The 144,179-nt window shown below is 40.8% G+C and overlaps 2 protein-coding genes, 3 long non-coding RNA genes and 1 pseudogene across 17 annotated transcripts; 4 read left to right on the forward strand and 2 right to left on the reverse strand.

The window, feature by feature from the left end:
* Positions 1 to 11,427: 11,427 nt before the first annotated feature.
* LOC103563118 (uncharacterized) lies at positions 11,428 to 14,812 on the reverse strand. Its single transcript, XR_547810.2, has 3 exons — positions 14,640 to 14,812; positions 14,277 to 14,389; positions 11,428 to 13,438 (listed from the first exon to the last, which is right to left on the reverse strand). It is a non-coding gene; the product is annotated as an uncharacterized lncRNA (long non-coding RNA).
* A 3,828-nt stretch (positions 14,813 to 18,640) lies between these two features.
* Positions 18,641 to 75,928, reverse strand: ATF7IP2 (activating transcription factor 7 interacting protein 2). 13 transcript variants are annotated; one of them, XM_070566791.1, is made up of 14 exons: positions 75,670 to 75,891; positions 74,190 to 74,340; positions 73,993 to 74,108; positions 58,160 to 58,233; positions 56,409 to 57,256; positions 55,255 to 55,379; positions 51,157 to 51,291; positions 50,473 to 50,571; positions 45,442 to 45,602; positions 31,153 to 31,223; positions 30,036 to 30,097; positions 29,551 to 29,620; positions 20,581 to 20,666; positions 18,641 to 19,659 (listed from the first exon to the last, which is right to left on the reverse strand). In XM_070566791.1, the coding sequence occupies exons 5-14, from the start codon at positions 57,244 to 57,246 to the stop codon at positions 19,246 to 19,248; spliced, it is 2,061 nt and encodes a 686-aa protein (XP_070422892.1). In that variant the 5' UTR covers positions 57,247 to 57,256; positions 58,160 to 58,233; positions 73,993 to 74,108; positions 74,190 to 74,340; positions 75,670 to 75,891; the 3' UTR covers positions 18,641 to 19,245. The 13 variants fall into 13 exon arrangements, with proteins under 13 accessions (XP_070422892.1, XP_070422885.1, XP_070422884.1 ...); XM_070566784.1 differs by lacking the exon at positions 73,993 to 74,108 and having other exon boundaries at positions 75,670 to 75,928; XM_070566783.1 differs by lacking the exons at positions 73,993 to 74,108; positions 75,670 to 75,891 and adding an exon at positions 75,392 to 75,530.
* On the forward strand, positions 38,377 to 43,997 carry LOC139074777 (uncharacterized). The gene is made up of 2 exons (XR_011524522.1): positions 38,377 to 38,513; positions 43,744 to 43,997. It is a non-coding gene; the product is annotated as an uncharacterized lncRNA (long non-coding RNA).
* Positions 45,539 to 47,345, forward strand: LOC139074776 (uncharacterized). Its single transcript, XR_011524521.1, has 2 exons — positions 45,539 to 45,677; positions 46,308 to 47,345. It is a non-coding gene; the product is annotated as an uncharacterized lncRNA (long non-coding RNA).
* Positions 74,671 to 78,885, forward strand: LOC139074775 (immediate early response gene 5 protein-like). The gene is made up of 2 exons (XM_070566796.1): positions 74,671 to 74,801; positions 75,095 to 78,885. The coding sequence occupies exon 2, from the start codon at positions 75,178 to 75,180 to the stop codon at positions 75,895 to 75,897; it is 720 nt and encodes a 239-aa protein (XP_070422897.1). The 5' UTR covers positions 74,671 to 74,801; positions 75,095 to 75,177; the 3' UTR covers positions 75,898 to 78,885.
* Positions 78,886 to 104,652: 25,767 nt separating this feature from the next.
* On the forward strand, positions 104,653 to 105,418 carry LOC103563116 (small ribosomal subunit protein eS17 pseudogene; annotated as a pseudogene).
* Positions 105,419 to 144,179: the final 38,761 nt, after the last annotated feature.

The following is a 144,179-nucleotide window of genomic DNA, read 5'->3' on the forward strand; positions in this document are numbered from 1 at the left end:
AAAGTAGTAAAAGCTATCCATCTGGGGAACACACAGTTCCTTCTTTCCATACAGGGGTTGCAAACTCAAACCTCCAGGGGCTGCCGTCCATATTCTTTGTGTCTCTAGGTTTTTTTTGTGTTTCGTCCATGCGGCAGGTGGATGGTGTGACCCCGGAGCCCTCAGTTTTATATTTCTTCCATTCAGGAAATTCACCTCTCGTTCAGTCAGTCACTCACCGAATATGATTTATCCTGGAGAATGTTGTGTGTGTGCTCGAAAAGAATATGTATTCTCTTGCTGTTGGCTGGAATGTTCTGTATCTGTCAGGTCCATTTGATCTAAAGCACAGTTCAAGTTCTGTGTTTTCGTAGTGATTTTCTGTCTGGATGGTCCGTCCATTGTTGAGAGTGGAGTGTGGTAGTCTTACTGTTATTGCATTGCTGGCTATTTCTACCTTCGTATCTGTGAATATTTGCTTTATATATTTAGGGGCTCCGATATTGGGTACATAAATATTTATCATGATAAAGGAGCCAATTCATCATGAGGATATTGTAAATGTTTATTCACCAAATATTCATGTACAAATTATGGCGTAAGCATTGTGCTGGGTGTCAGGTACATCACAATAAACTTAGTCCCTGCCCTCATCTAGACTATTTTAGTCCCAATTTCCAAAAAAAGTGAAAAAAAGAATAATGCTTGGTGTCACGTGAAAATTACATGAAATTCAAATTTCAGTGTCCATAAACGAGGCTTTCTGGGAACACAGTCATACTCATTTGTTTAGATATTGTGTACGACTGTCTTCACATGACAACGGCAGAGTTGCTACAGAACTTGCATGGCCTGTGAATGCTATCTGGCCCATTACAAAAAAGGTTTGCTATCCCTTAGTCTATTTTAGATTATATTTTTCCTTTTTGTCCCCAAAGCCCCCCTGGGACATAGTTGTGTATGTTTAGTTGTGGGTTCTTCTAGTTGTGGCATGTGGGATGCCGCCTTAGCATGGCTTGATGAGCGGTGCCATGTCCGCACCCAGGATTCGAACCAGTGAAACCCTGGGCCTCCGAAGCGGAGCACGCAAACTTAACCACTCGGCCACGGGGCCGGCACCCGCCCCCACCCCCTGCACCGTCCCTTAGTCTAATCAAGTACAAAGGGAGCTATCATTTTCTGGGTCTTTTTTCAGAAACAAGAAGAGCTTTCTCAGAAGCCCTTTAGTAAACTCCTCCTGATGTCATTGACCTGAGGATTCCAATTTCCACGCTGAACTCAATCACTGGCTGAGGTAATTAAGTTACCACACTTAGCGTTGACCTCCGAGCTGAGGGTGCTGCCTTCCGTGAGGGATAGACTTCTAACCACATTTAGAAAGGAGAAGAGGAGATGGACGTTAGGGAGGCGGCCAACCGTGTCTGCTACAGTCCATCCCCTTGTTGCCTAACATCCATGTATGAATCGTGTACATTCATGAAATGAACTGACCCCTCCCAGAGGGACACACCCCAAAGTCACGACCAGTTACACTTCCAGCTCCCACACCAGGGTCTCTTGGGGACGTATTATTATCCAAGTGTAGCTCCTCCTGGCCCCAGCAACCTATGACTAAAAGTTGTCATGCACTGCCAAACGTATGCAATGTGTAATGGAGGAAAGGAACAGGATGCCTACAATGAATGATCCCCGTTGGGAAATGGATGAGCAGAATGAGAATTCATGCTCAGTGGCCGAAGTTTCATGGTCAGTCATGAATATCAAGAACTTTCCATGGTGGGGAGTGAGATCAGTGGGTGGTCAACGCACGGCCCTTGGTTCCACTCCAGGGGACGATCTTCCTAGTCCACGGTCCTCCAAGGGCATGTCTAAGATGGGTAGTGGGGAGGAGGCCCTTTGCTCCCTCCTGTGGGCATGAGGCCTAGGGTCTCAGAAGTACCTCACAGGGTTCGATAGTCCCAGGCTGCTCTCGGTTCCTTTGGCCATGCAAGGCCAAGCCAGCTAGAGATCTCATCTGGATCTTAAAAAAAAAAAATTATTGTCACACAGATTTGACAGGGATCCAGTAGTGGCATAGCTGGCTGGTTCTGCTTTACGGTCTTTGATGAAGTGGACCTGATCTCTGAGCTGGGAGTTCCTGTCTCCTAGCCCCGTGCCCCTGTCTCTTGAGGCAATAGCTTCAGGCTCTCGTAATCCAAGCAATATCCTTGGGCTTGTCCCTTGTCTGGTGAAGGCTAGAGGAACAGGCATGTGTTTTCCTGAATCCCATACATCTCCTCTGCTCAGCTCTTTGCCTCCAACCACTGATCCTTAGTTCAGAGCATGGCTCAGCAAAGCCTTGTTCACTGGCCGAGGGCTGCTTTTTTATGGCCCAAGAGCTAAGAATGTTTTGCATTTTTAAAGAGTTGTAAAAAATGCAAAGAAGGATGCAACAAAGACCTTATATGGCCTGTAACACCTAAAATATTTACTGTCTGGCCCTGGTTTAGAATTTGACTTGCCCATCTCTGCAAATCTCCAGATCATTGGATTCTCCACCAATTTAGATTGCAGTCCTCAGGATGAGAGAATCTCGGTGGCCATATTTTCTATTTTTGCCACTAGATGGACCACCTTTGGCCCAAGGTTGACTTTTTCTTGTAGGAGCTTACTTTAGGCTCTAAGGAGCTGCACATGACAACATTCCGATGTGTTTCCACAACTTTTCCTGAGATTACAACATCCACAGATACGTGGTTGGTGTGAAATAGGTGACAGGTTAAATCAGGGTTAAACTGTGGCCCATGGGCCAAATGCAACCCACCACCTGATTTTGTAATCAACGTTTTATTGGCACACAGCCACATCCACTAATTCACATATGGTTGCTCCTTTCGAAGGCAGAGTTGAGTAGTTGACCATACGGACCATTAGGCCTAAAGCATTTACTGTCTGGCCCTTTACAGGAAAAGTTTGCTAAAGCTTGGTGTAGACTCACATAGGCCCTCTTGCCATAGCAATGCAGGGCCATCGCTTCCCAGCCTGGAATGGGGGTCCTTGCAGCCCTCTGCTCTGACACCTCCACTCGGTCAATTCCACATAAGAGAGTCTGTGGCTTGTAGCACCCAAATTTAGTATTACTCAGGGTTCTGAGTTGCAAGCGACAGTGACTCCAGCTCATTTAAACAGAAAATAAATTTATGAAAAGGAAACGAGGTGGTACACAGACTTGGAAGCATGCCGCTAAATCCACCGCCATTGCCTCAGATTGTGCCACAGACACAGTTGGGCAAGGAAACCGGCCGTCACAAGATGGTACTGCTCGCGCCAGGAATTTCATCGTACACAGCCAGTATTTCCACTGGAAATAGCTCCGTCTGTGCTATCCCTCCTCCTTCAATCTTGGAGCCTGGCATGGTGCATCTGATTGGTGAAGACTGGGTCACATGACCATGCCCTAGCTGCAAGGGAGGCTAGCAGTGATGAGCAGGCATTTCCAGTTTCTATAGTGGGAGGCTAGATCTGCAACCCACAAAGACGAGGAAGGAAGGGACCTCCCCAACACAGGAAGGAGTTCCGACACTGGGTGGGCAAGCAGAATGGGAAATGCCTGCTAGGTCCCATCGGAAGCCAGCTCCTCATGGACCCACGGCTGAGCTGATGTTGCCTACATTTTATTCGTCCATATCCCACCTCCGTGCTCTTTGCTTGTAGGTGTGTAGAACCTGTACTATTCTTCACTGAACATTTTTCTTTAAACCAACTCTTTTTTATATAAATACATTTATTCAAAAGGAAACTAGCAGTTGAAAATCAGTGTCAGCTGTCATAAGTGACACAGTTGAAAACTAGATATGATTACAAACAAGAATGCTATTAAATGCGCATGATGAGCTGTTGTCTGCAGGAGGCTTTGAGCCTGAGGACTATTCTCCTAATTAAGAACGGGGGTTAGAACAGATGTACAGATGTTAAAAGACCATACCTGCTCGACGGAATCAGAAGGCTGTAAGAGAGCAGAGGAGACAACTTCCTTCTATGTGATGTGGCTTTTGGTACCACCTGAATCAGTTGAGTACCACTGAGGGTATTTGCTTCGTAGTCTACTTTCAACCTTGTCATTGTGTCCTATTGCTGCTGTAAGAGATCACGAACACAGTGGCTTAAACAACATGAATGTGTACCTCACATTCCTGTGGGTCAGAAGTCTCAGGTAAGTGTCACTGGGTGTCGGTGGGGCTGCTTCCTTCTGGAGGCCCAGGGAGGAGAATCTGTGTTCTCTGTTTGGGAGCATATGCCAACTTCTAGAGTCTACCCACGGTCCTTGGCACATGGCCCCTCCCTCCATCTTCAAAGCTGGCAGCACAGCATCTTCTCTTCTCTCTGACCTCCTGCCTCCCTGTTAGAAGGACCCTGTGGTTACACTGGGCTCACCCTCATAATACGGGATTAACCTCCCATCTCAAGATTCTTAATCACACCTACAAAGTCCCTTCCATGTAAGGCAACATATTCACAGCTCCTGGGGATTAAAATGTGGACATCTTTGGGGGCCATGATTCCACCTCCCTCTCATCTCGTCTTTCTTATATGGGTCCGTTGGGCATGATGTAAATAAGATAAAAAGGAGTAAAGTCTAACGTCCTCACTGGTGAGGGAGTTCACACGTGCGCTTTGTTCCTCCCTTGTCAGATTTCCAGATCCCCTCTCTCCAGCTGGCCTTGTAATATAACCCAATGCAACAGACTAGAAGTATCTTTATGGTTTCGCCACACCTGGCTGTGTGATGAGATGCTTCCAGCCTCCACGAAAGCCCATCAGGCTCCATCCTCTCACTCGCTTCCGGCCACAGTTCCCGCTGAGCTTCTGGACTTGCAGTGACCCAGGAATGGAAGGCGGAAGGGGCTGGGGGAGGTGCTGGGCCGTCCCTCACAGACAGCGGGGCAGCATCTCTGCCGGGAGTCTGGGGTGTGCTAATTACAGAGCGGGTCTGGCTTTAAGGAGCTGAGGGTCTGACCCTTCGCCCGCGGGGTGGGAGCTCCTTGTCTTTCTCTGTTCTGATCACTGCATCTCTTGCTCCCACCCAAGGCCACGGCCCAGTCCTCTGTCACCAGCCAAACCCTCCCTGGGAGGCAGGGCCACGCAATGTAAAACTCAGGGGCCTCAGAACCAGACAGGCCTGGGTTCCGATCCGACTCTGCAATTAGGGGCCGAGAGGCCTGAGCAGGCTACTTAGACTCTTTAAGTCTCGTGTCCGGATCTGCAAAATGGCATAATGCTTAGGGCTGAGGTGGGTCCATTTGGCCTCCCATTCGCCCGATAGTTGTTGAACACCTACTGTGTGCCACTCATTGGGCTGGCACTGGAGACACGGGCTGTGCCAGACATGAAAGTCCCATGCACTCATGGAGTTTACATTACAGCGGGGGAGAGACAGGCAATGGACAAGAAAAAAAGATAAAATTACAAATTGGGATATAATCTGCAAAGGGGACAGTGTGATGTGAAGACAGCAACTCGGGGTGGGTGAGAAGGACTCATCGACGAGAGGACAGTTAAGCTGAGACCTGTCCGAGGAGAGCTGAGGGCAGAAGGGACCCTATTCCGAGTACACAGTCTGTTACTAGTACACAAGGTCGTGAGGATTAAATGAGACAATGTGTATGTAGGACTTGGCACCACGTGGGGGACACTAAGTGCTTCCAGAGATACCCAGAACTCCAGCCGACAAAGCACCTTCATATGAATTGTATCATCAAGCAGAGAGGGCAGACACGGGCGTGCCCATTTCATCGGTGGGAAAATGATGAGAAGAGCATTTAAACAGCAAGGAGGCAAAGCCACTGCCTTTGGTCTCTCTTTTCCCAAACAGCTGCCTCCTTTGAGGGATGGAGGACACTTTGCAAGACGGCAGTGGATGAGTTAGGTCCTGCTGCATAACAAACAGCCCCAGTGCACGGTGGCATACGATAAAAGTGTTTATTGCTCACCTGTCTGGGATGAGCTGGAGGTTGGCTGGGCCGCTCTGCTGATCCTGGCTGGACGTGTTCCTCAGTCTGCGTGTTGGCTCAGAATGGCTGACTGTGGCTGAGGTGCCTGGGGCAACTCAAGCTTGTTCCACGTGTCTCTTTTCCTGTATCAGATTGACTCAGGTCAGTCTCACGGCGATGGCAGAGATGCAGGAGAGCAGGTGGAAACCTACGAGGACTCTTAAAGGCTTGGCATTGAGAAACCATCGCTTCTGCTGCCTTATTAGCCAAGCAGGTTACAAACCTCACCCAGGTTCCAGGGAGGCGAAATCGACTCCTCTTTCAGTGAGGAATACAGTCATTTTATAGAGGATGGGGTGGGGAGGTGAGGGCGGGAGCAAAAAGTTGAGGCCGTTGATACAGCCTGTTACTGCAGCTTCTATTTAGGGTCATAAAATAGAGAACGGTGTGTGTATATGTGTACGTGCACGTGTGGGAAGCAATTGGACCTTTTAGGGCACAGAGGGAATACTTGTGAAAATGCAGAGTCCACACTGTTAAACCTCTAAAGCCATGACCCAGAGTCTAAATTTTATAAGCCTTCCAGTTTACTCTGAGGATCACAAAAGTTTGCAAACCATCCTTTTAAGGGATCTGACCTATGTACGTAAGTCCAATGGGTTTTCATTTTACATTTGGAGGTAAACACTGGAACGAGAAGTGTTTTATATCTAGACATGTATAAGAATCTCTACTCCTTCCTTCAAAAATTATGGATCCAAAAATTATCCTGCTTCCAATGCATTTGTTTTATGGACACGGGAAGGCGAAGCAGCCAGAAAGAGCAAGTACTACTACCACCCCCTAGTGGTGGTATGTGGCAATACAACGTAGCAATAACACCGTAGCAAAGATGCGTTCACATCCAATTTAGCCAAATCCAACACAGCTGACAAACGCTAATGTGCGTTATTCCCCATTACTGTGCAGTTAAATGTATTACTACCAGAACTCTGCTGTGTACTGATTTTCACTGAGCTCAATTTATTAATTTTTAGCCGTGTGATTTATGTATTCTTGTGTTCAGTTAGCAGAATATTACTACCTTGAGACAGATTTACAGTTTGTAACTGGGTATCCGTGTAGACTTTACTATTCTTACACGATAAAAAGGATATATTTTCAGTACAAACCACTTTGAAATCACTTTAAATGATGGTGTTATGAAAAGGGCTTGTGAATGTTTTCTTTCAAAATTTTTCCCTGTCAGAGCTCCGTCTCAGGTACCGGGGTTTCTCAGCGTTGGCACAGTTGACTTTGGGGCCAGACGCTTCTCTGTTGTGGGGGCTGTCAGAGATTTGGCAGCATCCCTGGCCTCCACTCACTGCCACTGTTAGGCCAGTAGCACCCCTCTCACCTCCGAATTGTGACCATCAAACATGTCTCCAGACATTGCCAAATGTCCACCGGGGAGGGGAGGCAAAATTGCCTGCGGTTGGGAACCCCTGCCGTAGGGTTTTATATACCAGGAAATACGGTGGAGGCAGCGAGGGCGCTGCTGGAAATTGCTGGTGAAGGTGGCTGGCCCAGTGGGAGGGAAGCAGGGCAGAGCCAACGACCACGCACCCGCCTCAGCCCTTGGCGACTCTCTGACCGCACAGGACAGCAGCACAGCACGTTCCTGGTCCCAAAGTTTAAGCTGCACATCTGCTCAAAATTTGTCATCAACAAGAACAGAGACCAGAGGAACCAGGAAGAAGTGGCTTCTCTGTGTCGGTAGCAGGACCATAGTGTGGGTTCACCACGGGCTTGGACACAGGCGAGGAAAGAGAGGTGTGACTTGACCTTGGCTCCGGGTTCCCTTAAAGAACAGATTTCTTTTGGCTGGGAGGGGAGGTTAAATGGCTGTGACGTGTTGCTGCCTCGTCCAGAAAGGAATGGAGGGTCAGGGCGCTGCTGGAGAGCTGAGAGGCAGGAGGGCGTCCACATTCCTGGTCTGACCCTGAGTTGGAGACGGGGATGGGGTGATAACAAGGCGGCTGCCACCCTCTATCCTCTTAGCTGTGTTTAGGTTTGCATTCTCCGGAAGCCTGCTTTTCCTCTTCGTCATCCTACTGCAGCCTGGGGTGGATGGTCTTTTGTCTTGAAAAAAGGACCCTGAGAGGCCCCCAGACCTTCTCAGAATAAGGTGTGATGTCTGGATGGTGAGATCCCTCACTAGAATCATTGAGCCATCCTGGGCCATGGCTAACTCTACCCTGCTCAGCTGGCTGCCTACGTTCAAACCTCGTCGCAGCATTTCCCTGCTGTGTGACCTCGGGCCAACTGCTCGATTTCTCTGGGCCTCTGCTTCCTGTAAAATGGGAACAGCCATAGCAGCGACTGCAGGGGCAGACAGTGAGTGCTCAGTGAGGGCTATTAATCTCTTATTACTGTCGAGTCACCGGCCCAAGTCCACCTATCAAGTAAGTGGCAGATTCAAGGTTTGAAATTAGATTTTCTGACTCCAGATCCTGGGTTCTCAATCTTGCCACATGCTGGACCCACTTGGGAAGCTTCTGAAGCCGGGATCCCACAAAGGTAGCCGTTTAATTGGTCTGGGGAGTGGCCTGCGTGTAGAAGGTAGAGTTCTCCAGGTGATTCTAATGTGCAGCTGGGGGTGGAAAACCTCTCTGCTCCATGTTAGAACTCAGGTGCAACCAAGTGACAGTCAGGACGCTGCAGTACACCACCTCCTGTGACTGGCTTACCCCGCTGAGCATAATGTCCTTCAGGTTCACCCATGTTGTAGCATGTGACAGGGTTTCCTTTTTTATGCCTGAATACTATTCCATTGTATGGACATACCACATTCTCTTTATCCCTTCATCTGTCAATGGACGTTGAATTGTTTCTACTCTTGATGCCTCCTACGTGAGGTATCTACAGTAGCCAAATTGACAGGAACAGAAAGTAGACTGGTGGTTGCCAGGGGCTCGGGGAGGGGGAACAAGGAGGTGATGGCTGAGCTCACCGAGGATTCTGGGAGGAGAGGCACCAGGGAGAGCAGGAAGGTGCAGAGCCAGCGCGTGGGGCAGCTGCTGGAGTGGAAGGGCTTTCCTAGGGGGTGAATGGGAGACTCAGGCTGCCAGGGGTTCCAAGCTGGGATCCGGGGCTTTTAGCAGGAACTGCAGACACGGACTTCTGAGAACTGCCGCCTGCTGCTTGACAAGGTGTGGCCCGCTGGCTCCTGCCTCCCTGCCCGTGGGTGAGTTGACACAATAACCAGAGTGCCTATCAAAGGACCGATGACTCAGCCTCCAGGTCCAGCCTCCATCTTGCTTGGCTTGTTTTCTGGGCAAGGCGGCAGAGAACCAGCGGGCAAGATGGGGCAAAATGCACAACTTGCCAGATTTCGCCAGCAGCTCATCTGGTTTCAGATTCAAACTGCCGTTCTGTTTCATTGTACGTGAGAAAGTCATCGTAGTTTGCTGGTGGGAGAAAAGGGGTTTCTTAAAGTGTGGTCCACGGATGCCCTGGGTATGTCGAGAATACAGATTCCTGGGCTGTACCCCAGACTCGTTAAGTGGGACCCTCAAAGTGGGGGGCCCTGGAACCTGCCATTTTAACAAGCTCTCCAAGGATTTGGACTGAAGGGTGTCAGTGGATTGCCACTGGGAATAATTCCTGGGATGCTTAACCCTGTGAGCTGGGCCAGAGAGCCCAAAGAGGAGGCGGCGATGGCCAACCCACCTGAACTTCCTTCTCTCCTGGCTCTCTTCTTTGCCTTGCTGAGCACAACAAACACAGAGTGGACCTCAGAGGTGGTCTGAAAATGCAATGACCTGACTTCAGTATAGTCCAACCCAAAATGCTAAATTTAAAAAAGGAAGGAAATCACACTTATTCATGGTCCACAGGTTTTCAAAAGACCTGTTAATCATGTGGAGATTTATTGCTTTTTTTGGCCGTCTTATATGTAGTCTCCTTGCTTTAGTAACAACGCCCCAAGATCCATTTGGAGTCATCTCTGCCTCCCCGTGGGCAATCTGATGGGCAGGTCAGTCAGGGCGTCTGGTGGCAGGTGACCCAAGCCAGACCATCAACATTTCTCTCCGAGGCTCGGTGAGGATGGAAAACCCAGTTGGTGTTTGTTCCCTCCAGCAAACGTATCTCGCTCAGTCTCTGTCAGTCTCCGTCTCTTGGATTCTCTTTGCCCCTCTCTGAGCCTTCTCTAGCACACGGAAGTTCCGTGGACCACCCGAGGTCCCTCCCAGGAATCCGCCTGCTGCTTACGCTCTGGTCCTCTCGACAACCCTGAAGGTTCTCTCTTTGTGTCTGCATGCTGCTGCAGTGTTCTGGAAAGCTTCACCCTGCTTTTATTTGTCACGGGGAGAAGGGAAGAGCCGAGGTGAGAATGACGATGTGAATCTTTTCTCTGCCATTCATTTTGCCACATTCAACTCAGTCCATCATAAAAGCTTTACATTTTCATCACAGACAACGTGGAGTAAGTTGCTTCCATGGACTCATTGAGATTTGGGTCTTTTTCCACGTGCGTCGGATTTCCAGTCTAAACTCACTGCTTTTAAGCTACATCAGTCGGTTCCAATTTGATGAAAGGATGAAAGAGTGAATGCAGAGGGGAGAGAACGTTTTGCTGGATGATAAAACCCACCTGCAAGGGCTTTTGTTTCTAAGTAGAACTGAAGCTCTGGAATCGAGAACACAGCCAGAGAAGAGCTTCTGACCCTAAGTTAGAAAAACCAACTCACTTCTCAGGCAATTCCAGTTAAAATTTGTGAAATCAAGTTAGGAATCAAAATCAACTGAGAACCAATGTTTGGGGGGAAAGCACCATAATGTCCCTAGATATTAGCTAAAAGACTTGCTACGTTGGCATGAGATTTCGAATATGTTATTTAGTAGTATTGTGACCATCAATTAGTTTCAACACCAAAAATGACAAAAAGCAGGTTTAAGTTCAATTTCAGAAATGTGAAGCGGCACTACTGCCACCTGGTGGCCATTTATGCAAATTGTTCGTTCAGGTTTGTTTTTTTTTTTAAAGGATTGGCACCTGGGCTAACAACTGTTGCCAATCTTTTTTTTTTTTCTGCTTTATTTCCCAAACGCCCCCCGCCCCCCCCACCCCCCCCCACCCCCCCACCCCCCCACCCCCCCCCGCCCGCCCGCCCCCGGCCCGGTGCATAGTTGTATATCTTAGTTGCAGGTCCTTCCAGTTGTGGGATGTGGGACGCCGCCTCAACGTGGCCTGACGAGCGGTGCCATGTCTGCGCCCAGGATCCGAACCCTGGGCCGCTGCAGCGGAGCGCGCGAACTTAACCACTCGGCCACGGAGCCGGCCCCCCGTTCAGGTCTTTTAAGGACAAAATTTGTGACATTGAACGGAGGCCGTCACAGGCAAACATTCCAGCACCCTCATCATTTGGCTATTGACCTGGGCTGTCTACATTTCTATATTCAGTTAACATCTCGATTATAGACCAAAACAATTTGGTATGGTTTGGTCAGAAAAAAGTTTCTCTTTTATTTATTTCTTAAAATCAGATATTCCCCAAAGAAGAGAAAGGATTCCAGTGATTTCTTTTACGGTTGTTCTACGTTCTCTTCTGCCGTGTTATTTTTCTTGCAGGAAGAAGGGTGGGTGCTTTTATTCGGCCCTCCTTAGTGGCCTCAGGGCAGAATAACTGGACCCTCGGGCCTGGGCCTGTTACATGCATTGAAGGTTCCCTGAACAGTATTTATTCTTCAGTCCCCCTGCCCCTGGACATCGCTTCCATGACCCCAGTCCCAGCTGCTGTCATCTTGCCCCGACCATTGCAATAGACTTGTAATTAGTCACCCTGGTTTCCCCCACTCCCACTCCCACTCCCACCCCCTTCACCAGCCTATTTTCTACCTGGCAAGCAGAGTCATCTCCTCAATCTTGTCCCGTCACCCATCTGGACTGAAACCTTCAATGGCTCCCCACTACTCCCAAGACAACGACCAAACTTCTTAACACAGACTACCGGTCTCTAATAGGGTCCCAGGTGCTGTTGCTGCCTCATAAACAAGCCCGTAACTTAGTGGCTTAAAAGAACTTTTACTTTGCTCCCAGTCTTGCGGGTCAGGAATGTGGGTAGGGTTCTGCAGGGCTGCTCCTCTGCTCCGCGTGGCTTCAGCTGGGGCGTTTAAAACCCAGGCTCTGCTTCAACGATGGCTTCCTCGCTCGCCTTGGTGCTCCCTGGCCTCTCTCTCCGTGTGGCATCTTGTTCTCCAGGGCCTTGTGGCCTGGGCCTCCTGCAGCCTGGTGCTCTCAGGGCGAGGGGCACTTCTTATGTGACAGCCAGCTCCGAGAGCCGGCATAGCATCGCTTTCACTGTATTCTGTTGGCCGAAGCAGTCACGGACTGCTCCCAGAGTCACAGGGATGGGGAGAGACCCCACCCTAGAGGGGGGAGCGAGGCGAGGCCACACGGCAGAGGAGCAGGTGGCACGGCAGGTACTCCCCACTCTGTGTACGTGGTCCAGCTCCTGCGGACCCCTGCAGGCCCCCCAAACCCCAGGCCATCCTGAACCACCTGCCTCTTGCCAGTGTTCCTCCCTGTGCCCTTAACCCGGGAGCTCTACCCGCTCTGCAGACTTCAGCTGGGTCGGGATTTCTAGAGGGTTGTCTTACCCGACCCAGCGTAGATGCTGAGCCCATGATCCAATGTTTCATCTCTCAACTTTTTGTTTTGAAGAATTTCAACCTACAGAAACATTGCAAGCACAATATGATGAATGCCCATATGCTTTCTACTTGACTTCACCAACGGTTAACGTTGTGGTCACACTTGCTTTTATCTTTCTGTGTGTATGTGTGTGTCTGCGCACGTGGGTGTAAGTAATTTAGGAACCATTTGCGAGTTAGTTGCAGACATCAAGGCCCTTTGCCTCCCAGGACTTTGGTGGTATCTCTGAAAAGCCGGGGCTCATTTTCGGGTGATTTAACATGGACACAGCACTCTTATCCATATGTATCCATAGTTGGACTTTGCCAATTGCCCAAATGATGTCCTCCTGAGCTGTTTTTCTAAATCCAGGATCTGCTAAGGATCATGTATGCATTGCATTGTCCCCTGGGACCCCTTGCACACCCTAACCCTTTTCCTTCAGAGACTTTCCCGATGGGTGTTAAGCCCCTTGGCCTGGCACAAGCCCGTCCCCAGACACTCTTGTGCTTAACTCCTTCTCATCCTTCAGGCCTCAGTTTGTGCCTCCTCCTCCAGGAAGCTCTCCTTGACCAGCCTGTCTCACATAGGCTCCCCGGCCCCATCACACTTCACCATATCTCACTGCTCATTTTCCTTGTGGGCCACATCGCGTCGCTCTCTGAAAATCTCACGTGTGCTGTGCACTTCTTGCTTGTTGATCTCCTGTGTCCCCCACCAGGTCAGCTCCAAGAGAGCAGGGCCAGTGGCTAGTCCTTTTCTCCATGTCGGCACCTGGCACGGTGTCCAGCCCAGGGTAGATGTTCAATAATTCCTTGACAAACGAAGACATGAACATTTCACTGGGAAAATTTAACAAACGGGTGCAAATAGAGTTTAGGGCCGCCTGAGCTGCAAGTGCCAAGCCTTTCCCATGTCATAAACCTGCCAGCACAACTGAGTGTGTCTTGGGCCGCAATCCAGCCTACCCAAGCTTGGCCTCTATTTTGCTCAGAGGAATAACCCCTGCCCATAAATTTACCAAATTGGATTTTTACAGAGCCCATGTGGCCTGAAATAAGGCTCCTCATCCTACTACTAAACTAGCCCAAATATCTGCTTGCTACACATGGGTGTGAGCAAGAGATGGGGGAGTGTCCCTGGCTTATAGGTTAATTTCTTTTTCATGGAGAGATAAGTGGTAGGTAAGTACAATTAGCCCAAAAGGAAGTGACTACAAGCTGTGGCGATGATCATGGTAATTTGTAGATCGTCCAGAAAATTCCCCACGATCCCCAATAATTACCACCACATGTGGTTTCCACGGTGATCGGGTGGGTTTGAATTGATCATTGCTACCATGACAGAACCACCTGTGCCGTGTCAGTGTCCTTCCTCTGGCACTCCGGTCATCAATCCCACAGATTAGTCACAGCATTAGGAACCCCCCAAACGCAATACTTTCTTGAGTGTGAACAGTTAAAACTCAGTATTGGAAAAATCAGATATGATCTGGCTCGCGTATTATCTTGACTAAATCCATTCCACCCCAACGTGTCCAGTTGCATTTACTGTTTTCCTTAGAGCCCAAATCCAGGGGACTATAATTGGGTTGAATTAGTTCTGAATCAATCCTGAGGGTAGAGACATTGTCTTTACACATCATCACTAACCTCCATCAAAGTAAGGAAAAGGACTTCCAGGTGTGTCCTTGCCCCAACGATCAGTCACAGCATCAAGACTCGTGTTCCTTGATATCAGCTTTATTGATCCAACTTCCTGGAATCTTTAAAAGAATTTTATTTCACTGGCATTGACACATGGTTGTCCAACCTGCGACGCCCCCGGCCTGAATTTTAAAATTATGGGAAATCATTCCTTTCAAAGAGATTTGAGAAAAATACTGTATCCTGCTGTATGGGTTATTTGATTATCTCTTTGGAAGGCTCTTGCTTGTTGACTGGTGGGAGTTGGAGTTTGAACTAATTTTTGTCCTTTTCTATCATCCAAACAGCCAATCTGTTAAGATCTCTTACCATTCCTTGTAGATCCTGTGGTCACTGTAGACCTTGCCTGTCCATTTGGATGCCTGGGTCCCAGCAGGTGGGGCTCTTCACCCCAATATAATTCTCCCATCCATAGTTCATCTAGGGAGGGAAAACTTTTCCTCTTCCCTCTTAGGTTCTGTGCCTGGAGCCTGTGAATTAAACTGACAAAAGATAGATTAACAGTAGAAAAGGAACACAAATTTTACTACTTTTACCTGCACAGGAGCATCACAGAAAATAGGTGAAACCCCAAAGAACTGGTTAGACTCGGGAGTTTAAATACCATTTTAACAAAGGGTGGGAAATTATGGAGAAGTGATGAGACAAAGGAAAGGGAGTTTGGGCTCCTTGGGACTGTCAATTGTGGGAAGGTGACTAGGAAATGTGTGGCAGAAGAAGGTTGTTTAGTAGGGTCCGTTATGCAGACTCATCTCGGTGCCATCTGCCTGGTAGGGGAGAGGCGAACACCTTTACAAAGGGAAATTTATGTAGAAACGAGGAGGGCAGAGAACTCTTCCTGTGTCCGCCATTTTTTCATTGCCTTCAGCTCAACATGAGCCTTATGCCAAAGTGGCATATTTTGGGGTGGTCTGTTCTGATCCTCTTCAACATGGATAGAAAACCAAGGAGCTGTATTCCTTCTCCTTAAAAATCTCATGAGGCTGAAAGGTGGGAACTGACTGAATTGGATTTGTCTGCATCATAGGGCTTTTTTTCTTTTTCTTCTTTTAAAGAAGCTCAATTCTTTTACTTCATCCTCTGGATTCGTGTAATGGGTAATATGTAAGCATTGGTCTATCTCCGGGCTTTTGCCAGGTCAGCTGTCATCTGCCAGTTAAAAAAAGGCCGCGATCTGATTCATGATGTTGGGCACGTCTCACGACGGGAGGATCCTTTGAGGTGATTGACAGGGGCTTTGCATCTTCCTCATTGGTGGGTGGAGCCACCGCCCAGCCAATGGGAGCGTCTAGAGCACTAGAGGGCCCGCCTCCAGGCATCCTGCCTAAGGGCCCGGTGTCGTTGTTTTGAACAAATTGTGGTCCCCGGTGAAGAGAGACTGTATGAGCTTCCTAGGGCTGCTGGAACAAATTCCCACAAACTTGGTGGCCTGAAACAACAGAAATGTATTTTCTCACAGTTCTAGAGGCGGGAAGTCGGAATGTAGATGTTGGCAGGGCTGAGCTCCTTCCGAAGGCTCTGCGAGAGAATCCTTCCAGCCTTTTCCAGCTTCTGGTGGCTCTGGGTGTTCCTTGGCTTGTGGCTGCCTCACTCCAGTCTCTGCCTCTGTCTCCGTGTGGGGCACGTGTTCACCTATGGTGATTTTTTGAAAGGATTTCCTTCTATCTCCACGGCCACCTGAGTGACATGCTCTCTCCTGCTGAGCCTCTTGCCCCAGTAAATTAGCAGTTACCCAGGAAACGTGGTATTTCTAACGCCCTTGTCCCCTAGCAAAGGTTTTATTTTGTTGTTTTCTACCATTTACTGATAAGGATTCGCTTTGACTTAGGCATTTTATTATCTCGTTAATTCCGTACAAGGGCCCTATCTATCAGCGTTCTTGGTCTCATGCAGCAGAACCAGTGAAATGAGAAAGAGGGGGACAGGGAGGGGAAGAGGAAGAGAGGAGGGAGGCGGCCCATTGCAAAATGTAGGCGTCAGCTGCCTTCCTTTTACACCCTGAGGGAAAGGAGGCTCAGAGGATGCGATGGGCTGCGAGTCACAGCTGCTGAGTGCTGGAACTGGCTTTCAGACCCAAGGGCCCGGTTGAAGTCCATATTCTATGAGACCAACGTATGAGAGTATGAGACGTGCTACTTTCTGGGACAGTCTGACAAGCTACGGCCCCACTCAAGTCCCCAGAGCGAGGATGCCCCGCCAGTCAGGGATTCCCCACAGTCTCAGGGAGGGAGCCAGCGGTGCTGTAGAACAAGGAATTTATTACAGGGGCAAGACTTGGCCCCATGTGGGAGAGCTGGTGGGGAAAGCTATGCCAACTGTTCCCTCTGGGTCTGGTGTTGAGCCTGGAGTCACCAGAGGTCAGCCAGGTGGCGGTCAGGAAGAAAGGATGGATGTGGACAAGACCAAGCACAAACTGGAAGTGCATCTGTGTCACCACCTCCACCCCTGGAGCCATGGGAATCACGGACCTGTTGGGAAAGCACAGTGGCACGACCTGCACCTGCACACCGAAGGAGGTCCTGGCAGAGGCTGCAGCAGCTTAGGTCCCTGAGCAGCAGACTGGAACAGGGAGCACAAGCCACCACGCTCTGTTGCCCTGGATCCACCTTCTGAAGGTAAACATGACTATTTCGCTTTGTTTCTCAGTCTCAGGCAATGTCTTGTGACCAACGCTCACCTTGAACCATCCAGGCGACGCCCTGGGCAAGGTAGTTCCAGCTGAGCGACATGGACACGATCCAAAGCCACCACACTCACCTTGTGTCGAGGGTGGCCGAGTACAGCTCTCGTTGACCAAAAATTTGCTTTCTTAGTTCACCTTGCGGCTTTGACCCGTCCTAGGATAAGCCAGTTGGATGTGTGTCTGGCGCCACAAGGCAGCAAGGTCGGAGGTGAATTCTTCCTGTTCCCTCTGTCCAGTCCCCACGAGGCATACAGCGGGAACCCACGACCAGGCCAGGTTCAAAAGGGCTGGGTCCCTGTGACTTGGGCAAGACACCCAAGCTCCCTGGGCCTGTTTCCCCATCTTTAAAATGGTCAGAAAATGTCTCAGATCATCATGTGGTAGAACAGGACTTGCATAAACTGCCTCAGGTTTGAAACCTTGTGGATTTATCGCAAGCTATCTTTTTTCCTGTTTTCCGAGCCTGAGTCTTTTCACTTCCTTGTGATTCCATGAGCCACCCCGTAGCCTTCTCTCGATAGATTCAATTGTAGCTCATCAGGCAGTTTGGCTCTGCAGCTTAAAGGAGGTGTAAGTTCCCACCAGAAGTACATGGAGCCTTTCAGGGGTAGGGTTGGGTGTTTGCTCTCTACAGTTGCACTGTCTGGCAGGACTGGATCTTTCTTGTCCTTAGGCTGGCTCTTTTCTGGTGATGCTGATAGATGACACTTGAGAATCTTGCTGCTGCCCCTCCAAAAGGCAAGAAACATTAATGCCTTTTGAGCCATCACCTCTAAGAGGCCCAATAGCATCCCCCACCCTCCGCCTCCCATTACCCTGAAAGCTCTTAGGCACACAGATATTCCAGATTTGCTGGTTGGGGACATAGTCTCACTTGGGAGATGTGCACCAAAATCCTGTCTAGGGTGTCAAGTCTGGGCTCCGCTGAGTGAGAGAATGTCTAGTCTGCATCCACCCAAGGGCGCAGTCCTCTCCCGAGCGACGCCACCTGTGTGCTGCAGGGTGCCCCACTGCCTGAGCCCGAATGAGGCATCACAGAGGGCAGCTCCCTTGTCATCTTCAGTTCAGAACCTGGCACTTTCTTTAACGCTTTAAAATGTAAAGAAACAGGAGACCAAAAAATAACAGCTTTATTTATGACTGAAGATGTAAAGGTAGTCACAAAATGCCGAGAACCATTCCCTGTTCACTTCTTTAGAGGCTCTGCAGCCTGAACTTTCACTATGTACCAGGAAAGAGTGCCTCTCTTGAGCAGATTATCTTTTACGCTAACAGTTATTTTTCTGTTTTTCAATGTCTCAGTATTGGTTACCCAGTTTGTCCCACTGGGCCCTGACTTACACTTATCTAGTCTGTTCACTCGTTGAATTTCTTGGGCTCCTTGTGCTGGCCACAGCTTCCCCTCGGTGCTCCCTCAGATGGAGGTATGCACAGGACACATCTCCTGGGGCCCCTCATTGCTTATATTCTCTCTCCGAGTGATGATGGCAGCCAGGAAACGAGCAAAGGGTCGCATTAGGGAATCAGCAAATTAAAGCCTTAAATCTAAGGCACACAACTCCATTTTCCTCCACTGAATAAATAATGCTTTCCTAAGTGATACCATATGTTTTGCATGTACAGCACACAATGTTCAACTAATTTTATTATACACATATACGTATACAAACAGATTTAGGGAAAACCTCCAGGCTGTTTTCCCCAAATGATTGACACAGTCAAAAAGCGGGGGTGCGGGCACAAATTAGTAGCCCTTAGACTTTGAACAGAATGAGAAGACATGGGCTTTCACAAAATCTGGGTGGAGATGCACCCCAGGGATGACCTGGCCTCAGCGAACCGCTGACTTTTCCTGTATCTATACTGACCACAGGCAGGTCACTGAAAGCTGACTGTCAACACAGGAACGGTGGCTGCCTGTACCCTGGTCTGCCATGCAGCTCCACAGTCAACAAAGTTGCTGCTCACACAGCTTAGCGACAGGGGTCCATGGTAGTGCATAGTAGATGTTTCAGAATATATCCATTCGAAGTACTTATTGAATGCAAATCAGAAATTCATAAACTAGAGGCCGCTTACAACACACGGAAGAGGACTGTCCCTGTACAAAGGGCTCACACTCTGTACTGGCCCTGCAAGATGGCAGTAGTGTTAGAGGAGCACTGCCCACAACTCCAATATGGAAAACAAAACAAAATCTAGCACAATATGTAATTACTGAAGGCTCTTCCTTTAGGTGAGATTTTCAGAAAACCCAGGGATAGATTTTATATCACAAAATGGTCCATATCGCCCAAAAATGTCTTTTGATTGGACGGTAAAATAGTATTTGTTGTAAGTTAAAAATTGAGATAGAGTACAGGCCATTGGGAGTGGTAACGCTTTAATTTCTCCAATTTTCTTCCAACTCAACTTATTGCTAGGGTTCTCATGGCACAGGAAGAGGTGGTAGCTTTCCACAGGAGCACACTTGGGATTGATTTTGGTGATGTTCCAAGTCAGGGCGATGCCCCTGGGTCTCAGCACCCGCTTCACTTTGAGCTCAGGCTTCTGAGGAGGAAGCGTGTCCCGGATTTTGTCTACCAGTTCAGGCAGCAGTGGTGGTGGTTCTGGGAGAGGGGGAAGGTGCTCAAAGGACTCAAGAACCTGAAAACACATTTATAAAAAGTTTAGTGAGTTGGATCGGTGGGTTCTTGATTATTTTAAAGTGGTCAACTGCATTTCTACAATACATAGTTCCCATTCCTCAATCCATCTCTCAAAATTATAAGAACAATAGGATGCTTCAAGAACAGGTGAGGCTGGGCCAGCTCGGTGGCATGGTGGTGAAGTTTGCACTCTGCTTTGGTGGCTCGGGGTTCATGGGTTCCGATCCTGGGTGTGGACCTAGCACTGCTCATCAAGTCACGCTGTGGCAGTGTCCCACATACAAAGTAGAGGAGGACTGGCACAGATGTTAGCTCAGCAACAATCTTCCTCAAACAAAAAGAGGAAGATTGGCAACAGACGTTAGCTCAGGGTCGCTCTACCTCAAGTGCAAAGAGGAAGCTTGGCAACGGATGTTAGCTCAGGGTGAATCTTCCTCACCAAAAAAAGAACATGTGAGGCTAGATCCGGTCTTTTCAAGCATGAGCTTCTTCTGGAGTTAAGATTTCTGTACTCTGGAATCTCACTATTCCAGAGTGGGTTAGGTCTCAGACATTCTGGATAAATATTCCATCTCATTTCCAAACTGCATTCTTAAACACTTGCCAATTGACACGAAAAGTGTGAGTGTATGAGGACATCCATTTCCCTCCACCTTCATCAACACGGTTATTACTCTTAGAACAAAAATCTCTTCCAATATGATGGGTTAAAAAATGCATTTTAATTTCTGTAGTTTCTGGAAAATTCAATTAAATTATTTTAATTGTGTAAATAAGTAGACTCACAATAGCACATTCAAAAGGGCACATTAAAGTGCTTTGTAAGCTGAATCGTGACCGAAATGTTTCTTCATGGGTAAATGGGGACTTCTGCTCAATTTGGAATGACTGCTCCTTACGGAGCATTTCCTATCAGTACCTGGGCTGCATTTTGTGCCACGGGGCTTCTCTCCTCTGAGATTGAAACAGCTTTCATAGGTGACTCCAGGGTGGATACTGGGCTCACTGTGAACAACACAAGGTTTAAGAAGTAAAATTCACCTATAATAATCAATCCTATAGCCTTGAAGCAAAGAAGGGTTTATGTCTCGGGTGGTAATTAAATGTGAACTAACATTACGAAAACTGTGAAATAAGAAGATAAACTTTTGATAAAAGTTTAAGATCTAAAGGTATTAAATATAGAGAATTTTCCTTTAATGTGACAAAAATTCCCCTCTTAAGGTAAATACTTAAGTCATTATGCAACTGGAAAGTAGGAAAAATTACGCATGGAAGAGGGATCCCCGCTCAGTGGTCTCAGAGGGAGATTCTGCTCTGTTAGGTCAACAGGAATGTAAACAGAGAGCCGTTTACAAGAATGGTTTGAAAACATCTGGGAGACTTCAGCTGGGGATGGTAAGAAAGGGGGCTTCAGGTTGTAAAGTAGTAGGGCTGGGTAGCTAAAATTTCAGGAGTTTGTACACACCTAGTAAGTAGTAGAAACCATTTCAGATCCATTGTGTGTGCAGTGATGTAACTGTTGAACACAGTTTGTGAATCTCCCCAAATGAAATTTCTTTTACTTATATATTTCTTTTGACTGACAAGGATAATCAAGATTTTGCATTGTGTTTCAAAGTTAATTTATTAATAACTTTATGTACTGGGGTTAAAAAACTTTTTAAGAAGACATAATGACTTTATGGTTTGAACTGTAAGAGAGTCTGCACAGCCTTTTTAACTGGTTTGATTAATTAGAACTAGATTTGCGAAATCATAATCTTCAAGTTAATCATCACACAAGAGCTGATACAAATAACCCCCTTTAAATTTTCAAGTGAACAATTTCACACACTCACAAAAATCTAATGAATATAACTTCCCTTAACGAACATTCCTTCTTTCAAGGTACTAAGTCAAGAGGCCCCTGGCAAATTAAAAGGGACTCAGACAAGAACTCAATTTTATGATGATAAGAAGAGACAAAACAGGACTTTTATCCCAAACCAGTTAATGTTTACATCCTTCGTGTCATCAATGCCAGTGTCTTGTAAATACTCTCCAGCTTTTATCCTTCATCTATATAAAAATGAATGATTACTTCAGTGCTCTGTATTCTCAAAGCACTAGTAGCCGGTACCTCATTATTTTAACGGTTCTCATTAAATCGCTAGGTGAGAACTGTGGCCATTGGTTTCAACTTAACCCTTTGGTTTTTGACCTTCCAGATCCTTTGCTGCATGTATATCACATGTGGACACACATATTCACCCATGTAAGTATTTGTATTATAAAAATGATTCTTAAAGTTTGGATTTTTTGGGTCCAGCCCCGTGGCCAAGTGGTTAAGTTCACGTGCTCCACTTCAGCGGCCCAGGGTTCTGCTGGTTTGGATCCTGGGCGCGGACCTAGCACCGCTCATCAGGCCATGCTGAGGTGGCACCCCACATGCCACAACTAGAAGGAACCACAACTAAAATATACAACTATGTACTGGGGGGCTTTGGGAAGAAGGAAACATTTAAAAAAATTTTTTAAATAAGTAAAGTTTGGATTTTTAAAAGAATTATTCAGATATAATTTACATGCAATAGAATGTACCCATTTAAAATATGCAATTCTTTTGAGTTTTGACAAATGTACACTTGTGAAACCATCACCAAAATCAAGACACTGTTTTTATTACCCCAAAAGTTCTTTAGTACCCCTTCTCAGTCAATCCCTCTCTCACCTTTGGCTCCATGAAATCATAGGTCTGGTGTCACTAAACATTAGATTTGCCTTTTCTAGAATTTCATATGAATCAAATCACATAGTAGGTAGAATTCTTTTGCCCAGGATAATGTTTCTGAGATTCATCCGTGTTGTTGCGTAAAATAACATTTTGTTCATTTTTACTGTTAAGTCCTATTTAGCTCTAGAGAGATGCCACAACCTACTTGTCCATTCATCTGTTTATGGATATTTGGGGGGTTTCTTTCTTTTTTTTTTTTTTTTTAAAGATTGGCACCTGAGCTAACATCTGTTGCCAATCTTCTTTTTTTTCTTCTTCTTCTCCCCAAAGCTCCCCAGTACATAGTTGTATATTCTAGTTGTAGGTCCTTCTGATTGTGCTATGTGGGACGCCACCTCAGCATGGCTTGATGAACGGTGCCATGTCCACACCCAGGATCTGAACTGGTGAAACCCTGGGCTACCGAAGCGGAGCATGAGAACTCAACCACTTGGCCACAGGGCTGGCCCCTGGGCTGTTTCTAGTTTGGGACTACTAAGAATAAACTTGCTATGACCATTTGTGTAGAAGTCTTTGTGCAGATGTAAGTTCTTGTTTCTCTTGGTAAATACATAAGAGTGGAATAATAGTATCATATGGTTAGACTATACTTGATATTTTGAGAAACTGCCACACCACTTCCAAAGTGGTTTTTCCATTTTCCATTCCTACCAGCAAAGTATGAGAATTCTAGTTGCTCCATATCCTTGCCAATACTTTGTATATTTTCAGTTGTTTTCATTTGAGGCATTCTAGTGGATATGTTGTGGTATCTCACCATGGTCTTAATTTCCCTAATGAATAATGATGTTGAAGATGTCTTCTTGAGCTTATTTGCCATCCCCCATCTTCTCTACTCAAGGTCATCTACTTGCCTTGGGTTTAACTTGTCTTTTTTTCATAGCATCTTAAGGTAGAAGCTTAGACTGTTCATTTTAGACTTCCCATTTTTTCCAATATAAACATTTAATGCTAGTGATTTCCCTCTAAGCACTGCTTTAGTTGCGTCCCTCAAATTTTGATATGCTGTTTTCATCTTCATTCAGTTCAAAATATTTTTAAATTTCCCATTCGAATTCTTCTTTGACTCATGGGTTATTTAGAAATGTGTTTAGTTTCCAAATATCTATGGTTTTCCAGCTATCTTTCTGTTATTCATTACTAATTTAATTACGTTGAGTCAGAGAACATACTCTGAATGATTACAGTGCTGTTAAATGTACTGAGACTAGTTTAATGGTCCAGAACCTGCTCTATCTTACTATACGTTTCATATGCACTTAAAAAGAATGAGTACTCTGCTGTGGTTGAGTGTTTTATAAATGTCAATTAGGTTAAGTTGGTTGATAGTGTTGTTCAAGCTTCTCTAACTTTACTGACTTTCTGTCTATATATTGTATCAATTACTGAGAACGGAGCGTTGGAACCTCCAATTATAATTGTTTACTTTTCTATTTATCATTTCAGTCCTATCAGTTTTTGCATCAGGAATTTTGAAGTTCTACCATTAAGTGCATATACATGTAGGTTTACTATGTCTTCCTGATGAAAAGACTACTTTATCATTATGAAACCGCCTTCTTTATCCCTGGTAACATTCCTCGTTCTGAAGTCTATTTGATAATAATACAGTCATTCCAGCTTCCTTATGATTAGCGTTTATATGTTTTTGTGTTATCTCCTTCCATCCTCTTAATATTAACCTAGCCACAGATTTATCCTGAAACTGCGCCATACAGTTATCATGGCGTTGGTCTTTGTCATCCAGTCCAACAATGACTGCTTTTTAAAGGAGTGTTTAGACCATTTACACTTATTCTAATTATCAATATGGTCGGATTTAAATGTACCATCTTGCCTTTTGTTCTCTATTAGTCTTATTTTTTCTTTTCTTTTTTGTGGCATCTCAACTGAGTATTTTAGAAATCCCATTTTATCTCCACTATTGGTTTATTAGCTATACTTCCACTTAAAAGAAACTACTGCTCTAGGCACTACCATATGAACCTTTAATAACTTACTATAGTCTATCTTCAAATAACATTATACTAATATAATGTAAGACCCTTACAGCAGCATACTTCCATTCCTCAGATCATCTTTTGCACTAGTGTCATACATTAATGTAGTACAAAAATCCACAATCTGGTGTGGTATCCCTTTGTGTAGATCCACATTCCATCTGATATCATTCCCTTTTGCTTGAAGAACTTCCTTTACTTCTTTTTCTTTTTTTTGTGAGGCAGATTGGCCCTGAGCTAACATCTGTTGCCAACCGTCCTCTTTTTGCTTGAGGAAGACTGTCGCTGAGCTAACCTGTGGCAATCTCCCTCTAGTTGATGTGGGATGCCACCACAGCATGGCTTGACAAGCAGTGCTGGGTCTGCACCTGAGATCTGAACCCGCGAACCCTGCCGAAGGAGAGCACACGAACTTAAACACTATGCCACCGGGCCGGCCCCAGAACTTCCTTTATTTTTGATAGTGAAGGTTTGCTGGCAACAAATTGTGTTTCTCTGAAAAAGTCTTGGTTTTGCTTTCATTTCTGAAAGATATATTTCCTAGATATAGAATTCTAGGTTGACAGTTATTTTCTGTGAGCTTTTTAATGATGTCATTTGATTGTCTTTTGGTTTGCATAGTTCCCATTGAGAAAAGTGGATTTTTCGTTCTTCTGTACATATCTTGTTTTTCTCCTTATTGCTTTTCAGGACTTGATTATGATACGTTGTGATATGGTTTTCCCTATATTTATCCTGCTTGGACTTCACTGAAGTTCTTGATTATGTGGGTTTGTACTTTTCATTAAATTGGAAGGCTTCTCACCATACATGTGTGTTAGACCACTTGATATTGTCTCACAGTTCACTAAAGGTCTAACTTCTTTCTCTCTAGTCTTTTCTTAATCTTTCTTTAATTTGGATAGTTTCTTTCCAAACTATTTGGGTCAGGTGCTACTTCTTCCAGTATACCAATGTGTTTTCCTTCTTTGGTGTCTAAATATGCTGTTTATTCCATCCACTGAACTTCAAGTATTTTCTTTTTTTACATTTGGTTCTATTTTACATCTTTTATTTCTCTTCTTTTGTTCCTGTTTTCTTCCAAATCTTTAAGCATATTTCCATCAGCTCTTTTAAAGTCCTTGTCTGTTAATTCTGTCATCTCTAAGTTTGTTTCTATTGACTGATTTTTCCCCTGGTCATGGATCCCATTTCTCTTCTTATTTCCAGTGATTTTTTTAATCAGATGATGGATATTATGAATTTTGCTTGGTTGTGTGTTGAATTCTGTTGTTTTCTTTTAACAGACAGTGGGCTTTGTGTGATAACCCACTGAGTTACTTGATCCTTTCAAAGCTTGATCCTTTCAAAGCTTGTGTTTTAGGTTTTATTAGGGCAAGGCTGGAACTGCCTTTGCTGTAAGATGAGTTCACACCCAGCTTAAAAATCTGCCACTACAGCTGGTCAGAACTGAAACATTCCCCACCTCGGTTTGAGTTCTGGAAATTGTTCAGCAGAAAGGTCCTTGGGTCATTCTTTGCCCAAATTCGTGGAGTTTCATTCCATGTATATGTGGCTTAATATTATGGCAAAGACTCAAGAGGACTCCTATGCTAACATCTTGGAACTCTTTCTCTGAGTGGCTTCCTCATTCTGATAGTACTCTTCCCTTCATTCCAGTTGACTCAGTCTCTGAATGCAAATTTGTGTCTCCTCACCTCAGCAAGACAACCATTCTCTACTTGGGATCTCCTTCACTGCACCATAGTCTAGGAAGAAAGCTGGGGCGATCAGTAGGGCTCATCTCATTCATTTCCCTTCTCTCTGGGTCTGCAGTCCTGTATTGTAATATCTGAAAAGTTTTTTCTTGGATCTTATTTCTTCTATCTTGTTTAGTTGTCTAGTTGTTCACTGCAGAAAAGTTAAGTCTGGTCCCATTTATTCCATGATGACTCTACTTTTACATAGATACTTTCATAATGTTTTTCTCTTGTTATGTTATTAACCTGTTTACATCAATACATGGACTACTTCTCCAACATTATTTTTAATGGCTGAATATTACTACACCATATACACCAAATTTGTGCAGGTAACCCATTATTTCTAGAAATTTAAGGTTTTCTTTCAAAGTTTTGTTTTTCACAAATAGCGTTGCAATGAACATTTGCATACTTCCCTATACACTGCAGGTTCCTGAGGTAACTATTCAAAGAATTTTTGGGAGCTGATCCTGTGGCCGGGTGGTTAAGTTCGCGTGCTCTGCTTCGGCGGCCCAGGGTTTTGCCAGTTTGGATCCTGGGCGTAGACCTAGCACTGCTCATCAAGCCATGCTGAGGCGGCGTTCCACATGCCACAACTAAAAGGACCCACAACTAAAATGTACAACTATGTACTGGGGGGCTTTGGGGAGAAGAAGTAAAAAAAAAAAAAAAAAGAATTTTTAGGTCAAAAGTCTTGCATATTTGTAAAGTTTCTGATGTTGACAAAATGTTGTCCAGAAAGATTAATTTACACTCCCATTCACAGTATATAAACTTACATTTCCTCTAAAACTTGTTAGTGGAAAATCTGCTGCATTAACGCAACTTTTTTGGGAATGTATACTATGTGCCAAGCGCTATGCTAAAAGAACAGAAATATACAGATTAATACAGACAGCAATGCTGCTGAAAAGAATTTCAAGACTTTTTAGGGAGACAGATGTTTAAAGAAACAATTACAGAACAATGTGATAAAGCTATAATATAGGTAGGCACAAAATACCAAAGGGAGGGGGGTAAGGAATGCCAATTTCTGCCTGGAAGGAACAGTTCAGCACAAGTGTCTAAACTGAATATTAAAGGATGAAAAGTAGGGTCACCAGACAAGTCTGGGGAGGTGCAGAGGAGAGAGCCTGCCTGGCCAAGAGAACCACATATGGAGAGATGGTAAGGAGAGAAGCAGCACCACCTGCTGATAAGCTCTTAAACTGCAGGTACAGAATTTTCAGAAGATAAAGCTAGAAAAGTTTCCAGGGTTTACGTCACTAAAGATTCTCTATGTCTTCCTAAGGAGTTTCCATTTTATCCTAAAGACAAAAATATAATCAGATCTGTATATATGAAATAATATTTTAGTGGCAATTTGGAAGATTCATTAGAAGCAGTAAATTAGGGCAGAAAAGAGAGTTACTAAGTTATGGCAATAGACCAGGCTAAAGGAGATGGAATTCTGCAATAGGGAAATCTGTGGACCAGATCTGTTAGTGAGACTGAGTCTCCATATCAGCGTGCAGGACTCCAGGCTTTGAACTTTTTCTGACCCCGTCTTATTCTCATCCATGTGCTTTCTAGAAACGCTTAGAATTGCAAGTAGGCAAGCTAATCAGTAAACAGTAGAAAGAATAAGTTGTTAGGAGAAAATTTATGTCCCCTGCCGGTAACTGTTCCTTCTGTCTCAGATAAGGAAGCAACTGATCTTTTCTTAGATTCTTCAGGAATGTCATATTCGTCATCCATCAGCAGACCCGAAATGCTTTGTCGATGGAGAGGTGCCCAAGAGTCTGTGGTCATCCATCACCTGAAGTTCCTGAGCCCCCTCCCCAATCCCCATTTGCCTTACATAAGTCGTTTCCAAATCAGTCCCCTTTAAGATGGTTTTTTTGGGATGATAGTCCACCATCTTCCAGTCAGTTAGCTCATCGCTTACTAAAGTTCTTTCTCTACCACCGCCTTGCCTCTTGACTAACCGGCTTTTATCTTGCAGTGAACAGATCGAGCCCTTGCTCAGTAACATTAGCTTTTCAGACAGAACTCATGGGCTTGAAAACTGACTAGATAGTGGAATGAGGCAAATTTAAGAGTTGAAAGTAACTCTTCCACTTGTGGCTTGGTAAATTAGGGGAGCTGGTGATACCATTTATCAAGCCTGTGAACACGGGAAACAGCCCAAGTTTGACTAATTATACTTGTTCAGAATTGGACATTCTACAAGATGGACTCATGCTACCATGAGTTAGCACCATGAGTTAGCGTAATCTACCTGTCCAAGTGCTGCATTGCAAACTAAAGCCCCCAAGTGAGACGTATGACATTTTGCTAAGCACTGAATGCATCTGTATTCTTACTTCTTAATTTACTGTATCTAAAATCCTGTATCATGTAGTTTAGAAACAATTTAGTAATCTTACTCATTAAAAAGTAACTTTGATTACTTAATTATGGACTTCAATTCATTTTTCAAATTTATATTTCTAATCATCTTCATGAAACTGGAAACTGATGGGTTTTAAAATTCTATCGTGAGGTACCTGGAGATTCCAATGTTCCAACTTTTGCTTGGATCCAGTTAAAAGGAGAGAAGGAACTGGACTATATATTTCCTATACTAATCTCCATTTTAAAAAATATTACATTTTTTTAACTAATGGTAAGAAGTGGAGTTCAAATGTTTTATCAAAAGAGTACTATAGACATTCAAATGCAGTTATTAGGAGATGAAACATTGTACCTGATTACCAGCCCCAGAGAACTGTGTTTTACTTCTTTTTGTTTGTCTGAGAAAGAGAGCACTGCTGTCACTCTCCTTCTACATTTTCACGTTATGGCCTAGCACCCTCTCACAGCCACTACTGTTAGGGTTAAGGAAAAAAGGTGCGTGCTACAGGTAGAAAAGAGATTCATAATAGCCCCAAATGACTGAGATGCCTTTAGTGAACAGACAAACTATCATACATCCATACCATGGAATACTACTCAGCAATAAAAAGGAATACTACTGGTACACACAACTTGGATGACCCTCAGGAGGAATTACACTAAGTGAAAGAAGCCAATCTCAGAAGGAGACATATTGTATCGTCACAGTTATGTAACATCCATGAAATAACATAATTCTAGTGGTGAGGAACAGATTAGTAGTTGCCAGGGATTGGGGGCAGGAAGGACGTTAAAAGGGTTAGCATGAGGGAGCCTAGTAGTGACAGAACAGTTGTGTAATTTGATTGTGGTGGCAGTTGCACAAATCTACACATGTGACAAACTGCACAGAGCTAAACACACACACTAATACACAAACAAACTTCACAAACGGGTCAAATGCACTGAGTTGTTAACCTTCCCTCTTTCTTAAAAAACAAAGACAAATCCTTTACCTGCAGTGCTGTCTGATGGGCCTTCTTTCGTCAGATCAATCACAGAATCCAGTTTGTTCTTCTCTACAGCCTGAAAAGTTGTCAAAAAAATAAGATTTTGCCTCAATGCAGAAAATGTTTTTTTAAAAATTAAACACATATCATTTTAAATTACCAGATTGAACACTCCATAAGTCTTTACAGTTTAATTTAACTCTACTCTGAAAGAGAAGCTTATGAAATGCTATATGGTTTCTGAGAATATGACTAAGCAGAGTCTAAATGAGCTACTCTGGTGAATAAGCACAGCTGTGAAATATGTTTATCATTAGCTGTTTGCTTTTCAATGTTTAAGCTGGACTGGAACCTGGTTACGCTGACTAGTCAGACATTAACTTCTCAGAGAGTGAATGACAAAGTGAAGTCATCCAACATGCAGCAACACTAAGTTCCTAGAACTAACATATTCAAGTAAGTAACATTCAGAGACAGTATTTATTACCTACCATAACTTCAGTTTCAGCATGAGGTGAATGGTTAGAATTTCCTGATGTAATTTTTCCAGTATCTGAAAGAAAATTATTCAAATATGAACATTTGACAAGTTTATTAAACTATTAAATATTTATGGACTTTGTTAATATATGAATGCTGAAACAATAATAATGGGGATACTTATTAACTGTGTATTATATAATCGGAAAAAGTAACTTAATTGACCTTACCTATTCCAAAAACTGAGGAACCAGTGCAAAAATAACCAAAATCTAATTTTGGTTTGAGAGATTCTGTCCTTCTGTAACTTTACAACTATATTAGTAACCCCTTTTTGAAACTCTATCTGTAAATTAATAGAGCAGTTGAGGAAATAAACTTGGAAATGTACACATATTTTATACACAGTAGCTTGAGACCAAACTACCTGAGATGACTGAGGAGCATTCATCCTAGAACCAGTAGAAAGCCTCAGATAAATATAACTATTTGATTCACAATCTTAATAGCCCAAACCATGGGGACAATTAAGTAGCTATATAAGCAGAGGCAAAACTTTCCGAAATTAAGATGCAAATATTCTAATTCAGGAAAAAATGAAAAGAAAATGAGGAATTTTGAATGAGAAATTATGGACCAACAAGGTAGCTGTTTTAATAGCAAATTTATTGGAAATCTGAGGTTAAAAATTATTACAGAAATATCCTAAGACTGAAACTCTAAAGGGCAACAAGGTACTATCTTAAACAAATTATAAGATAACTTAATAGATAAAACGAAAAGACAAACAAAAAACCCCAACGCTACCACCAACACAGGCCAGAGCAAACAAGTAAAAATAATGCATATGAAAGGTACGTAGTTTTATAGCTTACAAAGCCATTAAATAAGTAAAGAAACAAAAAGCCATAAATTGATAAACAAAAGGTTAAAAAGAAACCTTCAATTATATTAAGGCATCATTTATTTATCCTGGTAATATTAATCACAGATATAAATTAAAACATTTTTGACAGGAGAATCAAAACTTCATTTTATTAAAAGATAATATTCAATTCTCTATTTTAAACAAATAGCGATTTGAAGCTTTTTGATTTGATAGATCATATTTTAATCAACTTAAGATACCTGTTGGATTTGATGTAATTGGAGGTGTCAAATTAGGGCTTTCCACAGAAATCAACATAACATCATCGTTACTAAAATGATAAAAAAAAATTAAGAACAAAATAAACTAAACATGCATTAAGCTTAAACAAGAAATCAATGGTTAGAATTCTTCTAACTTAACATTATATAACTGACATGTTTTAATTTAACAATTGTGGGAGGTGGAACGGAGATGATAAAACCAAATACCCAAGAAACCCGGGTATTAGTAATTAATTATATGACCAAAAGTTCATGGATATCCAATAATAATGGACCCTTAAAACTTAGTAGAGATGTATTTACAATGAACCCAAATATACAATCTATAAGTATACAATATAGATAAATACACAAAATATACAAAAGTCACTCTAGCACACATACTTGCCTTCATAACTGAAAGAAATCCATTAAGACACTTTGACTCTTACAGATACAGGACTATAACAAATAAAGCTATTAAAAAATCGTTTCTGCCACTATCTACATTATATCACTATAGTAGCAACATTTACCTAACACTTACTAAACTGAAGCAATGATGGTATGTGATGCTGATTATGGTTACAGAATATCCTGAGTCAGAAGATTGTCTTCTATTCCCATTTGACTCTGACTCTCCTTTTATGAGTATGACATTTAATCAAAATTTTTGTTAAGAAAATCTTGACACTGGAGCCAGCCCCATGGCCTAGTGGTTAAGTTCCCGCTTTGGTGGCCTGGGTTTGTGGTCCGGATCCCAGGCGTGGACCTACACTACTCATCAGCCATGTTGTGGCAGTGACCACATATAAAATAGAGGAAGATTGGCATAGATGTTAGCTCAGGGCTAATCTTCCTCAGCAAAAAAAAAAAAAGAAGAAGAAGAAAGGAAAAAAATGAAATCTTCACACAAATTTCATTAAGGCCATAAAATTGCTAGATGAATTTTCTATACACCATTTTAATATTTAGCTTTTGTATTTAGGTCTATGATCCATTTCAAGGTATTTTTGTATATGGTGTGAGGTTACTGTTGAGGTTCACTTTTCCCCTCTGGTTATTCCAGTATTTTGTTGAAAAGACTATCTTCTCCCCATTAAATTACCTTGGCATCTTTGTTGAAAACCAATGGACCGTATGTCCTAATGGACTCTCTAATCTGTCCATTGATTTATATGTCTACCTTTATGTCAACACCACTGTCTTAATAAAGCTTTTAATAAGTCTTGAACTCACGTAGTGTATGTCTTCCAACTTTGTTCTTCTTTTATAACATTGTTTTCATCCAGGTCTTTTGCATTTCACATAAATTTTTGATCACCTAATGGCTACCAGGAGTTTGACTGAGATTGCATCAAATGTATAGAACAATTTGGTTGAAGTAGCATCAATAATGAATTTTCTGATTTGTGAACACGGCCTATCTCACCATATATTTAGGTCTCCTTTAATTTTTTATATTTGAACTTTTAAAATTAATTAATGAACTCATTTTGAGCAGTTTTAGTCTTACAGAAAAATTGAGTGGCAAGCACAGAGAGTCCCATATACCCCCATCCCCAAACAACCTCTCCCACTATCAAAATCCTGTACCCTGGTGGCATGCTTGTTACAACTGATGAACCCACACTGACACATCATCATCACCCAAAGTCCAGAGTTTATAATAGGGTTCACTCTTAGTGTTGTACATTGTGTGGGTTTTAACAGATGTATAATGATATGTATCTGCTGTCATGGTATCATACAGAACAGTTTCACTGCCCTAAAAATCCCCTGTGCTCCATCTAGTCATCCCTCCCTGATAACCCTTGACAATATTTGACCTTTTTACTGTCCTCATAGATTTGCCTTTTCTAGAATGTCATATAGGTGGAATCATACATTATTGAGCCTTCTCAGATTGGTTTCTTTCACTTAATAATATGCTTTAAAGCTTCCTCCATGTTGTTTCATAGCTCACTTCCTTTTTAGCGCTGAATAATATTCCGTTGTTTGAATGCACTACAGTTGAGTTATCCATTCACCTACTGAACGACCTCTTGGTTGCTTCTATGTTTTGGCAATTGTGAATAAAATTGCATTTTATACGATTCCGTTTTCTTTCTTAGCATATCAATTATACTTCTTTTTTCTAGTGGTTGTCCTAGAATTTGCAATGTACATTTTCAACTAATCCAAGTCCAGAATTTTTGGTTGCTGGTTTTGTTCTCCCAACACCTTAATTTCACTCCACTACCTTTCTGCTTACATAATTTCTAAGAAGTCAGACATAAGGTGTTTTTTCCTCTGGTTTCTTGCAGTATTTTATCTTTGATTTTCTGAAGTTTAAATATATGTTCAGGTGGAGTTTTCTTAGTCTTTATCGTGCTTGGTGTTCTCTGAGCTTCCTGGATCGATGGCTTGGTGTCTAACATTAACTTAGTCATTTTGCTTCAAATATTGCTTCTGTTCCTTTCTTTTTTCCTTCTGGAATTCTCATTATGCATATCTTACTCCTTTTGTAGTTGTCCCAAGTTCTTGGACATTCTGGGTTGTTTTCTTTTTTTATCTTCTTTCCCATGGCTTTTCTGTTTTGGAAGTTTCTGTTGCCATATTCTCAAGCTCAGTGAGTCTTTCCTCAGCTGTGTCTATTCTAATGAGCCCATCAAAGGCATTCTTCAATTCTGTTAGTGTTTTTTACCTCAAGCATTTCTTTTCTTAGAATTTCCACTCTCCACTTACATTATCCACCTGGTCTTGCATTTTGTCTACTTTTTCCATTAGAGCTCACAGCATCTTAATCATAGTTTTTCTAAATCCCGAGTCTGACCATTCAAACGTTCCAGCCATATCTGACTCTGGTTCTGATGCTTGATTCAGTCTCTCCAAACTGTGTTATTTGCCTTTTAGTATGTCTTGCAATTTTTTGTTAAAAGGTGACATGACCTACTGGGTAAAAGCAACAATGGTATACAGGCCTTTAGTAATATAATGGCAAGATGTAGGGGGAGGGGAAGCATTCTAGTAGTCCCCTGATTAGGTCTCAGTCTTTCAGGGAGCCTGTGCCCCTGGAGTGTGAACTTCACTAGTGCTGCTCATTCCCCTCACCCCACTTAGGTGGAACAAGATGGCTAGAGGGGGTTAGGGTTAGGTATTTCCCTCCCTCCATGTGGAAGGCCAGAGGGAGCAGGAGCTGGATATTTCCTTTCCCCCAGGTAAGTTAAGCTCTGCTAATAGTTTCTCTTTAGGGCAGGCCTCGTTAAAAACAGACTGCTCTGGTGTATTTCAAAAGGTTCCTTTTACACCTTCTCGCTGCTGGAAGCTCGAGGGGATTTTTCTCCAATAGTTTCCGTGAGGACCTGGCAGAGCTCCTGGAGACAAAACTCTCAAAACTGTGGGGACCCCCTATAATTGCCCCCCTCCATGGAGTTTTTAACTCTCAGATTTGTCTACTCTGAGCCTCCAGCCGTTAGTTTAGGTTTTCCTTCCCCAGCACTGGTTCCCATGGAGATTTCTGCTCATGGGTTTCTGCTCCAGTTCCACTATAGTGTGATTCTGTTTCCGCCTGTTTCTCTCTCCAGTTTGTGGGGCAGCAGTGTACTCTGTGACCTTACTTCGTTGATGGATCTAAGAAGAGTCACTGATTTTTTTTTCAGTTTGTTCAGCTTTTTATTTGTTGTTAGAATGGAGTGATAACTCCCTACACACTGGACCAGAAATCTGAAGTCTGCTTTGTAGTTTTTGGAGTACATCTTATAGATATTTTGGTATTTTTATCCCTAGGTATATCATGTTCTTTGATATTATTGTAAATGGTATTGATGTTAAATTTCAAGTTCAAACTGTTTGTTGCCTGTACATAAAAATACTAGAGAAATAGTATGAAATATATACACACACCACATAGTATAGAGGAATAGTATAATATATACACACATATATACCCTATACAGAAACACAGAAAAATATTTTATATTTATCCACATATTTATAATTTCCAGCACTCTTCATTGCCTTATCTTTGCATAGATCCAAATTTCCATCTGGTATTATTTCTCTTCTGCCCGAAGAACTTCTTTTAACACTTCTTATAGTGCAGGTCTGCTGCTGAGGAATTCTTTCACTTTTCTTTTAGTATGAAAAAGTTATTTTTCCCTACAGGTTTGATTTTTTTCACTGTGTAGAAATTTGAATGGACAGTTTTTCTTTCAATGTTTTAGAGATCTCCCTCCATTTCAATACTTTAGAGATCTCTAGTTTGCACAGCTGACAGCAAGAAGTCTCCTCATCTTATTTTTTGTTCCTTTCTGTGTAATGTGTCTTTCCCCCCCGGCTGCTTTTAAGATTTCCTTCTCACCACTGACTTTCAGCAATCTGATTATGATATGATTTTCCTTTATGCTTCTTCTGCTTAGGTTTGTTCTTTTTTTTTTCTCTCTTTTTATATTTGTGGGTTTAAGGTTTTCACCAAATTTGGAAAAATATTAGGCGCTATATTTTTATGCCCCCCCCCACCCTCTCCAATGATGTATATATTAGACTGCTTCATACTCTTCCACAGGTCTCTGATACTCTGTTCATTTCTCCCCCCATGCTTTTGTTTGAACAGATTCTATTGCTATTTCACTGAATTTTTTTTAAACAAAAATCAGTATCTATTACGTTGTTAATCCTATCCAATGTAGTTTTCACTTTAGTTATTGTCTTTTTCATCTTGAGAAGTTCAATCTGGATCTTTTTATTACATCTTCCATTTCTCTCATGATGTTCATATTTTCTTCTACATTGTTCAATATGACGAGTATACTGATAATAGTTGTTTTATGTTGTTGTCTGCTAAGTCATTAACTATATTATTTCTAGCATTTCAATTTTCTCCTTGTTATGGGCTATACTTTTTGCTATTCTGCATGCATGTAATTTTTTATTAGATGTCAGACATTGTAAAATTTACACTGTTGGATGATCTTTCATTCTTTCAAAGAGTTTTGGACTTTGTTCTGGCATGCAGTTAAACTACTCAGGATTAGTTTGATTCCTTTGAGTCTTTTTAGCTTTTTTGGGTGGGTCCATCGCAGTCTTTAGACTAACTGAGCCCTACTACAGCTACACCCATCTAAGGACTCTATCTGTGGTTCTAAGATATATGATAAGTCTCTTCCTTATAGCCAGTGGGAAAGCAACATGTTCCCAGGCCTGTGCAACTTCCAGGAAACGTCTGGCTTTCTTTTCAATGGTTCTTTCTCCAGTCTCTTGTAGTTTCATCCTCTGCATGTATAGATCTGTATCTAGCCGATGATTCAAGGGGTTCCCTCTGCAGATCTTCAGAGCTGTATCTTTATACAATTTCCTCTCTTCATTGTCCTGCCTCACAAATTCTAGCCAACTTAGACTGCCCCATCTCTGCTCTAAATGCAGTCAGACCACTAGGCTGTTGGGCTCCTCCTGGCCCTGCTCTTCTACCTGGGAAACGCCTCCAGGCAGCAGGCTGGCACAATGGTAGGGGGCATTTGTTTGCCATCTCCAAGAAATCATAGTCTTGTGCTCTCTGTTGAACAGTGTCTGAACACAATTCTTTTTCTTTTTTAGGCTGGTTTTCTAGTTGTTTACAGCAAAAGAACAATTCCTGTAGCAGTTAATACTTCAGGCAGAAGGAGACATTTTCTACATATTCATTTTCATTTTGTGAGTCAACTGTTTTGCATGTACATTTTTAAACACAGATTTAATTCAATAATTTTTCCCATTATCAAATTTATCAATAAGAGATTCTGACAATAGCCATTATTTCTAAGTTCGATAAAGAAAAACAAATGTTCAGATCTCAATTTTATCAAGAATATTTTATTCTCCTTATCCGTCTTTGGCCTCTCACAAAACTTACAAACTTTATTTTATCTATATTTTTTCCTACTAGTAATACTCATCACATGGATGTGGGACTGATAGCTATATTTACTTTGTTGCTTAACTACAAGAAAACCACAAGCAATTCTTCATATGTTTATTATACTAGTCAAAATCTCTTATCAATCTCAAAATTCTTCATTTAGTATTTCTGTATTTCTAATATTTCTTAATATTTTGACTTGCTGCTCTAGTTCATCAAATATGCTTTTATTTAGGAGTCTAAGAATCTAAGCAGAAAGACTTTAAACAGCAGAGTGAAAGTTCTGGCAATCTCACTGGGCTGAGGAGGTAAGGGTTAAGACCTGAGACCCACCAAGGTGGAGGGGCCCTGGTGAACACTCCAAGCTTTCAGCTGGAATTCATGGAAGGCTGTGTCTTAAGAGCCAAATAGCTGGAGGTAGAAGGAGACTTACCAAAATAACAGCAAGCCTCAATTTATGCCATTCCCTGAGTAGATGAGGCCATTAGGCCCTACTCTATCTGGCCGAGGAGAGAATACACTTTGCCTATAGGGAGATGATATCATTTAGAGCCTCACCAATTTTTCAGAAATTATCAAGCAGGCCAACAGATAGAAACACCAGAAACTGACCAAAAACCAAAAGAAGCAGCTTAGATGATCCAGATACTGGCGTTACAAAACAAGGGCGTTACCAAAATCTGATTAATAGCTTAAAGAATACTAAGGAAAGATGGAGAAAATAGTTAAAATCAGATGGAACATTCAGCAGAAAAGCAGAATCTATGAAAAAAAGACTACACTGAAATTAAGAGGAGTCAGTTCACATAAAGACACTATTAGGGAAGCGGAGAGAAGTGAAGAGGAAAAAAATATTTATAGTAAATATATCTAACAAAAAACTTGAGAAAAGACAGGTAACTCAAAAGCAAAACATGCAAAAGTCTTAGAGAAACTTCACAAAAGAAGATACGCAAGTGGCTAACAAACATAAAAGTGTGCTTAACTTCATTACTAGAAGTAAATACAAATTCAAACCAATACGTAATGCTATAAACATACCAGCATGGCTAAAATGAAAAAAGCAGATAATGTCAAGTATTGACGTGGATATTCAGCAACAAAAACCTCATGTACTTTCAGTGGGAGTATAAGTTGGTACAATTTCTTTGGTAAAGTGGTAGTATCCATTAATCCTGAAAAATACACATATCCTATAACCTACCAATTCTATTTCCAGGCAAATGCCCAACAGAAATGTACATATGTACATTTACCAAAAGACATGTAAAGAATGTTCATAGCAGCACCATTCATAATTTCCCCAATCTGCAAGCAACCCAGATGCCAATTAACAGTTGTGAATGGGTAAACTGTGGTATATTCATATGATGGACATCATTTGGCAATGCGAATGAACAAATTATTGCTGCTAAGCCAACAGCAAGGATGAATCTCACAACGCATAATATTGGGCAAAAGAAGCAAGCCACCAAAGAGTTCAGTGAGTATGATTCCATTCATATAAATGTTAAGAGCAAAGAGAAACAACTTATGGTGTTGCTATTAATGCTTATCCTGAAAAATTCATTATAAATCTGCAAACTAAAGATTGGAATTTCATGAGCATTTAACGATATGTAACTTTCCACTGACTGCTACGAATGATGGCTCTTTTTTTTAATGCACCATGTGTGTGAGGAAAACTGAGGACAGTGATGATTTCCATGGTCATCTGGATGCACATAACATATGTTTCTACTTGCATTTTACCTTGGAGAAGAATTTCTGTGTCTAAAATTAGTAATTAAAATTCTGCAGTAATATTATAATGTAGTAGTTTAAGAACATGGGTTCTGGAGCCAAAGCCTGGCTCTGCCATTTACTAGCTGAGTGTTTGGGGCAAGAAACTCCACAGTTTCCTCATCTGTAAAAGAGGAATAAGTTTATTATTAAGATTATATGAATGTTAATAATGAGTAGGAAGGAGCATATGAAAATTAGTAGGAAATTTCTTAAAATACTGTGGCTGGTAACTGTTTCTTTCTCCTTTGTATTTTTCTCAACACTTCTTTGCATGAAATTCAACGTAAGACTTATTTTTTAGAAAATATTAATGTTTCATTCAATCAACACTAGTGAAGTGGTCGGTTCCTGGGTGCCTTAGACCTTGAGGCTTACTTTTCATCTTCAGAAATGACTACACATAAAGCCATTTTCTTCCTATTTAAGCAAGTTCCTTCTTCATTAAGTATGTGTTCTGGTTCATAAACCTTCCTTCTATGAGCTTCCTCAGCTCAGCTGTTACTGCCTTTCCCGTTTCCTTCACATTCTAAAAGGAAAAATGCTTAAACTTCTAAATCCAACCATTACTATAAACACAGAAAGTCAGTAGTGGCACTGATTCCTTCGGCACTTGGGATATCAGAATAAACAATTATAAAACCTCCTGGCTTTCTCTAGAGTTACAATAATGGGGGAACGACGTGTTCCTTTTTCTTTTTTAAAAGTTCCTTTATTTCTTAACATTTTAAAAAATTTAAAAATAAATTATATGCATACAAAAGTACACAAATTGCTATGTAGAATAGCTATGGTGGAGCCCCCCACACTTGAACAATCTGAGAAGCTATATTAAAAAATTTTAAGTAAAGAAAGAAAAAATAAGAATATCTGTTTGAAGACATTAGAAAGCTGTGATGGAAGCCAGGACTTAAGGAACTAAGATCCCAGAGAGGAGGAAGGTATAGAGAAGTGGGCTAGATACTTGCCATTGATGCTCCTCTCAAGGCAACTAAGCCATTCAGGAATACTAAGAATCTAAGCAGAAAGTGGCTGAGATCATAGTGGATAACGTCATTTAAAGCATCTACAATCTTCAATACACAATGTCCAATATTCAAACAAAAAAATTAGTAGGTGTAATAAGAAACAGGACAAAGATCAAAAATAGCAAATAAAAACAGAGCTCAAAGTGACCTAGATGTAAGAGTCTTAAGAAATAGATAAGAAAATAACAGATTAAAATGTTCAGAATACATGGATGACAAGATGAAAAATTTCACCAGAGAACTTGAATCTATCTATAAAAAAGAATCCATTGGAAAGGGGAGAACTGAAAATTAAGCAAACTGAAATTAAGCACTCAATACACATGGGTTTACCAGCCACTTGGATCCAGCTGAAAAGATGATTAATAAACTGGAAAATATTACTAGAAAATATCCAGACAGAAGCATAGAGCACAAAAAATATAGAGTGTACAGAGAAGCATGTAATTGAAATAGAAGGGGAGAACAGACAGAATGGCACAGAAGCAACATCTGAAGAGATAATGGCCAAGAATTTTCCAATGATGATGAAAGACATCAAATCACAGATTCAAGGACTACAAGCACTAATCAGGACAAATTAAAAAACAACCAACCTCCACCCACAAAAAAACTAGCATCACATAGTATACTGATGAAAACCAAAGTAGAATATCTTAAAGCAGCTAGAGAAACACAGCCATTTTCTTCAAAGAAGCAACAATAAGAGTGATGTCTAACTTTTCAACAGAAATTATAGAAGTCAGAAGACAATGTAATGACATCTTGAAAGTGCTGAAAGAAAAAAACTGCTAACCTACAATTCCATACACATGTTAAAATATCCTTGAAAAATAAAGACAAGAGCCAGCCCTGATGGTCTAGAGGTTAAAGTCTCACCACTTTGGTGGCCCAGGTTTGGTTCCTGGTTGTGGAACCACACCACTCGTCTGTCAGTAGCCATGCTGTGGCAGCGCCTCACGTAGAAGAACTAGAAGGACTTACAACTAGAACATACAACTAAGTACTGGGGCTTTGGGGAGAAAAAAAGAAAAACAGGAAGATTGGCAACAGACGTTAGCTCAGGGCAAATCTTTCCCAGCAAAAGAATAAAAAAAAAGTAAAGACAAAATGAAGTTATTTCCAGACAAAAACTGACAGAATTTATCTTGAGCAGAACTAAAAAAAGAAACGATACATGGAGTTCTTCAGGCAGGAGAAAAATTATCCCAGATGGAAAGATGAAAATATAGGAAGAAATAAAGAGCAACAGAAGGGTAAATATGTAGGTAACTCTAAATGAATAATGACTGTACAAAATAGTGATATTACTTTGTGAGATTTAAAATAATGTAATTAAAATGCATGAAAACAGAAAAGATGGGGAGAGCAGTAAATAAAGTATTCCAAGGTCAAGCATTGCCTACAAAATGGTAAAAGTAGCAGTTTATATTAGACTCTAATATTAGAGTCAAGAATCCATATCATGACCTTTGGGATAATTTATAAAGGAATAATGAAAGATGTATAATTAACAAGGTAATGGGGAATGGAAAAAAGAAAGATTAATCCAAAAGAAGGCTAAAATTAAGAGACAGACTAACAGACAGACACAGATAGATAGGGGGAAAAGGACCAAAAAAATAGATGGGACAAATAGAAAACAAGTAATAAGATTATAGTTATGAACCCAAATATACCAGAAAGATTACATTAAACATAAACAATCTAAATTTTCTAATTACTAGATAATTTTCAAATTGGATTAAAAATAATGTTCAATTTAATAAATAATTATGAAGTTAGCACCCACATAGCCGTCAATGACATAAACACATTTGCAATGATCAGCACTTCAGAAGCTGATGTGCTTCTATAACGATCTCATCAATCTCCTCCATCAATAACATGTGTGGTATTAATTTCCATTATACTCTTTAGATCTCCCATCTAGCTTTGAATTCCTCAATAGTCTACTTTTTCCTCTGGCTATTTTTGAACTTCACTTGAATGAAATCATACTATTCTTTTGTGTCTGCTTTTCAACAATGTGTTTGTGGGAGTAACTCACACTGTTGCATGTGATGGTAGTTCCTTCATTTTCGTTAATGTACAGAATTCCACTGTATGGATTTACTGCAATTTATTTTTGTTTTCAACTGCAGATGGACAATTTTTTCCTTCCAGTTGTTGGCTATTATGGAAAAAGCTCCTAGTAAACATTCCTATACATATATCCTATTGCACATGTGTGCATGTCTCCAGCTAAGGTTTATATCAAGGGATGGGGCTGCTAGGTCGAAGAATATTCAGATCTTCAGTATTTCTTGATAATGCCAAATTTCTTCTGAAGTACTATACCAATTTACTCACCCAATAACATAATATTAAATAAAACCAATCTGCTTTATTTCAAAACCTCACCAATACCTGGTATTGTCAGATTGTACAGTGTTTTACTTTTCCTTACCTGATATGCAATGGTATCTCACTGTGGTTTTAATTTGCATTTCCCTGATTACTAAGGAAGATGAGCACCTTTCCATATGTTTACTGGCCATGTGGAATTCCTCTTTGGTGAAGCAGAAGTACAGTCTTTTGCCCAGTTTTCTTTTGTATTATCTGGCTTTTACTCATTAACTCGCTGAAGTTCTTTATATATATTCTGGGTACTAGCCCTCTACAGGTTATGAGTGCTGCGAGTATCTTCTCCCACTCAATGGCCTGTCGTCTCACTATCTTTACAGTGCCTTTTGAGAAAAGAAGTTTCTAATTTTAATGTGGTAAAATTGATCAATTTTTTCTTTTATGGCAAGGATATTTGTGTCTTAAGAAATCTCTCCTTATCTGAAGTTCATGAAGACATTCTATATTACCTTTTAAAAGCTTGATGATATTTCTTTAGATATTTAGTTCCGTAATCCACGATATTCATTTTTACATATAGCCTGACATAGAGATCCAATTTCTTTCATATTTCTCCCAACATGAATAGCAAATTAATAGTACCATTTACTAAAAGTCAATAATTTCTCAAATGATCTGCCATACAGTCTCCATCACATACCACAGATACATACGTGCACAGGTTTCTGGACTCTGTTACACTGCTCTATTTCTATAGCACTTGCCAATATCACAGTGTCCTAATTACTGCTGTGATGACCCGACTTCTGATGGCAAATTCCTTCCACTTGTTTCTCTACTTAAAGGATATCTTGCCCTCTTAATCTACTGCATTTAAAATCAGCTTGTCAAGGTCTATAAAATTACACACTGGGAAACTGACGGAAATTGTAGTCTATAAATTAATTTGAACAAAAGTGAAAACATTTTATGATACTGCAATGTCTAAACCATAAACATAGTATATTTCTCCATTGAATTTCTCCTTAATATTTCTCAAAGTTTTGTGATTTTCTTCAGAGTAATTACAGGCCTTGTTAAATGGATTCCTAGGTACTTGATATGTTTGGTGCTACTGTAATGGTATTATATCTTTTTAAAATTTTCATTTCCTAATTGTTTATATTTGGTATATAGGAATACAATTGATTTCTTACATATTGAAGTTTGGCAATCTTGCTAAACTCTTATGAATCCTAATAATTCATCTATAAGTTCCTCTGAATTTCCTACATACATACCCAAGCATCCAAGAACAGTAATAATATTGTTGCTTTTTTTGAATCCTTTGTATTTTTACTTTTCTTTCATTTTTTTGCATTTTTGCATTAGCCAACATATCCAGTATAATGTTAAAGTGGTGATAGCAGGCATCCTTCTGTTTTGTATCTCAAAGGGAATATTTCCAGTATTTCACCATCAAATTTGTTTTAGAGTTTTTGTAGATAGTCTTTATCAAATTGAGGAAGTTACCTCCTATTCCAAGTTTGCCAAGAATTTGTCTTTAATTATAAACAGGTATTTTATCAAAACCTACACCTACTGTGAGCTGATGATGATTCTTCTCCCGGCAAATTACATTAATTGATTTATGATTACTGAACCAACGCTGCAGCATTCCTGGGACAAACTCAATTTTTATAGATTGTTGAACTTGGTTTACTTGTATCGTGTTTAGCATGTCTGCATCTATTTCGTGAGTAAAAGTAGACTGTAATTTTCCATTTCTGTAAAATTTCTAAATTGATTTTAGTAAAGTATCAGAGTTATACTAGATATCTAGTCTCATAAAATGAACTGAAGAATATTCCCTCTTTTTTAATTCTTTGGAAGAATTTGTTTAAAATTGGTGTTGTTTCTTCCTTAAATGTTTTATAAAACTCACCCTTGAATCCACCCATCAGGGTCACATTACACATTTGTTACACGTGTTCTCACACTCACTATGGGTTCAGAGAGCTGCCTGAAACAGTTTCATAAATCATAGGTTCTTTCTTCATTATAGAGCATAAGGTGGATTGTGCATATCATAGATACAAGCCACTGATAAATTTGACATATTAGTCTATAAAATGCTATTTTAAGGGTATCTTCACTTTTTCACTTCCATTACCAGCATTTTCTTTTTCTTTTTTGCCACTTTAGGAGTTTCAGCACATGCATGAACAAGGGTTAACAACAAAGACAATGAAATTTGACTCTTGCCTTCACCAACTAAATAAATGCCTTCTTCACAGCAGCTTCCTGGCTCAAAGCTAAAATGAGGGCCTCAATGTCATGGAATATTAGGGTTTTTTCCAAAGAGTCAAAGCTGCATGTAAATTCTCAAATACCAAGAATTTACTGTAAATGGTGTAGATCTCTAAGGCTTCTCTTTGTTTTATAGCATCCTGGAGTATGCATAGTTATTTGGGGGAAAGAGTGTTGTTCTTCAAACAATAGCATCCTTTAATTCACTCATTTTTGGTTATATATTTTCCCTTTTCTAAAAGCTGAGGAATAATTAACATATAAAAGTAAAACCACATGACATTTTAAGGAGTGGACGTTAAGAACAGATAAATAATATTGTAAAGTTCCAAAACTGTTAGAATTGCCAGTGAAGAGAATTCATTAAAGTGTCCCCCTCCACCTTGAACATCAATCCAGGCCGAGAATCACCAAAAATCTTTCTTTGTTAAACTAAACTGCCTCTTCCCTGCCAGCCCCAAATCTTTTAGACTAGATTGGAGATTAGGTGTCCCCCCTGCTTTGGACAAGTAAGTTGACCTTTTCACTCTAATTTGAAGTTACCATAATACTTTCAACATGCAGGGAACTAATTAAAGGCACTTTTTTCCTAGTCTTTCTTACTTTCGTAGTCGTCTTCTTCTGGGTAATTTTTTTAAACCACTGTTTCACAGGGCGTTGACTTTCTCCATATGTAGAATTGGAAAACTACTGGAGCGATCCAGTTGATCACTCTAGTCACCATACCAAAGACAGAGAGCATCACAATGAAAAACCTCATCATCTAACCAAGTCAAAATTTTATCTAGTACTCTTAAAACAATATTGATAAAAGCTTTGGAGAGCCAATTCCATTCGTCCATAAAAGACAAACATAGTGTTCATATAAAGTTTTAACTATTCTATACTTAACTGAGAAAAGGGTATATGTTCACAAGTATATATTTAGCTAAATAAATTTATGCATTTTTTTGTAGAAATGCCTACCTTTCAGAAACAGCCTCATCATGTTCCCGTGAGAAATTAATCTCTTCACTTGCTTCTTCTGAAGGATTAGAAGGCTTAGAGTCCACAGAGGTCTTTCTTTCATCTGGACTCTTAAGTGACACTGGATTCATATCCAAATTCATGATCTCTGCATTTGCAACCTATTAATTGGGTGAGGAAAAAGAAGTTGAGGAGAGGGTTACCAACTGTGTTCTTCGAGACAAAACTGATGATAGGTAAGATTTCACTTGAAAATGTTCTCAAAATTTTCTCGCACAAATATGGCAAAACATACATTAAATTATGTCTATTTCAATGGCTTATAACCATGATTGTAGTTTCTCTGCCAAAATGAATAAAAAAAATACTCGAAATAAAAATGATAGTACAAAGCAGCTTCTTAGTTTAGATGGAAAGAAGGAAAAACAAATACTTAAGCACTTAGATAACACTTTATTCCTATTAGACTAAGTTTTAGGAACTGTTAAACATTAGACCTTAACAAGGAGACTTTTTACTTTGTTATACTTTTAATGATGAGTGAAGACCAGAAATAAATCAAATTTTCAACTTACTCTTCCAGTCCTTGAGTTTTGTTTAATACTTGGAACTGAAACATTTAGCCCATGCTTTGGTTGAGAACTTGGAGTACTGAAAATACATTGTATATTAATCAATACCAAAGGATCAAGTGATTGCATAACACACGGGCTTTTCCGATAGATAGCATGAACAAAAATGCAGGTACACAAAGACAGAATTCTGAAATGTTATTATAGTAAGTGTATGTATTTTACATGTAGAAATAGGTTCAAACAACAATGGAAAACAATAGCAAAAAATATTTGGTATCTTTTCACTTCCAGGACAAAGTGGCATAGACCCATTTTTCCCTTCTTCTCCCTTCTAAGCACAACGAAATATCCCAGAAATAATTCAACAGATAATCATAAAGGTGGAAAGAAGAAGGCAGACCGCCTGGGGACCTCAGGATTGAGGAGCTACACCACAGTGAGTTCCCTGAGTTTTTTTATTCTCCATATATCCTGCACTGGGTGCCAGAAAGGCCAGGACCCATCTTTCATCCCAAACCTAGAGCAGGTGTGGCTAATCCCCCACTCCACATCTGCAGAGTCAGCGGTCAGATTCACTGTGGCAGTAGTGTCAGCTGGGTCCCTAACCTGACACCTGAGGTAGCAGTGGCCCTAATCAGCTGCAGGAGCAGTGTTAACAAAGCCCTGTGAGGAACCAATCCCCAGGACTCCACACCTGGAACAGCAGTGGACCAAATCCAGTGCAATGCCAGTGGGGCAACCACCCCCCAGCTGGGATGGCAGTGGGCATGGATGATTGAAGAATCAGCAATGTCCCTACTCCACGCTTGGGGCAGCGGCAGGCCCAATCCACTGCAGTGGCAGCAACTATTGGCCAACATTTCCTGAAGTTCCCACCCACAGCCCTGGGGAGCCCAGGCAGCACCTGCGGGCATTGAACAGGAGACCCAGTGGAGCCAGAGGAAGGAAGCCAACCAGAAAAGCCCGCAAGGGCTTTGGAAAGTAAGTTGTCATTAGAACTACAGCTCGCAAAAGGAGTCCAGGACCTGCACACTCAATCTACACACGGTAACTGCCTGCTGGAAGTAACAAACGCCTCATCTCTTCAAAGAGCCCTGTGTGTGAATGAGTACTGTCATCTTTTGACCCCTCCTAGGCACTAGAAGAAGGTTGTCCAGAAACACCATTGGCTCTCTCTCCAGAGCATGCTTTTCTGACAATGAACCTTCTAATTTTAAGATCTTTTGCAATCTGGATAGGCTCAGAATTTCCCAAGTCAAGTCATGGTTGCTTTTGTGTGTGTGTGTGTGTGTTTCTTTATTCAATAATAAAAGGCAAATTGGAATATCACTATTTTGGGGTGGTGTACGCTGCATGTCCTGGGAACGTTGGTTGCTCCAGTGGGTTAATATGGTAAAGGGTCTGGTTTCTATTTCTTAAGATTTGATTAACATTCTCCCTTTTTTTAAAATTTGAGTTCATGATAGTTTATACCACTGTGAAATTTCAGTTGTACATTATTTCTTGTCTGTCACCACACAGGTGCTCCCCTTCACCCTTTGTGCCCACCCCCTACTTCTCTTCCCCTGGTAACCACTGGACTGCTTTCTTTGTCCATGTGCTTGTTTATATCTAGTCATGGTTGCTTTTTGCTAAACAGTTCCTCCTTCAATTTCTCTCTTCCCTCCCACATTTCACTATAGGAAGCAAGAAACCTGGCCAAAACTTCAAACACTTTGTTCAAAAATCGCATCAGCCTAATAAAGATCTAAGTCATCACAAGTTCTGCTTTCTGTATCACTGTAGGACACAGTTCATCTAAGCCTCCTGCCACTAGGTAACAAGAATACCCCTTCCCCCAGTTTCTAATAACATATTCCTCATTTCCTTTTGAGTCCTCACCAACAGTGCTTTTAAAGGTCCCTATTTCTATCAACCGTCTGTTTAAGAAGATTTAGATATTCTCTTGGACTATATAGGTTTTCTCTAAGGTGTTCCTCATTTCCTTCTGAGCCCTCACTTGCAGTCTTCAATATCTCTATTTCTAAAAGTCTGCTTAAGGCAACCCAGGCTTTTAAATATCATGCTCCTCAATATCCTTCCAGCCTCTACCCATTACCCCATTCCAAATCCACTTCCACATTTTTAGGTATTTATTACAGCAGCACCCCACATCTTCTGGTACCACATTCTGTATCAGTTGCCTGAGGTTGCTATTACAGTTACCATAAACTAGGTAGTTTGAAACAGAAATTTATTCTGTCACAGTCCTAGAGGCTGGAGGTCTGAAATCAGTTTGACTAAGCCGAGATCAAGCTATTGGCAGGGCTGCATCCCTTCTGGAGGCTTCAGGGGAGAATCTATTTCCTTTTTTCCAGCTTCTAGAAGCTACTAGCATTTCTTGGCTCATAGCCCCATCCTCCACCTTCACTGCAATCATTCCAACCTCTGCTTCCATTGTCCCATCTCCTTCTTCTGCCTTTGACCTTCTTGACTCCTTTTTGTAAGGACCCTGTGATTACATTGCGCCCACCAGGATCATCTCCCCATCTCAAAGCTTCTTTTATCAAGTAAAGTAACATATTTACAGGTTCTGGGGAATAGGTCATGGACATCTTTTGGAGGCTATTATTTACCACTATCAACCATGTTGGCACAATTAACACAAGTGACATTCATAGAACATTATACCCAATGTTCTTTTGTGTACATGGAATATTCAACAAGCAAAAGCATATCTTGGGCTATAAAATGTGTCAACTCTCAAGATTGAAATTTTACACAGTATGTTCTCTGACTAAATAAAATTAAATTAGATGTCAATAAAAACAAGATACCTAAAAAAGTCCCAAATGTTTGGAAATTAAACACATACATCCAAATAGTCCATGGGTCAAAGAACAATACTGCAAGGGAAACTGGAAATTATTTTGAACTTATGGAAAACAAAAATACAATATATCAAAGATTATATTATAATCTTTGCACTAAGAAGTGTAATAATCTAAACACTGAGAAGGTGCTTAGAAAACACAGTGCTCAGAAGTAAATTTATAGCTTTAAATGTTTTCTAGTAGAAAAGAATGTTCAAAATTAACGCTCTTGGGCTGGCCTGGTGGCGCAGTGGTTAAGTGCGCATGTTCTGCTTCGGCAGCCTGGGCTTTGCTGGTTCAGATCCCAGGTGTGGCCATGGAACTGTTTGGTAAGCCATGCTGTGGCAGGCATCCCACATATAAAGTAGAGGAAGATGGGCACAGATGATAGCTCAGGGCCAGTATTCCTCAGCAAAAAGAGGAGGATTGGCAGCAGTTAGCTCAGGGCTAATCGTCCTCAAAAAAAATTTAAAAAAATTAATGCTCTTTCTCTTAAGAAGCTGGAACAAAAGAACAAATTATATCCAAAGTAAGTAAAAGGAGGGAAATAATAAAAAATCAGAAATCAATATAAAAAATACAATAGAAAATTACTAAGATTTTAAAAACCCTAGCAAGACTGATCAAGAAAAAAAGAAAACACAGATTACCAGAAGTCTATCTCAGAAATGGAGTATATCACTACAGATCTACAAATATTAAAAGGACAAAAGCATTTTATCAATAACTTCATGCCAATAAATTCAACAACTTAGATAAAAATGAACAAATCTTTGAAAAGATAACTTACAAAACTGATACAGGATGAAACAGAAAAATCTAAATTGCCTTATACCTATCAAAGAATTTAATTTTCAAAAAAGTCTTCCTACAAAGAAAAAGCTCCTTGCCCAGACAGTTTGCAGAGGTGGATTCTATTAAACATTTAAGGAGGTAATAACAATTGTACACAAACTTTCAGAAAACGGGAGAGAAGCTTCCCAATTCATTTATTGAAGCTCGCATAAACATGACACCAAAGCAAATCAAGACACGACAAGAAACAAATTCCGTGAATGTATACTGAAGATTACACTTAAATTTTATATAAAAAATATCAAGATACTAAACTCTAATGATATCCAAGCTGAAATATCTTGGAAGTGTACATTGCAAAGAGTTATTTTGATAGAAAAGATATTACTACTTATGAATGTACCAAATATAAAGATGGCTCAGGAGATAAACAGACTGACAGATACACGACAAAAATAAATACATTAAAATAGTAAAGGTAGAATTTAGGTGCTGAGTGTACAAGTGTTCACGGTAAAATTCTTTCAACTTTGCTGCATGTTTGAAACTTTTCATCATGACACAATGGTGGGGAGGCAATCACAAACCACCTCGTTAGTCACTTTATGAAAGAAATACAGGTGGCATTTATTTTTGGTTATGTAGGGGTGTCCTCTCCAGAGATAGAGTCAAGGGGACATTCTAAGTATAAATTCACTGTCTTTTAATAAGCCTCTGTCTTAGTTTGGAAATGTATTCATTTTTTACAATCCAACTACTTATCATGTGGGTAAACTAAATTATTAAAACGCCTATGTGTTTATACCAACCTTACAGGCTATATTACTGGATAGCACGTTTGTTTCTAAACAAATCCTTTGAGATGACAATACTGCTCTAATACGTCTTTGAAGTTTTGCTATTTTCGCCTAGAAGAAAAAGAGAAAAACAAATAAATATGAAACCAGAGTACTAAAAGATATATCATATAGAGACGGAGGGAAAATTATTCGCAAAGTAGTTTTGTGAGACTTAGGCATCTACCCAAATAAATAAGAAATTCTTATATAAGCCAATGATCTAAATCACATTTGATGCTAGTATGACCTTCAAAGAACGGAAGATAACATCAAACTTCCAACTGGTCCAAAAGAAAACTGTTGGGAGAAACACTAATCAGTAAGTAACCCTAGAAGAGTAAAACAAAAAAACCCCAAAAAGCTTGAAACAGGTTGTCCAAGCTCTAATACAGAATATATTTTGAATTAAAAGAAACTGCCTATGTATTAAGTTTGTCAATTGACACAGAATGGCTGATATTTCTAAAAGTATTTCTCAAAGGCCAATATTGCTGAGATGGAATAAATTTCATTCTCTATTGTATAGTACATCAGGCTTATGACCAGGGATCAGATTTGGGTCTGCCTTTGTTTTCCTTTCCTAACATGTAAAATATCATTAAATCCTACTTTTTAAGAAGACTCAAATGAAATCAAATGAAATTAGAAACTTACGAAGAGTGCATCAGCTATTGCTTCATGTTTATTCCTGCACTGTGTCTTCCCAATTCGTTCAGTCAATTCTTTCAGTCTGTTATCAAATAGTTTGTAATTTATACTACAGATCTCCTGTCGAATCAACTGTTTGACCTAGAATTTTAAAATAAAAACCAAAACACCCCATGTTTCAAATTTAAAAGCAACTTTATTTTCTACTTCTTAAAAATAGCTTTGCTCTTTTCTGGATTTATTGTAACCAATAAAATATACTTTATTTATATTTTTATGTTCACATTTATATTACTGTACCAGCAAGTTTTGTAAAGTTGGATATTAAATTCAGCAGAACACACCTAATATTTAAATATACAAAGGTTAGAAATTAAATTTATTCTCCTAGTGCTAATTTTAGTTTCCTATAGTTTCAGTGGAATTCCATAATACATATTAAAGGAATAGTAAAAGCCTATGTCCTATTTATATTTTTTAATGACCATAACTCAAACCTAGTATTCCATAAAAAGCAACTCCACTTATCTGAAAACCAGAGCCTAATGAAAATGGTTGGTCTGTAGTAGATATGGAACAAATTACGAAAGTTTGAGCCTTGACTCTGCCATTAACAAGCTGTAGGACTTTTGGGAGTCACAACATCTCTGAGCTTCATTTCCCTCATCCACAAATGGACTGAATGAGTGATGCTCATAGGATTTTTATAAGAACATAAAAAGATAACATGTGAAAGAGTTCCAAAAAATGGAAAACACTGAATTGATATGAAAGAAATACATATGCAAGATAATCTCCTTTACTCACATAGTTTTTTGGGGGTTTTTTGAGGAAGATTAGCCCTGAGCTAACATCTGCTGCCAATCCTCCTCTTTTTGCTGAGGAAGACTGGCCCTGAGCTGACATCCATGCTCATCGTCCTCTACTTTATGTGTGGGACACCTGCCACAGCATGGCTTGACAAGTGGTGCCATGTCCACACCTGGGATCCGAACCCCAGGCCACTGAAGCGTAATGTGCGAACTTCACCGCTGCACCACCAGGCTGGCCCCTCACATAGTTTTTTTACGGGGTGACTTTTTTATTGTTAAAATTGAAAGAAGCCAGGGACAATTATGTAGTGACTAATGCTGTCTGGCTTAATGCAGGCTATTCCAACAGATCGAAGTAGCTATCACATAAAACATTAATGTATTTCATTATCTGTGTTTTAGAAAACAGCTGGCCTATTTGCAGAGAGCACAATTAATCTAAATGCCCACTGATATGAACAGCTCTGCTGAGCCATACATTCAGAAACAGCCACTGTGGATTTCTGCTCAATGTGTATCCTCCTGTAAGCAACTTTTATAACAGAGTAGGTAGTCTCTTAGTAACAAAACCTTTCATGATACATTTAAGGTATTTACTAGTAAAATTTATATCTTTCCCCTAATATCTTGCTTCTTGGTGCTCAACACTGGAACACAGTTTTTATGTTAAATTCTTTTATACTGATATCACCTGGATGATCATATTCAGTAATTTTATTTGATTATTCCCAAGGTTTTCCTTCTCATTTCCAGTTGCTCTTGCTCTGCAACATTACTGTCTGCTTGATTTCTTCTGTAATGCTGCATTAACATTTCTTCAGTGGTTTCTCAACATTAGACATGATTCTCATTTTTACTTTCACGACTTCTAAATATTCAATTAAATTAATAAGTGCTCAAAATATATTATTCAAACAGATGCTCAGAAACACATACTATCTTTACTGAGGGCCGTTACCTATCACCCATGTGTCGTTTTACAGATTATTGCATGTTTGCTAGTTCACTGGCTGGGATCAATATGCGCAGTTCATACCCAGACGAAGCTTGGAGAAACATATCTAAGTGTTCTGAAAATGGAAATACTGTTTTGCTAACAAGCAAAGGCCACAGAGTGTTTGTCAAACTTCCCTGGTGAGGGGGAATCACACGGCATACTTGTTACAATCCTAGGCCCTACCATGGATTCACAGAACAGAATTTCCTGGAAAGGGGTCTAGACATTTATATAACTAACAAGCACCATGATGATTCTGATCAGGTAAGTCTGAGAAAAGAACAGCCTAGAACAACAGTCTTCAACTATTAGCGAGTTCAAGAAACCACAAATTAAACAAGTACTCCTGGTGATTCAGATGGAGCAGACTCTTCAAACTTGAGTATTTTGGATTAAATGCCCACCAACGGTGACTCCTGTTGCTTAGGGTGTACATTTGTTCTCATTTAGTGGCAATGTTCCTCATACAGAAGGAAAATATGGTAATTTCCACCAAATACCTCACAAATTTATCTTCTGCTGACGGTAATGTGTCCAAATTTACGAAATCAGATGAAAGTCCTAGCTATGACTTGCAGATGGCAGCCAAAGTGGCCTAAAGATTGGAGAAAGACTGGCAATTATATATTCCCAATTTTCCTCAACTTTCTTAGATGATAGATAGAGTGAATAACCTGGTCGTTAGAACAAAAACTCCTCCACTTCAGTAATTGAATCAGAATCAACTAGGCCAAGATCCTTAGGAAATCTCAAAAGACAAGAGTCAACAGCTCTGTGACTCTCTCAGCAGGGGCGAACAATGTCAGAATGGGAGGCCCTATTCCACTGGATTCAAACAAGAAAAACAAACAGATGAGCGTTAACTAACTGAACGGGAATTAAAACATCACGTTAGGAAAAGCTAGCTATCTAGAGATAGGTGAAAAGACAGGAATCACCTAAAACCCAAGTTGTCTCTGGAGAATGTGCAGACACTTCCAGTGGTGGGGAAGAATAACAAAATAAACGCATTCCCCGCACTAGGAAAGACCACTTTCTGTGTCAACTTGGACCAAGTATTTCGTGAGGTAGACAAAACTAGTGAATGAAAACCCTGATTTTCCCACACTGGTGAAATCAAAATGTTCAAAGATTAAATTTTGTCTTTACATGTCGAAATCAGAACTTATTTCTGAATTCAGCTATTAATCATTGGGAATAAGACACCTGGAAGCCCCAACCTTTTTCTTAAGCTAGATCCATGCTTAACCATGATTCTGCTACTGCTTGCCTGCAAACAATAGAACATTTACATAATTTTTATTACTGTCTCCTTTGGTCTTCCTAGAAGAAAACAAGAGGTAGAAAGGGAAAAACCGTTGACTCACCTTTTAAGCTGGTTCTGCATGAGTCTTTCAAAAAGGTTTCTATTTATTATGTGAGTACACATTCATGTAATATGTAACTATATAATTGTAATAGTCTGTTTTAGAAAACTGTAGTGTTTTTGTTTCTGAAATAGCATGACCGTTTGGATTGGGACATTTTGGTCCATTATAGTTGACGGACATTAATCTACCACACAATGACCTTTGGTCATGGCATTCTAGTGGTAGTGAAACAGCAAAAGATGATCGTAGACAGAGGTCCTGATTACAGGATCTACTAAAATTGAAGCTCATTACACTTAAACTCAGAGTTGATGAGACATGTATGGGAAACTTTAGTACAATGAGATGAAATAGGGCAAAAATGAGAGCAAAACGTGCACTTAATGCTATAAAGCAGAATGTCAGATAATGCAGCCTATCTGCGTAAACTCGGAAATCAGGGCAATTAAACTTGAACGCAGCAGGACTTAGCAATAGACTTCTGGGTTGTCTGAGTCCCTGACGTAGTGGTCAATTGTGATGAGATCTACCAACAGCTCTAACTGCAGATCAAAGAACCCATGACCAGTACAAAAGAGACTGGATTGTTCTGCAAAGCTCAAGGTCATGCAGTGTTTGACTCACAAAGAGATTTGAGGACATAGTATTGGCTGAAAAGCCCATTCTCTTTCTACCACAGCACTCTATCTACACGCGATTCTCTAGGTTACTCTGCACAGGGTCATTTTCAAGAAACTAGCGATGTTTTGGTAATGCAAATGATTATCTTTCCCTAATATGTCCATCTGCTAGTTCAGTTTTCATATACCAGCTTTGCATCAAGTCAAAGTTATCTGTACTAAGTCATTGTGGAGATCAATTAACTTTTACCATTATTAATCAAAAGTAAGTTTCTGAAGCAAATATTTAAGCCTCAATATTTTACCTGTTCCAGCAATGCTGTTTGCTTCTCCAGAACTACACAAATATTTTCACTAATTTGCTCTGACGTTTTCCTGCGCTTAACATTTTCTTTGTTTTCTGAAAACATCCTCTTCTTTTGATTGTGGCCTTGGGGAGATGAAAAGATCAGATATAAAAATATTCCTTCTAAAGAAGGAAATGGGAAGTCCCTAATTTAGGGACCCTCTAAGCAAACGGAAAAACTAAAAATGTGACCATGGCAGCATTTTTTAGGAAATGTAGTTGTATAAAAAATCCCAACAACTAATCTTTAAAAAAAAAAAAGTATGGTTTAGGTATGATTCTGGTCTTAGGTACGCTTTCTTTTCAATCTTATTTAATACACATTTCATACCTATTTAATAGCAACACAAACTAAATAAATTACAGCATTTAATCTTCTATTACAATTACTTAAGCAGTCCTACATATTTTTAATAGGTTATGCTATTATTATTTTTAAGCAATTTTAAATTCATCTTGTTAAAGGATCACTCTGTAGCCTAGACAAGAACACAAAATTTATCTTATGAAATCAGTTTTCTCTTATATTTCATTAACTGACACCCTACTTTTAATGAAATTTACTTTTCCTATTTTAATGATAACTCCAGAATTTCATTGGTTACTTGATGTGTTTCTCTTTTACTCTACAGACACATATATCTACGTATATGTATATATATTCTTATTATTTATCAGCTAATACTTGGCATGTGACTTACAAGTCAATTCTTTGGAAAGAAATGGATTCACCAACAGTTAAAAAAAAAAACCCACTCTCTCTTTCAACTAGCCTCCTTATTAATCTAATAAATAAAAATCCAAAATAAGAAGAAATTTAGATGAAATAAACCAGATAATTGCCATAAACCACCTTTTGATTTTTTGTACTCTCAAGGGAAAATGACTGATTACTTCTTTGCCAGAATTTACTTCCCTTTGCATATGGAGGATTCTGTTTCCCCTCCCCACCAAGAATGGTTCAGAAGCAAGATACTCTGAAATAATTATTGTCATCATTTACTTTTTTCCTGTCTATATGTACTCTACTGTTCCTATATCGAGACTATAAAATACTCTAAAGGAAAGTGACTATTTTAATTTCTCCAAAAGATGTGTAAGCATAACACTTACTGTTATTACTATCAGTATCAAGTGAGGACAAGCACGTTGAGCCCATACTTTCATAATCAATGCTGGAATGACAGGTTCTACAGGACTCTTCAATTTTCAAAACGTCAGCAGCACAGTTACTGGAAATTACTGAATTCACCAATTTGGGTATTTTATCAAGAGGCAAAGAACAGGTGTCTGAACATAAAATGTCATTTTGCCTTTTATCACGTGACTCAAAATTGGAGTTTGTTTCTAAATAGGAAACCATTTTGTCGATTTTCTTATCATCCAAGGTATTGGTTACTGTAAACTCTGACATTTGAACTGTACCATTCAATACAGTGGAAGGATGCCAAATGCATTTCAGATTACAGTCCTCTTCATGTTCAAAAAAGGATCTTGTTATATTTGCCTGACATTGAAGATGGTTTTCAGAAGTGTTTTGTGAATCTTGTGCCTCCTGTGTAAAGAGTTTCCTGAGAGATTCTATTGTTTTACTCGGCTTTTGGTAAGGGCACGCAATTTGTTCTTCAACGTAGTTCAATCTTGTTTCCGAATCAACAATTTCTAGTGGTTTTATCAAATTCCGAGAAGATACTTTACTTTCCTGTGAGCATACCGAATTTTTGTTAGAGTCCAATGAGGAAGCATCACTTTCAGAACGTTTACATTTGCTACTTATCACACCAGTACGTGAATTCAGATTACCACTTGAGACATTACTCCCAGTTGCTGCTGTTTTTAGTGCTTCAACATTCTTTGACTTTTTCAGGATCGCTACTTGCTTTCGGCAACTTGCAGGCATTGTTTTTTTGGCTTTTAGTATCTTCCTTTTACTTCTATCTGGACTTGCCATCTTTCATATCCTAGAATTTAAGATACGATATTTAAATGATTTTCTCCAGCAGACAAAAGCTACCTTATTTATTTACAATATTAAAATAATGTTGAGACTATCTCTCCAGAGTAAATTATGTTTTTTGAAAATTACATCCATTTTCATCAGTGTCACTGACAATATACAAATAATTTTTATTTTTTTCTATAAATCTAAACTACATAAATTCAAAATTTATATTGCCAGCAAGCCTCTACTTGATACTAAGCCCGATAATCTATCTGGCCACTTTTTTTGATGTCACCTCACTGCTGTAACCATTCATGTCTGGTCTGAATCATCCCAGTAGGCCATACATTAAAGATTAAGTTGTATTTCTTCATAAAAACAAAAGACAATGTTTTGTATAGAACATTCTATTTTCCACACATAGTGGTACCTTTTTAAAGCCTTCCTAGTGTTCAAATTTTCAAAATAAATGGTACTCCAGGAGTAATTCCCAAGAGTAATAAGTACAAAATGAGCCCTAAGAAACACAACATGATTCCAGTTCAAGTAAGAAAACCATTTTAGGCATTTTAATACTTAATATTACATACAAATACATAGAAAAAAAATTTCAGTATTTATCCTTCAGCATCCGTATCAAATTGGATCTGAATTGTAGGTAGGTAAATGATTTAAAAGAAAACAATACTGACGGATTACAAGGCAATCAAAGGGATAAGTGAAACAAAAAAAAGAAAAAAAGAATTATAATGACACATGATAGACGAGTTATCTAACAAATTATAGAGCACTTATTAAACTCAGTCAAAGGGAGAAAACAGGATCTTTTAAGACACAAATAATCCAGTCAAAGCTATTATCTATATTATCTATTGTTTATATCTATACAAAATAGGTTGATTATCATTATCTATTTCCTTACTTGGAGCTTTCGTTTACTATTTTCTTTGATTCAATATATCGCTTGATCAGGAACAGTTCCAAAATTTGTGAGACCTGAAGGTTGAGGTGAATATTTATTTAGAACAAGAAAAGAAATCAACTTCAAATTTTAAAAACCTGTAATGTACACGTAAACAAGACTAAATCCAGAAAAATGGCACACTTTCATTAAGGACCTCCACACAATACAGAATTCTATTTTTCCTATATGATGGTGTATTTTAATTGCCTCTTTTTTTTTTGAGGAAGATTAGCCCTGAGCTAAAATCTGCTGCCAATCCTCCTCTTTTTGCTGAGGAAGCCTGGCCCTAAGCTAACATCCGTGCCCATCTTCCTCTATTTTATACGTGGGACGCCTACCACAGCATGGCTTGCCAAGTGGTGCCATGTCTGCACCCGGGATCCGAACTGGTGAACCCCGGGCCACCAAAGTGGAACATGCGCACTTAACTGCTGAGCCACTGGGCCGGCCCCTGATGACTGCCTCTTCATGAATACAATTTTTGTAATATTTCCCGTAGACAGAATGGACAAACCAAGTCTTTCCTCTAGCATGGTTGATTTTTTTTAATTGAGAATCAGGATGCATAAAACAAACAGCTTCACCTAAAGACACACTTCTTGTTGGTACTGCTACAGCTTTGTGCCATATAAACATAAAAATTCTTATTTTATTTCAAAGGCAGAATTCCTATCAAAAACAGTGTCAAGTGTATTTCTAATTGAGTGTGCTATGTTATTGAGTATTTCTAACAGGAGAAAGGTTCTCTTTTGACTGAAATCCATGAGAACTAAATCCTCTAACAATTTTAAACAGATAAGTGGAAAATTTCTTCCTGACTACCTTCTGGCTTCACAAATTTCAATGCTTGGCCTCTTCACTACTCACATATTTCAGGTGCCAGGCACTGCAAACCACACTCCCATCGCAATCAGGCTGATAGGCAATAATTACCAACACTCAAAAGTGACTCTAACCACAAATGTATCCTATTAAACCCACACTAAGTATATCCACAATCACAAAATGCCTGAAGCCATTCTACGGCCAGGTGACACAAAGGTATGGAGAAATCAAGATCAAGAGAGATAGCAGTCTTAAATGATTACAGTTAAAATATCTTACTTTTGTGAATCTTAGAAAAACATCCAACCATGTGAACACATTGCTATGGTCCTCAAGGTCTTTGGAAAAGGGCTAAAACAGTGAAAAGCCCTGAAAACTTAGGGGTTAACATGCCTCTACATTTGATGCATACAAAAGACATGCAATATACGTTAATTATGAAGTTTAACAACATACTGAAAATACTGATTATCTTTGAACCACCCACCATTCAACCAACTAATACCAGTAACTTGCATTTACCTGTATGTTTCCACATACCATGCCCCCTCCTCCTCTTCCTCATCCCGAGGTAATCTATATCCTAAATTTTGAGTTTATACTTTTTTTTTTGAAAAGATTAGTACCTGATCTCACAACTATTGCCAATCTTTTTTTTCTTCTTCTTTTTCTTCTCCCCAAAACCCCCCAGTACATAGTTGTATATTCTAGTTGTAGGTCCTTCTGGCTGTACTATGTGAGACACCACGTCAGCATGGCTTGATGAGTGGTGCCATGTCTGTGCCCAGGATCTGAACCAGCGAAACCCTGGGCTGCTGAAGCAGAACATGCGAATTTAACCACTTGGTCACGGGGCCAGCCCCAAGTTTATAGTTCTATTGTCTTTTGTAAATTATAGTTTCATTATAATGTCATGTGTAAACAATATGGAGTTTAATTTTGTTTTTGAGCAAACTATAGTTTTCTAATACTTGTTTTTTCACTCATTCTCAAAACTCATCCATGTGGTTGTGTATAGCAATAGTTCATACATTTTCATGGCATTATATCCATAATCCATGGCACATTCATAATCCATTGGGTCAATATAGTAAAATTTGTTTATCCAGTTATCTATGAAGGATATTTGGGTAATTTCCAGTTTTCTTTTTCTTACTAACATTGGTCCTGTGAATATTTTTGTTTCAAGGTCCGTATCTGTAAACATTTCCTGAGTGGGTTTGTTGGATAGGAATAAGGTATACAAATGTTCAGCTTTTCAGGACAGCCAAATTATTTTCCAAAGCAGCTGTACCAATTTATATCCCTACGGGCAATGTGTAAGAGTTACTGCTATCCACATCTTCTTGAGCCCTTGGTATTGCCAGACTTAATTTTTACCAATCTACTTGGATGTAGATGTGCATCTCACTGTTGTAATTTGCATTCCCCTAATTACTAGCATCTTTTCATGTTTATTGGCTATACATGCTTCCTTGTCTACAAAATTCCTGGTTACGTCTTGCTCATTTTTTTCTATTGTTTTCTCATTTTTTAAGAGAACTTAATGAATTATGAATAATAATCCGTTGTCAATCCTTTGTTATATGAGTTACAGGTACGTTCTCTCATTCTGTGGCTTGTTTTCTCTTCCTAATTTTAATATAGGCAATTTACCCATTGTTTTACTCTTATGGCTAAAGCTTCATCTGTCTTCTTTGAGAAATCCTTCCCTAACCCCATGCTAATGTGTGAAATAGTGAGGCTTACTGGTGGTAGAGAAGCCTTCTTCTGATCTAGGTTATCTGAGGACATGGAGTTGTACCACAGCTGTGCAATGATAAAAATATGTAATAGAAACGCAGAACTCAGAGTGAATATATAATAGCAATGCTTGCTGAGAGTGAATTATTCTTAAAGTTTATAAACAACACGAGATAATTAGTCCCAACAGTGTGCAACTTTCTAGTGGATAAAACTTAGGGCCCTGAAAGAGAGGTACTCCACCTGGAAAACCTCGGCATTGGAATGCTTAGGGAAAGCAAGTAAAACTGCCAGTAAAAGGCTCAGGGAAGTTAAGTACTGGTAACAGCCTAAAAGGTGAAGAAAAAGTTTACGTGTTGTAGAGAGGTTTAGTGAAATTTTATTTATTACTGGGAAAACAGAAAGCAACAACCTGGTTTAACTGGGGGGCCCCCCGGATCACAAGAATGCCTGACTCTCTTCAACCAGCATGACTCCTTTGCTGTCAAGCCACATTTCACAGAGATCTTGGAATCACATGTAGGGGTCTGGAATTGGCCACCCCAATGTATGTCTCTTTGGCATGATTATTTGAGGCTAGTTCCTTTGCAGACAGGAAAGCAACTGAAAAGGAGAATTTACATACCCTTTGTAAGAGACATTTACATTGTAAAGGAACTCTCCATCTGTAAAGATCTCTCTAGAAATTCTTAATCAATGGGGAAGGCAAGGACTTAAATCTGCATTTGTTTATTGTGCTTGTCTGGTGACCTCCTGTAACTGACTTCCCTCCCCCTCCCAACGTTGGCATTTCCTTCAGGATTAAGCATCTTTCCTTAGGCTAGGAACTGATTGCTGCGCTGACCTGTGACCACCCAGCTCGAGACAATAGAATTGCCTCCTGCTACGCCCACCGAGATAGCAGACCCACTATCTGCTGTGTCCATCAAGCACTGTGCCGACAGGGCAATCTTGTGACTATTGTGGGAGGCACATTTCAATCATATGTGAAATAGCCTGTTTGGGGGTATATAACCACTCTGTGCACCCCACTTCTTCGGTGCTCTTTCTTCCTTCGGGAAGAAAGGCCCCAGGCCATGGTTCTTCATAAAGCTTTGTTTAATTTTCTCTTGCTATTCTGTCTCATGTGAATTTAATTTGTTCTCCGGCCAGACGAACCCACATTTTGGACAGAGGAAAACTCTTCCTCCCCTACACACACTACTGTCCTGCAGCACAAGGTCAGAAAGATAAGTCATCTATATTTTCTCAAGTTTTAAAGATTTGTCTTTTATAATTTAAGTCCTTAATCCACCTAGAATTGATTTTAGCATATAATGAGAAGGGATCTAATTTCATTTTCCCCTCAGATGTATAAGTCTTTGACAGCATCCTGTTAATTTTAAACTTTAAAAGTCTAATCTGTCCCTTAGACTCCTGCTGATATATACTGTTGTCTATTCCATCAATTTGTTTTAGATGTCTCTTGTAAACTTATTTAAATATTTTAACCTAATGAACCTTTTAATAGAATTTAACCTAATTACATGTATTATAAATGACATATTAAAGCTTTAATTTACATCTGGCTTTATGCCTTCTGATTTTTACCCTTTGTTGCTGTTAACTTTTTGTTATTCATGTTATCGTCATATTACTGTAATATGAAAATGTTCTTTTTATTTTTTAAGGTCTACATATGCTTCACAATTCCATGGACTCCAGTATATTTAAAGATTCTCAAAAAGCATTCTTCAGCCAACATTTCATTAACCATTAGGGTCAGGAGTGAAACAACACTGAGTATATCTTATCTAAAAAGAGTTTCTTCCTTACTTTCATCATTACCACTTTTGGTGCCCTTTGCCACTGAATTCAGAATTTTACGTTCCAGATTTGACCCTACTTTTACAATATATAAACTTTCAAGAATAACTTCAGATATTTACATTCTGCTCTAGAAGCAAATTTGGCTATTATGAATAATGCTGCTATGAACATTCACATACAAGTTTTTGTGTGGACATATGTTTTCATTTCTCTTGGGTATATGCTTAAGGATGGTATTGCTGAGTCATAGGGTAACTCTAGATTTAACCTTTTGAGGAACAGTTAAGGCTGTTTTCTGAAGGGTCTGGTCCAATTTACATTTACACCAGGAGTATATAAGGGATCCAATTTTAACACCTCTTCATCAATACCCATTATCTGTCTTTTTGGGTATAACCATCTTGGTTCAAGTGCTGTGGTGCTTCATTGTCATTTTAACTTGCATTTACCTGAGGGTTAATTATGTTGAGCATCTTTTCATGTGCTTATTGGCCACCTGTATATCTTCTTGGAGAAATGTTTATTCAGATTATTTGCCCACTTAAAAGTTGGGTTATTTGCTTTTTTATTACTGACTTGTGAGAGTTCTTTATATAGTCTAGATTAAGTCCCTTATCAAACACGATCTGCAAACTGTTTCTCAAATTCTGTGGGTGTCTTTCCAATTACTTGATGGTATGCTTTGAAAAACTAAAGTTTTTAATACTGATACAGTTCAATTTATTTTGTTCATCTGTTGCTTGTGCTTTTGATGTCATACGTAAGAAATCACTGCCTAATCCAAGGTCATGAAAACTTACCCCATGTAAAAGTTTTATAGTTTTACTTCTTTGATCCATTTTGAGTTAATTTTTATATAGTGTGAGGTAGGAGGTCCACATTTATTCTTTGGAATGTGAAAAAACAGTTGTTCCAGCACAATTTGAAAAGGCCACTCATTCCCCTGTTGAATTGTCTGGCAGTCTTGTCAAAAAGCAGTAGACTATAAATGTGAGTGTTTATTTCTGGATTCTCAATTTTATCCCACAGATACATAGATCTGTCCTTATGCCAGTACCACACTGTCTTGATTACTGTAGCCTTCTGGGAAGTTTTGAATCCAGGCTGTGTGAGTCCTCCAACTTTGTTCTTTTTGAAGATTGTTTTGGCTATTCTAAGTTCCTTGAATATCTGTATGAATTTCAGGATCAGATTAACAATTTCTGCACAGAAGACAGCTGCGACTTTGAAAGGGATTGTTTTGAATCTGTAGATCAATTGAGGGAATATTGCTACCTAAATGAAGACTAAATGAAACTTTTTCTTAATTTCACTTTTGAATTGTTCACTGCAAATATATGGAAACACAATAGCATTTTGTATATTTAGCTTGTGTCCTGCAACATTGTTGACCTTGTTTTTATTTCTTAATAATTTTCTGTGGATTCCTCAGGATTTTCTACATAGAAGCATCATGTCATCTGTCAATATAGTTTTATTCCTTCCTTTCAAATCTTGATGCCTTCTATTTAATTTTCTTACCTAATTGTCCTGACTAGAACCTCCAGTACAATATAGAAGTGGCAAGAATGGACATCCTTGTCTTGCTCCTGATTTAGGGGGAAAACCTTCGGTCTTTAACCATTACGTATGATGTTAGCTGTGGATTTTTCACAGGTGCCCCTTATCAGGTTCCCAAATATCTCTACTTTATTGAATGTTTTTATGATGAAGGAACGTTGGATTTTCTCAGAAAATACCTTTTCAGCATTAACATAATCATATGGTTTTGTTCTCCATTCTATGGATATGGTATGTTACATGAATATATTTTTGGATGTGAACACAATGTTGCAGTCTTGGGATAAATCCCATTTGTCACGGTGTATAAACCTTTCTATATGTTGCTGGATTCAATTTGCTCGTATTTTGTTGATGACTTTTGCACCTATACCCACAACAGATATTGTTCTGTACTTTTTTTCTTGTCTTCTGATTTTGTTATCAAAATAATACCGACCTCATAGAATGATTTGGTAAGTATTCCTTCCTCTTCTATTTCTTGGAAGAATTTGTAAAGGATTGGTATCTTTAAAATGTTTGATAGAATTCAACAACAAAACCATATGATACTGGGCTTTTCTTTGTGTTCTAATTCAGTCTCTTTACTTGTTATAGACCTGTTCAGATTCTTCTATTTCTTCTTGAGTCGATTTTGTTCATTTAAGGCTTTTTAGGGATTTGTCTATTTCTTCTATTTAATCGATTAGTATACAGTGAATTGTTCTATGGTATTCTCATAATCTTTTTAACTTCTGGAAGGTTGATAGAAATGTTCCCTCTCTCATTCTGGATTTGGGTAATTTGAGTCTTTTCATGGTCAGTGCAGGTAAAGGTTTCTCAATTTTGTTGATCTTTTTAAAAAATAACTTTTGGTTTCCTTGACTTTCTCTATTTTTTTTCTTTCTCAATTTTATTACTTTTTACTCTTTATTATTTCCTTCATTCTGCTTAGATCTAGTTTGCTCTTGAATGGTATTAAGGTTAAAAGGTGATCGATTTGAGACCTTTTTTAATACAGCCATGTGCCACATAATGACATTTTAGTCAACAATGGACCACATATACTACAGTGGTCCCATGAGATTATAATGGAGATGAAAAACTCCTATAACCTAGTGATGTCCTAAACATCACTACACTGTAGCACAATGCATTACTCATGTTTGTGGTGATGCTGGTGTAAACAAATCTACTGTGCTGCCAGTTGCATAAAAGTATAGCATGTACTATTATGTACAGTACCTAATACTTGATAATGATAATGACTATGTTACTGGTTTATGTATGTACTATACTATACTTTTTATTGTTAGAGTGTACTCTTTCTAGTTATTTATAAAAAAAAGTTTACTGTAAAACAGTATGCCACATTACACTGGCAGTAGCCTCATACATCTGTGTTTACTGCATCTCTTGATTTCATCATTTTCTCTTGTGCTTGATTTAATCTCACGTTGTTTTGTTCATCATGGCCCCTAAGTGTACAAAATCCACTGCTAATGTTGCCAGTAAGAGGCCACGTCAACTGATTGACCTGGAAACAAAATTAAAAGTGATTAAGGACTAAGAAGATAGAAAATCAGTGATGGTTATTGCTCTCCAGTCAGGCATGTCCCATTCCACCATAGCTATGATTTTGAAGAATAAGAACAAAGTGAAGGAAGCTGCTAAAGGATCTGGTTCACTGCAGGCAATGAAACTAACAAAAATTCAAGAAGGGCCTATGTCAGTCCTGGAGAAACTTCTAAAGACCTGGATTGAAGACCAGAGACAGAATCATATAGCTCTCAGGACCATGACAATCACAGCCAAAACAAAATTTGTCTACAATGTTGAAAGAAAAGCCTGGACCTGACTATGATATCAAATTTACTGCTAGCTCTGGGTGGTTTAAATGATTCAAGAATCGTTATTCTTTACATAATGTGAAAGTGAGTCGTGAATCTGCAAGTGCTGATGTGACAACAGCTAAAGAATTTTTGGAAACACTAGATAGGCTGACGGTGGAGGAAAACTACTAGCCAGAGCAAATACTCAATATGGATGAAAACTCTCTCTGTCAGAAATGAATGCCTGAAAGGACTTTCATCCATAAGGAGGAAAGTCAATGCCAGATTTCAAGGTTTTTAAGCACAAGGTAACAGTCTTGCTTAAGGGCTAATGTTGCAGGCTACAAATTGAAACTCTGTGATCTTACACATTAAGAACCCCATAGCATTCAAGCATATCAATAAGCACACACTGCCAGTGTACTACAGGAGCAATAAGAAGTCATGGATGACCCAGCTCCTCTTCCAAGACGCCCTCCTGAATTGCTATGCCAACAAAATGGAAGAGTACTGTTTGGAGAATAATATACCTTTCAAGTTTTTGATTACTGATAATGCTCCTGGATATCCTCCTTTTATTGGTGAGTGTCACTCCAATATCAAAGCCATCTATTTTTCCCTCCAAACACCACTTCTTTGATCCAATCAGTGGATCAAGGAGTTACAGCAGCTTTTAAGGCCTACTACCTGAGGAGGACCTTTACCCAGGCTATTGCTACAACTGAGGATGACACTGAGAAGACCTGAAAGGACTGATGCAAACCTGGAAAGATTACAACATCTATGACTGCATCAACAACCTTGCTTGCGGTAATGTCACCAAGCAGTGCATGAATGGCATCTAAAGAAGACACTCAAGAGGTTCATCCATAACTTCAAATGATTTGCAAAGCATGAAGAGGTTGCAAAATCAGTAAGACTATGGTTGAAATGGCAAACAAGTTTAACCTGGGTGTGGATGAAAATGACATTCAGGAGTGCCCAGAGCTGGTTTCTGAGGAACTGACCAATGGGGAATTGCTGGAACTAGAACAGGAACACATAGCTAAAGAAGAGGCAAGAGAGATGGAAATGGCAGAAGAAAAACCACCCCCAAGAAAATTCACAGCAAAGGCTTTAGCGGAAGCTTTTGCAGACCTCAACAAGCTCCTTAAAAAGTATGAAAACATGGGCGCCAGCCCCGTGGCCTAGTGTTTAAGTTCAGCACACTCTGCTTCGGTTGCCTGCGTCCACAGATTCAGATCCCAGGCACAGACCTATACCACTCGTCAGCCACACTGTGATGGTGACGCACATATAAAATAGAGGAAGACTGGCACAGATGTTAGCTCAGGGGTAATTTTCCTCAGCAAAAAAAAAAAAAAAAAAAAAAAAAGATTGAAAACATGAACTCCAACACCAAAAGGTTTTCATTAAGAGAGAGGAATGGTCATGTTGCATTATCTGCTTAAAAGCAAATCGATGACAAAAAAAAGAAACAAACCAAGCAAACTATCGTGGACATATTCCTGAAAAGAGTGACACCTCCTCAACGAGAGCCTCAGGCAAGTCCTTCAGGAGGTATTCCAGAAGAAGGTATTTTTATCAGACGAGATGACAGCTCCACATGTGTTACTGTCCCTGAAGACCTTCCAGTGGGACAAGATGTGGAGGTGGAACACCTCCACAGGAGGATCAGGATATTGATGATCCTGACCTCGTGTAGGCCTAGGCTAATGTGTGTCTTAGCTATTCACAAAAAAGTTTAAAAAGCAAAAAAAAAAAAACTTAAAGTAGAAAAAAGCTTATAGAATAAGAACATAAAGAAAATGTTTCTTGGGGCCGGCCCCGTGGCCAAGTGGTTAAGTTCACGTGCTCCGCTGCGGCAGCCCAGGGTTTCCCCGGTTTGGATCCTGGGCGTGGACATGGCACCGCTCATCAGGCCACGTTGAGGCGGCGTCCCATATGCCACAACTAGAAGGACCTGCAACTAAGATATACAACTCTGTACCAGGGGGGATTTGGGGAGATAGAGCAGGAAAAAAAAAAAAAAGAAAAGAAAAGATTGGCTACAGTTGTTAGCTCATGTGCCAATCTTTAAAAAAAAATAAAAAGGAAGAGAAAATATTTCTTTACAGCTGCACAAAGTGTTTGTGTTTAAGCTAAGTGCTATTACAAGAGTCAAAAATTTAATACATTTAAAACTTTATAAAGTAAAAATGTTACAGTAAGCTAAGATTATTGCAGAAATATTTTTTCTTATAAATTAGGTCTAGCCTAAATGTACAGTATTTATAAAGCCTACAGTATAATGTCTTAGGCCTTGATATTCACTCACCATTCACTCACTGACTCAGCTAGAGCAACTTCCAGTCCTACAAGCTCCATTCATGGTTAAGTTCCCTATACAGGTGTAGCACTTTTTTCCTTTTATACTGTATTTTCACTGTACCTTTTCTATGCTTAGATACGTTGAATACACAAACACTTATCACCATGTTACAACTGCCTATTCAGTACAGTAACATGCTGTACAGGTTTTCAGCCTGGGAACAAGACACTATACCATATAGCTTAGGTTCGTAGCAGGCTATAACATCCAGGTTTGTGTAAGTACATTCTTTGATGTTTGCACAACAACAAAATTGCTGAATGACACATTTCTCAGAACATGTCCTTGTCATTAAGTGACACATGGCTGTATAGGCATTTATCACTATGTATTTCCTAAAAACTGCTCTAACTGCCCCACAAAATTTTGGTATGTCACGTCTTCATTTTCATTCACTCCAAGTATTTTCTTTCTTTTTTTTTTTTTTCAAAGATTGGCACCTGAGCTAACAACTGTGACCAATCTTTTCTTTCTTCTTTATCTCCCCAAATCCCCCGGGCACATAGCTGTATATCTTACTTGCAGGTCCTTCTAGTTGTGGCATGTGGGACGCCGCCTCAATGTAGCCTGACAAGTGGTGCCATGTCCGCACCCAGGATCCAAACCAGGGAAACCCTGGGCTGCCGCAGCAGAGAGCACAAACTTAACCACTCGGCCACAGGGCCAGCCCCTTGAAATATTTTCTAATTTTCCTTGTGATTTCTTCTTTGACCCAGTGGTTATCAAAGAGTGTGTTGTTTAATTTCCACATAGTTGTGAATTTCTCAAATTTATTTTTGGCATTGAATTCTAATTTCATTCCACTGTGGTCAGAGAATGTACTTTGTTATGATTTCAAATGTTTTAAGCTTGATGAGGTTTGTTTTATGGCCTAACATGTCTATAATGGAGAATGTCCTATGTACACTTGAGAAGAATGTATATTCTGCTGTTGTTTGCTTCAGTGTTTGAAAGATGTCTCTTAGGTCTTGTTGGTTCATAGTGTTATTCAAGTCTTTTCTAATTGATCTTCCACCTAGTTTTCTACACAATAGAAAAGTACTCTATTAAAGTCTCCAACGATTACTGTTGAGTCATCTATCTCTTCCCTCAATTCTTGTCAATATTTGCTTCATATATTTTGGTCCTGTTATTAGGTGCATATTTGTTTATAAATGTTATAACTTCCTGAGGGTCTGGCCATTTTATTATAAAATATCCCTCTTTACCTTTAATATTTTTGTTTGAAAGTCTATTTTGTCTGAAATCAGTATAGCCAGCCTAGTTTTCTTATGATGGTTATTTGCACGACATATCTTTTTTCTATCCTTTGACTTTCAACATATTTGTATCTTTCAACCTAAAGTGTGCTCCTGTAGATAGCATATACTTGGGTGCTGATTTTCCTTCAGTCTGACAATCTCTGCTATTTGACTGGATTATTTAATCAATTCATATTTGACTTTTTTTTTTTAGAGGAAGATTAGCCCTGAGCTAACATCTGCTGCCAATCCTCCTCTACCTTATAAGTGGGATGCCTGCCACAGGAAGGAGTGATAAGCGGTGCGTAGGTCTGCACCTAGGATCTGAACTAGCGAACCCAAGGCTGCTGAAGTGGAACATAAGAACTTAACCACTGCACCACTGGGCCAGCCCCTGCCATTTTACTTTTTGTTTTATATATTTCATGTCTTTCATTTCTCAATTCCTTTACTGCCCTAGGTATTAGTTTTTTAAAGCTTTGTAATTGGCATCATTTTAAAATTTCAGTTTTCTGCTTACTATATACAAATATAAATCAGTACTTTATTGATCACATCTCCAACTAATTTAGTAAATTCACTTTTTAAATCTAATAAATTATAGATTCTTTTGAACTTTCTATGTGGATAATGTCATAATTTTTTCCTTGCTCATCTTCATTTCATTTTTTTTCCTTGTCTTATTGCGTTAGTTAGAACCTCCAGTCTGATATGAATAGGTATGCTTTCAGCGAGTATCCTTCTCCCATTATGAATCTTGGACTGAGTGTCAGGGTGTCACTATATCACCACGAAATAAGATTTTTGCTATACTTTTTTGTAGATATTCTGCATCAGATTAATGAATTACCATTCTATTAGCTAAGAAATTTTATCATGAATGTGTTTTCAATTTTATCAAATGCCTCTTCATATCTATTTAGATTATCACATAATCTCATTTTTGCGATTAACATGTATCATATTGATTGATCTTTTAAAATATTAAATCTAGCTTATTCTTGGAATAAACCTCACTTAGTGGTAATATCCCTTTTTAAATTTCATGGTCCTACATTCAATTTGCCAATATTTCGTTCAGGACTTTTGCATCAATATTATGAGATGAGTCTGTAATCTTCCTTTATCAGGTTTTGATGTCAAGGTTATGCTTGCCTCATAAAACTGGAAAGTCTTTTTCTATTCTCTGAAGAGTTTGTGTTTGCAAATGGTATCACTTCTTTGTTAAATATTAGAAATAATTCACCATAATGCCATCCAGGCTTGGAATTAACTTGGTGATAAAGGTTTTCAATTATGATTGAATTTTTAAAAATAGATACAGGATCATTCATGTTTTCTCTATCTTTTCCTGTAAATTTTGGTTGTTTTCCCATTCAACACAATTTCAAAGTTATAAAGTTCTTCATAATATCCTCTTATTTGTAATATCTGCAAGATCCGTAGTGCTGCCTCTACTTATTCCTGATATTACTGATGTTTTCCTCTTTTTCTTGATCATTCTTACTAGAAATTTATCCATTTAATCAATACTTTCAAAGCACTGACTTGGCCTTGCTCACTTTCTATTGTATGTAGTGATGCACTTCATCATTTCCTGTTAGTATTATTGACTTGTTCTCGTTCTAGCTTGAGATGAAAACTCAGATGACAGTTTTCAGTCCCTTTTTTTTCTGACTTTGCATTTAAGGTTATAAATTTTCCTCTAAGATCTGCTTTAGTTGAATCCCATAAATTTTGATAATCTTAATTATCATTTGGTTCAAAATATTTTAAAGTTTCCATTGGCATTCCTTCTATCATCTACAGATTACTTAGAAATATACTGATTTGATTTCCAGGCAATTGCAGATCTCCTAGTTATATTTTTGTTGCTGAATGTTAGCTTAATACCACTGTAGTCAGAATATCATCTAAATGATTTCAATCCTGTAATATTCGTTGAGGCTAGCTTCATGGTCAATTTTTCCAAAAGCTCCATGGGTAATTGAGCAGAACATGTATTCCAACACTGTTTAGTGCAGTGTTATTACATGTCAATGCCAGCTAGTTCAAATTTTAGTTGTGCTGTTCACAGTCTTCCAGCTATTATAACAGGAGTGTTAAGAGTGACTCACTATGATTGTAGATTTGTCTATTTCTTTTAATTCAATCCTTGTTTTTCCTTCTTACATAGTCTGAAGCTATGAGTAGATATTGAGTTTATTTTCTCTGTTTCTGGTGGTGGATTGGTTTTCCTCATTACAAAATGTCTCCATCTCTAGCAATGCTTCTTGTTGAGACAGTATCTTAATACACTATAAACACTACTGGGCAATCTCGTAATATTTCTTTAAAATCCATGGAAGCAAATCTTTTTTTAACCATAACTTGTTCTAAAAAGTAAAAACTTAAAAGAAAAAAAAGATGAATCTAAGCTAGGTTATATAACTTGTTCAAGGAAACACAGTTTAGATCCAGTATTTTAATGCAAGGTCTTAAGACTCAGAAAACTTGCAAGTACAAATCAGATAAGGTACTAGGAAGAAATAGGGTAACCTTAAGGGGTATATCGTGGTCAACAAAATGACAAAATTTGACCAACTTGTGCCAGGTGACAACCTCATAATGCACATGAACTAATCTTTACTACTCTAAGTGTGGTCCATGGACCAGCAGCATCAGCATCTTCTAAGCGCTAAGAGATTCTTCCCTTAAAAAAACTATCAATCTAATAGCACAAAATGAAGCAGTATAAAATGCTCATAATGAAATAAGCTAGTTGCTTGTCAGCACTCCTTAATGCCTAATGGCACGTTTAACTAATTAGAACATGTTTTTTTAAACCTCAGTATTTTAAAATAATACGTTCACACTAGTATTTCCTGAGAAATTTTAGCCATTATCTATCAAGTTCCTATACTCATAGATGAGGATTTTGCTGTTTTCTACACCCTATATGCCTTTTCATCACGTTTGTAGTTAAATTGATACTTAAGTTGTTATAAGCAAATATTCTCTACATAACCAGATAAGAGTATCTGGCTATAAAATATTTTGTTTTTCTTAAGGCTATCAAATTTTATCTCATTTCCTACAAACCTATCCTTCACTTCTTTTCAGATTCATCAGAACTGTCATATATCAACAATTTCCCTTATTCTCTACTCCTTCAAGGTCATGTTTAAACATCACCTCTTCAAGAACGCCTTCCCCCAAGAGAACCGCTTCCTTATCTGAATTTCCCATTAGAAATATATTATTTTTATGTTATGAGCTTTGAGGGCAGAGATATGTCTCATTTTTATATCCTCAGCAAGATGCCTTTCATATAGAAGCTTTATTAAATGCTGCTTAAGTTAATTTATAATTTATAAAAATTATAATTTTTATTTTAAATGTTATAATTTATAAAAATAACTCTGTAAAGCCACCCAGGTTATTCTTTCCTTAATAAAGAGTACCAGAACAGGCCTCAGCAACTTTTGCCATAGCTATCCCACAAGCTATTTCATATCAGCAGCAACGTGCACAGTAAAGCCTCAGAGATATACAAGTGGCACCACATTTAGCAGATACATATAGTGCCTTTATATAATTAATGGTTAAATTTAATAAGATCTGTTTATAAACACCCCTTATATCCCTAGAAATTTAATCAGGAGTTCAAAAATTCAAATTATATCCTACCATCTCCTCTACCCAGAAAGTCATGGTTACTTCTCTCTAGACATTACCTAGATGTGACTACAATCTTTCTGTCCTAATTAGATTCATAAGCTAAAAGAGGATAAGAAGTTACCTGAGACTATGGTAATGCATTTCAACCGTATGGCTCAAGGTTTACTGAAGCCTCAGAGAACAGAACACAGTGATGCATCGCTTAACAATGAAGATACCTTTTGAGAAATGCACTGTTGCGCAGTTTTGTCGCTGTGCAAACATTATAGAGTGTACTTACACAAACCTAGGTGGTACAGCATACTACACACCTAGGCTATATGGTACTAATCTTGTGGAACTACTACTGTATATGTGGTCCGTTGTTGAACCAAAATGTCGTTATGCACTGCATGACTGAAAGTATTTAAATGATGTAAGAATATGAGATGGAATATGATAGAATATGGTTCTTTGTATTTTATATTTATCATAATCTCACTCAACTTAATGAGAATTAATACTCTTGCGTATTTAAAAGTTCCAAAGTTTATTTTTATCTTTAACAACTATCCAATATATTATTTAAAATTTGATTACATCAAGTGAAATATCTGTACACAGCCACTATAAGAGAACTACATGATATGCAGTGACAAAGACGCAGGGATCATGCAATATGTTCACACCAGAATTCAAGATACTAAGTAGCAAGCAAATACAGTGGACTTGAAGGCTAAGGTGAAGTGCAAGAGTTGATAGGGTAAGCAGAGCAGAAAATTCAAGATGTACCTAGATACACCTGTTCTTAAAAGACACTAATCATTTCCAATAAAACACTGTTCATGCATTTCTGTTGAAGCAGAAGTCAATCTTAGGATGAGGTCTGTACAAATCTGCAGATAAGACTGAGAGTTAAGTAGATTAATTTGATTAGGGTCAAACAACATTTCTAAAAACGAATTGAAGGATAAACAAAGAAGGCATACTTCACAAAAGCTGAATTCAGTGTAATTAGTCCTTCATACAGATGCTTCACTTTTGCATTTTCAATAGCTTTCCTGTGATATAAATTATCTTTATCTTGAATGTTCTTCCCCATTTGTTTTGCAAATACTTATGTCGCAGGTCATTAACCGGCTACAAGCAAATATATGACAAAATCAAAAATGAAGAGAGTATTAAATCCCAATCCAGAATAAGTCTGTTTAAATTGATACGACATAATTCTTCTATTTTATTTCTAATGACTTATTCACACAATTATCCTTTGCTCTATCTTCACCATATACAGTCAGCCCCCCGTATCTGCTGGGGGGATTCAACCAACCGTGAATCAAAAGGCTACAAAGGTTGCATCCGGGTCGAACATGTACAGACTACTTTCTTCTTGTCATTATTCGCTGGATAATACAATATAACAACTATTTACGTAACTTATACATTGTATTACGTAAAGAGCTGCTAAAGTACGCGGGAGGATGTGCACAGGTTGTCTGCAAATACCACCCCATTCTATATAAGAGACGCGAGCCTCCGTGGATTTTCGGACCTCCCGGGGTCCTGGAACCAATGCCCCGAGGACAACCAGGGACGACTGGGTAAGTCTTCAGGGCAGTAAAAACTAGCTTGTCGTAAAGCGAGCCACACGTGCTGGCTCCCAACGTCACAAACTTCTTCACAGTCCCACGGAGGGGTGGAAGCCGACTTTTCCAGCACAGCGTGGTTTCAGGCAGAGAGCGAAGCAAAAATAATCGCCTCCTCTGTGCCGGCGACATTCTTCAACGCGCCCAAATCGCAGAAAGCCGGTGGGGGAGGGGCGACGAGAGGGAAACGGTCTGGGATTTTCTTTTTTTTTTTTTAACTGACTCCTAAAATGCAACTTCTGTTTTAGAAAACTGCACACGTCCTCCGCGTGAACTCGCAGCATCCCCAGCCTGGCAAGCTCGACGGCTGTCCTTTACCTGTCTATGCCGCATGTCCCCTCACCAAAAAATGACAAAATTGGCCCAAGACTCGACTTCACAGGACCCCTGCCGTTCTGGACGACAGACGCCCGGGAAAGCCTCCCCGCCGCCGGGGGGACGCGGCGACCTGTTCTGGGACCCGGTTTCTTCAGAAACTCTGACTAAAACGACTCAAGGAAAAGTGGCAACGGACCCCCGGGTGGGGGCTGGGGACCTCGTTTTACCGTCGGCCTGTGGACGCGGCCCGGGCCGCCCGAGCTCCTCCCGCGTCGGCACGGCCAAGCCCCGAGGCGCTGTCCCTCCGCGGCCCGGTCGCCCTTCACCGGCCGCCGCCCGGGGGGCGGGCCAGGCGCGCCTCTCGCCCTTCGCGGCGTCCTCCCCGCCCGGCCGGACTGCGAACGACTCGGCAGCCGCCTTCCGTCAGCCCCGCCGCAACCGCCCTCGGAGCCAGCGCGCGGCCAACCGCCGCCCCGGCCAACGGTCCCCCACCGGCCCAACTTACCTACCCCGGCGCCGCGCGCCGCCCACTGACAGCACACCTCCTCCTCCGACCGCAGCCGCCGCGCTCACTGAAGCGCCCGCCGGGACCCGCGGGGGTAAGTCACCCTGCGCCCACCCCCGACGGACTCCGGGCCAATGGCAGCACGAGCGTGCGGCAGCCCAGCCAATCAGCGACGATCTGGCGGGGTGGGCGGGGAGACGGGCGGCCGGGGAAGTGGAAGCCGGCTGAGGGGCACCAAGAGTTCGCCTCCCGGAGCGCTTCTTCCCGTCAGCCCCTTTGGGCTTTCGCGCCAAGTCGCGTGAGCGAGCGTCTGAGGTGGGCGTTTCTGGTGAGTGACTCGTGTCCAAATGGGGAGAGTTTTGCGAAAATCTTTCAATAAAATTGTATTGACAAAATCAGGAGGCCCGTCTGTTCTGCGGGCTTAAGCTGACCGATTTGAATTTTTTAAGTATTGCACGAAAATAGCATTTCTCGGGATTAAGGAGTGTTTTTTTGACAACTCCTTAAATTTTGCCACACAGGCCAGTGGTCCTTCCAGTTGTGTTTTCCTGAGTTTCCTAAATTGTCGCAGTTACCTGCCACCCTGGGCTGCGTCGGATTTTACGAGACCCACCCTGCTGCCAAATAATCGCTCTCTTGGGGTTATCGTGCATTCACTCAAGAGTTCGTTACTGAGTACCCTCTCGGTGCTGGGTGCGGGAGATACAACCGTTAACGAGTTTGACGAAGCCCTCCTCATCACGGAGGGTAGAGCTGGCTTCTTTATACTAGTGACTACTGGTTACGAGAAAAATGAGACAAGGACGGATAGTCCAGAAGTCTAGGTGGTTAAGAGAATAACATACTCAGACCCAGTAGGTTCCCAAAGTATGGCCCCAGGATCCTTGGAGTCTGCGAAGACAATACTATTTTCATGATGATGGGAAGATGTTATTTGCCTTTTTCATTCTCGTAGTCACAGGAGTGTTTGATGGAATTTTCCAGAAGCTTCTGGAAAATTGACGAGATATTGCAACAGATTGAATGCAGTGACAGATATGAGAATCCAGCTGTCTTAAGTCAAGCACTAAGGAAATTGGCAAAAATGTAAAACAGTGCCAATCTTTACACAATTTTTTTTTGTCTCAGAAAATAACAATTTTGAATATAATTGAAGGGTATATAGAGGGTTGCTGAGAGAGAGATGGTGTAGGAAGGAGTGGGAGGCAAGTAAATTGGAGCCAGATAAAGAATTTGGACTTAGTTAAATCAATAATGAGTAAGTAGCTTTTAGGAATCCCGTGTCTATTTAGGGTAATAGGATATCTTGTATGCGATTTTAATATTAATAATAATAATTATTGATATTTTCTGGGCGTTGTGTTAACCAAGTTCATTGCATTCAGTGTTTTCCATTATTTCTCCATTTGAAGCTGGACGATCTCTGTTCGAAGCCACAGTGGGTTACTTATTAGTCATGTGGTCTTGGGCAAATTAAGTCACCTTTCAGAGCCCCAATGATCTTATCTTTAAAATGGTAATAACAACAACAATAAATGATTTATTGAATTTGTAGTTGTCTCAGGCACTGCACTAAGCACTTATCCATGTTATTTAAATTAATTCTTGTAACTAGTGAATTACCATGAAGTCTCTTAACTTGCTATTTGATTTTTTTTAAAGAAATAGATGGGATAACAGAGATACAACTCCTTGTATATTTCCAGACTTATAGTAGACTCTTGGTATATGGTAACTATTATTAAAATTGATAAAGCTGAGTAACATGAATGATCTTGAGCAACTCTCTTAGCCTTTATGTTGGAATGTTTGTAGTTTGTTGTTTTCTTCCAATGAGGATTGTGGTAGATAGAATTTTGACCCCCCACCATGATCTTCGTCCCCCGGTATGCCTCTCATGGTTATGTTACATTACATGGCAAAAGGGACTTTGCAGATATAATTAACATTTCCAATCAGCTGACCTCAAGATGGAGAAATTAGGCTGGATTTTCCAGGTGAGCCCAATGTAATCACATGAGCCCCTAACGGCAAAATAGCAGGTCAGAGAGATACAGCAGAAAGGAAATTCACAGAGATTTGAAGCATGAAAGCACTCAACCCGTGGGTGCTGGCTTGAAGATGGAAGAGACCACATAGGAACCACACTAACGCTCTGAATTCTGCCCACAAGCTGAACAAGCCTGTAAGCAAATTCTTCCTCAGAGCCTTGGCTTTCTGATACCTGATTCCAGCCTTATGGGACCCTAAACAGAATTCCCAGCTGAGTCTGCTGGGCTTCTGACTTATAGAATTGTGAGATAATAAGTAGGTGTTGTTTTAAGGCACTAAGTTTGCAGAATTGGTCATGGCAAGAATAGAAAACAAATACTAGCATTCATTCTCATACCCTGCTCAGCTCTCCCTAAGGCAGGCCGGAATCCTGGGGACTGCATTTCCCAGGGGCCCTCACAGGCATTGTTCTGGATTCACTTACATTTTGTCAAGTGGGCTGCACTTCCTGAGATCTGAAAAGTGGAAGAAAGACATAAACTATTGTTCTGTGTTTTTTGCTTGTGCTTTGGCTCCCTTCCTTGACAGCCCCTGCCTCAGTGATATAAGGTGGCTGTGACAATCAGCAATGGTTCTCTGAACTTTTCTGGCCTCTGAGTGGCAGCAGCGGCAGGAGCATCTTCCCGATTCTCTGCACCACAGAAGCAGTGGCACAAGGGAAAACCAGCGTGACAGTAGCTTCTCTAGCCCTTCCAAAGGCTTTTAAGCACTTAATTCTCTGTACTAAATACCATTATGCTTGAAATATCTGGAGTGGTTTCTATTTTCCTGATTGCACCCTAACTGATAGACATCTCCATGCCTCAGCTTCCTCCTCTGTAAAGGGAAATTACCAATAATGAATGATGCGTAGTAAAAAATAACCTCTTAGAATTATTGCATGGTGTAAATTACATGGATTAAATCCATGTAAACTGCTTAATAGAGTATTTAACACACAGTAGGTGCTCATAAACAGAGCTGTATAAGAGCAAGCTTCCTATATACTATTGAAGTTAAGGTGGTATTAATACAAACTAGATTGGTGTTAATAGATTGTTATAAGTTTAAGAGTCTAATTGTAACCCCCCCCCAAGTAACCACTAAGAAAATAACTTTTGAAATTTTCACAGAAGAGGAAATGAGACATGAATAAAAATGGTACACTATTAAAAAAAAAAAAAAGATGTAAGGGCTGGCACAGTAGCATAGTGGTTGGGGTCCCACACTCCGCTTCAGCAGCCCAGGGTTTGCAGGTTTGGATCCCAGGCATGGACCTATGCACAGCTCATTAAGCCACACTGTGGCAGTGCCCTACACCCAAAAAAATAGAGGAAGGTTGCCACAGATGTTAGTTCAGTTAGTTCAGATCTTCCTCACCACCTGCCCCTGCCCCCACAAAAAACGTAAACACAGAAGAAGGAAGTAAGGGAAAAATTGAGAAACAACCAGAAAAAAAGAAGACAGAGAAAACAAACAGCAAAATGACAGAATAAGGCCTTCCTTATCAGTAACTACTTTAAATGTAAATGGATTAAACTCTCCAATTAAAAACAGAGATACATTAAGAGATTTTTTTTTAAAAAACAACAAACCATGATCTCACTATATGCTGTCTATAAGAGACTCTTTTTAGATCCAAAGACACAAATAGATTGAAAATAAAAAGATTAAACAAGATATTCCATGCAAATAGTAACCAAGAGAGAGGTGGGGTGGCTAAAGCAGTAACAGACAAAATAGAGTTCTAGTCAAAAACTGTTGCAAGAGACAAAGAAGGACATTGTGTATTGATAAAAGGGTCAGTCCATCAAGAAGGTATGACAATTATAAAAATATTCATACCTACAACAGAGCTAAAAAAAATAAGCAAAAATAGACAATATTGGGGCTGGCTCAGTGGCATAACAGTTGGGTTCTTGCACTCCATTTTGGTGGCCCGCGGTTCACTGGTTCAGGTCCTGGGCACACTGCTCATCAAGCCATGCTGTGGCAGGCACCCTACATATAAAATGGAGGAAGATGGGCACAGATGTTAGCTCAGGGCCAATCTTCCTCAGCAAAAAGGGGGCGGGTTGGTGGCAGATGTTAGTTCAGGGCTAATCTTCCTCAAAAAGAAAAAGGACAGTATTGAAGGGAGAAATAGATAATTCTACAATAATCATTGGAGACTTTAGTAGCCTACTCTCAACAATGGATGGGACAACTAAACAGATGAGTAATTAGGAAATAGAAGACTTGAACAACCATATAAACCAACGAGACCTAACACATGTATATACGACATTCCACTCCAAAACAGCAGAATAGACACTTTTCTCAAGTTCACATGGAACAATTCTCCAGGATAAAACATATGTTATGCCACAATACAAGTCTCAAAACATTTAAAAAGATTAAAATCACACAAAGTATCTACTCTGGCCACAATGGAATAAAATTAGGAATCAGTAACAGAAGGAAAACTGGAAAATTCACATGGTTGTGGAGCTTAAACAATGGGCCAAAGAAGAAATCACAAGGGAAATTAGAAAATACTTTGAGGGGCTGGCCCTGTGGCCCAGTAGTTTAGTTCATGTGCTCCACATCAGCGGTCCAGGGTTTTGCTGGTTTGGATCCTGGGCTCGGACATGGGACTGCTCATCAAGCCATGCTGAGGCGGCGTCCTGCATGCCACAACTAGAAGGACCCACAACTAACAATACGCAACTATGCACCAGGGGGCTTTGGGGAGAAAAAGGAAGAAAATCTTTTTTTTTTTTTAAAGAAAATACTTTGAGACAAATGAAAATGAAAATGCAATATACCAAAGCTTATGGGATGCAGCAAAAACAGTGCTCTGAGAGAACTCTATAGCCGTAAATGCCTACATTAAAAGAGAAGAAAGATCTGAAATAAATAACGAAAGTTTACACCTTAAGGAAGTAGAGGAAGGTCCTAAATGAAATCAAAATCCAGCAGAAGGGAAGAAATAATAAAAATTGGAGCAGAGATAGATGAAATAGAAAACAGAAAGTAGAGAAAATCAACAGAACAAAAAATCAGTTCTTTGAAAAGATCGACAACATTGACAAATCTTTAGCTAGACTAACCAAGGAAAAAATAGAGAAGACTCAAATTACGAAAATCAGACATGATTGGGGGACATTGCTACTTTCCTTACAGATATAAAGTGGATTATAAGAGAACACTATGAAAAATTGTACACCAACAAATTAGACAACCTAGATAAAATGGACAACTTCATAGAAACGCACAAACTACCAAAACTGGCTCAAGAAGAAATAGAAAACTAAATAGGCCTATAAGAAGTAAAAAAGTTGAATCAGTAATCAAAAACCTGCCAACAAAGAAAAGACCAGGAGCAGATCATTTCAATGATGAATTCCACCAGTTATTCAAAGAACTAACACTAACCTTTCTTAAACTCTTCCAAAAAAATAGATGTAGGGGCCGGCCCGGTGGTGCAGTGGTTAAGTTCGCACTTTCTGCTTCGGCAGCCTGGGGTTCGCCGGTTCAGATCATGGCACCGCTTGGCAAGCCATGCTGTCATAGGTGTCCCACATATAAAATAGAGAAAGATGGGCACGGATGTTTGCTCAGGGCCAGTCTTCTTCAGCAAAAAGAGGAGGATTGGCAGCAGATGTTAGCTCAGGGCTAATCTTCCTCAAAAAAGAAAAAAAAGAAGATGTAGGAATATGTCCTAATTCATTCTAAGCCAGAATTACTCTGATAGCAAAGTTGGATAAAACATCACAAGAAAAGAAAACTGCAGCCCATTATCCCTTATTAATATAAATGCTAAAATCCTCAACAAAATATGAGCAAACCAAATCTGGCAGCATATTAAAGAGATGATACACCGTAACCAATTGGCTTGTATCCTAGGAATGAAAAGGTGGTGCAATATGAGAAAATCAATGAACCTAATACATCACATTAATAGAAGGAAGAAAAAACAGCCAACCAATCACATGATCATCTCAACTGATGCAGAGAAGGCATTTGACAAAATCATCATCCTCTCGTCATAAAGACCCTTACAAACTAGGAATAGAAGGCAACATCCTCAACATCATAAAGCACATTTATAAAACAATCCCCAAGGAGCTGTGTCCTTCTTTCTGCCAAGTAAGGACACAGCGAGAAGATAGCCATCTAAGAACCAGGAAGCAGGCTCTCACCAGACATCAAATTTGCTGGGGCCTTGATCTTGGACTTCCCAGCCTCCAGAACTGTGAGAAAATAGAAGTTGGTGAAGGCTATTAGGACCATAAGATTGTCCTCCTTTATACTTTTCTACTGAATTTGCAGACAATGAAGCATACGTATTTCAAGTCTAATTTTTTTTTTGAGGAAGATTAGCCCTGAGCTAACATCTGCCTCCAGTCCTCCTCTTTTTGCTGAGGAAGATTGGCCCTGAGCTAACATCTGTGCCCATCTTCCTCTATTTTATGTGGGACACCTGCTACAGCATGGCTTGATAAGTGGTGCATAGGTCTGCACCTGGGATTCAAACCGGCGAACCCCAGGCCACCAAAGCGGAACGTGCAAACCTAACCACTGTACCATCAGGCCAGCCCCTCAAGTCTAATCTTGATAAAGGGTTATCTGTGTTTAGCAACCTAAATAGAGCTTATATATGTTTAGAATGCACTCAGCCTGCCAACTCTGAAATTATTCCATTCTCGTGAAAGGTTTAGTTTTTGGGGATTCACAACATATGGGCATCAGAGTTGGGGAAAGTGATGCGCTTGAAAGATGCCCACAGATAATGTCACAGAATATAAGATGTCTTTGCGGGCACAGTTTATGGAAACATCCACAGAGTGATAACTATGTAAACAGGTAAAGATACAAGATTCTGGTTCCCTGGACTTCCCCAGGGGTTGTATGGCTATTGATGATAAGGTCCAACTAGAGTGAGGGTTCTGCCAGGCTACGGAAGCTTTTCCCTCTCCTGATTTGACAGAGTCTTTATGCAGTTAACGCTTCTCCCTAGAGGGAAGACGGCTTACATGTCTGCCCATCTACCACGTGCTTGTCTTAAGTCTCATCTCCAGTGTGTTTACTTCAAGTTTACTTAAAGGTATCGAAGGTCAGTCTCCAAGGTGCTTCTATCAGAAGCAGGCTTCAGATCTGAGATCCATTTCTGCATAGATTATCCCAAGTGTTGTGCTAAAGTGAGACCTTACTTGAATATTTGTTTCTATTGTGTGAGTTCAAATCTGATTCATTCTAAATCCTTTTTTTTAATTTTAAAATCAACTTTATGGATGTAAAAATTACATAAAAGAAAATGCGCACATTTTAAGTGTACAGTGAGTTCTGAGAAATGTAACTAACGCCACGGTCAAGATCATCCCCCCAAATTCTCTTGTGCCCTTTGCAGTCACCCTCCACCTCTGATCCCAAGCCCCAAGAACCCCCTGATCTGCTTTCAATCAAAATCTATTAGTTGCACCTGTTCTAGAATTTCATTTAAATGGAATTACACAGTATACTCTTTTGTATCTTGCATTCAGCATAATGTTTTTGAGATTCACCCATGTTGCTGTCTGTTTAGGAGTTTTTTCCTTTTTATTGGGGAATAACATTTTATTGTATGAATGAACAACACTTTGTTTTACCATTTACCTGCTGATGGACATTTGGTTTTTTCCAGTTTTGTGTATTATGAATAAAGTTGCTGTGAACATTTATGTACAAGTCTTTTTGGGAACATGTGATTCTTTTCCACCTGGGAGGTGATGTAATAAGTATATGCTTAACCTCAAGGGTCTACAAAAGTTTTCACTAGGGCCAGAAAGTAAATATTTTAGGCTTTATGGGCCACATGGTCTCTGTTACAACTACTCACGTCAGCTATTATAGTGTGTAAGCAGCCATACGTAATTGACTGAGCATGGCTGTGTCCCAATAAAACTTTATTTACAAAAATGGCTGGTGGGTCAGATTTGGTCTGTAGTCAATAGTTTGCTGAACTCGAGCAACCAAAGTTGGAAAGATTCACTGCTGTGTTTTCTTTTAGACATTTTATAGCTATACTTTTATATTTATATCTAGATCAATTTTGAATTAATTTTTGTAGATGATGTGAAATTAGGATCAAGGTTCTTTTTTGTTGTTGTTGTTGTTGTTGTTGAGGAAGATTGGCCCTGAGCTAACATCTGTTGCCCATCCTCCTCTTTTTGCTTGAGGAAGAGTGGCCCTGAGCTAACATCTGTGCCACTCTTCCTCTATTTTTGCACGTGGGATGCTGCCACAGCATGGCTTGATGAGTGGTGTGTAGGTCCACACCCAGGATCTGAACCTGCGAACCCCAGGCTGCTGAGCTGAAGTGGAGCTTGTGACCTTAACCACTATACCACTGGGCCTGCCCCAAAGGCTCACTTTTTTGTTCATACTGTTCTTCTTCTTGTTTCAGTAACATTTGTTGAAAAGACTATTGTTTCCCTCTTTGAATTACTTCAGCCCCTTTATCAAAAAGCAATTGATCATTTACATATGGGTCAGTTTCTGGACTCCCCCTTTGTTTCTATTGATTTTTGTGTTTATCCTCATGCCAATATCCCACGGTTTTGATTACTGTGGCCTTAGAGTAAGTCTCGAATTCAGAGGGTATAAATCCTCTAACTTTGTTCTTCTTTTTCACAATTGTTGTGCCTATTTTAGGTCCTTCTCATTTCCATATAAATTTTAGAATCCACTTGTCACTTTACATAAAAAAACTGTGGTGCTTTTGATTTGGATTATATTGAATACCTAGACAAATATGGTGAGAACTGACGTCTTAACAACATTGAGTCTTCCAATCCATGAGGAGTTAACACTCTGATATGTACTATTTATCATGTATATGTATATTTTTATTAAAAATATTAATAGTAATCCTCTGAGTGCTGGGATTATAGAATACTTTTGTTCGTTTTACTCTTCTGCCTCAAAAATATTATTTCAAAAATATTTAGCTAGACCAAAAAAGAGATACTAATTTTGGTTATGCAACAGCTCAGTTTAATTTGAATGATTCAGAGACAAGGAACTATATTAGAAATAGAGAGGATAATTGTTTCTGTCTTTCTCACTAAAATAGAAGATTCATTACCAAACAAAAAAATTATTTGATGGTGTGTCCTTAGCAACTAAACTTTTAAAAAGTAATTGAAAAAAAGAGAATGGGAAACTGCATATTCACCTACATCATAAAAGTACTTTCATCCAAAGAACTGTTTTTTGTACATTGTGGACTCATAATCTATTTTCTCTTTTGAGAACAAGAGAAATATGCATTTCCAACTTTCCCCACTTAAAAAGCCAAGAAACAATGACTAATCTAATGGCAATAGACTCCTCCCGTATTCAGACTACATATTGTTTCCCACTCCAAGAAACTAGAGCTTCTTAGAGAAACAGTTGATTCCAGGTCTGAGCAGGAAAGTGCAATTTTACCTGGAACATCCCACATTCATGAGAAGAGGAGTTAAAATTTCTCTCTGAAATGGAGGAGTATTCTAGAATTTGTGGGCATATTTTAAAACCACCACAAACCCATGAAATGATTTTAATTTTTAAAGAAATACCCAATTGTTATCTATATGTATCTACAAGATAATAGATAATACACATATTGGTCTCTGCCCTGGCAGAGTGCTCCTGAAACCTTTGTAATTTCTTAAATGATAATAGCACTAGGAGCATGTCTTGTTCTAATATTTGTCTTTGACCTTGTCCCTGACACATGGCTTCTAAAGTCCTTGTAATTCCTAAGGGATAAGAGCACTAGGAGCATCTTTTGTTTTAATTAGGCAACTCTGAGTGGGCTCCTGGGTGCTTCCTGGATGGGGACTGGTCACCAGAAAAACCAAGCCAGGATTAGAGGCTTGGGAATTTCGGCCCCTCCCCCCATCCTCCAAAGAAGGGAGAGGGGCTGGAAATGGAGATAATTAATCATGCCTACATGAGGCAGCTTCCATAAAATCCCAATAGTAGGGGGTTCAGAGAGCTTCCAGGCTGGCCAACACAATACCAGGAGGGTGATGCACCCCAGCTCCATGGGGACAGAAGCTCCTGCACTGGGAACTCTTCCCAGACCCCGCCCTATGTATCTCTTCATCTGGCTGTCCACCTGTATCCTTTAATAAACTGGTAAACATAAGTAAGTGTTTCCCTGAGTTCTGTGAGCCCCTCTAGCAAATTAACTGAACCCAAGGAAGGAGTCATGGGAACCTCCAATATGTAGCCAAATTGGACAGAAATGGTGGGTAACCTGTGGACCTACTACTTGCGGGTGGCATCTGAAGTGTGGTGGGGGCAGTCTTATGGGACTGAGCCCTTAACCTATGGGATCTGAGTAGACAGTATCAGAATTGAGCTAAATTGTAGGGCACCCAGCTGGTGTCACAGAAAACTGGTTTGGTGTGGGGAAAAGCTTCCACCCATTTGGTGACCAGAAGTAAAGTATTTTGTATGAGTAGTAAAGGAGACACACAGGGGAGAAACACACAGTAGGGAAGAACTGGTTTTTTCCCTACATAGGAAGGAAAAAAAACTAAGTTGTTTTTCCTTTATAGCATCCTTATGAAAAATCATATAGAAGCATATTCTATACAGTAAAAATTGAAATTTTTTCACAACTAAACTTACCCATATCCCCACTCTAAACTTCTAGCATGATTTTAAAGACTATTTCCTATTTACGCGCGCACCACACACACACACAAATATGCATACCTATACATATACACATAACAAATTTAGAGTTCTGATTATTACATGAATGGGCTCATCCTACCATTCTATTTATCAATTAAGACATATTTATATGTCTGAAGCTCTTTCCATGTCAGCATAGAGCTAGTTCATTCTTCCTAAAAACTGCACCGTGATCTATTGTGTTGACGTACAGTATGTAATTTATTTAACTAGTTCCCAACCGGATGACATAGAATGATGCCCCGTCCTTTTTCCTATTACAAACCTTGTTGCAATGAGTATCTTTTCAGTTTTGTCCTCTTCCTTCTCTAAATTAAAGACCTAGAAGTGAAAAAAGTGCTCTTTTAAATGCTATCTGTGTATTAAATTTTGATGGCAATTGCCAAACGGTGGGTTCACAGGGAAGTTGCTCTAAAAAGGAAGTTCTTTCAGGAAGAAAAGAACGGACTTTTATCAGGATGTTTTGCAAGTAACCGAAACAACCCAAAGTAGCCCAAACTCTTAGAAACAGCGATTGCAAAACAGCGTTTCCTTTTACCTCCCCAGGGCAGTGACTAAGATCCTGTGGATTCAGAGTAACTTGAAAACGTGGGGTGGAAACACAAGGTTATTTAGTGCTAACAACTTCAGCCGGTTGTGCTAGCTTTGGTGCAGTCAAAACGGGAAAAAATGATGCTGACTTCCAGCAGACAGCGCGGTGAGAAGCCGGGCCCGCGCCTAGGGGGCCCTGCCTTCCGCCGGGCCTGCGGGCCAGTTGAGACGCCCGGCGGCCGCGGCCCACTGCCCGGCGCAGGCTCTGAGGTAGCTGCGAACGCTCCACTCCTACGACCTGACGGCCTCGGCGGCCTCCCTGAGCCCAGCCCCGGCCCCACGGGCCGCCCTGTGTGGGTTGGGCCACGGTGAACCCCACTAGGCCGCAGACGACGTGGCGCCTGTGTTTGGCGAACACGGCGGGCGAGAACATGGCGGCCGCCGGAAGGGCACGGAAGGCAGAGAGGCCGGTCCCCGCTGACGCGAGCTCGGCCACCTCCGCGTCAGGCCACTGAACCGCGCAAATCCAGCCCCTCGGGTGACTGCTCGGTCCCAATCAGACAAAAACGACCCCTCTCGCTGACATCGTGGACAAAGGCCTTCAGGGCCCGGAAGTGAACGGAGCCCGGGACAAGGACTCTTGGAACCGTTGGTGGCCGTCAAACGGTTGGTCTTGACACCGGAGCCCAGAAATGGTAGAAGAACATAGCGAATTGGGCTGTTAGGAAGCGCCCACCGTCGTTGGGGAAGATTTGCTGGTTTACAGAAGGCCTGTGGAAAAGCTGCGCTCCACTTCCGCTCCAACCTTTAAAAGAAAACTTCTGCTACATGTAGGCCTTCTGGATGTAAAGAGGTTGCCTGACGTATGATAAAGTAGAGTGAGACAAGCAAAAGTCTTGTAAATGACCATTTGTCAAAAGATTGTGGAAAAGAAATGTCTTCTGGAATGACTTTTTGAAATGGAATTGTTGGACGGCCTCTAAAAGAGACATCAGGTGTGACACACATCCGTGCTTTTTCCGTGGTTTAGAGGACTCGGAGCAGAAGGCCGTGAGGAGGAAGAGAAGAAGCTTCTAGGCCAGACTGGTCATATTTAGAAGACATTTTCCCACTTACCTGCATTTTATTCCTCACTCTATCTAGCTGACAATGCTCAGTACTTTTTTGAAATATCTAGTCTTTCTAGATGTTCTGAAGTGCCTGATACACGTTGAAAGTAAAGGTGGTAAGACAACACATTTTGTAAATATCCTTTTGTTCAAATTTATGAGAAGTGTTGCTTGTTTGTTTTGGAATGGCCAAACCGCTTCTCTGAGCACGCATTGTGTTTGTGCGCTGATTTGAAAGAGGGAGCAGGAGAAGCAAATGCTAAGGGCTCTTTGTGAGTGTGTTTATACTTAGGCAAGATTAACCATTATCCCTGAGGTTCATACATTTCGTTTTCCGTTGCTCTGTATGTAATAGTGCTTATAATGGACAAGCTATCCTCCTAGTTTACAGCATCTAGTCTTTCTGGATGTTAAAGAGCTTGTCAGTCTATGACAAAGGTCTAGATGTTAAACTAATACATTTTGTGTGCCTTGTGTTAAAAGTCCAAGAAAAATTGGCTTTTGAAAATTTGAGCATTACAGCCCACTGGGTGGGTGGAGGAGGGAGAGAAGAAGGAAGGATTCTAGGCCAGAATGTGCTTATTTAGAAGATCTTTCGGATTATAACTGTTGTTATGTAATAAACTGTTGTGCAGTTTATTCAGGACTGCTGTGTCTATAGTGGACAAAGTCCTTATTTGAAACATCTAGTCCATGTAAATGTTTTGAACTGTGCGAAATATGTTTAAAGGTAGTGAAATACCACTTTGTAAATATCTTTGCGCTAAAATTCATAGGAAATGTTATCTTTGGGAAATGGGATTGCTAAATCACCTCCGTGAGCAGTATAATGCTGTCTGTACTTGTTCAATGGTTTGGAGGAGGTGGGAGGGAAGGAAATGCAAAAGGTAAGGTGATAATTTCTTCATATTTGGATAGTTTTGGGCAAAACAATTTTTTTGTATGTTATATGCATTTTGCTTAGCTGTGTATATAGTGTGTATCATAGACAAATGAATTCTAATTTTTTAACATCTAGTTGGTAAAGAGGTCACCAATGTGTAACAGAGTTAGTAAAATAAACACATTTTGTACATTTGTGTTGAAATTCATAGGAAAGCTTATCTTCTGTAAATAACTTAAAATATGAATTTGTTCAACCACCTCTAAGCATTGCACATGCCCGTACTTGACCACTGGGTTGTGGTGGAGAGAAGGAAGTGTAGAGGGAATGGTTCAGGGCCAAACTGGTCATATTTAGAAGACACCTCAATTATGACCATTGCTCCATGTGTCTTTCACAGTACTGTATATAGGGGACAATTAAGTTCTTGTTTGAAATAGCTAGTCTTTTGGGATGTTTAGAAGTGCTTGATGTATCTAAAGTTACAAGTAGTAGAATAACATTTTGTAAATAGCTTTTAAAAATTGATGCGAATATTGTATGGGATTCCACTTATATTAGGTACTTAGAATAGTCAAATTCATAGAGACAGAAGGTAGAAGAATGGTTATTAGGGGTTCGGGGGAGTGTGCTAATGAAGAGTTGTTGTTTAATAGGTACGGTTTGGAATGATAAAAAGTTCTGGAGGTGGATGGTGGTGCTGGTTGCACAAGAATGTGAAGGTACTTAACGCCACTGAAGAGTAAACTTAGAAATGGTTGAGTGGTGGGGACGGCCCCGTGACCGAGTGGTTAAGTCCGTGTGCTCTGCTTTGGCAGCCCAGGGTTTCACTGGTCTGGATCACAGGCGCAGACCTAGAACTGCTCATCAAGCCATGCTGAGGTGGTGTCCCACATAGCAGAACTAGAAGGACCCACAACTAGGATATACAGCTATTTACTGGGGGGCTTTGGGGAGAAGAAGAAAAAAAATGGTTAAGTGGTAAATTTTATGTCATGTAAATTTTATCACAATTAAGTTTTTAAAAGTTGGTGAGAAATATCTTTGCAAATGGAATTGTTAAACCACCTCTGTGAACAGTATACTCTTTGCACTTGTTCTGTGGGTTGGGGGAGGTGGGAAGGAAGAAATTACAAAGGGTGTTTTGCTGGGATGTACTAGAAGGTGTCATATTACACATTGCCTAGTGTGCTATGTGCCTTTTTTTTTTTCCTGAGGAAGATTACCCCTGAGCTAACATCTGCTACCAATCCTCCTCTTTTTGCTGAGGAAGACTGGCCCTGAGCTAACATCCATGCCCATCTTCCTCTATGTTATATGTGGGACACCTGCCACAGCATGGTTTGATAAGAGGTGCGTAGGTCCACACCTGGGATCCGAACCGGCGAACCCTGGGCTACTGAAGTGGAACATGGGAACTTAACAGCTGTGCCGCTAGGCCAGCTCCTATGTCCCTTTCATTTAACTTTGCTGTATTGTATATAAATCCAGGAATATCTTCCTCAAGGGCCTGGGAACCATCTCTTCAATATGTAATCGTTAAGGGAGATAGGCTTTATCTCCAAGTTTCTGTGGGAGGCTGGGAGCCTAGCTTCAGTGGGCGCCTACCAAGTTGCAAAGCTACCTTCTGTCATAAATGCTCAAAATAAGAAGTTTATTTTCCCTCTGACTAAAGCCAATTAGCAAACACAGATGGCCACCTCAATTACCAGGTGAATTTGAGATGAATTCTGTGTGACAAATGGTGCTGTCAAGTCCTCTTACTTGAACACTAGTTATCATCTGGAGAACATATATGGAATGAGTTGTATCGGCTTGGCATGGGAAAGGATGCCAGGATGAAAGGGCGGGATTTTTTTCCTGTCTTTGCAATGTCTTAGTGGATTGCCTGTGATGCAGCACGTTCTGGTTTAATCCTTATTCAATAATAAAACTGTTTTCTTTCTCTATTACTTTTGTGGAGAGGATTTCTGCATTGGGAGAAGATTTGGTTTTTAATTATATTTCCCCAACGGTGACAAAAGCAGTAAAAAGTTGGGAATCATGTTGTAAAACCAAATCTCATTCAGTGGGTCGTTTTTGGAAAGGACTTGAGATAAACAAAGGATTCTAGACTACAATGGTCATAATTAGAAGTCAGCTGCAGATATAACCTTTGTTACGTGAGTGTAGTTTATTCAGCACTACTGTGTACATAGTGGACAAACTGAAGTCCTTATTTGCCGGAGTCCCGCCCCAGCTGAGTCCAGGTTCCTGAGGGATGGACGGTGTCGGCACAACGAGGGGAAAATAAAGGGTACGTGAGACTTGGGTTGGTGTTAGCAAGTCCAACTTTACTGTGCACAAGTGTCGTTTTTATATTTTTCAGGATTAGTACAGAAATAGCTCTACAAATATTCAGAGAGATAAGGAAGTAAAAAACGAGCACAAGAATATTTATTAGCATTCTATTCTATAGAGCATAAGGTTAATGGTAGTCTTCTCCGCAATTAACTAGTGTTTGTTGTCTCTAAGCTAAAAGAGATAGGTACCTAGACATCTGTTGTAATTCATGGTAAAGTTAAATCAAAGAGAGAAGGTCCAGGCCTCCGGACAGGACAGCATTCCGCCTGTTTACATCCTGGGGGAGCCATCCCTGCCTCCCTCAATCATTTACCCCTTTAGTGTAGATGGTTAATGGGAACAAAAGGCGACTCCAGGGTATCTTATCCCCAGGGCTATCTGCATTCTCAGCGGGCAGTTAAACATCTTTACATTTTCGCGCCCTTTAGGGGGTGGAAGCATTCCTTTGTCTTTTAGATTGTAGAGCTAACAGTCCCCTAAGCACACAGCAGGAGAAAATGTCATTTTGTTAGTAAAGTAAAGGGCTGAAAAGCTAAGCTAAACTATGTATCTTCAAAATAAAAAACAGAAATAAGTATAGACATAACCTTGATAGAAAGCATGCATATAATTCAGAAAATATCAGGGGTGTGGGCCGGCCATTCTTCACCGAGGGGCATTCCTGCACCCCTCGGCCCTTCTATTCATCAATTATTTATTATTTATTGCTTTTAGGAGAAAACCTCTATAACATTTTAACAGAAAGCAGAAGGTCAAGAACAATATATAGATACTTCTTGATCATCCAATTAACCAGCAAACTTAGAAGGACGATGCATATATATTTAGACAAAGAACTGGAGGGAGAAGGAAACATTAACCAGATGGAGGCCATAAACCTAATTCGACATCTTATCTGGGCAGGATTCCTTTCTGCTTGTCTCGAAAGGGACTGTGTGCTCCTCTGTTAATTAACTGAAAAATACCTTGAAAGTTACCTGCAGGTGGTCACATTCTCTTACTATATCTAATTTTCCCGGGAGGTAGTGCCTCCCAAGCAGCCACCCAAAGGAGTGAAAACTGGAGGTTAAGAAAGGAAAAGGAATGAAGGGCAATTAGAAGCAGCACAGGTTTCAAAACTATGTGAGGGGCCGGCCGGTTATTCTTCACCAAGGGGCGACCCTACACCCCTCGGCGTTAATCGGCTGAACCCTGTCAAACAGCCGATCAAATGATGTAGCCACAGCTCCCGGCACTTATTTGAAATGTCCAGCTTTTCTAGAAGTACATAAAGTAGGTTGAAAGTAGAGGTAGGGAAAGCACACATTTTGTAAATACCCTTTTGTTAAAATTCAGATGAAATAGTGTATTTTGGAAGTGGAATGGTCAAGCTACTTCCTTGAGGGGAACACATCGTGTTTGTGCTGGTTCAGGAAGAAGGGAGGAGAAAGTACGAAGGGCTCCATGCTAGTCTGCTTAGAGTTAGACAGGATTAACCATCACCCTCTTGTGTTCTGTGCGTTTGGTTTTATTTTGCAGTGTCTATCATGTATATAAAGGATAAGTTCAAATTTTATAATATCTAGTCTTTCTAGATGTTACAGAAGTTGCTCGCATATGACACAAGTAGAACTAGTAAACTGATTTTTTGCTATCTACCTCTTGGTGCTAAATGAATCTCTGTCATCAAAATGGTGGAAGAAGGCTTAGAAGAGGAAGGGTGAAGGGAGGGGCCCGTTGCTAGTATTTCCATGTCTAGAAGATAGTTTGGAGTTATAGCCATAGCTCTATCTGTGTATTTTTTATAAAGTGCCTGTGTTTATTGTGACAAAGCTCATTGTTTATTTTGCAACATCTCAGCTTTTTGTAGGTGTTGAGGTGACAATGTGTGATAAAAAATAGAGCTGGGGGGCCAGCTCCATGGCCGAGTGGTTAAGTTTGCGTGCTCCGCTGTGGCAGCCCAGGGTTCAGATCCTGGGCGCGAACATGGCACCGCTCGTCAGGCCACGTTGAGGCAATGTCCCACATCCCACAGCTAGAAGGACGTGCAACTAAGATATACAGCTGTGTACAGGGGGGGTTTGGGGATATAAAAGCAGAAAAAAAAAAAGATTGGCAAGAGGTGTTAGCCCAGGTGCCAATCTTTGGGAAAAAAAGGAAGATTGACAACAGTTGTTAGCCCAAGTGCCAATCTTTAAAAAAAAAAAAAAATAGAGCTAGGGAGGGGCTGGCCCCATGAGTGGTTAAATTCCCACACTCTCCCTTCGGCAGCCTAGGTTTGAGAGTTCAGATCCCAGGCATGGACCTACTCCATTCATCAGCCATGCTGTGGAGGCATCCTACCTACAAAATAGAGGAAGATTGGCATGGACAGTAGCTCAAGGTGAATCTTCCTCACCAAAAAAAAAAAAAGTAAAAAAATAGAGCTAGTGAATTAGCCAATTTGTAAATATCTTAAAATAATTAATAGAAAAGAAGCATCTTGGACATGGAATTGTTAAACCACCTCTGAGCAGTGCGTGTCAGGACTCGTCCATTAATTTGGTGGTGGGGAGAGGTATGGGCAGATGTGTTCACATTTGCTTACTTTTTTTTTTTTTTTTTTGGTGAGGAAGTTTGGCCCTGAGCTAACATCTGTTACCAATGTTCCTCTTTTTTTTTCTCCCCAAAGCCCCAGTACATGACTGTATATCCTAGTTGCAAGTCATTCCAGTTCTTCTCTGTGGGATGCCACCTCAGCATGGCTTGATGAGCAGTGTAGGTCCACACCTGGGATCCAAACCAGTGAACCCCAGGCTGCTGAAGCGGAGCACACGAACTTAACCACTCAGCCATGGGGCCAGCCCCTCACATGGAGATTTTGATGATAACCATTGATGTATGTATACAACTCTTTTTGGCTGTACTGTAGAAATACATTATTAAATAACTGAGAGGAGACATATTTCTTGATAATATTTTAATAGAATATGTCTGATAATGAATTCTCTTAAAATCATTGTACTCTATTGTTTTATGTCTCTTTTAATATTGAACAGAAGGGAATGCAGTATTTTAACTGTAATTCTGTCGATATCTTTATCTAGAGGCCTGTTGCCATTTTTGTCTTTTATGACATTTTTGTCCCCCAAGTGTATTAGTCAGGGTTCTACAGAGAACAGAACCAATGGGATTGATTGATTTAAACTGGCTCTGAGAACACCCAGAAATAACGTTTAATGTGGGAGCCCCATGACCGGTCAAGTTAACACACAAAATTAACCATCACACCAAGAAAAGCAGGATTTCTTTTTCTTTCTTTTTTTACTGATTGATTTGGTGTACTGTATTTTTAGTTATCAAAATACTCGTGGCTTTTGGACTTTGAATTGGTCATTATTCACGATCATGATGTGTGAAAACGCATGATACACCCTGCACAAGCTCAACCACATAAAAATGTTTGCGTAGTTCTTTGTACGCACACGTAGGACCTAGAACACATCAAACTGTAAAGTGCTTACGATTATGGATGACGTTTGGGTACTTTGCTTCCTGTATTTTTCAGTTTTCTATAATGTACCTATTAACCTTTAACAATTTAAAAACTGACAGCACCATCTCAGTGATGTCCAACAGCAAAGTTAATTACTCACTTGCTCATGCTTACGTTGGTTGCTGTGTTAGTTCCCGAGAGCTACCGTAACAAAGGACCACAAGCTGGGTCGCTAAACACCAAATTTATTCTCTCATAGTTCTGGAGACCAGAAGTCCAAAACCAAGGTGTTGGTGGAGATGGTTTCTTCTGGAGATACTGAGGAAGAATCTGTTCCATGCCCCTCTCCTAATTTCTGGTGGTTGCCAGCAAGCCTTGGAGTTCTTGACCTGTAGCTGCATCACCCTGACCTCTGCCTCCATTGTCACATGACCTTCTTCCCTGTGTACTCTCTCTTCTTGTAAGGACACCAGTCATATTGGATTGAGGGCCAACCCTAATCTAGTATGATCTTATCTTAACTAATTACATCTACAAAGACCCTATTTCCAGATAAGGTCCCATTCACAGGTATTGGAGTCTAGGACTTGTCTTTCTGGGGGACGCAATTCAACCCACAACAGTTGCAGGTTAGTGGTTGCTCTGTTCCTGTCAGATGTGTCTTTCCATTCTTGGATCCAGACTAAAGGAGGGGCCCCTACTTAGCATGTGCCGTTCCTGTGGCAGGAATAAGCAATAGCTCTCAAAACATCCATTCACATGAGGCATGTATTATGTTCGATCACATGACAAGTTTGAGCACATGCCGTAACTCTCTCTGCGTCACGAGTTCCTGCCTCAGGCTTGTGTTTGTCCAAAACCTGCATCACTTCACAGTCATGGAGTTCCTGTTAAGAGTCATTCGGTTCAATTTCCGTTTTGTCTTTAATTAATTTATAGTCATTCCACTTTTTGTAACTTGTAACTATAACAAAAGTATGGTCTCTCCCATCAATCCAGTGAGAGTCCACTTCTTTGAAGTTTGAAATTTTTCTTAAGAATACAAATGCATCTTCAGCTGATTAAATGCAAGAAACACATGAAAAAATCTTAGCACTTAAGATTCTTTCAAGAAAAGATATCCGTTTCTGAAATATATTCACAATATAACAATAGTTAGGCAACACAATGGTTTCATTTATACTCTGTAAATTTTTTTTTAAGATTTTATTTTTCCTTTTTCTCCCCAAAGCCCCCTGGCACACAGTTGTATACTCCAGTTGTGGGTCCCTCTAGTTGTGGCACATGGGACACCACCCCAGCATGGCCTGACGAGTGGCGCCATGTCCATGCCCCAGATCCAACCTGGCAAAACTGGGCCGCCAGAGTGGAGCACGCGAACTCCACCACTAGGCCTTGGGGCTGGCCCCTCTATAAATATTTTTAAGTGGAATATTTTCGCAATGTCCACATCAATGGGACAAACTCTAGATGTTGCTCTCAAGTGTTAGTCTGTGTGGTAATGAGGGCAGCAGGACAGGAACAAGGGGGTTCCTTGCTCTATACTCTACATCTGGTGCCATTTTGCTAAGCAGCTTGGGTGCAGAACGGTAGCTGTGCCATGTTGTTATCTGAATAGTAGAAATTGCACTGTCATTTCTGGGAGTTGGGGAAGCAGGAAGGGGTTCACCACATCCCTGAACTTCAGGAAGTGGGCCCAGGCTATCCACTAGAGGCATGTGATCCTTAAACCCATTGGTTGGAGGTTTCAGGGCACAAGCTGGAAGCTTGTATTCTTTGGTTTGCTTATTTTTTTGCCTTTGGATTGAAGTTACCTTATTCCACTTCATCTAAGAATGACCTATAAACATAGAAAAGGGGTTCCACGTAGTTGATCATCAGGGAGATGCCACATAAAATCATGACAAGATGCCATTATACACCCTGTGGGAGGGTGAAAACTGAAAAGACTCATGACACCAAGTGTTGGTGAGGATTTGCAACAACTGATTGCTGTACACTGCTGGTACTTTAAAATGGTACCACCACTTTGGAAAACAGCTTGGCAGTATTTTTTATATATATAAAATTAAATTATGGTCTATCATAGCATTCAACAATTCCATTTCTAGATATCTGGCCAAGGGGCTGAAAAATTGTTTGTTAGGAGACAAAAAAATTATCTTATCAGCTATCTGGGCATTCTTAGCCCAGTCAAGCTGACACATAAAATTAGCCATCACATTCAGCAACTAGAGTAAGAGGCCAGAAGAGGAACTGTAATGATTCTAGTTAGGATATAACTCAAAATCTCAACCAGTGACGACGGCTTCTCACGTTGTTCTTATCAGTTTTAGAATTATTGGTTTTTTCACTCTTTTATCCCTTTAGTCATTCAGCACATATTTAATGAGCATCTGTGATGTGCCAGGGTCACAGTGAACAAGAAAAGGTCCATGTCCTCAAGGGATTTGTCATCTGAAATAAGGTAAACAAGTAAATTAGTCATTTTAGTACAGTGTGATCAATGCTATGATGACGTGATGTGTCACAGGTTTGATTTCACTAGTAGAGTGCCACCAGGGATCTTAGCCCTACCATATAGAGCTCACTGCCAAAACACACAGTAGAGGAGCACTGTAGACAGAAGGCGTGAGACCCAGGTCTTTCCACGTTGCCTGTTCGGATATGGAGTCTTTGGTTTAATACTGATATCTTGACAGGAAAGAATGTCTTTGGATTAGGAATTCAGGGAGGTGAATCTCTGAGGAGGTGACTCTAGAGAGCATACAAAATGGAAGGACTTGACACAAGAAAATGGAGTGATGGTGTAACTGTCAACGCCTTAAAGGAACACCCATAAAAATCACAGACACCCCCAGAGATAACCAAACAGCAGGCTGCAGACCCGAACAAGATGTGGAAGCAGCAAAAAAGGGGAAGGTGAAGGCGGACCAAAGCCAGTGAGCCATTCCAGAGAGCAGACAACAGGCTGCTGGTCGCCTTGCTGATTCCAATGCCTCTTGCCTTCCCTTCGGCTGGGCTGATTTCCTGTTCTGACTCACTGGACCGTGCCAAGGACTTTGTGGATTTTGGTTCGTAACCCCTTGCATACTGAATGCTGTGTTTGGTGTTAGTTAATATGTTCTTATGATACTCGTGATTTATTGTGTGATGTTTGATTGCGTCTCGGTAAAGGGCTGCCAGGTTGTTACCGCTGTTCCTGGACCTCAGTCACTTGCAACGAGATCCTTTGAATTTACTGTAATAAATCTTGGCATTGCGGAAAGACACAAAAGTGAGTGGACAATCCATTATTAACTGCTGGTTACAATGAAATTCAAAGAGATACCTGATTGGCAAGAAGGGGGAACAGCTAATGCAAAGGCCCTGAGGTAGGAACACACTGAATGTTAGAGGACCTGAAGGAAGGCCATGTGACCATAGCATAGGGAGTCCCAGAGGCCTGGGAGGAAGATAGCAGAGGGAGATCGCAGTGGCCTAATTTGGGGCCAAGAGATTGGATTTCATTCTAAAGGCAGTGGGAAACCATTGGATTACCTTTAGCAGAGATCAGATCTGACTTGCATTGTGCCTGCAGGGGTGGGGACTCACTTGTCACTGCTCGCTTTACCCAGCTTCCTTGGCGAGGCGAGATACAGCAGTGCTCGCAATCACCGAACTTCGGTGATTAGCAGTAGCTGACAAGTACGTGGTTACAGCGACTTCCTTACTGCAGAAGAGTAGACTCTAACCAGGTTTTCTCAGCTCTCACTTCCCTTTATCCTAGCCCAAGACAAACAGACAAAAAAACAGCAACAACAACAAAAGCTTCAACGGGGCTCTTTAAGAAATCTCCTACACGGCCTGAGGGAACTCTTTAAGGTAATGGAAATGTTCTGTCTTGATTGTGGTGGCGATTATAGAGGAGTATCCATTTATCAAAACCCATCAAACTGTAGACTTACAGTTGGGCAGTTTTATTGTATGTAAATTATGCCTCCTTAAAGTTGATTTAAAACAAGAAAATTCTCTACACGCTCTTGGTAAATACAAAGGAGGGGCACTTTGCACTGTCTCAAGAGGCCTGGAAACTTCTCAGAGAGGATGGCGTTAGAGCCGCTACTTGAAGAATGAGTGATCGTATGGTCATTTAAAACAAGCTTTCAAAATTCCATGACACTCCCATGAAGATCTGTGGCTAGTGCCTTGTAACTACTTGATCATCAGAATAACGTGGAAGTGGTGCTGTGCTTTACAAATGGGCAGCTTCCACTTCCTGTCTTTTGGACACTCTGTCTTGGCCGACAGCCAGCCCCACTTGCCAGCCGTGTGAGCGAGCCATCCTGGAAATGGGTCCTCCAGTCCGCAAACTACCCCAGCTGATGCCGCCTAGAGCAGAGACAAGCTCTCCCGGCGGACTGCTGACCTAACTGCAGATGTGTGAGCTAAATCAATGACTCTTGTTTTAACCCACTAAGCCTCAGGGTGGTTCGCTATGCAGCAATAACAACTGATCAGTTAGATAAAAAGGGTGGCGACAGGATGGGTATTCCAGGCCCCAAATCCTTAAGGCGAGCAGTGTTTCAGAATTCGGAATTTTTGGTTTTAGGGTGATAATACAGTTCCTATATTTGTATTTTCATAACATTTCCAGTGGGTAATGCACGACATTAATTCATCTGTAGGAAAGTGTATAAATATGTGCACTAAAATCAACAAATTAAGACGATAAATAGCCACAAGTCAGGCTTTGCTACTGAATGAATTTGCTGCAAAAGAAAACAAAATCTTTAGTTGTTAAAACTATCTTGGATTTTGATTTTGGAATTGCACTTAAGGAATGAAGGATGGACTGGTAGTTTGGCCTGCCTAAAAGGAGGGGGAGAGAGGGGTGTGGGGCAAGAGATTCAACTTTCAGATAAAGTTCTTTATAAATACAAATTCTCATACAATCCATGACCTTCCATGCCCAGAGGGCTTTGATTTGAGGGCCTCCACCATCTTGAGGTGCAAAAGACCCAGGAGGCCAGAGGATCTACCCAACCAGTCCGGCCACTTCAGTCTTAGTTTCTTGATACGCATAAAAAAAGGTCAGAGTCAGTTCAGAAGGCAGAAGTGGGGGCAGGGCAGGCTGCCTGTAGAGGGGAGGGAAGAGGAAATTTCATCTTGAAATTCTATATACTTATTTATTTTTTGAAAAATTTTACAGGAATATATTGGTGTATTACTTCTGTAAATATATAAACCATATACCATATGAAACGAGCCAGCCCTGGTGGTCCAGTGGTTAAGATTTGGTGCTCTCACCTCCGTGACCCAGATTTGTTTCCCACTCAGGGAACCACACCACCCGTGTGTCTGTTGTCAGACTGTGGCGGCTGCATGTTGCTGTGATGCTGAAAGCTATGCCACCAAGATTTCAAATACCAGCAGGGTCACCCCTGGTGGACAGGTTTCACTGGAGCTTCCAGACTAGGACAGACTAGGAAGAAGGACATGGCCACCCACTTCCAAAAAAGTTGGCCATGAAAACCCTGTGAATAGCAGTGGAGCATTGTCTGATAGAGCGCTGGAAGGTGAAAGGATGGTACAAAAAGACTGGGCAGGGTTCTGCTCTGCTGTCCACAGGTCACTAGGAGTCGGAATCCACTCGACAGTGCTAAATGACAACAATACTGCATGAAATAGGTTCTGGCAATTTTCTTATGATTTGTTCTATAACATGATTAATGGCAGTTGCAGGAAAGGCAGGAATAAGCCAGAGTCAGGGTAAGGTGACCCGGCTTCTCTTGTTTAGTAAAGAGGAGGCAGGTGATTGCCGCTGATGGGGTTCAGGACACACTACCCCAAAGTATGGCCCCTTGGCATATTGAATACTCTAAGCTGAAGGAGGGTGAGAAAAAGCAGAAGCGGGAAGGGCACTCTAACCTCCTTCTTGCTCCCGCCTTTCTGCACTGAAACAGGGCATAAAACTCCTGTGAGAGGAGCCCTCCCTATACCTGGAGGAAAAGAACATCCTTATCTCTGAAGACAAAGGCACGCTGAGAAGAATCCTAACAAACTGGCCTTGCTAAATTTCCCCCAATTCACTGCAATTACCTCGTATTCCTCAATCTATCGTATTCCTCCACGAACGCCCACTCCCCATCAAACCTGGGGTGACAGTCCACAGGTCTGCTTCGCTTGGTCTTCATGTCCTTATGAAGGCTCCACGTCATGTCAAACTTATATTAAGTAAATTCATGTGCTCTTTTCCTGTTAACCTCTTTGTCAGTTACGTTTTTTAGACCCAGCCAGGGACTGACTCTAAGAGGGTCCAGGAAAACTGTTTCCTCCCCTACACCTCCTCACCTTCTCTTCCTAGGATGTCTCCTTGAAAACCCAATAGGCCCCAGAAGAGGTCCAGCCTTTTGATTTTGCAGTGCAAGACTGCAGGCTTTCTGGTCCTTGGAGCTGTGAGTGCTGGCCTCCAGGGCTGACTTAGAAACTTCTCACAAGGTGTGTGGAGACTGTCTCTTCTGTCTGTGACTTTCTCATTATTCTCTCTTCCAGTTTTCTGTATAAATTTGTGTGGAAATCAGAATTTGTAGTCACTTTCGTGCTACCTTACATGCGTGTAAATACTATAATGTTTACTCCATACTAAATTGTGCTCTCATATTGGTATGGAAGGGTCTTAGGTTGGCAGGATTATTTCATTTCCCCCAAAATTGATAGACAAACTATAAAATAAGCTAATTAAGCAAAAATAAGACTGTCAGGAAAAGTCACACTATAGATATTCAATTTAGGTGAATAGAGCTTAAGAGATAGACAGTATCAGCAAGAATACTGTAACCATTGCACACAATTCTGCCCCACTTTCCACTCGATGACCTGTGTCCTGTCCAGCCGGAGCTCCCAGACTTCACTTTCCAAGTGGTGCTCGTCACAGAATGAGCATCTTGTCACCCTGAATGTAATTCTAATATGTGAAAAGCAGCCATTTCTGTTTGGCATGCCTCCAAACACAAGGTGAGCACTTTGTCTGGTGTACGTGAAAGTACAGCCTGATCTCAAGTTGGAGAAAAGACTCACTGTGCTGATTGCTTTGAGAGGAGGTATGTCCATCTCCTCCATCAGTCTGGAAGCAGATGTAGAAGGGGAGAGTTGGTCACTGTTGGGGGAGGAAAAATTTCTCTTCTACTCTTCTGGGTTCTCCTGGCTGGTCTAAGAATTAAATTGGCATGAGACGGATTGACAGGAGAAAATCAAATCCAATTTCATATGTACAGGAACCCCAAAGATACGAGGCTCCCTGACAGAGGAGCAATTGAGGTTTATATGCCATCCTGAGCTAAGGAGAAGAGCGTAGGGTAATAGGACTTCAAAGGAGAGGGAAGCAATTTTCAGGAAGATGGGAAAAGCAGGTTTGGTAAACAAATGTTTGATATGCTATGCAGAGACAGTGGGACACAGAGAGGACTTTGATCAACCAGGCCATGCTAAGTTTCCCCTAGTTGACCACACCTGCCTCTTATTCTTTGTAGACATCTCTGGCAATAGCTCTTCTTCCTGGAACAGGCCCTTTATCTAAATTCTTTAGGCAGTTAAGAGGGAGGCAAAAAGAGATATTGCCTGAGTCTTTTGTTTCTTAAAAATAATCAGCCTGAAATAATCCTCATGCCAGAGAGACACATTTTGGGGTGGCAAAGTTTGCTCCCTGACATCACCATCCCAGGGTCTGCTCCCAGCACTCCCAGCCCTTTGGTATACTCCATTGTATTCACCCTACCCAATGCCTGCTGGTGAGACCACCAAGAATGGACCCAAATCTCAGGACCTAGTGGGTCCTACAGAGCACCTTGTCCTCTCTCTAGGCCATGTACACTCCCCAATTACAGCTACAGATTCAGTCTTACTTGACTACACTCAAAGCTTCTGCTTGCCAGTAGAAACACCTCTGACAATGACCACGAATGACTATGATTTCCTGGAATGGACTATGTGTCCTTGGGCTATTCTGTCTAGACAGATAGCCATCTCCAGTCCACCTTTAGTGAATAGGATCTTCACCTCGGGGTGGCCACTCTGAGTTTTCCAGGGCTCTCTCCCAGATCCATAATCATCCTGGGGCCTGGAACTGGTTATTATACATGGAACATGATGCTACAGGTTCATGTGGGGCTCCATTTCTGGGTCAAGGGACTAATGAACTGGTGAGATCCATATGGGATTTCTCACCCCACCAGACCATATAGCCAATGCCTCCAGTCCTAGGATCCAAGCAAATCAGCATGGAGGCCTAGGTCGGAGTGGTCTTAGACAAGAGAATTATTCCTTAGTTTCTGCAGGCCAGACAGGGAGTGGACTCTACCCTCACTAAACTGTGTTGTGTTTAGGTTAACTCTGGTGGCAAGGTAGAACAACCAGACTCCTATGTATCGAAATGGGTAGAATGGCTGACTAAGATGCTCTGATCAGCAGCCTGGAACCTTTTCTCTTGTCTTATCTGGGATCCTTTGGCCCCTGATTTTTGGGAGGGCTTCAGGTGTTATTCATCGCCTTCCTTTTCCCACTCACTCTTCTAACCATCCTTCAGTGTCTCCCATAGCAAAACCAGAGACTAGCTTCACAATCCTTATGGTTCAGCAGGTATAGGTGCAAGACTGCTGGTGGGGTGGAATATGACACGTAGAAGCTATCCTTTGAAATCAAGGGGTGGACTGAGAGGCAAGGATTAACTTGTCTGGAGACTGCTCCCCTGCAGACTGGCCTCCGAGGGAGGAAGCTGGCTTCCTGTAGAAAGAGTCTGTTTGGGTTACAGAAGCTGGTTAGAGCTGAGAGTAAAAAGAGTAAACGTTCTGGCAGAATGCTGATGTAGTGGAACAGGACTGAGGAGTATGTCATATTAAAAGGCTCTATCTACCAGACTTGCACTACAGTCCAAGGTCACTTCAGGGTGAAGCTGATACAGCCTCAACCACAGGACTGGTAAGCCCAGAGGCTGGTTCATCTCCTGGACTCTCATCTGGCTCGGCTAAGTCTGTGTTCTGCCCTATGTGGCAATGGGCATTGGAGGGGAGAGGGGTCACACACCTGGCACTGCCCTATCTCTGTTATTTCCTCCAATAAACACTGTTCCAGGCTTCCTGCTTGTACTGTCAGCTGTCTACCCCTCTTTGCTCAATAATGCCCATAAAATCATTTCTCACCTTTGTCCTGAATTCCTGGCATACCAGAACCAGCCAAGAGCCATCTAACCTTTCTCCTGCACAAGAAATGATCAGAGATGTTTCCTCCAAATAAATTAAGTAGAAAAACATTCAAAAGAGCATGTCTACCTGGCATCAAAACAGATTTAACAGAGGAAAAGTGCACAGAGTCACCCGGGTCATTTGAAGACTTAATGAAAAAAAAGACTTTTATTACTTGCATATTCTAGGAGGAAATGAGGGGCAATATGTGGTAAATACAAGGAACGCATTTCTCCCTCATTCACATGGGATATGAACGAAAGTACTTTCACAAAGCTTTCCACCAATGTTTAAAGTTTTTGTCCCAAGATGTTTTAGAAGACAGAGATACACTGTATAGAATTTCACAATTAAAAGTTAAGCCCTTAAGGCTATAATTAACAAGATAAGAAATAACAAGTGTTGGAGAGGATGTGGAGAAAAGGGAACACTCACACACTGCTAGTGAGAAGCCACTATGGGAAACAGGATGGAGATTTCTCAAAAATTAAGAATGGAAATACCATATGACCCAGCTATCCCACTACTGGGTGTTTATCCACAGAACATGAAATAAATAATTCAAAAAGATATATTCACCTATACGTGCACTGCAGCACTATTCACAATGGCCAAGGTGTAGAAGCAACACAAGTGCTCATCAATGGATGAATGGATAAAGAAGATGTGGTATATATACACAATGGAATACTACTCAGCCATGAAAAAGACAAAATCGCTCTTTTACCAGGAACCTGCCAACATGGGCCGTGTTCACAATGAAACCAGGAAGAAGTTGGCCTGGGTCATCATTGAGAAAGACTACACGTGCCCAGGCAGTGACTTCCATGCCAATAAGCACATGTATGAGGGAGGACATCACAGTTATTCCCAGCAAGAGCCCCCACCAAAGGATAGCAGGCCATGTCGCTCATCTGATGTAGCGGATTCAGAGAGGCCTGGTGAGAGGTATACCCATCAGGCTGCAGGATTATGAGAGAGAAAGGAGACATAATTATGTTCCTGAGGTCTGAGCTCTGGATCAGGAGATCACTGAAGTAGATCCTGACACTGAGGACATGCTGAAACTCTTGGATTTTGACAGTCTGTCCAAACTGCAGGTCACTCAGCCTACAGCTGGGAGGAACTTCAAAACGCCACGCGGAACCATTGGAATCTTTCTGCTGTGCTGTTATGTTGTCAATAAACCTTGGACAACAATAACAACAACAACAAAAAGACAAAATCGTGCCATTTACGACAACATAGATAGACCTGGAGGATTTTATGCTAAGTGAAATAAGTCAGACAGAGAAAGACAAACACCGTATGATTTCACTCATGTGGAAGATAAACAAACACACGCACAGGTAAGGAGAACAGATTAGTGGTTACCAGAGAAGAAGGAGGAGAGGGTGGAAGTGAAAGGGGTGAAGGGGCATGTGTATATGCTGACAAATGGAAACGAGACTATTGCCGGTGAACACGATGCAGTCTATACAGAAACTGAACTAGAATAATGTACACCTGAAATTACACTATGTTAAAAGCCAATATGACCTCAATAAAATAATTTTTTTAAAAGTTCCAAAATAGATGGTTGGTGATGGTTGCACAACTCCGCAAATATACTAAAAGCTATTGAATTGTACAATTTAAATAGGTGAATTGTATGATATATGAACTGTTTCTCTATAAAACTACTTTTTAAAAAAAGAAAAAAAGTTAAGCCATCAAGATTGAACGTTATTGCTTGCTGACTAGCACCCATTCCTTCCCATTGGCAACAGTCTACTGGATTTCCTTGAATGAAATTAGCCAAACAGTTTAGGTGGGATTGATCCCACCTATGGATTCAGGGGTGGCACATTGTCAGTTTGAGGCAATCAGCAAAAACAGTTTAGTTTCCCAGAACTCATGATTGTCTTAAGAATGTATGTACATATGACCAGGTTCGGAGCTATGAGAGGCAACGAGAGGCTGGCAAGTTCTGGGAAAGAGGTTTCCTCCCTTTTCCAAGAAAAATTCAGAGAAAGACGTTGCTTCTTCTAATAGGAATGAAGGACGCAGCCCTGGAGCTCCTGCCCAGCCGTCTTTTGACCACAGTGGGAGGCGGATGTAGGAGAGGAAAAACTTCCTTCTACCCTCTTAGGACCTATAGCTGAGCCTAAGAATTAAATTCATGTAAGACAGATGAGCAGGAGAAAAGTGTACATATTTTACATAATTTTTTTTGAGGAAGATTAGCCCTGAGCTAACATCTGCTGCCAATCCCCCTCTTTTTGCTGAGAGAGAGTGGCCCTGAGCTCACATCTGTGCCCATCTTCCTCCATTTTATATGTGGGATGCCTGCCACAGCGTGGCTTGATAAGCGGTGCATAGATCTGTGACCGGGATCCGAACCAGTGAACCCCGGGCCGCAGAAGCGGAACATGCAAACTTAACCGCTACGCCACTGGACCAGCCCCGTTTTATGTAAAGTTTTTATGTGTACACAGATGTCTTCAAAAGGAAAATGAAGACCTGAAGAAGCTGTTAGACCCAAAAGCTTACAAAGAACAATAAATTCTGGGAATGTAACAAGAGACAAAGGGGTTTGGGCAAGGGGCAGTAAATTGTGGCACAGTGACTAGGAAATATATGGGGGAAACTAATGGAAGATAAGGGTTACGTTAGCAGGTTGGTTTGTACAGATCCATTTTGGTGTTGACTCCCAGTCTTTGGTGATAAGAATTGTAAGAGAGGAAGAAATTTTCCTCTCCCCTTCTAGGTTCTTCTGGTTGGTCCAAGAATTAAACTGACAGGAGACAGAATCACAGGAGAAAATCAAACCAAGTTTAATAACGTGTATACATGGGAGAAAACCAGGAAAACTGAGTAACTTGCCAAAATAGTTGAAGCCACCACCTTAAATACCATCTTCTTCTAAAGACAAAAGAAGATGTTAAGGGTAGTAATTTGGGACTTCAAAGGGAGGAAGGAAATTTACACAGAGTTGGAAAAGCAAATGTTTGGTAAACAAATGTCTGCCATGCCTGGCAGAGACAATGGGACATGGAGAGAACTTTGATCGAAAGGGCCTTGCTAGATTGCTCCCTGTCTACCACACCCAGTTCATATTAAACTAGAGTTATCTATGGTGATAGCTCCTTCCTGGAACAGCCCTTGTATCTTGATTATTATTTTTTCTTTTGGTGAGGAAGATTGTCCCTGAGCTAACATCTGTTGCCAATCTTCCTCTTTTTGCTTGAAGAAGATTGTCGCTGAGCTAACATCTGTGCCAGTCTTCCTCTATTTTGTATGTGGCACGCTGCCACAGCATGGCTGATGAACAGTGAGTAGGTCCACACCCAGGATCCGAACTTGCGAACCCCGGGCCACCAAAGCAGAGAGTATGAACTTAACTACTATGCCACTGGGCTGGCTGCTATCTTAAGTTTTTTTAGGCAGTTAAGGGGGGAAGTCAAAATTTCTGCCTGAGTCTTTTGTTCTTAAAAAATAATGAAGCCAAGAGACACATTTTGGGGTAGCAAATTCTGCTCCCCTACAGAATGTTCTTCTGTTGATGATGCAGAAAGGGCATTTTTCTTTCTTTCTTTTTTTTTTGAGGAAGATTAGTCCTGAGTTAACATTTGCTGCCAATCCTCCTCTTTTTTGCTGAGGAAGACTGGCCCTGAGCTAACATCCGTGCCTATCTTCCTCTACTTTTTATGTGGGACGCCTACCACTGCATGGCTTGACAAATGATATGTACGTCTGCACCTGTGAGCCGAACCGGCGAACCCCGGGCGGCTGAAGTGGAACCTGCGAACTTAACCACTGCACCACCGGACTGGCCCTGAAAGGGCACTTTTCTCATGGGAGATTTTATGACTTCCTTTTAGGTAGAAACAGGGTGGTCAGAGAGCCCTTCCTGCATCTGCCGCTTCTCCATTGCCTTGAGTACAAGGTCGCAATACGCCGAAGTGGCATAATTTGGGATGGCTGGTTCTGAACGCCTTTACAACCTTTGTTTGAAGCCAATTTTAGAGAAGGTGAAGAGAGTCCAGAAGAAACCAGCTCATTGGTGACATGGCTGAGCTGCTGTATCAGGTCCCGGTTGAAGTCTGCTCTATCGCTGGGCTTATCAATTCTGTGGGGCAATACATTCTCATTATTGTTTAAGGCAGTGACTCTGAATCTCTGCTTGCTACTCAGAGGATCCTAACAGATAGAGCCATAACGTTTGATGTAATGACATGAAAACCACTAAAAACAGACCAAGAAAAAAGCTAGAAAGGCAAGGCAATCATGATTCAAATTTGGATGTGTGCTGTTATCTCTGTCTAGTCTTAGAGTCAAAATCTGCTGCAATGGAGTTGCTTGGTGGGAAAGATTTTACGTGTTATGTGTTCAACAGGCTTTAATTTTCACAGCAGTGTCTTTATCCAAGGAGCCAGGATGTGGGACCTGGCTGCGGATGTAAATAGGCCTATGTGTTGAGAAGATAAAAATTATCCAAAAACTGAGACAAGGTCAAGTTACATTGTGCAGATAACTGTAACCAAGTTGAGCAAATTGTTGATAGAAGAGGAGTTCTGTTGTTTGAAGTCTTTGTTAATTGGTAGTATATCTGGTTAATAGCCCTGTTTGTGAAGTTAGAATTTACCCCAAACAATTAATAGTCATGAGTTTTACAGTCTAACAATCCTTAACCAGCCTTGTGACTAGACCTACAATGTTTAACCAGGTATTTCTTTCTGGAAACGAATCATGAAATATAATCCTCCCCCCACTTTTTTTTCTATTAAGATCTCCCTCTCTAAAAGCATCTGTGTTAGCTTTCTTTTGCTTTTTGAAATTTTTATTGAGGTATAATTGGCCTATAATGTTATATTAGTTTCCGGTGCACAACAAAATGATTCATTATTTGTATACATTGTGAAATGACCACCACAATAAGTGTAGGCAATGTTGGTCACCTTACGTAGTTTTTTCTTGTGATGAGCATTAATTTTAAGATTTATTCTCTGAGCAACTTTCAAATAGGCGATACAGTATTATTAATATAGTCGCCATGCTGTACATGACATTGCCATGACTTACTTATTTTATAACTGGAAGTTTGTACCCTTTGACCCCCTTCACCTATTTCTCCCACCCTTCACCCCCCATCTCTGGCACCCCCCGTGTAAACGTAAGGAAGTCTATGGAGCCTGCAGTGGGATGCGAGGCCACGAGGAGGATGAAGGTGCCTTGGCTAACAGGAGCACCAATGGCTGGACATATGAGTGAGGCCATCTTGGACCATCCCGGCCAGTTGACCCTCCATCTGAATGCAGCCACATGAGTGACTCCAGGTGAGACCAGCTGAAAGAATTGCCCAACCATCTCACAAAATCATGAAAAATCATAAATCATTGCTGTTTTAAGCCACTAAGTTTGGGGGTGTTTCCTTAGATATCAATAAATAACCAAGACAGTTCTCCAGATCAGTTCTGCTGAGAAGACTGTTTAAAATGTAAAGGCATTGTGACGTTTGGATAGCAGATGTGATTAAAATCGGAAGGAATAAACTGCATATTACCCAGTGTAATGTATTCTCCCAACCCTTTGGGCTCCAAATGGAAGAGCTGAGTCATCAGGAAATGTGGCCCTGCCCTGAGAATGGTCATCTGTGTAAATAAGATCAGGTTTGAATTACATGTTGCTTCATCTTGCAAAAAAGACTGGACAGATTTTCGCCAAACGTGGAGGGTGTGTTTCCCATGGTCTGACTTGTGTAGGGGAGGAAAAGAATCTTTTCCCTCTACTCATGTTAGTTTCCCCAGCTGGGGCTCTGTAAATAAGACTGACAGAGGACAGATTAACAAGAGAAGAATCAAACAGAGGTTTATCAGCATATGCGTTGACCGTGTACTTGGGAGTACCAAGAGACGAGTAGCTTGAAGGGGTGGTTAGAATTTGGTGTCTATATTCCTAACTGAGTAGGAGAAAGAGAAGGGGGAGAAAGAGTATCTAAGGAGAGACAAATGACTTTTTGGAAAGATAAATGGGCTCTTAGGAAACTAGATGGGAGACGGGATGATCTTGTGACAACGTCTGTTTGGGTGTGGTGCCGACTTAGCCCAGGGGATCAGCTTTGATCCTTGAGAGGGAATTTGGGACCATTGAGTTCTTTTGGGAGGCTCTGCTTGTAGGTAGATAAGAGATTTCAGGAATCCAGATGCCTTCAGCTCAAAATAGTTCTTCTGTCAAAGTGGCACATTTTAGGGTAGCATATCCTGATCTCCTTCACTTGAAAAATAGACGATGAGGAATATGTAGATTTCACTTTGGGAGCCTTTGGAGGGTTCCTCAAAGAGGTCGTTAGTCATCCTCTAAATAGCCGAAATTGAGTACGAGGGGAGGGTCATGTGACTGCTGATTGGCAATAAGTGGCTATACATACAACAGATTAACATTCACCCACCGTTCCCTCTGTAGAGTAGACTGCCTAAGCAGGGTATGCTGAGTCCATGGCCAGCAGACCTCCGCGTTCTCATTTGTAAAAGGGAGTGATACAGTCATGCGCCACATAATGACATTTTGATCAACCACGGGCTGCACATATGATGGTGGTCCCATAAGATTAGTACCATAGAGCCTGGGTGTGTAGTAGGCTATATACCCTAAAGGTTTGTGTAAGTGCACTCTATGATGTTTGCACAACGAGGAAACCACCTAATGGCGCATTTCTCAGAACGTGTCCCCGTCGTTAAGTGACACTTGATGGTGCTCTCTATATCATAGTGTTGTTTTAAGGATCGACAAAGACTCTCTCCTTTAGTCAGCCTCCTCTGAACTCTATTCCCAATTAGGCCTCAACTTCTATGTTCTTTGCATCACCCAGTTTTAGCCAGAATCCTGTCGAATCATTTGAGCCGGAATCCCCCACCCTCAGTTTCTGATCACCATCGATCTGTGCGACCAAATTTCTCACCCTCCACCATCCTTAAGCTGATGTCTGACCACCTGGTCTGCCTTCAGCAAGAATCCTGTCAGGTCAGTTCAGCCAGAACCCCCCCAGACCCCTGAGGTTTCCTCTCGGTGATTTTCCATCCGCCGACCCCAAGCTGCTCCTGGGCTATAAATCCCCACTTACTTGTCCTTGTTGCATTTGGAATTGAGCCCAGTTCTACACTGTGGTCTCTTTTCCCTGGCTGCAATAGTTCCTGAGTAAAATCTGTTTTTGCTACTTTACTGTCTGGCTCTGGGTTTTCTTAGACAGGGTGAAATGGGTTAATGTATGAAAAGCACTTAGAATAGTACCTGGCACACAGTCAGCCCTATACAACTTAGCTTTATCATTAATTTTGAAGCCTTTTACATCAGTTTCCCAACCGATGGGAGTAAAGACACATCCTACCAGCAAGGTCCAAGAAGCAGCTGCGGACATGCCCACAGATCCCTTCTCCCTGTAAATCTGTCTTCCCTGGGGTCTGCAGACCCAGCCCACCACCTCTTCCTCTCCCTGCCCATGGGGTGGGGGGCCCGTTTTCTATCCCAGCCCAGGCTCTGAGTGTTTCCTTATCTTGTTCTATAATGATCTCTCTCTTTCCCAAAGACACGTGATATTTTTCAGCTTCTTATTCCTCTTTCAAGGACCTTTATCTGGTCCACTCCCTTCTATCCAAGGCCAGCCACACTTGTTATCCTCAGGAGCCTGCTCCTTATCCATTTTCCCCATGCAGAGCTGCTGGCCCCTAAATAGAATCGCTAAATTCTCCTGCAGCTTTAAGGGAAGAGTCTTGGGAGGAAGGGGGACAGAGGAGGTATAAATTGGGGACCCCTTTTAATAAATCTTTGAAGTCTGGGGTTCCAATGGAAAGCCAAGGACTTTATAACAATTCTCTGTTCCTTTTCAAGTTGTCATGGCTGACAGGGCCACACATTTCTCTCCCCTTCCCAGAGCATCACCTTCCCCCCTCACGGTGTATGTGTATTTGTTTTTGACTACAGGTGTATTCACACAGAGAAAATCAGAGTTAACAAAAATCTATAGTCATGACCATTGTCGATAACCAGTTCTGGAGAGTTTCTGTGGAAAGACAAGACAAAAAACTTGCCTGCACGTAGGAATTCAACAGTGGGCATTTCAAAAGCAAAGTCTATAGAAAGATATTAAAATTGAAGGATGTACAATACCACCACCACCAACAACAAAAAACATATTTAAAATGGTTTTTCAATGCAAAGAACAGACATGCAAACCAGACTGGTTTAAGCAATAAATATAGAATTTCTGACTCACAGAATTGAAAAGTCTAGAGGCACTGTCTTCAGGTACAGCTGGATCTAGGTGCTCAAACGATGTGATCAGATAACCCTTTTTCTCTCCTTCCTCCCCCCTTTATCCATTCTTTTCCTTGCTGGCTTGACCTTTATCATTCATTTTATTCAACAAATATCTGTTTAGTTTAGATGTGGCTGACACTGGGGGATATTTCAATAAATAAGACTGACAGAGTCCCCATTCTCACGGGAGTTGTGTTCTATTAGGAGAGAAGGACAATAAATTAGTGAACGGACAGACACAAAATATACTTACAATTTGGGGTCATTATGATGAAAACAAATGAGGAGCTGAGAGCTGAAAAGGGAAAGGGCTGGGGGAAGACTTGTGGCGTCTAGGGTGGCAAGGAATGTCTTTCTGTAAGGGTGAGATATCCTGTCACCTGAGGGAAGAGTAGAAGTCAGCCATGCAAGGATCTGGGGGGTGAGCATTCCAAGCAGAAGGAACAGCTATGCAGAGGAAGACCAAACCTTCCAATGATGAGAAACTGGTTTCAGGGAGGCTGGCACAAGGCAAAATTGGCCAGAGAGCCAGGGGCCAGGTTATGGACTTGGGCTGATGCGCGGAGACGGCACCGATGGGTTTTGTGAACAGGAGTGTGGCTTACACAGGTGATGATTTATCTTGTCGAAGATGATGTTTGTTGCAGCATAAAGAATGGAATGGAGCAGGGTGGGGATAGGAGGCCTTGCTGATGATCTCAGCACAAGGAGGCTGATTTCCACCCACCTTAGCCTGTTACGGCATTGGCGGGACTCACCGAGTCATGGCGCAGCTGTCCATCCTACAAAGGGAAATCGTCGTCATAGCAACAAAGAAAACACAGTCCATCATCTCGCCCCTGTCAATAGACAACAAACTGTAGTCACATTACACAATTTTCTGCTCATGGAGCATGCCTTTTCACGTTTATTGGCTTTGTACAATTTGGCTATTTTTCAAAATGTCAGAGGCCATTATCTGAAACTTTTAAGGTCTTAGGAAAGCAACTTGTTCTTGTGAGCAGAGCATGAAATCTCTTTCTAATTATAGCCCTTCTGAATTCCTTGTCCTTTCCTTTAAATAAAGCGTCTAGCCATATGTTCAATGAGTAGTATTCTGAGTTTCCTATCTCGCCTCATTTTCTTTGGAATTTGTCAATGTCAGAGCTTTTTACAGTGTTACTGTTAAAATGTACTGAACCTTGGTTGAGAAAACCAGCTCTTCTGAAGATAAAGTGATTTTTAAAAAAAGGTTGTGTGGGAGTCTGTGTCCTCCTTGCAAAAATAGTGAAATCAGGCCTTTCAACTAATTCCCTGCTTAGACTTGAGCTAGCCTTTTCAGTATTGTGTTGACTGTTTTGTCTGGATTTAAATGCACTTTGTTTGCAGTTCAAAATCATCTCGTGCTTTTAAGAGGCAAGGTCGTGGAATATTCATCCAGAGAACAGCCTGAGTCAGAGGAAAGTAGAGGCTAAATAAAACACGGTAAATATATGTGAGAACGGAAACTGACATAATTTCCTGTCCTTGAATTAACCATACTGGGACCAGGAATGCTTTTCCATGCTTATATTAAAGAATACAGAGATCAATCACGAAACATTTAGCTGCCGATTCCAGGAAATACTTGCTTTTGGAAGATAAGACTGTGAACCTGTGAAAACAGGCTGCTCATCAAGATTTGCTTCAAGACTTCCAAATCACTGGGCCCATCTACCCAAAGCTATTGTGTCATAAACTATGTCCAGTCCTAGGTGGTTCCCTGCCTTGCAAAACCCACATTAAAATCACCCAGGTTCGGCTCTAAAAATCCTACAAATACTCTTCGCTAGTGAAGGGAATCAGAATATGCCACCTCAAAGTATGCCACTTTGGTGTAAGAATTATTTTGCACTGAAGTCGATTAAGGATCAACAACTGCAGGAAGAGTTCTCTGCCCTCCCTTTATCCGACTGAAAGCAGGGCAGACATTTCTCTTTGAGAAAGGTGCCCTTCCCTTCCCCCCAGGACCAGGAGAGAGAAGCAAACGACACATTGTTACGAGCAATGGGCTCCTCAGCTCACCACCATCTCAGCAAATGAATCACAAGGAGTTAGGGATGGAGAAAGGAAGCTTTAATTGGATTAGCTGGCATAACCAGAAGATGGGTGACTGACATCTCAAAAACACGTCTTCAAGAATTACAGAAACTTGAGGCAGCTATATAGGGAAAATGGGCAGCTAAGGAGGGGGCTTAGAAACGTCAGCCTCTGGGCACAATGGACTCCAGGATCTTCTATTGTTCTTTTCTTCTGTCAGTGATGATGAATATCTTGTAGGTGTGTTTCCCGCCTCTGGTCAGCCTGTTCCTGGAGAGAAACTCATAGAACGAAGTTTTAATTTATCAAGCTATAGGGGAGTACATACGTAAGCGGAGGCCATAAATCAGGAGAGCGTGTGAATTATTTTAGAGTACGTGCTGAGCAGTGAGTAGTCACACGGAGGAGTGGCGGGGGTCATTTATATAACAAGATGACCTCATTTATGTTCCCTTACATTATCATTAAAGATGGAGAATCTACTCCAAGATAAGTTTGCATAAACACAGCTTACTAAAATAACTCTTTTTCTGCCATTAGTTCTCTCTATATATTTCCTAGTAATTTCCCCATAATTTATTGTCCCTTGAAGTCCAAACCTTCCCTCCTTTGTTAAAAGGGTATATAAGTGCCTGAGTCTAACCACTCATTTGATTTTTCACTCCTTCCTTTGAACTCCCATGTGTGTAAATATCAAGAAAAATTGCGTGACTTTTTTCCTGTTAATTTGTCTTTTGCTAATTTAATTCACAGGCCCCCAGAAAAAGAACCTAAGAGGATAAAGGACAAGTTGTTCCTCCCAAACACTAATTTCCCTATTTTGAGACTCTCCCAAACCCCTGTCAAGGTGATGCTCTCCCTTACAGCAGTAAATCCAATAAACTTAGCTTTTCTTGATCAACAGGTTTTATCAGAGATCCTTGGAGAGTGAATAGCTAACTTATATATGTAGTCATACGTTGCTTAACCAATGACAGAGATACGTTTTGAGAAATGTGGTGTTAGGCAATTTCGTCATTGTGCGAACATTGTAGAGTCTACTGAAGGGGAACAAAATTTGCCACCACAGCTGTGTGCCTTTAACATGAGGATTATTTTTGGCTGATTATTTTTAAGAAACAAAAGACTCAGAAAGTTTTTCTTATGACCTCCCCTTAACTGCCTAAAAGAATTCAGATAAAAAAATTTGTCACAGGAAGTGAGCTATCACCTTAGCATAACGTGAACTAGGTGATAGACAGGTAGGAACCTAGAAAAGCCTGTTTGTTGGGCTCTCCGCTGTGTTCTTCTGTTTCTGTGTGGCCAAACGCTTGTTTTCCAAACATTTGCTCCTTTTCACCTACCTGTGAATTGCCTTCCTTTCCTTGACATCCCTGACACTTCCCGCCACAAACATCTTCTTTTGTCTTTAGCTGAGGATGGCATTTAAGGTGAGGGCTTCAGCCATTTTGGCAAGTTACTCAGTTTTCCTGGGTTTCTCCCTTGTATACACGTTATTAAACTTTTGTTTTTCTCCTCTTGATCTGTCTCATATCAACTTAATTCTTAGACCAGCAGAGGAACCTAGAAGGATAGAGAAAAATTTCTTCCTCCCCTATGGTACTTACAAAAACCTAAATGGTATAGCCTATTGCACACCTAGGCTATATGGTTCTAATCTTATGGGATCGCCATGATATACATGGTCCATCATTGACCAAAACATTGTTATGCAGCACATGACTGTCTGTGTGTATGTGGTATGCAAATGCCGTAAAACCTCCACCACAATGCAATGGTCCAAATTATCTGATTGCATAAAATGTGGAGTTGTGTGAGTGTGAGGATAATGAAATTCCCTCTTGCATGATCAATCTTTCCACCTCAGTGGTTATCCCTCTGCAATTACTAACATAATCGAGCCTTACAAGTATACTCAAAGTTTATTCAATACCAAAAAGGTTATGTGGTGGTTTGGTTGCAAAAACCATCTAATCCTTTATCTCTTCCTCTGACAACACCCTTTACAATATAACTCTGCAGCTCCTCCTATCAAGAGATAGGGTTGTTTTCCCAGTTCTTCAGTCTGAGCTGACCTAATGACTTGTGCAGGCTGGTTCTGCATTCGCAGAAGCATTGAGGCTGTTCCAATTTTGGGCCTAGGTCTCAAGAGAACCTTTCAGCTCTTGTTCTTTCTCTTGGAACCCTGACTCTGTCGTATGAACAAGCCCAAGTTAGCCTACTGGAGAATGAGAGACCACATTGGGAAATCAGTCAAGGCACCTCAGCCTCCAGCCAGCCTACCTCGTGTCATGTGAGAAAGCCCAGCCCAGATCAGCAGAGCCCCCACCCAAGCCACATCTAACACATACATGTGGGTGAGCTCAGCTGAGACTGGCAGAACCACCCAGCTGACCTATAGACTCTAAAAGCCTATTGTTCTAAGTCATTGAGTTTTGGGGTAGTTTGTTATGCGGCAATAGCTAAATGATACACATAGCTTGGCAGACACTGTTTATTGCCTAAAAACATCTATTTTCCTCTGTTCTTCCCAGCTAAAATAATGCAAATTTTGTTCAGATTCCTTGACCTCAGAGAAGGTAAACAGTGGCCAATCACATTATCCCACATTGTTGGCTACAAATAGGGGTGAGCACATGAGCCATCATGGGTCCTTTACGGGACCATCCCTATTGTCATTATGATGAGTCAGGGATGAACACGTGAATCAAGATATGTGTCTTAGTCTGTTAGGGTTGTTATAACAGAATACCATAGACTGGGTGGCTTAAAAAGCAAATGTTTATTTCTCCTAGTTCTGGAGGCTGGGAAGTTCAAGATCAAGGTGCTGGCAGATTCAGGGTCTGGTGGAAGTCCACTTCCTCATTCATCCATGGCCTTGTGCTTGCATGGCAGAAGAGAGAAAGGAGCTCTCTGGGGCCTATTTTATAAGGGCACTAATCCCATCCCAAAGTTCCCACCTCCTATTACTATTACATTGAGGTTAGGATCTCAACATATGAATTTTAGAAGGACATAAACATTCACTCTGTGGCAGTATGGCAATCAGAATTCTTCCCCAGGGTTTTATATATGGACTTTAGAAATGAGAAAACTATGACTGACATGGGGACTAAGTCAGATTGATCTGTTTGAGAAGAAAGTATGAGATGAATTTTGCATCTGAATATTTTAGAGAAAATTCATATCTGCGTAATAAATTTACCAGAACGGTGAACTCAAAAGTTACCTCCTTTTACATACAAACTGCACAACAAGTTAGGAGTGGGCCTTTGGGCTTCTAGGAAGAGAAATGCCACGTTAAAGAAAGATGATACAGGGGCTGGCCCGGTGGTGTTAAGTTCACGCACTCCACTTCAGGGGCCCAGTGTTTGCGGGTTCCGATCCCAGGCGTGGACCTACACACCACTCATCAAGCCATGCTGTGGTGGCCTCCTACATATAAAATAGAGGACGAATGGCACAGACCGTAGCTCAGGGACAATCTTCCTCACCAAAAAAAGAAAAAAACACAGCAAAAATCAAGATGATACATAATCATGTTTTTGACTCCCACTGAAATTTTCTTTTTTGCCTGCATCGAAACAGTGCAAGCGATGGATGTTGATATTTTAGGAGAATCAGGTCAGACGAACTCATCCCCAAGGAGATTTAAAATGCTTTTGAAACCCTCCTTGAGGTAGACCAAATTTCATGCATTCTCTTTGAACTTATCATTCTGGGCCCTGTTTGCCAACTTGTCTTGCATCCGTATTTTGGACTAAAGCTCCACCTTCTGGAGAAGAATGACATGTAACAACTGTTTGCCACATGGACTAACAGTCAAACTTGGTTTGGAAGTTTCTGAGATGATGTCTTTCTTAGTCATCTGAACGATTTCTCGTTGGCAGCTCATCTGTTCCCTTTGGAACCAGTATCATCTCCTCGGGGCAGTGAAACTAGATGTAAGCTATTGATCACCTCCTCTTTCTCAAAGAGAGAGTCATAGCATAGTTTCGTCTCTCTATTTACAGTGTCTACAGCAGGAGACTGATTGGAATAATTTCCCTTCTCTCCGCATGTTCCTCCTTTGATCCCTTGAATCATTGACTAGGTCCTGGGTGTTATTTTTTTACTCTCTGGAGAAATCAATTTCTCTGCAGCTTTTGCTATATTTTATTCATGTTGTCTATACTGAAGCTCCTTCTTAAATGCAAATATTTTAAGAAATATTTTACATGAATGTCATATTTTTGAGAGATTAAAAAATGGTCAATTTTTTGGTTTTGGTTTTTAAAATAAAGTTAGTTTTTTAAGAATAGTTTTAAAGAAAAATTGTAAAGATAGTTCTGAGAGTTCCCATATTCCACGCACTCAGTTTCTCCTATTATTATTTTACATTAGTATGGCATATTTGTTATAATGAATGAACTAATATTGATGCATTATTATTAATTAAAGTCCGTGCTTGATTCAGATGTCCTTAGTTTTTACCCAGTGCCCTTTTTCTGTTCCAGGATCCCATCCAGGGCACTCCATTACATTTAGTTGTCTTGTCTCCTCTTGGCTGTGAGAGTTTCTCAGACTTTCTTTGTTTTTGGTGACAGTTTTGAGAAGTACTGGTCACGCATTTTACAGAATGTCCCTCTATTGGGATTCATCTCATGTTTCTCTAATGCTTAGACTGGGGTTATGTGTTTTTGGGAGGAAGACTATGGAGGTGAAGTGCCATTTTCATTACATCAGGACTTATCACTGTTGATGCTGACCTTGAAGTCGTGTTTGTCAGTTTCTCACTGTGAAGTTACTCTGGTCACTTTAAAGTCACTGTGAAGCCTGTTTGTGACCTTGAGTGGGTGTTTGTTTGGGAAGGATAAGCATGGTACTCTGGCTGCTCTGTGTTTAGCTGGTGCTACACAGCTGGGTTGCTCCTGGCCCCAGCAGAGAAGCAGCGGGTGTGACGGGGTCCATTTGATTCAATCTATTTTATGCAGCCATGGGGAAAGGATGACCTGGGAAGACAATATGTAAAAGGAAGTCAGGGAGCCAGAGTTGGAATCTGTCTCCGGGCTTGGAAATTCTTTTGTCTCAATCACCAATAGGCTAAAAGGTTCTTCGGGTATCTTTGAGGATAGAATGGAAATAGCACTCCAGAATCAGGAGATTTGAGTTTTATTCTGAAGAGTTATGGTGCCTTGGCCAACACAGTAGCATTCTCTGGACTTGGGTGGAGAGGACAGTAAAAAGTATTCACTAAATCATCTACTAAGTGACTTCACAGTGCTCATCTTGCTGAACGAGCCAGGTAATCTATGAGGTAGGCATTATACTACTAATAAAACAGCCACCCCCACAGCAAGATTAACAAAACCAGCCATTGTGTATTGGCTCTTCCTGTGTGCCAAGGAGTGGGGCTTCAGAGGGGCTAGACCCATCCCTTGGGCATTCAAAATCTAGCAGAGAAGAGAAAAAAATATACAAGTTGTGGCATAATAAGAAATATGTTTGGTTTTTGTCCCCTGTGGCTAGCAGAGAGCTCCTAAAACCCTCGGAATTTCCTGAGCATGGGAGTGTCTTCTGTTATTCCTAACGAGCTTCTCAGCATCACACCTGAGTTTATGCTAATAAGGTGACTTAGGATGGGGCCCCAAGATAGCCTCAGGATGGGGCTGGTCACCCATCACCAGAAAGACCAAGTGATTAGAAGATTATGTTGGGGAGGAAGAGATTTCCTCAACCCACTGTAGGTCCTTCTGGCTGGGCTATGAATTAAATTGACGTGAGACAGAATAACAAGAGAAAATTAAAACAAAGCTTTGTAACATGTATACATGAGAGAGACCCAGAAAAACTGAGCAACTCACCAAAATGGTGGAAGCTTTCACCTTAAATACTGTCTTCAGCTAAAGACAAAGGAGGATGTTGGGGGAGAGGGGAGTCAGTTATGGGAGATTACCAGAAAAGCAAGTAAACAAGAGTAAGGTTATTATGCAGACTTAAGTCCTTGCCTTCTTCACTGATAAGAGTTTCAAGAGATAAGGTCATCCCCCCTTCTTCCTGGTACAAGGAGAGGGAGACACCTTTACAGATGGAGATTTCCCGTACAGATGTAAATGTTTCTTGCAAAGGGTTAAGTTTGACTTTTCCGAGTTTCTCTCATGTCTGAAGTTTTTAAAAGTAACCAGGCCAAAATAATCCTCAAGCCCAAGAGACATATCTTGGGGTGGCCAATTCCAGTACCCCCGCAGTGGGAACTTTCAGCCTCCCCCCCCCCCACCAAACTCTGGGAAGAGAACGCAGAGCTGGAGACTGAGCTCTATAAAAATTCTTGAACAATGAGGCTCAGGAAGCTTCCAGGTGCGTGAACATATTGAGGTACTGAGAGGGTGATGCCCTGAGAGAGCCCGGAAGCTCCACGCACCCCTCTCCTATACCTTGCCCTATGCATCTCTTCCATTTGCCTGTTCCTGAGTTGTATCCTTTATAATAAACTGGTGAGCATAAGCAAAGTGTTTTCCTGAGTTCTGGGAGCCATTCTAGCAAATTATCAAACGCAAGGGGGGGTTCGTGGGAACCTCTGATTTATAGCCAGTCGGTCAGAAGTACAAGTGGCCCGGGGCTTGTAAGTGGCATCTGACATGGGTGCAGACTTGTGGGATTGAGCCCCTTTAACTTGCGGGATCTGAAACTAACTCCAGGGAGTTAGTGTCAGAATTAAATTGAATTGTTGGACACCCAGTTGGTGTCAGAGCGTTGGCTGGTGTCGGAAGGAAACTTGCACAAGTGCATCGGGGAATAAGAGTCGTGAGCTGGGCAGGCCAGGAGCCCAGGAGAACTCAGAGGACTTGAAACTTAAAGGGCAAGGAATGAGTTATTCCACTCAAGAACATAGAGGGAGGGTATTGCAAGGAAAGGAAGCAGTGTAGACAATATTTGTAGCAATACTATTACTATTATTAATAATTTCAACATAACAGCAGCTCCAGTTATCACTTACTATGTGCCAGGTAATGAAATTAATGGTTTATAAGTATTATCTCATTTAGTGCCCAGAGGAATCCTAAATTTATGATGTCTGTTACCTGGGTTTTTCATATGCAAAAGTTGAGGCTCAAGGAGGTTAAATTTGTTAGATAGCAAGTGTGAAAAGTGACATAAATGAAGCCATTTTAAAATGGAGCTGGGGCGGCCATTCCAGAGGAATTGCCTTGCCCATCTAGTTCCGATCCTTTGGACTGGGCCAAACCTCAGTTGTTTTACAAACCATTGTTTGAGAAATCAGCAGGAAAGTGGACATCCTGATGACGAGGACTGATGATTATGGACCTTCTCTCTGAAGATAGAATCAGTAAGCTGTAAAATGTGAAACAAAATGCAGTCACTTGTGTCAAGTGGTTTTAAAATGGAGTCAGGAGGCCATTAAGGAAGTGGGCCTTATGCACGTCCTCACCAGATGAAACATGAACTTTTGAACTAAGCCAAACTACAAATATTCCGGGAACACAAGAGCACCTGCAATTTGTCACAGTAATGGACTTTTACCTCCCTCTAGCGATAGCCTTAGCAATCAATCAAGTTTAGCCAAGACTAGCTTTCTGCCTACAACTCCAATTAAAATTCTTTGTAATGCAAACCTCCCTTCTTTCCCTTTAAAAGCCCTTGACTGTTACTCCATAGTGGAACACTATTTGAGTTTCTGCCTGAATTTGTGCTCCCCGAATTGCAGTTCCTTGATCCCAAATAAACGCTCATTTGCCTCTCATTTTGGCTGTCTAGTTGTAGGTTGACACAAGTAAGTGATACTACTGTCATTTGAAACCATAATGGAAAGGACAGTAGCTTTGGATTCAGATAAAACTGGGTTTATTTCCTTGTTCTTCAAGCCTCTTGAAAACTTCTGAGCCTCAGTTTCCTGATTTATAAAATGGGGAAATAATAATACTCACCTCCCAAAGTGAAAATTAAATAAGATGAAGCGATCTGTATGGTGTCTGATAATAAAAATCAATGCGTGACAGAGATAATATTGAAAATTGATGTTGTTGCTTATATCAGTCAGCAATTGCTGAGTAACAACCAGCTACGAAGTCTCAGTGGCATACAAAGGTAAGGATTTATTTCTCAGGCATCTGCAGGTTTGGCTGGGGCTTTGTGAGCTTGACTGAGTGGCTCTGCTTCATGCTGTGAGCTGGTCCTTGCTGAGACTTGGGCTCCAGTCTGCTTGATGTGTGTTCATTCTGGGGCCTAGGCTGAAGTGGCAACAGCTACCCATGAGAAGCCATCTCAGGTGATGGCAGGGTGACCCCAACTGTGCAAGTGCCTTTCAAACCTTTTCTGATGTGTTTTTCTAACACCACCAAGCAATTCTCCGGTTCTCAGCAGACACTGACTGGGTATCCTACAATTTAACTCAGCTCTGACACTCTACCTGGAGATATCATCAGACCCTACAGGTTAAAAGGGTTCAGTCCTACAAGACTCCCTGTCGTCCCCCACCACCCCGAGACACTAGTCACAAGTCCAGGTTGTTACCTGTTCTGACTGACGGGCTATAAATCAGAAGTTCCCATTAACCCCTCCTTGGGTTCCATTAATTTGCCAGAGTGGCTTACAGAACTCAGGAAAAGAATCAACTTACTAGAGTACCAGATTATTATAAAAGGATATAACTCAGGAACAGCCAGATGGAAGAGATGCATAAGGCAAGGTATGGGAAGGGGCCCACAGCTTCCATGCCCTCTCTGTGCGTGCCACATCACCACGTGTTCACCATTCTGAAGCTCTGTGAACCCATATTTCAGGGGTTCTTATGGAGGCTTGGGCACGTAGGCATGATTAATTAAATCATTGGCCGCTGGGGATTGATTCAACCTTCCACCTCTCTCCCTCACTGGAGTTTGGGTGGGGGGTGGGGCTGAAAGTTCTAACCTTCTAATCCCGGTTGGTCTCCCTGGCAACCAGCCCCCATCCTTAGGGATTTCCAAAAGTCACTTCATTAACATAAACTCAGGTGTGGTGAAAGGGGCTTATTACAGATAACAAAAGACACCTCAATCACTCTTATCACTTAGGAAATTCCAAAGGTCTTAGGAGCTCTGTGTCAGAAATGGAGATCAAGACCAAAATATATATTTTTTATTATTGACATAAGAAAATTTTTATATATTGAAGCATATGGGTAAGTCATTCTGGTTTGAACTTGATTTGGCCCGAATTTTATTTGAAGCAAAAGCCTGACTTACGGCTTGTCAAACATCTGCTGTGCATCTGCTTTAATCATTACCCTAAAGTAAAGAATGTACTCTTTGAAGATAAGAGTTAATGCCTCCCTTCTTGTGACACCAGTGCTCTTTGAAGATAAGTCTCCTTTCCCATGAAGCTGGGGTCGTGTTGACCCACTTCGGATGTGCTTAAGGACAGAATATTTATTCAGTCTTTAACTTTCAAAAGTCCAACGGTTCAGAGTTGATTCCCAAGACACTGGGATGGTTCGCCCCTCCTAGTTAGTATGTGACCATGGAAACATCCCTTTATGGGAAAGTCAAAGGTCTTCATTATCTTCTGGGTTAGTCAGGACATTTGGGGATGAAAGAGACTAAGAAACAAAGTGAGGATGGTGAGGGGTAGAGCAGACCACAGGGGCCAGAATCTGTTTTTACCCTCTCTCACCCACTAATTTGATGCAAAGGACAATTTGAAAATCAATCTTTGGATCACAACGATATCGATATGCATGAATTGTCAGAACGAATTATCCAAAGCGAACTCTATTACACCAATTTAATTCTGTGATTAATTATCTATATGGGTCAATTAAACCATTCTAATTTTCCTTGAATCTTTTTTTATTTTGCTGAAATTAGTGGCATAGGAATGAATTGTTTTCCACTCAAATTTTGCAACAAATTTATTTCATCTACTATTTTTCTCATATTGCATATACTGATTATAAATTACTATTGATTTCATTTTGAGACCGTTATTTCTGCCAAGTCTGATTTTCCTGAGATAAATTCAGCAAAGATCCATATTTCACTTTGTATGGAGAAATTTTTGGAGAAAATTTTGATTCTTTGTCAATTTTTTTAACCTTTTTTTGGTTTGGTTTTTGAGGAAGGTTAGCCCTGAGCTAACGACTGCCAACCCTCCTCTTTTTGCTGGGGAAGACTGGCCCTGAGCTAACATACATACTCATCTTCCCCTGCTTTATATGTGGGACATCTACCACAGGATGGCTTGCCAAGTGCCATGTCCACACCCGGGATCCGAACCGGCGAACCCTGGGCTGCTGAAGCAGAACGTGTGCATTTAACCACTGCACCACTGGGCCAGCCCCTCTTTTGCCAGTTTTTAACCAGTGGTGAATTTGACCCTCTGTGATGTTCAGTTGTTCTCAGTGTTATTTGCATTGATAATTTACAGCTGTAATATTCATTATTAGTTGAAAAAGGAATGATAGTTTGCATTTATTTTCTACTTCCTCCATGAGGAAATTGTGAGCTATTTTGTAAGGCAGAGAGAGAGAGATGGGGGAGAGATGGAGAAGGAATCGGGAGAGGAGAGTGGAGTAAAGGAGAGATAGACAGTGCTGAGAAAGATGGGGACAGCAAGTAGAAGACCCCAGAACTCATCGGATCTAATTTACAGAGCCCTAGATCAGTTTTCAAGATGGCTCAGGATCAAGTCAGCCTTGGTGGTTCTAATTCTCTTCTTAAGAAGAGAAGGAACAGGACTTCAGGCAGACAGACTGGGCTCCAATCCTGCCTCTGCTCCTTACTCCCCAGGCTGCCTTTGGCAAGTCGCCTAACCGATTTGAAGCTTGGTTTTCTCATCTTCCAAGTGGAGATATTGAGAGTACCCATCTCATTGGATTGCTGTGAGGCTTAAAAGAGAGGCTCCAGATTGAGCACTGGACACAATATTGGCACATAGCAAGAGCTTGGCAAATGTTTGGTGGTAGAATAATCATAATCCATAATAATAATAATTTGTTTCTGGAAAATAGACCTCTATAATGATCTTCTGTCTTGAGAACTTGCAGAAACCCTAGTTGCCGTTTTATTCTTGAGGCAAACCCATGACCAGTGGTTTGCCAGTAAACATTTAACAACTTGCTCTCAGGGAAAACAGAGCCTTGATCTGTATCATTTGCCAATTTCTGTGGTGTAAATGTTTCTACCACAGCCAATTTCAAGCTACCAACGTGATGTAAATGGAACACAGAATTGGGAAGGAATATGCAATAGCAATCTATTATATATTTCTACCACATACATACTATAGGCATTGTGAGATAATAGAAAATATATATATATCTCTGCCCCTAGTCCCTGGCACAGAGCCCCTAAAATCTTTATAATTTCCTGGGTGATAAGAGTGTCTTTTGTTCTAATGAGGCAACTCTGAGTGGGCTCCTGGATGGCTCTTAGATGGGTCTACTCGCCATAAAGACCAGTCTCCCCATTCTCTTAAGAATGGAGAAGGGCTGAAAATGGAGTTAATGATTGATCATGCCTACGTCATGGGACCTCCATAAAATCCCCAAATTATGGAGTTGGAGGAGCTTCTGGGTTGGTGCACACGTGGAGATTTGGGGAGAGTGTTGTATCTGGAGAGGGCATGGAAGTGCCACACCCTTTCCCCATACTTTGTCCTATGCGTCTCTTCTGTCTGGCCATTCCTGAGTTATATTCTTTTATAATGATATAAGAAAATTTTTGTATAAAATTTTGTACAAAAATTTTTTATTGAAGTATATGGGGAAGCCATTCCAGTTTGGACTTGATTTGGCCTGAATTTTACTGGAACCAAAGAATCCTGACTTATGGCCTGTCAAACAGACATTGTACATCTGTTGTAATCATTACCCTAAAGAAAAGAATGTTCTTTTTGAAGATAAAAATTAATGCCTCCCTTCCTATGACGCCAGCCCTCTTTGAAGATGTCTTGCCATGACGCCAGGGTCATGTTGACTTGCTGTGTACATTCTAATCTGTAACAAATGCCTCCTTGAATTGAAGGACTGTACTCCTGTCGTGCTTGATGTATGTATCTTTGATTTGAAGTGGTGTAAAGCTGTGCGAAAAACTGCTCTTATCTGGAGCGCTTTCTTCTCTTGCAAAAGTGGTGACTCCTGGGTTATAGTCCTCAGTTTGGCTCAAATAAATCTCTCTATTTTTCTTTATTATAGAATGATGATTCATTATTTGCATTGACAGTAATAAACTGATGATATAGTAACTAAAATATCTCTCTGAGTTCTGTGAACTGTTCTAGCAAATTAATTGAACCCAAGGAAGGGGTTGTTGGAACCCCCAATCTAACCTATAGCCGGTTAGTCAGAAACATAGGTTGTAACCTGGGCTTGCAACTGACTTCTAACGGGGGAGGGAGGTCTTGCTGGACTGAAGCCTTAACCTGTGGAATCTATTGCTGTCTCTGGGTAGATGGTGTCAGAATTGAGTTGAATTCTTGGCCACCCTTCTGGTATTAGAGAATTCCTTTGTGGTGTGGGGAATTTACCATCCCAAAATGTGTCTCTTTGGCTTGATTGTTTTTAAGAATGGAAGACTCGGAAAGAAACTTTGAACCTCTCCCTAACTGCCTAAAAGAATTTAAGATAGAAGGCCTGTCCCAGGAAGGAGCTAATACCGTAAGATGATTTAGTATAATGTGAACTAGGTGTGGTAGACAGGAAGGCACTAGCAAGCCCATTTTTATCCAAGCTCTCTCGGGTCTCATTGTCTATAGATGGCCCAGCAAATATTTGTTTATCAAACATTTGCTTTTCCATCTCCACGTAAATTGCCTTCCTCCCCTGTGAAGTCCCAAACTGCTATCCCCCAACATCCTCCTTTGTCTTCAGCTGAAGATGGTATTTGAGGTGGTGCCTTTAGCCTTTCTGGCAAGTTACTCATTTTTTCTGGGTTTCTCCCATGTATACATGTTATTAAACTTTGATTTTTCTCTTGTTTTTCTGTCTCATGTCAATTTAATTCTTAGATCGGCCAGAAGGACCTAGAGGGTAGAGGAATATTTCTTCGTCCCCTTCAGTTGTGAACAGGAGTTACAGGAAAGAAAGACATAGGAGGGAAGACTGGGTTTTCCCCACTAAAATGCAATGCAGTAACTAGAAAGTGATAAATTTTGAGTATTACTTTTGTTTTTTAATATGATATATAATGTTTTTAATATTATAATTTCTAATAGCGACTGTGTTTAAGAATCACCTTGCATGGGGCCAGCCCACTGGCACAGCAGTTAAGTGCACATGTTCTGCTTCGGTGGCCCTGGGGTTCATGGATTCAGATCCTGGGTGTGGACATGGCACCTCTTGGCAAGCCGTACTGTGGCAGGCATCCCACGTATAAAGTAGAGGAAGATGGGCACGGATGTGAGCTCAGGGCCAGTCTTCCTCAGCAAAAAGAGGAGAATTGGCAGCAGATGTTAGCTCAGGGCTAATCTTCCTCAAACAAATTAAAAAAAAAAAAAAGAATCAGTTTGTAAAATCTCTGAAAATTTAACACTTGTCTCTTGTGAGCCAATTTGAATTGGCTCCAGCACTATTGCTTATGACATCTCCTTCTCCCTCACCTCCAAGTCTAATCAATCCCTCAGTCCTATTGATTTTACCTCCTAAATGTCTCCTTTAATCAATTCTCTTCTCTCCATCTTCATTGCCACTTTCCTGGTCTGAGATGTGGCCAGCTCCTACGTGGATTGCTATAGACACATTTCTAACTTTCATTTTGCACATGCTTCTCCCCACCCCCATCCTTTCTTTCTTGTAAAACTAGAGACATCTTTTGTTTTTTAATAGACCTTACTTTTTAGAGCAGTTTTAGGTTCACAGCAAAATTGAGCAGAAGGTACAGAGATTTCCCATATACTCCCTGCCCCGACACGTGCACAGCCTCCCTCATTAAGAACATCTCCACCAGAGTGGTACATTTGTTACAATCAATGAACCTTCGTGGACACATCATCGTCATCCAACGTCCATAGTTTGCATTAGGTTCATTCCTGGTGTTGTAGATTCTGTGGGTTTGGACAAAGGTATAATGACATGTATCCACCATTACAGTATCATACAGAATAATTTTACTGCCCTAAAAATCCTCTGTGCTCTGCCTACTCATCCCTCCTTCCTCCCTAACCCCTGGCAATCACTGATCTTTTTACTGGCCCCACAGTTTTGCCTTTTCCCTCATGTCATATAGTTAGAATCATACAGTATGTAGCCTTTCCCGATTGTCTTCTTTCATTTAGCCTTTCAGTTTCCTCCACGTTTTTTCTTGGCTTTACAGTTCATTTGAGATTTCTTTTTAAAACACAAATCAGCTATGCTCGTCCTCCCCCCATGCCTGCATTCCTCTGTCCTGTGTACTTGACCCTCTTCCTCTGGTCAAGATTTTGCACCTGGGGACCGGCCCCATGGCTGAGTGGTTAAGTTCACGCACTCCACTTTGGTGGCCCAGGGTTTTGCTGGTTTGGATTCTGGGCATAGACATGGCACCACTCAACAAGTCATGCTGAGAAGGTGTCCCACATAGCACAACCAGACCTACAACTAGAACATAGAACTATGTACTAGGGGGCTTAGGGGAGAAGAAAAAGGAAGAAAGAAAGAAAAAAAGACTTTTGCACCTGCCATTTCTCTCTTCCTAATCACTATTCCTTCCTCTCTGTACCCAGCTAAGTCTCATCCTTCTTAAGCATTGTTTCCCCAGGGGAAACTCCTCTGCTCTCTCTGTTTAGGTTAAAACCACCTATTTGAGACCTTTTCATTCGGTACATAAACATTCGTTTGTGTGTCTGATAAATGTCTGTCTCCCTTGTCTGCCAATCAGCTCCGTGAGGACAGGGATCACATTTGGTTTTGCTCTAGCACCAAGCGCCGTGTCTGGCACATAATACATCCTCAATAAATATTTGTTGAGTGCGTGAATGTTGGCCAAAGCTAATTAACTCTGCGTCTTACAGACCTGGTGTTTCTTTTACATTATTCCAAATAGCACTGTCCGGTGACATCAGAGGGCTGATCTGGTCCCCATCACAGAACACCTGAGTCTCCTTCTGTTAAGATGCATCTTACCTCACTGCTTGTATTGGAGTTTATTCCTTTTGCCAACTTCAGCTCTTTATTTACAAAGACCATTAAACTTAAATCTGAGACAAGAAATTAAGAAACTGTATGTATGTGGTTTCTTTTTTTGTATTTCTCCTAGACCGTATTTTCCAGAAACACGCTGACCATTTATAACAGCATTAACCAGCTCACTTATCGCTAAGTGCCGGCTCTGCAGGGATCTGCCTGCACGATCCTACCCTTCACTCTTTTTTTCTGAGTCATTTGGCCAATAATCGCCGTCTCGGGAATGGGACAAGAAAGGAAACCTACCATCTTATTTGGCATAAAGCCCTCATTTGCCCAGCGTGTTCAAAAAGACATTACCCAGAGTAGGAGGATTCATTAGGGTTGTTCAAACACTCCACGGCACACTTTTTGCACCAGTTGTCTGTGGCACTTTGGGGCAGACATTAATCAAATTCTTGGCAGAGGTTCGTAGGGTATTAGTGTTTGTTGAGGATATGATCCATTGTCTTCTTGAAGTGGGAGGAAAAGATAGCAGACACACTGCCCAGTTAAGGCTGCATGACTCTCACGGTCACTTAAATGGGAAGGATGAACCAATTCCTCTTTATGGAGGATGAAATTGAGGACCTGAGGGTCTTTTTCCACTGCTTGTCTGTGGTGGAGCTGAGACTACAATTTAAGACTCCTGTTCTCCGTTCAGATTTAGGAAATCTCAGGGGAAGGGCTTCCCTGGTTTTACCCAGAAGATCCAACCTCTAGATGCAAAGTAGAGAATCCCATCCTTATCCAGATGGCACTGCATATACGGGAGTTTGACAGAGTATTGACCAACTGGAGAGTTCTTCTTTTATTTGGATACATGGCGAAGACACTGGGCTTCCCCGCCTGAGTAGACTGAAAAGTTACAGGAAAACTTCTTTCCCTCCCCTGCTAGCTCAGAGAAAGGTGCCCACGGTGACAGGGAGATTGGCATGTTATCTTCTCAGAAGCTTACCTTCAACAGGGATGAATCCTAGACCTTTGAGAAACATTTCTGGGTTAGGAAACTGGCAAGAAGCTTACTTACCTCTGAAGAGATTTATGGACATACCGAAAGGTTAGGGAAAGGATTTACAACCACTAGGCTTCTCATGGAAATGTTCTGGCAAGGAGAGGGGGAAATAGTCTTCTTCTATTTCAGCAGCCTGGAAAATTCTCTTTTTTCTCCCCTTACAGGTGATACTCAATACCGCCAAAACTTTTGGGGTGATGAGAACAGAAAAATAAAATTTATGGTTGGGGTTTTTTTTTTCAGTGTATTTTTTTCAAAAAAGTATTATTATAAAGGTAACACGATTTCACTGTAAAGAAATTGTAGAAGTAAAGAAAATTGTAAGGAAACTCAAAATCGCCCTTTGAAGTTCACTCTAAAAGGATGAACTAATTTGAGACTGCTTGGAAATTATGTAAATATCCTGTTAAAATCAACAGTGAAGCCTTTTGTATGTTTCCATCATCAGAGCCAGCTCAGTATAATTGAATAAAATGATACCAAACGAAATACCATATCTAGACTAATTGCAAGAGAACCAAAGGAAGTGATTATAATTATCATTAACTTTCTAATCACCACACCAGCACAACAGCTTCATTTATACAGCAAAATACCAGTGAGTGGAAGGTACAAGGAGGAAGATGTCACAAAGAAAGGGTAGCCTAAGAATTAGAGGTCACCCCTTCTCTTTTCCATTCCTTCTTTCAGAGATTCAGTTCCACATTCCCTGCCGCCAGCCGCCAACTGATCATCACTACTGCCTTAGTTTATCCTATCTCTGGTTGTTCCCTACACTGCTGGTCGAACAACCATTCCACCTGATAAATCAGATTACTCACCATTTTCTCCTCCCCTGATACTCATTTGTCCAACAAATATTTACTGAGTACCTCTTATGTGCCAGCCACTAGTCTAGGAGCTGGGATGCAACCCCGAACAAGATAGGTGTGATCCATCCTAGCAACGCTCTTCTCTTCACTGTTACTCAACTGGGTTCATTTTGCCCACCAAACAATTACGCCAATCACCAAGAAGATGAGTTTGCAAAGAGAAAGGATTTAATCACAAAGGAGCCAAGTGAGGAGGCGGGAGAATCAATCTCAGATCCACCTCCCAAAAATGGGGACTCAGGGATATTTACGGGGTAGAGGGCAACGCGGTCTGAAGTGTGGGAATGGATAATTGGAGGTAAGGAGAAGTGAGATAGCTGATGACCTGCACAAGCGTAGTCCAGCTTCATGGCTCTTCATAGGAGGGGGGTTCACAAAATGGCGGTGTTCTCATGATCTGAGGGTGGAGTTTTTAGCTCCCTGACATCAAAGGATCATTTATTGGTCATCTGTGCAGGCCTAGTTGAGGAGTTGGTGTTCTCAATTGGCCTGAACTGGACAAGGATTCTCAGCTCCTGAAAACCTTGAGGAGCCCACCTGTTGCCGTGGTGACCCAAGCATCAGAGATGTTATCTGTGGGGTGGGCTTTAGTAATGCTTGCCTAACTGCTACTGCTACTACTACAAATCTACTTTTGCAAACAGACAACTAAGTATAGTTAAAGCAAGCTGGCCCTTGGTTTCATCACGGTCTTCTTCCTGGCCCACCTGCTCTTCCATCTTTACCCTCGTTTCACTACCTGGGGCTCCAATAAAAAGACATTTATGGATTTATATCATCTTTGTATTCCTAGGGCCAAACGCAGGGGGCCATATTCAGTACATTCTTCTGTCATGAGTGAGTTAATTCTCCTGTATTGAGATTATTTAGTCAGAGCCTGGATGTTAGAGTTGTGGCAGAAGGAATTAAAAAACTCCTTGGAATCTTTCTATTTTTATCTGTGTTGGTTTTTTTCTGTTTATTAAAATATGAGTCAATACGATAATAAAATCATTACAGAAATAAATAAATAGGAAGTGAAACTCCTCCACATTCCTAACCTCTAGAGATAAGCACAGTTCACAATTTGATGTGTACTCCTCCAACTTGTTTCTCTTTTTGGGTAGCTAAATCTATCTATATACACACCTACATATGTATATTTATATCCTATACATAATTAAAAATCCCAAACAGAATCATAGTAGTCAAATGAATCTTCAACTGCTTTTTTTCCCCATTTGATAGTATATCTTGACTTGAGTTTTCTCTAAATTCCTTTCCAATTTTAAATTGTATGCTTCTGAATCAGAGCCAGAAGCTCACTTATGTTTATTAACTAGTTCTCATTATTATAAAGGAAATACATAGACATGGTAAATGCATTTAACAGTATAGAAGGGAATAAGATGAAATGGAAAGACTCCCTCCTCTTCACAGTCTGTTCCTCTTTCCCAAGTTAACCATTTTTAACAGTCTCTTGAGTATCCTTTCAGAAATTTCCAGGGCAAATGAATATATTGTATTTAAATAGATAAATATATATGTCACACACACACACGCATCCACAAAAGGAAGTCACCTTTTTCACTTGTTATGTAATCCAATAAAAGAATTCCAAGTATTGAGCAACTTTCTCTCGGGTAAATTTCTCTTACAGAAGCCCCTGGCAAATCAGTAAAATCATCAATCAGGTCTGGAAATTGTCAAATATTCACCCTAGCCATGGCACAAACTACTTGCCATTCTCTAAAAGCCATTCATTCACCTCTTCTCTGTTAAGAGGCTCACCAGTTTTTTGGAATATCGGCTTCCCAGAATGAAAACAACACTTCCCAGTCTCCTTTGTAATAAGGTGTGTCCATGTGACTACATTTTATCCATTGGTTTGTGAGAGGAAGAGCTGTGGACCAGCTACCAGGTTGTACCTTATAAAGTAAAGTGTGTTTCTTCCTTTTGTCATTTTCCCTCTCTATTGGTTGGAATATGGACTTTGGACCATGGGAATAAGGACAACACCTTAGAGATGAAGACGCAATAAGACTCCTGGGCTCCTGACAACTTTGCAAAGCAGAACCACCAAAACTGCTTGCATTTTTGGGGGGAAAGAGAAATATACTTTTGTTGACTGAAATAAAGAGTCTAGGTGACATTAGTGAAGGAGTTTATTCAATAATCGGCATGAGGAGTACAAACCTTTGGAGAATAGTTTGACAGAATGCTCTGATGAAACTGCTCTGAGGTGCATGAGTTTAAGTGCAGCTTATATCTCTTTCACAAAACAGCGCACATGCAGGGAAGAGATTAAAAAAAAAAAGAAACCTTACAACCAGATTTCATATATGTCAAAAAGGAGCAGGGTATATCTGGTTTTTCTCTAGATTATGCGTTAAAGGCAACATAAACAAAAATTCCTTGGTTATACATCAAACAAGTTCAGGGCTGCTGATATCATCTATGTGTGGAGGGAGGCAAGGACCAGGGTTGTTAATTATTCCCTCAGTCTCTAAGCAATGCAGCTGGGGGTGTAGGAGCCAGGTACCCATTGTATTTACCTGTTGCTGATGTCTCCAGCTGGCTATTTGAGTCACGAGGTATGGGGTTGCAAGGTGATTTTAACACAGACTGAAGATGGCCTGTATGGCTGCTTCGCAATATAGTGTAGGGGAGGGGGAACCATTCCTCTACCTTCTAGGTCCTTCTGGCTGGTCTAAGAATTAAATTGGCATGAGACAGAATGACAGGAGAAAATCAAAGTTTAATGACATGTACTCATGGGAGAAACCCAGGAAAACTGAGTAACTCACCAAAATGGCCAAAGCCACCACCTTAAATACCATCTTCAGCTAAAGAAAAAGGAGGATGCTGGTGGTAGTGGTTTGGGACTTCAAAGGGGAGGAAGGCAATATATATGGAGACGGAAAAGCAAATGTTTGACAAACAAATGTTGACCATGCCTTGTGAAGACAATGAGAGATGGAGAGGACTTTGACTGAAAAGTACTTGTTAGGTTCCTCCCTGTCTATCTCACCTGGTTTATATTATATTATAGTTATCTTATGGTGATGGCTCCTTCCTGGAACAGGCCTTCTATCTTAAATTCTTTTAGGTAGTTAGGGGGCAGGTCAAATTTCTTTCAGAGTCTTTTGTCCTTAAAAATAATCAAGCCAAAGAGACACATTTTGTGGTGGCCAATTCTGATCTCCTACAGTCCCGCCTTTGAAACTTTAAGAAGCTTCCCAATCCAGAAACTGAGTTGGTAGACTGTTCCATCTCACTGGACCAGTCTCTTAGTCCTGATGATGGGTCAGTCTAGTGAAATTCATTTTAGAAGGTGGTGATGCAAGAGGGCTTCCAGCATTAAGCCTATATTGTGTAATCCAGTAATTAGGTATTTAATTAGAAGCATTTCTATTGAAATAAAAAGAAAAACAAGGTTAATGGTTGGAGCAAATTATAAACCAGTTTCTGAGTCCAGGGGAGAGCCAGGGTCAAAGCAGCTTTTTCAATTTGAAATGTCTCTGATGATGTCATCAGGTGTTCAGCTATCTTTTGAGTGGCTTACATAGCAAGAGGCATCTATCGTGGTGATCTTTCTTAAGTTTAGATCCAACTGTCCAGCTTCAGTATGCAGGACTTGAGGAATAAGAGTGGTTTCAGTTCTCAATGATTCCAAAATGAAAATGATGAAAAAGATTGAAAATGTTAGTTTGGAGATTTGTAGCCAGATGTTTTAGGAGACTAGAAGAATTCAGCATCCAGTGCAGTTTACGGGTAGAAAACAAAAATCTCCAGGACAATTAACACAAGTAGAATGTGCATCACAATTTTCTACTGAAACATGATTTTTCCTTGTAAAATCACCCTCATTTTTAGTAAAGATAGCCAAATTAAGACTAACTGGTTTGCAAAATAAGTCTAGTTTCAACAAGCTTGGCCCAATTATTTACATGAGTAAGTAATAACAGCAAGTGATCACATAATCTCTTTTTTTAAAATAATAAAAATTTATTTACATGGCAATTTTGAGCTATAGCCTCCATAGACTTGTATTTAATGCCAGGAATTAACATCAGTCAAAACCACATAACTTCACTAATGTATCTAATTTTTAGGAAGGTCAATATACTTATTCTAGAGCTGATAATAGCTCTAATACATACATCTTCAATCTATAAGTCTTTTTGTACATTTCTAGAGACACTTTAATTTTCAGAGTATCTTTCATACACAGTATTTCATTTAATCTTTACAACCTCATAAGGTAAATGGGGAAAGTATTATTTCCACTGAAGATGTAAGAAAATGGGCTTGGAAACATACAAGCTCTTCTAAATCTGCTTTGCTGGAACTTTTTATAAGGAATCTCACATTGGACTTTAACAGCCTCTTGAGGCCAGGAAAGCCAAGCCAAAGATTTGTCATCAGACTCTGCCTGCAATACCTATAGATTTGAGTGAACTCCTCTCTTCTTGAGGTTCCCCAAATAGTCTGTCTCTTTACACCTGCCGGGGAAGTGACCTTCTTTACTCACCTAGTAAGGTTGTTGAGAACCCTGTAAGCAAGGTAACTGGCCAATATTTCCAAGTGGCTTTACTTGTTTCATAAAATCAATCTTTGTCACTAAAAGCTGTTTGGTCATATCTGAGTCTATGCATATTTCTCTCAAATATGACATTCCAGTCAAAGCTTTGGTACTATAACCAATGTTTCCAGCTGTGTCCTGCTATAAGGAGAACAGATTCTTATTGAACATATGCAAACAACTAAATCGTCATGAAAATAAGAAAATTCACTTTCTAAAAGTTTCCAGATTCTGGAGGGATTAGGTAGGGAGAAAAAGATAAATGTTTCAATTCTGCTTACAAAAGTATAATTTATCAAATTGTTACAAGTCATAGTTAGCTTAAGAGAAAAATGTTTCCTTAAATCTGGAAAAACAAAACATTAAAAAATCAGCAGTATATCAAACACATGTCAAAAAATTATAATCCGGGGCCAGCCCTATGGCCGAGTGGTTAAGTTTGCACTCTGCTTCGGCAGCCCAGGGTTTCAGAGGTTCAGATCCTGGGCATGGACATGGCACTGCTCATCAGGCCATGCTGAGGTGGTGTCCCACATGCCACAACTAGAAGGACCCACAAATTAAAAAAAAAAAAATACATGCAACTATGTACTGGGGGTATTTGGGGAGAAAAAGCATGGAAAAAAAGATTGTCAGCAGTTGTTAGCTCAGGTGCCAATCTTTAAAAAAAAATTATAATTATCTTTATCTGTTTATTCAGTCCCATGTAATCAACTCTTGATCTTTTGTTAGCAGTTTCATGAAGTCATCCATTTCTCTGTTAGAGTTTTATAATTTTTTACCCAATTCAGTTTTATGATCTGAAAATTTATCAGAAACCTATATTCTAGGGTAAGTGTCAGAGTCTTTTCCATGAATTTCTCTGAAGATGAAACATATTTGCAAAAGCAGAGTAAAATAAACCTGTCTGTAAATGACAAAAGACTTATAAATGGCAATTGGGTTAAAAATTTGGTTATTCCTGTGGCATATAACACTTTGAGATAACTAGAATTATTACTGACAACCACGACTTGTTAGAATTTTAGGAATGTTTTTTAATTTTTAAAACACTTATATCAATAACATTTACCCACACAATATCATAGATCTCTATGAAATAATGTCTGGTTATCTATTTAACCTAAGTGACAACAGAAGATGTTAAAGGCAAACATAAAGAGTTAAATAGTTAAAAAAAAGAAAAACAAAAAACCTTAGTTCTCTTAATAGAGAGACCTCAGCCTTTTTGAACATAGGAAATTATTTTGACAAAACCAAAAATTTCTGTCTTTTAGGTAGACTTACTCAAAGATAAAGAAAAATCTTTTATAATCTATTTATCAACAGCAGACTATGGGACCAGTCTGGTGGCACAGCGGTTAAGTTCGCACATTCCACTTTGGCAGCCTGGGGTTTGCCGGTTCAGATCCCAGGTGTGGACCTACACACCACTTGCCAAGCCATGCTGTGGTAGGCATCCCACATATAAAGTAGAGGAAGATGGGCATGGATGTTACCTCAGGGTCAGTCGTCCTCTGCAAAAAGAGGAGTATTTGTGGCAGGTGTTAGCTCAGGGCTAATCTTCCTCACACGAAAAAAGAGCAGACGAAAAGTTTAAGAAAATTATCCTCTTAAGAGAGAGAAAACCAAATTCTAATTTTGCACTGACTTATTTTTGATATTGAAACTCATTTACGTAATTAAATTCATTTTAATCTTAGTCAACTTGACCACGCACAAAACTCTTTTCTCTCTTTCTCTCTCTCTTTTTTTCCATAAACTGCTGTAACCTTTTTTATTTTTGAGGAGATTGGTGCTAAGCTAACATCTGTTGCCAATCATCCTCTTTCTTTTTCTCCCCAAAGCCCCAGTACATACTTGCAAATCTTAGTTGTAGGTCATTCAAGTTCTTCTATGCGGGGTGCTACAGCACCATGGCTTGCTAAGTGGTGCATAGGTCCGTGTCCAGGATCTGAACCAGCAAACCCTGGGCCACTGAAGCACGGCATGTGAACTTAACCATTCAGCTGTGGGGCTGGCCCCTGCTATAACCTTTTTAACAAACAAAAATATCTTTATTTCTTATACCTTCCTTACTGAAAACATACATCTTACTTTCCTTGAATATGAAGATGTTTTCCTTATTAATTTTTAGTAGCTTTAATCACGTATATTAGAGTTTTTAACCCTTACAGACCTTAATTTTTAGTGAAAACTAAGAAGTAAGCAATTGTGAAGTGTCTTTTACATTAGCATTTTGTGGCTTGGCAAGTTTATAAATACTTTTTGTAATTTCTAGAAACATGGTACTTTATAGTGCAATCTTTTAATAAAATGCAAGACATGTTTACTAATAGATCCAAACATTTTTTAGTTTCTCCGTAATAAGACAAAAGTAGGTAAACTTAGACATGTTTAGCAATTCATGTTTCAGTATTTTATCTCACTTGAAAATAATCTAGATACTCAATGAATTCTTTTATCATTTAATTTCACCTCACAAATGTTCAAAGTTTTTAAGTTACTGAAGAGATATTGGAAGTTACTTTAAATACCTGTTTCATAAAGTACAATTATCTTTAAAAGTTTATCTATAAACTCTTATCTCACTTACGTATAAATCATTTGCTCCCAACAATTATGTTTGATCACCCAAAAACCTTATGAGATATTAGACAAAATTAACTATCATTCTAAGTTATTATTATTTTTTTTTTTGAGGAAGATTAGCCCTGAGCTAACATCCACTGCCAATCCTCCTCTTTTTGCTGAGGAAGACTGGCCCTGAGCTATCATCTGTGCCCATCTTCCTCTACTTTATATGTGGGACGCCTACCACAGCATGGCTTGCCAAGTGGTGCCATGTCCACACCCGGGATCCCAACCAGCAAACCCCAGGCCGCTGAAGTGGAACATGTGCACTTAACCGCTGCACCATCAGGCTGGCCCCTAAGTTATTATTTTTGCTGACAAATTTTGTAGCTGAGATAACACGAGCTTGTTTGACCAGTAAACCTAGGCTGCATGTCTGCATCATATCCAATGCTGATAATTCTTAGGACATGTTTATTTTAATCAAACCAACAAACTTAATTAAGCTTTCATTTACCAAAGATGATTTTATATCATGTTAACTTGAAAATCATTTCAGTTAGTTTCTATTACATTTAGAAATAATCAGTATAAGTGCTTACTTTAAGCCTATTACATAGAGCTCTTTTAGAAGTTATAACATCTGGAGGGAAAATATCACACAAACATAGACACACATACACAGAGACTCCACAGCTATTGTTTCAAAATTACCATCATGAATCAGGTACAGTAACATGAGGCTCACTACTTATGAAAGAATGATTGGATCCAAATTTTGTTTCAGCAATTGGAAAGAGTTAAGTTCACCTGCTAAATGTTTTTTCTAATATTTGTGGAGAGGACATTTAAAACCTTTTTAAAAAAAAAAAAAATAACCATCTTAAGATTTCCATCCTGCTGGGATGAGACTTGTGACTTTTCCCTTTCTGATTCCTCATTGTTTCCCTTTTTAATATTTGATTTACTTACCTTATTTTCTAAAAACCTTAAAAAATATTTTTTTTCTTGTGGAAGAGAGTCTCTTGACTTTCCCTGGACTTCTTTCTATTTTCTTTTTAAATTAACTTAATGTTTTCATTAGCATCTGTGAGATCCTGAGAGGACGCTGAGGCCCTAAATTTGATTAAGTTCTTAAGGCTAGTCATTATTTCTTTGTATTTCCTTTTTAATTTGGTCTTTTTGCAGATATCAATGAAACAATTATGACAAGAGCTCTCTAAAAATTTTTCAGATTTAGAAGTTTTTCCAATTTAAATGATCCATTGTAAATCCATTAACGAGTAGGATCTTAATAGCGACTCAAACCAATAAGCCTTTTACGGCCTAACCACGGGCACAAGAGGAGTCCCCAGAAGAGAGTGCAAAAGAAGCAGCCCTCACAAGATCCAGAAAGTTCTCTCCCAAAAATAGTCTCAGAAAGCAAATGTCTTCATTGCAGAGGCAGTAGCAAGCAATGAAGTTTGAGACAACACAGGCCCATTGTGAAAGCAACTGGGACCCCTTATGACAAACTCACCTGAGAGCTGACACAGCTGGACAAAGAGAATGCATCTTGGAGGCCCAGTCTGTTCTACTAGTTACCAAGATGCACACTGGTACATGCATCTACTGGGTGGTGGAGACCAGAGAGGTCACAAAACCAAGCTCTCAAGACACAGAACAAGACAAAAGAAAAGACTTTGTTTTATATGCATGTTGAGCGCATTAGCTAAGCCTTGAGTCTCTTGGAGCCAAACTAATACCTAGAGGGAGGTTCTGTGGAATTGTGGGTTATGTGTGTTTTACATAGTACCTCACTGCAGGGCCATTTTCTTGAGATTGGTGGAGGACCTGTGTCACCTACCCTGCTCTGTGAGCAACTTCTCCTATCATGGGAGTCTTCTTGAGGTGGCAAGTGCCATAGTGGCTCTTAAATGCTTGACCTGTGCCCACTAATTTTGCAATCTTTTTGCTTTACAAGATGCCCCTTAGCAACAGCTTTCACCCCATGCACATATTAACCCACAGCAAAGTTTACTGTGGGATCAGCCCAGATAACAGTCTTATAGAGGTGCCTACATCTTGCCCTGTGGTTTTTTATCTTCATGACAAATGACACAAAAAAGAGAGACAAGGAAAAATAGTGACCATCTCTGGGAGGAGAAGGATCGATAAACTGATCAGTACTCAAATCAAATTTCCCAGAGTTGCTGAGTCCAAGAAGCTAGGTTCACAAATATTTCCTCCTGCTAATCTAAATTTAGCAAAGGGAAAAATAAAAACTCACCACTCTTGCTTCCACTGGACCCTGCAGGCAGAGATCTGGGAGACTCATGTGGTAAGAACTCTTACCTCCAGCCGGCTCTTGTCAGGGGTCCAGGATCTCTCCGCTGCCGTAGTCCCAGAGTGAGCAGTGTCCAGCCAGCTAAGTTTTCTCCTGTTCTCATCACCAAACTGTAGGGGAAGAAGATCTATTCCTTCACCCTCTAGGTCCTTCTGGCTGGTCTACGAATTAAATTGACATGGAACAGAATAACAGGAGAAAATCAAACAACGTATAATAATATGTATACCCAAGAGAAACCCGGGAAGACTGAGTAACTCACCAAAATGGCCAAAGCCACCACCTTAAATAACATCTTCAGCTAAAGACAAAGGAGGATGTTGGGGTCAGTGGTTTGGGCCTTGAAAGGGGAGGAAGGGAATTTACATGGAGATGGAAAAGCATGTGTGTGATAAATGAATGTTGACCGTGTCTTGCAAAGACGATGAGAGATGGAGAGCACTTTGATTAAAATGTCCTTGCTGGGTTCCTCCCTGTCTATCACGGCTAGTTCATGTTATACTATAGTTATCTTCCGGTGATAGCTCCATCCTGGAACAGAGCTTCTATCTTAAATTCTTTTAGGCAGTTAGGGGGAAGGTCAAAGTTTCTTTCAGAGACTTTTCTCCTTAAAAATAATCAAGTCAGGGGCCGGCCTGGTGGCTTAGTGGTTAAGTTTGTACACTCTGCTTTGGTAACCCTGGGCTTGCAGGTTCAGATCCTGGAAGCGGACCTACACACTACTCGTCAAGCCATGCTGTGGCAGCATCCCACATAGAAAATAGAGGAAGATTGGCACAGACGTTAGCTCAGGGCCAATCTTCCTCAAGCAAAAAGAGGAAGATTGGCAATAGATGCTAGCTTAGGGCCAATCTTCTTCACCAAAAATAAAAAATAATAATCAAGCCAAAGAGACATATTTTGGGGGGCGGCGCAATTCTGATCCCCGACAAGAGCATGGGTTTTTATTTTACTGACTTAAAGCCTATCCAGTTTGTTTGCTAGATTCTGCTCTTATACCAGGGAGCAGGGGCCCCAAAATCTGTCTGCACTTTCATCTTGGCTCTTATAAACCATTGTTCTTTTAGTTATTTTTGTGAGGCAGATTGTCGCTGAGCTAACAGCTGTGCCAATCTTCCTCTATTTGATGTGGGATGCTGCCACAGCATGGCTTGATGAGCGGTGCTAGGTCCACACCCGGCATCTGAACCTGTGAACCCCAGGCTGCTGAGGTGGAGGGTGTGAATTTAACCACTATGCCACCAGGCTCACCCCTTATATACATACCATTGTTATTTGGAGTTCCTTGTATACACAGGTGAGTGTCCGTCCTTACTGTGAGTGTTATTATAAGCTATTCTTTCCCTGCCCAAAGGCCCCTTTTCTGAATCAAAGGAAGCACCAGGATTAGATTATGAATCTTTTACCGTGATGGTTAAAATTATTCTGGGGAAATTAATTCGGAGGGAAAAAACCTGAACATCCATGAGGGGAGAAATAGAGACACATAAACAATTTATCATCTCCCAGCTTCACCTTTAGTTTCCTCCCCAGAAAACAAGGGCAGGACCTCAGGGGCCCCTTTGAACTGAAGACTTTTCGCTCATGATACATTTCCCAATTAGCCAGTGGCAGATTTTCTGCTCATTTGCATCTGAACAGGATGACTTTCCTTGGAGGCATTTCCAATAGAAACCAAGCTTCATAGAGAAAGGCAGAGGGAAGAAGACATTTTAAACACAAGAGTGGCCAAAGTGGAACAGGTGAAGACACCTGGTCCGTTTGCTTCCCCATTGTCTGCCTGCATCATGAGTCACACCCTCGAAACCTGTAAGGAAGCTCACATTCCAGCTCCTGACCAAGTGTCAGACTTGATTATGACCTGGTGAGATGGTTCCACGTCTTGGTCCTGACCGACCTGGGAGCAGTAGGGAAAAGGGACCACAGGATGGGGAAAGTGGGACATTCCTTGAGAGGACCAGGGAGCAGGGCCTCATTATCATCTACAACAACATTGTAATACGGAGGTGAAGACTTGCCAAGGAGAACCATCTCAACTTGGAAATAAGGCAAAAAGATGATTGCAACCTGCTAGGACATTTTTTAACCAGCCCACCTAAGGCTTGTCTGACTTGCTATGGGATTGTAGCACTATTTGCACAATCGATTAGGGCCCAGACATTTTATAATTCTGTGAAACTAATGAGATAGAGAAGAAGACACAACCAAGACTCTCTCTTGAGCAGCAGACAGAACAGCAGCAGGATGCAGCTGTCACCCAGCATCTGGGATTAACCATCGGCCTGCGGCTCACACCTTCCGGGAACTCCACCCTCTGCGAACACCCTCCCCTTGCTCAAACCTCCCTGCTTCAAACTGACCAATCACCAGCAGCCAGCCTGACTCCCATTTCAAACTGACCAATCACCAGCTGCCCACTTCAACCACTATAAATCAGGACCCCAGACCCCTACTCGGGGCTGGGTGGTCAGTTTGCACCCAGTCAGCCTGGCCTGTTTCCTTCCTTAGATTTTCTCTAATCAGCCTGGCTTTTGCCTTTTAATAAACTTGTATAATCTCTCTTGACTTGCTCTTCATTTCCTTCATGCGTGAGGTCAAGAACCCACACTAAGGGCCAGTTCTCACCTGGGACCTCCGTCCCACCCTATCTGGTATCTCTGATAAGGTGCCATGATTCTCCTTTTTTGTCCACTAGAGAAGATAAACCGAAAGGTTATAGTTTTATCGCCCTGTAGGGTATTAACCAATTTTGTGTATAGTGTGGTCATAGCAATCTTATCTCAGCATTCTTTTGTTTTTGTTTTTCACGAAGTGTCTACAACATATCAGTTTCTTATCTTGATGTAGCCTTGTCATTATTTTGCTTCCCTCAAGACTCAGACATGTGTGTGATACCTATTTGAATGAGAATTATTATTTTTTAAAAATGTTGAGAATTATGCTTTGATGGGGTATAAGGTTTGGCCTCAGGTGGCCTGGTTTTTTGTTTTTTTGTGAGGAAGATTGTCACTGAGCTAACATCTGTGCATATCTTCCTCTATTTTAGGTGGGATGCTGCCATAGCATGTCTTGACCAGTGGTGCTAGGTCCATGCCCGGGACCAAACCTTTGAACCCCAGGCTGCTGGAGCGGAGCACATGAACTTAACCACTATACCACCCGGCTGGCCCCGTGGCAGCCTGGTTCTGAGGACTGGGCCTGACACTTTTTAGCTCCCTGAGCGGGAGGCTGTCACTTAACCACTCTGAGCCTCACTTGCCTCATTCATAGAAAACAGAGTAAGAATGGAACCAATTTCATAGCGTAAGTGGGACAAGTGACTACGTGAAGCTTCTTAGCACATGACTGGCTCAAAGTACAAATCTGTTAAACGCAGCCACTATTGTGTGTGCCAGGAGTGGTGTGAGATG

This window comes from Equus przewalskii, chromosome 12 (genome assembly GCF_037783145.1).
Source record: "Equus przewalskii isolate Varuska chromosome 12, EquPr2, whole genome shotgun sequence".
Taxonomy (NCBI): Eukaryota; Metazoa; Chordata; class Mammalia; order Perissodactyla; family Equidae; genus Equus; species Equus przewalskii.

What these genes read in the sequence shown, in the direction of transcription:
- ATF7IP2 (XM_070566784.1), bottom strand. Translation starts at nt 57,246, where the DNA reads ATGGCAAGTCCAGATAGAAGTAAAAGGAAGATACTAAAAGCCAAAAAA. An exon ending in TGATACTGATAGTAATAACA is followed by an intron (nt 55,380 to 56,408) that starts GTAAGTGTTATG and finishes CATCTCCCCAAG; the next exon opens with GCCACAATCAAAAGAAGAGG. An exon ending in ATGCTGAAACTGAAGTTATG is followed by an intron (nt 29,621 to 30,035) that starts GTAGGTAATAAA and finishes ACAACTTTTCAG; the next exon opens with GCTGTAGAGAAGAACAAACT.
- LOC139074775 (XM_070566796.1), top strand. Translation starts at nt 75,178, where the DNA reads ATGTCCCCTCACCAAAAAATGACAAAATTGGCCCAAGACTCGACTTCA.